The following is a 121,013-nucleotide window of genomic DNA, read 5'->3' as shown; positions in this document are numbered from 1 at the left end:
TCTGAAGGAGAAGAAAATGCACTTCTTTCCAAGGTGGAATTGGCCAGAGGGCCGTTTTCCGATAATGATAGTACTGGAGATGATTCTTATGATTCACTTCAACTGCTTTTGATCGATCTTCACGTGCATTTCCCAAATGGTGGTATGGTGGTGTTTGATTCACACTTAAGGGCGTAGGCACATTTGAAACACATATATGTGGTCTAAACAATTGTTTGAACAGTCCAAGGCACTTTTGACCATTGTTCCATAGTGTTATTTTGCATATTTTAGCCTTTTAGTCTTGTTCCCCTTTCTTAACAGTGGTATTCTTACTGCAACACATCCTTAAGTCCTGATTTCAAGAGTGACCTTCGTAATGTTGATTTGATGGACAAGAACACCTGTGCCTTCTGCCAGTTCTGTTGTCAATTCAATGTGTGTCTTCTTTCTATTGCTCATCCTTGTTAGACAGCTGTTTTGGGTCTTCCAGTCCTGGGTTTGCCAATCAGAGATGATGTTTCTCTGTACTTGTTGATTATGCTTTGGATACTACATCTTGAAAATCGAGTGATGCAAGCTATTTCACTCAATGTTTTTCCTTCTTTATGCAAGTCAAGGTTGTTTTATTAGTAGGAAACACTAGTGGAGGCTTTGAATAAATTGTTGATGCTCATAATACATCAGAGTAGAAAAATGCAACATATCTAAGACTTTTGCACAGCAGTGTATATATTTAGAAAAAAATATAATATTATATTTTTAAAGGGTAAATACCTCCATGAACATTTCACTATTACCTCAGACCACACATGAACTCAAGTAGATGTTCAAGAGCTACTTGAGTTACGATGATGTTTGGGAAACACTGCAGTTTCAAAACGTTCATCTTACAACGTTGGTTTGGTTAAAAAATGGACCCCTGGCTAGCAGGATGGTCAAGATCATGGGCTAAGGTTTGTCCAAAAAAAAAAGGTTCCACCAACCATGGAAAAGTTTAGCAAGACTAAACTTTTAAAAGTGCTGTAGATTTCATTCTTCGCAGCTGGCTTCTCACCTCAAAAGGAAGTAGGTAGCTAGATCCCTCAAATGAAAAGGTGACCTGGCACAACTTCAGTAGGACTTCAGGGGTGGTCTGTGGCAAATGGCTTTGCTTTAAATAGCACATGATTGTACAGTTAGATTGGCAGTGTAGTGTGCTTGCATACAATTATAATGGGGGGGGAAGCAGGAGAAAATATATAATATATAATGAAAAGCAAACACATTGTTTGTTGACAGGCACTGAGACAGGAGAGTTACTGTGTCCTCTTTATTGTGGCTATGAATATGTTGAATAATAATAATAATAATAATAATAATAATAATAATAATAATAATAATAATAATAATAATAATAATAATAATATTAAAAAAACAGAAAGATAAATTAAAACAAAACTGCTCTGGTCACATTGGATTTTCAAATTTGATTGGTAAGAGTATTGTGGAATTAATTATGGAACAGAATTCAAATGTAAAATGCTACAAGATGCTACAAGATGTTATGATGTAAATGTTGAGTGACAGAAGTATTATTATAATATTGCTTCATTAAAAACATAAAAAAATGTGTGTGCTTTATTAAATAATAATATAGCCTATAAGCAGATGGTTTGGTTATTCTCCTTGCAGCATAGCATTTTTTTTTTTTTTACAATACGTGACCTATGCACGGATATTCTGTACAAATCAGTCATTATTAGAAGACACCCAGTCATGATGATTTGGAATTGACGTGGAATACAAATGTCCTCCTTCCTCTGGGGATGTGATGGATAAAACATTCACTTGGGAGGAAACCTCTGAAGGTCCCAGCCATGGGTCTTCATGATCCAGTGGTTTTAAAGAAAAAATGGGGTTGTACTGTATGTGAAGACTGTGATCAAAATCTCAATTTCAGTTCTGCATATAAAAAAAAAAAAAAAACTTTTAACCCTTAGCGGTCCAGCGCTGTTTAATTTACACACGCTGATTAAAATATTTTTTTTCAGAGTAAAACAGGTTCAAAAGGCATTGAATCACAAAAAAACACTCAGTACTGTATCTACAGCTAAGCCCCACCTTTTGTTCGCTGCATTTTTCACATACCTCTTTATAGACATGCATACTGATAAATCCTCTCCTGATCACTCGTTTTATCGCCAAACTCCTCAATAATGCGATCCAAGTCATTATTCGATTACTATTACATTTCAAAAAGTTCTGCACATGACAATGATATTCTTTGAGCCCTGGTTGCAGAAGCAGCTACCTCCTTTATTATGTCCATGTTATCTCTGTAATGCATGGGGCTATGAGAAACACCCTTGTTTTTTCGGTTTCATTCAGCTCCTATCTGTCTCATTCTGCCATTGAAAGGTTTTCTCTGCTTTTTCTGGAGAAAAAACGACTAGAGACCTGTGCTTTACATCTTTTTGATGATGTCGGACAGGGTCCGACATTGGACTGGAAAGGGAAAATTGTAATGTCGGACCTGGTCCAACATAGGACTGCAAAAGGGTTAATTGTTTCTTTTAAACTGAGGTATTGCCTACATGTTCTAAGAATAGAAGGCAACATCACAAGTCTGTGTTATTTGAATGTATAAGTAGTGCATGCTTAATTAGAAAACCTTAAATGTGCACTCAATTTACTTAAACAGACCATAACCTTCTTTCCCCATGTCTATTATGTGAAATCTGGCATGTAATGAATCAATTTGAATGGTACTCTGTGGGTATGTTTATCCGATACTGAGCATTTTGTATTGGGTTTGCACTTTGTATAGTTGTTATTTCTGTGTCTCCTGTGCTGATAAAGGTCTGCAGTGAAATATTTTTTGTTGCTGTTGTTGTTGTTTAACTTGTTTATTTTCATTAGACCATTTTTTCACAACTGGTTTCCTGCGCAGCCGCAGTTTATTAATGTCCTTGGATGCAATTTCCATACTGCTTCTTCTTCCTGTTGTATTATCCCACGAAACGTTGCAATGTTTATTTGTACAGTACACTACTATCAGTCAACTGCGTTTCATTTCTTGTGTACAAAATACTTAGTCAGATATTATTTAAATTTATTTATGTTCTCTCTTTCTTAACTTTGGTGATATCAGACCATAGGAGAAGGCAAAACCCCATAAGTAAGACTTTGTACCATGTATAGATACTGTAGATTTAAACTGTATATGTAAATGCATCTTTATACTTGGTACTGCCTCCATTTCACATGATGCATATAAATGAGCTCCTGCTGTAATTGAGTTGTCACCTTCATACACAAAGGTACCTATTTATCAAAGTGTTGTACTCTGTTGTGTATAACATGTACCATAAAAGTGACAGTGTTACAAAACTGATGAGGAAACTTTAACGGTTGTTTAGGGACTCGGAAGTTGTTTCCTTCTAGATTTGTAACATTACATTCACAGAAGAAAAGGTGCAAATTGCCCCCTGAAATAAAAAGCTTTCAGATATGAAGCCAGTGTAAGCTTTGCCACAGCAGTTCAGTTGTGCATGAACTGTAGATAACAGATTATATTTCAGTTTTTCAAATTGTGTAGTGACATGCTGAAGCATGATTTCAGGTAATCCTCTTAACTTGCATGTTTAAGCTTAGTCAACGTGATTGTATATTAATCTTCTAGGTAAATACACAAATAAAGACTTTAATCCTGTCTTGTGGGTTCCCTGCATTCTAAAGTGTTTACAATATTTAATTCACAATACTGTGCCTTTTTAAATCACAAAACATAGTAAAATGATTATTTAACAATCAACATAGTTACTACTATAGTAGGTAATAGGACAGTCCTATAACTTATATTAAAAGTTTTAAAAGCTGAAATGTTTTTTTTTTTTTTTTTTTATGTTCTTGTAAACTATTGAATTAGCCTCTTGAATCACATCAATGTTTTAAAAAGATAACATTAAATGTTGACTATGAGGGAACTTCTTGGTCTCACAAGTCCCTGACACTTGAAGCACAATAAAAGGAGTATAAGTGCTAATTTGTTGCAATCACTGAAATCATTATTCTCAGTATGTTATGTGCTTTAGCTGGTGACAACCTCTGGGTCATTGCGTATGCACATGCTGTCACTTTCTTCCTACTCTGCTTTACAAATAGAAAACATTACTAAATTGATTTCATACTTAAAGGGCTTACACTTTTAGGCCTTATGTGCCTCGTTTAAAGTGTACGTTTGAGAGGAGTATTTCATTTTTAATCAATAGAATTCCTTCTCTAGTAACTCTTCCTATGCAGATGATATTTTTTTTGCTTAGACTACCAAGAAATCCAATTAAGGATTGCATCTCTACATTCAATCAGATGGCGCTTGATGTATCCACAAACACATTATATACATAATCTGTTTTTGATGTCTCAGTTGTGTTCTTTCTTACTACCTATGCCAAACAGATGTGGCTGAAATATGATATGCTTTTGAATCTGCTTGATTAACGACATTCAATGTTGTCAGCTAACCAAATTTGGCTGCATAAGCACTCATATTCTGCAAACATGTATTTTCATTTTAAAACATGATAGCTGGTACTATATTAGGTTATAGAAGGTTCCATGCCTTCCGTTTCTTCTTAGCAGTATATTCTGTAGTATATTACAAATGCAACTGAACAGATATCATTTATGAGATCATTGTGTTAGCTAGAAACACCATTTCAATGAGAAATGCTTGTATTGGTGTTATTTTTAAACCCAGTTTCTCAAGACACAGAATTTGACAAGTTCGTGTCATTGAGTGTTAATGTCAGTGATCTAGATCAAGCCTAAGCAAAATATTATGACAAGTGGGTCACACTTCAAGATGTTGCAGGATTATTCTGAAAATTGTATTGGACCGATGGGTAAAAAAAATTATTTTCCTTTAAAAATGTAATTGTGTTGACATATGCAGTGTACAAGGGATAGCCAAAAGCTGTGAAGGGTTTTCCATTTTTTGTCTCAGTTGCACATTTTTTCGCTTGCACACAAGTACAGATAAATAGACTCTGACAACTCACTGGACTCAAGGATAAAACAAAGACAAGCTTTATGTGTTTCAAATAATATATTGCTGTAGTGTGCATGTTCCCCCCCCCCCCCCAATACAAATAGGCTTTATTTTCCCCACTACATGAACAGTTATGCATTCTTAATTTTTAAATCTTAGTAACCGATGAAAAACAAGCAATGGGGTAATTTACCTCATTGGTTGGGTTCTGACCAGCGGTTCCTGCAGCTGCAGGCTCTTATTGTCTCTGGGAGGAAGGTGTTGCTTAGAAAAGCAGGAACCATACCTGAGGTGAGACACAGCATGAAGTTTGTAACCAGTCCTGACAAACTAGCACTGGCACCAACTTAAATGTACGTTCAATCTGGGAATAGTCAAAGGCACACTGAAGCTGTCTTCAAATGCCAGTTACTGTATCTAAAATCTTACGAGAAAACAATGAGAAAAAGAATAGATGAGGGTGCCTGTAACCATTTACAATGGTGAACTCTGAAGAGATGAAGATTAAAGGTACTGTGCTGGAAATGCCATCTACAGATCTCAGTGGAGAGAACTGTGCATTCTCCTATTTAAGTACACTGTCCAATTTGCAGCAATGTAGTACTGCAGCCTGTAGGTGGTGCTTGTATATGCGGTTTTACAACACTGGAGATGTGCACCCTAACTGACTAGAGTAAGATTGAGCAACCCAGGGATCTCCACCCATAACCTTGCTAAGAATAACGTTTCGGAATGAAGAGGGTCATTGGCTGATCGTTGATCATTCACATACACGTAAAAAGCATTGTGAAAGTTTTTGAATGTTCATAGGATTTACGGCATCACAAAATGAACCTGTATATTTCTGTATTATATATAAAAAGCCCATTGGACAATAATGTAGTCTGGGGGTTACTTATAAGCACAGCTTGATCATGAATTTAGATGCAGTAACTAAAGTCAGTTCATTATATTGATTTTATTAACAATTATAAGACTAGGATAGCCCTTATGAGATTTACATTTTCAAAGGGTTTACTAGGGCACCAGCAGTAACATGCTTACTTTGCATCAACATATTATACATTGAACAGAACAGTCAATACAGTACACGATATGCTTTCAAAACAAGTACATATTTAAAAGTCCCTGCTGATCTTTCTCTACAACGTTCAGGAATAGCAAACCTTTAAAGCATGCTATTTCTGTTAAAGTAAATGCTGAAAAAAAAGTGACCTTGCAATTTAGCTTATAAAAATAAAAACACGGTGCCAGAATGCTGGTTCAAAGAAAAGCTTTGATGATTTGTCTCTATGGACTTTAAAAGAACTTCCTGGACTGGGGTGTTTTACAATGTTCAAAGAGTGGGTGTGCTTGGTCATTTGTGGTATCTTTCTGTTATGTTGAGGTTGTAATTGGGTGTTCTACTTCTTAGTATGAAGCTCTTTTTATACATTAGCTGGAAGGTGCTCTCTGGACTGTCAGCACTGTCCTTACAGCTAAAGTGCTGCTTGTCACCTCCTTTCATTTGCTAGGTTTGTTCTCAATTCACTCTCACCTATCATGCAGCACATTTCCCATCAACCTTAACATTTATCATTGTTTTGTCCATCGTGACAAGCTGAAAACCCTTTAGGGACTATCCTAAAAAAAACCTAATACAAGGATCCCTGCCTGTCCAAATCATTTCAATGCATGTGATTTACTGTTTTCCTACTCTATTGTTTTCATATTTTTAATTTGGTATTGAAATATAACACAATGAACATTATTTTAACCAGAGATAAATGAGATATTAAGCAGATATTTTGACCAAATTGATCTTAAAGAGTAAGTAGCGTGATTCAGAAAAATATTGAGTTATACGTCCCCACATGTTGCTACAACTGTTTATACAATGTACCTGTAATTTTTCTTTTCATTGTAACATCCTGACAACGTTTTACACTTATAACTTTAAAGTCTGTTTCAAAACTATTTTCAAAATGGCTGTTCTGGTGCACTGGGGTTTGAGATCTGTCCTCTAAATCACTCCAGGAAGAGCGATAAAAACAAAAAAAAAAAAGCTCTGGCTTTTCAGTTCCTTACCACATCATGGATTGTTATTGCTGTGTTACCTATTTGACAATGAGGGCAATAATCCCTATACTATCTTTAAGTGATTTTAATAAAATGAATGGATGAGTTGTGGTTTGCTGCAAAGGTGCAAGAATCAAAATAACATTGTTTTTGTTAAATGTAAGCTTCATCTGTACAATAAAGTACTGTAAGTTTATACAGTACAGTAGTAAAATCAAATGAATACCTAGCACACTTTCTTTTTACTTTAGCCTACCGGTAACACAAAATAAATCATGTTTTGTTTAACTTGGCTTAGTTAGTATGCCAAGACAATTGACTCAAAGTAGATCATGGTACTATACAGATGCTCAGAATGAGCTGAAAAGGTTAGTGTCTATTGTTGACAACAAGTTGGGGAAACTGGAAATGTCATAGAATTTTGTTTTCAAGGCTTGTAAGTACACCCTGCCTTTCATTAAAATTAGGTACTTGGGTGTTAGCCTCAAAAATACATTGAGCACAACTGCAGTAACAATTTCGACTGTTTAAAGCATGCTTTCAAAAGTTCTTAACAAATTGATGCAACTGTAAGTGTTGCAATCGTCAGTAGCTTTCGTGCATCTCATTATAATATTTGAGAACCCTCATTTGCACTATCTCCACCCCCTTTTTGCGAATGTATGCCGGAACGCCCATAATTACTTATTCATCTAAGTTTGAACTGCAAACAAAAACTGCTGCCACAGAGCATTCCCTAAAATATCAGAAATAGTATTGCTCTTCTTTATTACATTTCTCCAAAGACTTCCAACTCATGTAGCACTTTAGTACATATATCCCTAAATGTTTTTAAAAGCTTTGCAATACCTTTTGGACTGAATTTAAGATTTTTGGAATAAATGTAAGACATTCTGAATTAAGCCTATAGTTAGACTCCACAGTGCTCTGTACTGATACACATTTACTGTACCTCAATTTTTCTGGGTCATTCATATCTCAAAGAATTACATGAGTTATAGGCTCTGATGCAGTATATAGCACTTATTTAAGGTAAACAAAACACATTTTTATATGTTTAAATTATTTTATACGGTGTTCATAAGTATTAATGTCAATATTACTCCCCTGAATGGCATGCAATAACTGTCGATTTTGGCTAAAAAGTTTATTACTGGGGCTGAGGGGTACAAACTCACACTTCTTTGTCCAGCGCCCAGGCAAATACACTGTTAAACCAACTAAGTATTGCTAGACTGTGGAAAAGAGGCATTGGGCAGTTTAAATTAATTTGTTAAGAAGAGTGTCAAAAGATATCCCCAAGAAGCATGTCTTTGCTAGCAAGCTGTCTTGAGATCATGGAAAATGTCAATAAAGATACTGTTAACTGGTGCCTGTGATTAGGACTTTTCTTTATTAAATTGTATTTTTAACTGATGGTAATGTGATTGATTGATGTGGTCTGCTTTGTGCATGCAAAAACTAAAATAGGTTGGATGCTTTTATTTTTCTTTCAGGTCATGTAAGTATCCCAGGATTATCCTTTCTATTCATAATAATCAAAGGTATTTTAAAGGAGTAATTCACTGTGTTATTGTTATTAATTATTATTTCTGTATGCCTGGCATTGTCAAGTTGCTGAGTCCTTAGGCCACTATGTATTAATTAGTAGGATGTCAAATGGTTTCTGCTGTAGTACTAATACAGGTTTGTTATATCACATGGCTTTATCCCTGTGGAATTTTATTTGTATAACAGCTGTATCCAGTATTTCAATACTAGCCTCTCAATCTGGACCATTGCATTATTTCAATAATATAAAAGCACATTTCAGAATACTCATATGAACGACTTTATTTCATTTAACCTTTTGTAGCTATCTTCTACTGATTGTTGTGTGGCTGAGTACACATTAAAACCCAATGAAGTGCTTATCTGAAACATATAAATAAACACCTATTGACAAAATCCGATTGACATATACAACAGAAAAGTAGAGGGGAAAGGATAACCTTGGTCACTCAGCTGCTGTGGGGGAAAAAAGTTATCAAGTTTAAGGAAGCTATCCATAAGGAGATGTTTCCCTGTATAAGTGCTGTATCCTCCTATTGTTCATGTTATCCTGTGGCCATAGTTCTTCAATGTGACTATTTCACACTGATTTGACTAACCTGGACAGCACTGTAACTACAATGTATTTATTTTTTACACAACCAACATTTTCAATTGTTAACCTCTTCTTGATGAGTTGAAGTTTACTGTTCTACTGCTCCTTGTCTGACCCTCCCCTGCTCAGTTACGGAGAGGGGGTATACTGGCAGCTCAAGAATTTGTCCAGGCATGCCTGCCACCACTCGTAAGATCCAACATTTATTTGACTCAGGAAACGAAGCTGATTAAGAAACTGAGCAACGTTTCAAAATGGCAAATGTCTTGGAAGACAATGATCAGCCTGTGTGAGGTGACAGGAGACTGATAGGTGAAGATGACAACTACAAAAGGGTGGTGACATAAGAAAGGCCCCGATCAATAAACACAATCACCCAAATACTGAATACAGGTAGCAAGCAAACTCTATCTGCCAGAACAGTGTACAGGGACTTAAGGAGAATGGATTTTCAATAAGAATTGTATTGTGGCCTCTAAATTAAGAATACCCCATCTTGATAAAATGACCACATCCTAGAATCCTATCCAGAGTAGGTACAGTGTAGACCACAGGTTACAGTGAGTTCTGTATATACATATAAGCACCCCTTGCTAAATATTTAACATATTACAGTAAACAGAAATGGAAGAAAAACATATTCTAATAGAGACTTCAAACAATAGGTCAGACAGATCTCAACACTCCTTAAGCTTCATTTTTGTTAAAAAGAAAAATAATAATAATACATTAACTTTCAAGAAAGCATACATTATAATACTTCCAAAAACTACCTGTGCATGTACAGTAATATACATGGTCATTATTTCTAGTTAATTAACTCCTGCTGTCAGTAAAACCTTGAGCAAAGTAAAAATTCTTTAGACTAAAGTATATTGTTTAACATACCATCAAGATTCCATGAGTTTTTGGAATTATACCACTTGAAAATAACTAATAATGAATTGTATCTGCAAGGTTAGTCTCACTGTGTGAATATATTGTTTAGGTCTATATAGCATCTGTAATGAAAACAATGTTGGCAGATATCAGGTGACCTCGAAGTTTAAACAGACAGTTGTGTACATTTATCTCACTCATTTTCATTTACAGTTGTTGTCCCATGCTTGTGGCCCTGTTCCCTAGAGAATGTGGAATTGTGAAACAGTTCCAAGATTCCAGTCTTTGATTCTAGCAAAGGTTTATGTAAAATGTTGGGGGGGGGAGTCTATTTAACCGTATCTTTCAACTACTCCAGAAACCCATTAGATTTCTCTTGAGAAATATATTTGCAAGGCCATTTTGCTTTATAACAGAAACATGCATCACGTTGCTACATGTACAATTCAAAGTCATTTCAAGGGAGCTAATAATGAATACTCTACTCGTACTTAAACATTGAAATTCTAAACTTCCGTTTTATCTTTCATTGTCCCACTAGTACTGCAATGGATGTCCATGCCATGGGTATGTCAGAAACCATGGAAATGTTATACCACAGTGGTCGCATTCTAAGATCTCTTAACATTGTAGCTGTCTGTGTGATATAATTGTCCCCTTGCCGCTGCATTGATGGAAAAATCCCTCTTAAACTAAAAATGCAATAGTGAAAACTATTCAACAAATCTTTAATGTTTATGTTTTACTTTACATTATCCCTTTACTATTAAGCCAGTCAAAATGATACATTTTATAATGTAGCATTTCTTAAAAACATTTACTGAATATGACAAACATTTGCTTTTGATATTTAAACTTTTGCTAAGTTGAGGATGATTTTGCATGCAGAGCAAGTTGCAGTCATTTGCAAAGGCCATGATGGATTTTTACTTGAACCTGTTCTTGCTCCCACAAATATCTGGTTTCCATGACATTCTGTATTGTATGTTCTGGTTGGTTTTGTGATCTGATATACCTGTTCTATAAAAAAAAAAAAAAAAGTCAATAATTTTAAAACAAATAAAACAGGATTGCTTGTATTGTTTTTGTTGCATGGAACGACAAGAGTTACACCTATATTTGAAGTAATAAATAAATAACCAAACATTCAGGGTTTTGAAAATTGAATTCAGCCTTACCGTAGTCACACACTTTCCTCAGAATAAAACAGTGACCATGTGACATGACATTGTCAGGACCCTAGAATCTCAAAGTGGTGGCATTGTATTCAACACCTAAAAACAGAATAGCAGTGTTTATTCATATCAAACAAGAAGATTCAACACCTCTTAATAACATTCAATTAACCCTAAGCGGACATGTTGGTAAAATCTAGTTATAGCTTCATCTTGTTAAACCAGTCAGCTTCTTTCAGTCTCTTACTGTGTATGGAAAAAGGTAATGTTAGCAAGTTCCATCATGCACTGTCCTTGTCACAAGTATAATGGTCCTGGGCAGGTTTAATATGATACATTGTTGCATGTAAAAGCTATGTGATGTAAGTACTGTATTTATATAACAGACCCATAAAACTCACATGTCAAGAAATGTCACCTGGCATGTAGAAACCTTGCATGGACAGCAGAGCTTTTACCAAAAAAAAAGTTAGTTAAGAGGCTATAGGCATTTATATGCAAATATTTTTGTACAGCAGCACTATAATTCATTTGAAGTATCGGTATCAAAATGTATATAGATATTATGGGGAGAACTGAAGTATTTCCAGTTGTTGGTAGGCAGAATTTATGTTCCAGTGTCACTGTTCTCTGGGTTAAACAATAGAACATTTGTTAGCATAAAGTATTTCATTTTTATGGAAGGCATTTAAGACAGCACATTGTAGGCTTGGGATCTCCAAGGATCTCTAATGCCCTAAAAAAACAGGCTGGCCAGTTTCTTGTTGCATGTATGATAGGAGCTAATGGAGTGGAAGACCCTCTGGGAAAACATGCCTGGTCTTTGGTTATATCTGGATGCTTTCAGCAACAGTCCTGTAGGTATTGTATAAATGTCTGGATTAGCCCTTATCAGCTAATCTTCATTTTCCTGCCTCACGTCAACTCAGACTTTTCTGCATTATGCAACACATGGGTGACCTTTTGTCTTCAGCAGCACATATTCCATCTGTCAGAAAAAAAATGAAAAATCAGAAACAGTTGCAGCCCCAGAAATGTTTCTCTTTTTTGAGTAGTTTAACATAAGGTGTACCGGTTGTTATATATCATTGCTTACTTGGATTTAAAGTAAGAACCCCCTTTCTGTTAAATTAATAAATATGCTGCAATCTCTAATTTCAGTCTAAAAAAAAAAAAAAGCTTTCAAATATACAGTATTCTCTGAAAGTATTGGAGTTGAAAAGTTGAACTGCACAACGATACAAAGTAGAGCAGTAAGTAACAAAGTCAACCCATCTCGAGGGGGGGGTGATGTTTAGTATTTTCTTCAGAAGTTCCTAAAGAAACAACCTAGTGCCTAGAATGAATGGCAAACAAAATAATGAATAACGTAGGTGTCTTGCAGTGGATCACAGTTGCTCATTCTTACAGGCTTTCCTAGATGGAACTATCAATGAACAGGTTGTGGACCAAAGAAGACTTTTTACCCAATGCTTAATTTATAGGCAGAAACAAATAAGCCAATCAAATACAGCCATGAGTTTTGTCAGGCAGACAGTCTAAAGTGTTTGTACACTGAGGTAACTTCAAGTGTACCTCTGTTCAGCTGGCTAAGCAGGACATTAATTTAAAGACTTTTGTGCAGTCCTCCTGCTATATCTAGAATGTGACCCAAAAAAAGTTAAAGCTAGTTTCCAGAAAATTCCAATACCAGTAACAAAATGCAATACTGAATAATAACAATAAAATGTGGTAATGCATTGTGTTTTCGGAAAGTTCTGCCACCAATGCATTTAAATAAAATCCCAGCTCACAACAGTACCATTGTCCATATTTTGAGTTTGAATCATACTCACCATTCATCTAAGCTAACAAGACTTCAGGGTGAAGATCAGCTTAGATTTAAATCTCAAACCCTGCTTCATAGCCAGTTATAATTGTGCATATGCAAACTATTCCATCCCCCTAGCCAGTGATGCGCACTAGGTCTTATTTTGAAGAGTTAACATGTGGATTGAATTGTTGAGGCATAACATCACATGGAATTTGATTTCACTGGGGACAGATAATATATCGAGTATGTTTTCCTTCTGTAACAGAATATAAAGTCTCCACAAAGATGGATTCTGTTCACAAAGGACAGTTAAGCTTTGAGTATGCGTACCATTCTTGCTCTTCACCAAATGCAACTGGTGTGCCCTTTGAATTGGCCTTTAATCATTTACAATTCAAATGCTTTTATGACTGTAATACTGCCTGGGGAGAAGGAAAATGGTTAAAATCCCTGTATTAAATGGAGGTGCATTTTTCAATTAAATCGCCTGGTGTTATAAAAGATTTCCAGTGAGCTGCAGCAACACAAAGATGGGAGAATATTTAAAATGCAAGATACATTGCTTTACAAAGCGTGTATTAAAAAAATGTTGTACAATTCCCAGATTTTTGGTAGGCAACTCACTACAAGATATTTCATAAAGGTTGTCAAAGCAAATTCGTCACATGTGAAGAAGAATTCACTCCCCAGTTCTCCTTCGTTTTCCTGTTTGTTTTATAAAGTAACGCTTTTTTTTATTGTTCCCATGGGAACTGAACCCAACCTTCCTTGTTATTTTTTAATAGCACTATGCAAAGGCAACTAGTCTAGTGCTTATTATAATTAGTTCACAGTCAAAGCATTTAACTTTGTAGTGTGGAATTTAAGTATTTGTTCAGCAATATTAAATGTGTCCTAGTGGGCCGCTGGACCCTATTAACACAACTAGTATTTCATACTTATGAAACATTAACTGTGGTCAAACAAACCAACAACTAATATAAAAAATATAGTTCATTAATCAAAACAGCTTACAGTGAGTACTAAGCCGTATGTATAGGTCCACCATCTCAGATACAAGGAACGGGTGTTTGTTCTAGATTGGCTGTTTTATACAGAAATCCTAAATGTTCCCCAAGTTTGTTTTAATGAACCATTCATTTTGCAGAGCAGTTAGCATGCACAGGAAAGACAGCAATTAGTATAAATTGAAGTATACATAACTCATTGCGCACAACAGTCATGAGATCACTTGGAGTCTTGACTGGATCTGAACCATTCACTAAACAAATACCTAATTTCCTAACGCTATTACAATTTATAAACTGCAACCCTTTTTAAAAAAAAAAAATGCTTCAGTTGCTTGTCTAGGAGAACACAAGCAAATCATGGTCTCTGTTCTTTGAATTGTTGAAGAGCAGTCACACCCTATGTTTTAATCAGTTGAAAACCCCTTTTGTGAAAGGTTGCCAGATTGTGAAATTAGTTCCAATTCACGGTGTGTCTGGGGATTAAGATTCATGTATTTTAAGGATTAGGGAAAAACTAGAGTTTGTCCCAAGTGGGATGTGCAAATCTAATATTTTGTATGTATTTATTTTTGGTAAGTATTCATACTCCTAACATGGGGATGAAAGTTATATACTAATATTCTGTTGAAACTAGACAGTCATATTCAGTTGATTTAAGGTTTCTTATCTAACCCACAAACCCAGAATATACTGTCCATCATTGAATTTAGAAAATTATTTTAAAATATACCAGCAATAATAAGAAACAATTAATTAGTAAGTAATTAATTACCAAACAAGCAAGAAAACAAACTAAAGAGTTTACATGACATACACAGTTTAAACCCATGAAGAAACTACAGTGTACCAGGACGCCACTCAAGGGAACTTTTTAGGTGTTGATGGTTTCTGTTATATGAAATGAAATAAAGCAAATTCAATGGATGACTGCTTAGTTAGTCCAATAAAAGTAATTTTACCATAGTTTAGTCGGGAGCTATGGCTACTTGTGTTCAGTGTACAACAAATATACTTTCTAATCAAGAAAATAAGAACAAACATATATTTATAGCACATATATATGATGTAGAGAGACGTGTTTCATACTGTATCTTGAATGAGACTATACATCGCTTAAATGTTTTATAATGCTGAAATTGTTTTTGTTTTTGTTTGTTTTTTGTTTTTTTTTGTTTTTTTTTAAATACAAGATCAAATTAAATTTAAAAATATGGTTTAGAAGACATACTGCAAAAACTCGAAAACACTCTCTTCTCTTACGGTAATTACGGTAGAGAATTCCTTCAGACGTCTCGGGCAATTAGTTCAGTTAGTAAAGAGCTGCAGTCAGTCAGTCGGTCTGGGAGCTTCCAATGACAAGCGAAAAGAAGCAACTGTTCCTTGCGTGATCCCTAGGACTTACTGCTTAATTTTGGAGCTGCTTAAACATGGGATTTGAGCTGGATCGTTTTAATGGGGACGTGGACCCTGATTTCAAATGCAATGTGTGCAATCAAGTTTTGGAGGATCCGCTTGCAACTCCGTGTGGTCATGTCTTCTGCGCTGGCTGTGTCTTACCGTGGGTTGTCCAGCAAAACAGCTGCCCCGTAAAGTGCCAAAGGATTTCTACGAAGGAACTGAACCACGTTCTCCCTCTGAAAAACCTAATACTGAAGCTGGACATCAAGTGTGACAACCACGCTAGGGGCTGCGAGAAAGTGGTGAAGTTGCAGCATTTAGCAGAGCACACAGAGATGTGTGACTATTCTCCAGCCAAATGCAGGAATAAGGGATGCAACGAAGTCCTCAATTTAAAAGACATGGATGCCCATATGAGAGAAACGTGTGATTATAGACCTGTTGGGATTTGTGAGAAAGGATGTGGTTTGGTCTTAATCTACAAAGAGCAGGCATTAGATACGCATTGTTGTTTTAAAGCTTTGAAGGCTCATAATAGCGCGTTGCAGGGTAAAATGGTAGATTTGGATAAGGAGTTTAAGAAACAGTCTCTGAAATCAAGCAAGCGGGAGAAATCTCTTCTGGCTCAGCTCTCATCTGTTCAAAATGAGCTTCAAGTGACAGCTCTGAAATACCAAAAGAAATTCACAGAGTACAGCGCAAGGATCGACTCTCTGACTAAAAGCCTGGCTCCTCAATGCAAGGTAACCAAGTTAGTTTGTAACAGAAGAGCTGTGCAGCATTTTGTCACAGTGGAATTTAGATAGTTTGTCTGCAATAATATTAGCATTATAAAGTCGCATGCTTGTGTTTTTTAGAGAGCACACGTTCTATTAATATTTTGTAACAGTTTTTTTTCTAACTTTGACTAAAGCATCGCATAGACACAGCCTCGGAGGTGTGTTTTTATTAAACGGTATTAGTTACCTTAAGCCAGTGGAAACTGGAACCTCTGAAAGTGGCGTTTTCAGAGATCCAAGTTCAATAAGAGACAATTTCTTGTGCCAGACTGAAAGGCTCCTGTGGTTAAATGTTACTTAATTTAACGTCATTTTCACCGTTTTATTATTTGGAAGGGATTGTTAAGTAACTAAGTGAGCGGTCAGAGGTTTTGTACTTTCTCGCCTCTTGCCTGGAGACATGTCTGTCAGCTGCGGTTTTTGCCAGCTGGCACTTTCTGGGGGAGGGGCAAATATTAATTGCTGTCTGTGTTCAGGGTTTACATTATACAGCGACCTGGCCAACGCCACTTACCAAAATTAGTTATTTTTCTCCACTTTTTCCAACTCTAGTTCTCTGGCTTTCAAAGCAACCGTTTTATTAAAGCGATTGCGTCGGTTAATGGGACATTACGAAACACTACATCATTTTAATCAGTTGTGGTCAAGTCTGCTTTAAAAATGATCAACTTGTACGGTACAACACTGTATGCTAACAGCGCAATACAGTTTTTCTGAATGTTTTTGAATCAACGAATGTTTCTGATTATAGTTGTTTACTGGAGGTTATTATATATTATCTCTTGTAATCTTGTCTGGTATTTTATCAAAGCTACAGTAATGTCATAAAGGCAGTACAGCAGAGTTAATTGTCACAAACAGTATTTAGACTGGATTTTAAATACAGTGTATATTATAACTGTGTCGTAGCTGTAATTTGCAAGCACTTACATAACATTCTAAACCACTCCATCGCTTTAATGTGTTCTTGTACTGTGTTTTTTTAGAATACAATACTATATGTTACAGACATGCCTATGTTGAACAAAACGATTACAATTACATCTTAAATGAACGTGTTTGCTCTACTTTTATGGAAGATAACCACCTACCCACCGCAAGAACCACAACATTATTCCAGACACACCCACTCACCACCCATCTGCATTGAGGTGGCATTGTAAAACCCTGTGTGTGTGTGTGTGTGTGTGTGTGTGTGTGTGTGTGTGTGTGTGTGTGTCTATAGATAGATAGATAGATAGATAGATATTCAGGCAGGTGGTTGGGATTTGTTGCCCATGTATGGACAGGAAAATTAACAAGGAAGATTGAACACCTTGGATAATCTTAGCTGACAATAAAAGATACTATCTGAGTGTTTCAAAATCCTCTTATAATATCTGGACTTGAAGTAAGGGTAACGTTTTCTTGTGGCAACTGTCAGTGAAGAAAAAAAAAACAGTATTTAAATACGGCAAAAGATTAAAACTGAAGAAAAATCATTCATGAGAGTCAGGGTTAATTCATGTTGCCATCTTGATCAGAAATTATTTAATAAACAGTCCTGCTGCAGTCTGAATCTGAGGCTGTGATATCAGTCAGTTTTATTTCCAACCAAAAAAGTAACAGATGCATTCACTGTGACATTTGCGTTTGAGGATATCCTATAAAAAATGCTACATGTTGCCACCAAAATGTAAACGTTTAAAATTAAATGAACAAAATACTTCCTTCAAAACTGGTTGGTTGCACTGATGATGTAATAGCAAAGGGGGCGGAGTTAAACTTGTCAGGATGATTGATGATTAGGGGAGGGGGTCCGAAATTGGGCAAAACCTGAGAATGTAGGCTTATACTTGAACGCCCTGTATTGTTCCTGCGCATTGCCACAGAGTTGATTCATTACAAATGTACAGCAATGGCCAAAGGTTTTGATTCACCTAGAATTGTAGAATTGAGACATAATTAAAAAAAAAAAACTATCTAAACATAATTTAGATCTTTTATTTAATGTCGTGTAATCAAAGAAGCTACAAAATTATCGAAAAATCTAGCGAGAACCATAACAGTAGCACAGTATTTCATGTCAGATTTCGAAATGTCACATTTTTCAGTTTTTGTCAATTTTTCCTTAAGTATATAGAAAACTACAAAACGGTATGAATTCAATATCTTAACATAACATTATTCAGCAGGTTTGATTTGACTTTATGAAGCAAAATTAGTTAATTCTATAGGGGGATGAAAAACTCTGGGCTATAGCTGTATATTGGAAGTCTTTGCCTCAGATTTGAAGCCTGTTGCAGTACAATGTTATTCTCTGAATTGAGTTTGTAATGTAAGGAGTTGAAAGCCAAGGAAGGATTGTTCAAATTATCCATGAAAGTGAAAGTTAAACAAAAGAAAATAATAATCAAAAAAATATATTACATGGATGATGTGGTTATTTTACTGTTCAAATTCAGTCAAGCAACATGAACATGATTACTTGGCTTTAGCGTCAATGAAAAGAAAGACTGTAATGAATTGTAAGAGGCGTCAGTTAGAGACTGTGATTATTCTGTAACGAAGCTTCAATTTGTCTTAATATTTGTGCTGAGTGAGTTGCATATATAAAATGAGTTACAAGCATTTAGGGGCTTTTCCAGATTTATTGTAACTGCAGCCCTCTTTAGAAATATAATTTCTTCCAGCCAAAGCATGTTTTTTTGATGGACAACTTTCTTCTTTTTAAAAAAGTCACTGAAATTAAGATAAATGAAGATACAAAGATACTGACAGGGCCCTCTACTTGCTGCAACTACTTCTGCAGTTTCTCATTGACATTAATCATCATCAGTTTCAGACTCCTTTTCATTTGAATAGCCATGCTTCTCACAAGTTTGTGGCAAAGACTCACCAGTGTTCATTCTTAGCCATTCTTGTCCATATATATATAGTTTTATAGTTTTATGTTTTTCAAGTAGAGATAGTCATCATTATTTTCTTTTCAGACTAGAACACAAAGAAGATTTGCCTTAATAGGTGTTCCACTGTAAAGGTGTCTCACCTGGTACATACATCATAGTATATATTAACCAGTCTTCTTCTGATGACCTGGAATACGGGACATTCTTGAGAACTAAGCCTGAAGGCTCAAGTTGAAAGACAGGGTGATTTATTAAATGTAGAATCTGACACAGTGGGCTGTTGAGTGGTGCAGCAAGAACAGTATACTGAGTTTAAACTTAATAATTATGCTGGTGCCAATTGTTCCAAACACACTGTTGTGTTTCAGATTCCTCAAAACAGTAGTTTAAATGAAGTCCATGTGTTACCTTTACAGTGTTTCACTGCTTGATTTCAATAGACATAACAGCAGAATATACATTATGATTTGGTTTCTAGTGTGTTTTTTGCCCTTTGAGCTTGGAGAACTAAGTCTGGAGTTCTGAGTACTGAGGACAACGAAATGCCTGCACTATCAACACAACCATTAGCCGAGACTGCAGGCATGCACCAGAACATGAATGCCAGCAATGCCTGCTTTATATTTAGTTACTGTATCCCATGATTTGCAGAAATTACAGCTGCAGTTATGTTCCTCTCAAAAATCTCGGCTCAGCATTTTTCCAGTGCAGCACTTGTCATTCCTTCATTGAGTGAAGATTATGGCTGTTACATAAATATAGAATCTATGAAGTCAGTCATAGCAAGTATTTAACCTTGATGCAGCTGGTCACTTAGTAGCTCTTTCACCAGGAAAATGTCTACTTTAGTTGCTGGTGCTTCCTGTAGATTAACATCACTTGATTTGTACTGTTTAAATTGAATCTGTTAACCTCCCCCTTTTCTTCTGCTTGAATCAAAGCAGTTAACTTGGACACCATGCATTGCCTAACACGTTTAACTGTGTAGATTTAAGACGTAAAGCACCTGTTCTTTTTCTGTCCATAGGGAGAAGAGACTAAAACCCTTAAAGCTGCCCTTCATCGTGATTCTGGATCTCTGGGATTTAATATTGTTGGTGGCAGACCGGTATGTTAGTTATAACCAAGTGTTACTCTGGTACTGGAATTGTCATGTCTGTGTTTTTTTGAGGGGAAAAAAAAAAGTATTGTACTGCTGTTTATGAAAGGGACTTCTGTAAAGGACCCTTTCAATCACATTTTTCATGATTAAAAAAAGAAGAAAAACACATCTAAAAGCCATTTGTATGGTTTATTTTGAAGTTGACAGTTGACTGAATTGTTTTAAAATATGTTTGATTGTAAATATACACAGAATAAGTACAAATGTTTTAGTTTTGATTTCATTTTTTTAACACAAGTTACACAAATTGTGTGAAGGCTAGCTATTTGAACTTCATGTTGAAAACAAGTGTTATAAACTTAGCTCTATGCAAAACTATTTAAAACAATTCAGTTCTGTAAGAAAACCAAGCTGTGTCTTTTATAGTATATAAGTGAAACTGTGTTAATATAAAGCTCTAGGAATATAAATACATTTGGGCTTATTTGAGAACATTTATATTACTTTGCTATATAGTAATGCAGTAGTAGGGAACCATATTTAAGAAACCATGCTATTTGTGTTCCATCCGTATAAATGAAATGCAAGCACTGTTTTGTTGTAGCCCTGCTTATCAATGTTCTAAGGCAGAAATGTAAGTAATTGCAGGAGTCCGTGACATAATATAACTAGACCATAGCTGCCATTTTATCAGGAACTTTTCTATTCGCTTAGAAATGATAGGCACAGTATGATAGCTATAATCAATTATTAGTTTATAGAAGCATGAAGCCCAGGCAGTAGTCTTTCTGTTCTACTCATAGGCATTGGATGCAGTGGGGCATATCCGTGTATTCAAGAGATTATGTTGTGACATTCCTAACTCACTGAAGGCAATTTTAAAGAAGTGTATTCATTGTAAACAGCATGTTGAAAAAAGATGCAGTCTTCTAAAGCATTATAGTTTCCACTATAGTCCGTTCTAAGGTCCATGTTGAGTGTTTTTGTATGTGTTTTTGGGGACTACAAAGCTTGTTAGCCTCCAGCAGGGTAGTGGGTGGTTATGCAACTGCTTTTCAATTTGACAAGAACATCTTGTAGTTTGACTGAAAGACATATATCAAGTGTTCCTCTCGCAGCGCAGACAAAATGTCCCCTCCAGTGGTTGTGTGTAACACATGCTCCTGCTAACTGTTGTCTTCTGGTGACATTCTTTAAGGTGGGGGGCAAAAGTAAAAAGGGTTCAAGATTGTGGTGCAGCTTTAGAATTTATTCTCTATGTTATGATTTACATAAGGCATCAATTACATATTTGTTTCCAGTGGTTCCTTATGTCCACCTTGAACTGATGTCTTAAACATCCTTTCACCATTCACTAATATGCCACTATGAACAGTATTTCCTTGCAATATAGTCCCTACAAATGCCTACAGTTTGATAGTGTGTTTTTATTGATATCTTCCAATTAAGCTAAGCAGCCTTGCCTTGTAAAATGAAGCAGCCTGCAAGTCCCTGGACTCCAGTACATAACAGGAAACCAACAGCTAGACGCTTTCTTTAATTATTTTATTTTTCCAGTGTAGGTTCCCGTAAGGTCAGAAGTAAACATTAACAATTTCCTCAGCATGTTGAGGCTAATAAGGAGGTATGTTTGAACAACTGTTCATAGGTATCATTTTTGTACTCATTTTTTTTTTTTTTTAACTTTTCCTGCACTTTTAAAGGACAACCAAGATGGTTCTTTGAATGAAGGAATCTTTGTGTCCAAAATAGTGGAGAATGGGCCAGCTGACAAGGAAGGAGGACTGCAAATCCATGACAGGATTATGGAGGTATGTTAGGAGGTCCTTTCTGAACCTTCAAGTATGGCTTTCTATCTGGATATTTGTAAAGCGACCTGGGGGAAGGCATGACAGTGTGTGTGTTCTCCAGCCTATATATCAATCAGTGTAGGCCTTCCACGGCAACAGCAGAAGGCTTAGACTGACCTTCTTAGCTTTGGACATAGTACTTGCTAAATATAGACTTGAGATTGTGTCATTGTCTAAATGTTTTAGCTTTTTAAGACAGTGGGCTTCACTTGTCAGCTGTCTTATGACACCTACAATGCAGTCACCATTGCAACAAGATGGCCCTAGCTAAAGAGCACTTTTTTTTCCTTGTTTTGTATATAACCTGACCGGATTACATTGAGAATAGTGTACCGTTTTATTGTAAGCTACTTTTACCGAAATATTCCTCTCGTTTAACATTTTCAATTTTTTCTCTACGGATTGTACTCTTCTAATTGTGTGTTCATGTGAAAAAGGTAATTTTTATCTATTTGGAAATTTGATGAAAGCGATATTAGTTAAGCTTCTTAAGTCTTTGCCCATTGTAATGCTTTTAATTGCCAATGGATGAATGAGTAAGCTCTGAAAGAATTTACTATCACAGAGGTATCAGTAGACTGAACTGTTCTGGCTTAGTTCCAATAAAAAAAATTAAAAAAACTGGTGCATTTGAGTGTCAGTAATTTAAACAGTAGCTATATTTTTATAGCGGTAATAGGAGGCTTTAATCCTGTTGTACAATTGGATTGATCATAAGTCCCATAATAATAGACAGTTAGAACCACAAAACAGGCAGAAATTGTCTTATTTTGGAAAATGTTGAAAGTGTTTTTTTCTGGCAGTTTTATTGGTACACATTATGTACATTGGGGTCTACCCTTCATGCTGCCATCATTTAAATAATTAAAATATGAACATATTTCCAGAGAAAGAAATGCATTAAAACTAACATGCACTGTTGGATGTTTGATTTTCAAAACCTTGAAAGTTTTGTTTGTTATTCAAATTGAGATGGTATTAATATCTGCAATTAGATCAATTGAATAGACCCCAGGTCAACCATTAACAGTAACAATGTCATGTATAATTGGTGTTACCTAAAGTTTAACTATAATGGTTAGTCTAAAGTTTAACAATAACGCAGTACACTTGTTGTCATTAATTGGGTAAATAAACCACGCTTTGTCCACTTGCCAGCTGAATACACACCTTGGCTAGTGGTCTGTTTAGTGGTACCAGAGGTTCTAATGGAGGAGCTTATGGAATCTTTTTTTTTCTTCTTTTTAAATAAAATGTAACTTAGGAAAGAAGCGTGGATTTTGCTCAGTTCCGGATATGTGCTTTTTGTACCAAGGTTGCATTTTTAAGTATTTGCTGGTTACTGTTTCTCCTTTGTATAGGGTTACATTTGCACATCTGTTTTTGGCATGGTTTTTGAGGTAACTTTTGAATGGTAAAAAATCAGTCATGATTTCAAAGAAAGCCGAAGAGCGTTTGTTGTTGCTTTAGTTTATCATATGTTTACTGAAAAATACATTTTCTCATTATTGATTTTTCTCGAAATTTGTCCCACTTAAGCTTGTAAAAATACTGATGTATGCCAAGAAAACCCATGAATTTACATTAGGCACATACAGTACATCTGTGTGTAGACATAGTGCAACCTTTATTTGTCAGCAGAGATTAAAACATATCTTTGGCAGCATTTATAATAATAATAATAATGGAATGGTTTTTTATCTTCTAATTTGCAATCAATATATGTGGTTAGTTAAACAACTTTCAAATCATGTGTTGTCTGTTAATAGGCATTCACAAGTATGTGTGTGTGATGTACCACTGTAAACACATCATGGTCTAAAGAGGCTACTTAAGAGTTCTATCTGGTTAAAGCCTTTAATTTTTATTGGTTTGTTATTTACATTACTTGTACCTTTTTTGGGGCACACAGATGCAGTGTGGTTTCCTGAGCTAGTCTCCTTGACATGATTTCCAGTGTGTTAACTGAACCCCTGCTTTTGAATATGTTCTTAGAGCTATGTTAATATAGATGATGGATAGACAGCATTCAAGGGCATACTAATATTTTAGAAGGTTATTTTAGAATGTTTTGAGTATTGTAATCAAAGGGGGAAAGCGCTGATTACAACACAGAACAAAATGTTACAAAGCAAGTACAGATTGACACATTACAAATGAGTACAGTGTGTTTGAACCCATTAATAACTTCATGTATTGTTTATTATTTATATAATAACATTTTTGTTTCCTTATAGTGTCACAGACTTTTCATCAGAGCAAATGCTAGTGAATTTAACCTATTGTTCTTTTTTTTGTTTTGTTTTTTTATTTTTTATATAAATTCTATATTATAAAGGTTTTATTGTTCGGCGCCTTCAAAAGTGGGATATTATTTGGCAGTGTGCCCAAACACCAGGGCTGGTCAGATCCTTGTGATTATTAGCATGTCATAATGAATAAACCTGAAACCTGAAGGCCTGGTTTCTTTTAACTTGAAACAGTCACAAAATTACAGGATAAGCATCCATCAATGTCTGCTATTTAGATCACAGATGCAAGCTACTGGCGTGCATTTTGGTTACTGTTATTAACTAAAATACATATTTGAGGAATTTTATTATTCATTGACTGTGTCATTGACACATACTGAAAATCGTGTGCAATTAAAAATGATATATATACATACACACACACATATATATATATATACACACACACACACACAGAGTAGACTTCCGTTATTCCGTGCAGATTGGGACCATTTTGAGCCTGAAATAGTGAAAAACACAGATTAAACTAAATTGAGTTTACAGTTTGGGCAATCCTTGCACTTTTTTGAAAACTCGACAAATGCAGTAATACAAATAAAATATTATGTCTCAATGATCAAAATATGTACTGTACATAATCAGCATTGTTCAGAGGCAGAGAGCTGGTCACTGATCTTGCTCTGAGTCTTTAATTGTCATTGGTCTTCATATTCAGACTGCCAGGCTAAGAGAGTCTTAAACCTGCTTTCTGCTCGCTTATCGTTGGTTTCAGTAACTACAATACAGTACTGTACAGTACAATACAGTACAATACAGTCTGTTGGCTTGAAGTAAATTAAATGATGGCTGTCCGCGTCCCCACAGATCTGCTGATTTCTACCGTAATAAAGCATGCAAATACCCCCTTCAGCGTGGTTTCTGCAATATATTTTGTACTGTATTAAATCACACAGATTATCAAAACACAAATTATTGAAACCGGGATTAACGGGAGTCTACTGTATATCTTTTTTTCTAAAAATTACCTGATACAGTTTGTACTTTGTTACTGTATGTTTTAGTATTAATGTATTTATGATTTGATTGTGTTTGAACAGAATCTTTAACCTTAATCTTTATGGGTAATGTGCTACTTTCTTAATCTAATGCCCAACAAAAACTAACGACTTAATAGCTTGTTGTTCTAAGCAGACTTTTAAAATAAATATAGCCACTCTTAAAAATAAAAAAAATAAAAAATAAAAATCGTTTCAGTGACTTCTGGTTGAATGTGTACACTTGACTTTACAGAGCATTGTGATGTCCTGTGGACATTATAGTCCAAGTTTACAATGATTAATTAAAAAGCTGATGCTTTTTTTTACATTATTATTATTATTATTATTATTATTATTATTATATAAATCTTTTTTTTTTCTAAAGCACAGAACTCTTGTCCCAAAAATACTAGGCAATCAAGACAAGGAATAGTGTTTAGATGTTGACATGCACCAGCAGAAGACTGATCAGGGCAGCTTACAGAAATAAGGGTTTAAACAACGCCTCATCAACTGTACCTGGTAACATAGATTTGGATGGATGTCAACCATTTGCATGCTGTGTTTGACTGATTTTCATCAATATAATGAGTTTCATCATTATTGCCCTTGTCAGGTAGCTACTTACACAATGCATAGCATGATAAAATGTTATGACAGTGTGTCCTTGGGAACAACATTCGTAAGCAAGGGAAAGAATCCAGACATAAAAGGTAACAGTTCATTCATTTGAGAAGGGCTAATGGCTTCATATATTAGTTTCCCCTGTACTAATATGTCTGATGAACAATATTCTTCTTTATTATCTATTATCTTTTAAGCCTTTAATGTCAATGTTATGCAACTGCTTTGCAACTCAAACATCTCCTTGTTGCCAGTATGCCGTTCCAGATGGGATGATTGCAAATGGGCAGTTTAGTGCAAACAGTGAAGTTAAGTGGATGAGAAGTTTGAATATACTCTGTCACCTTGTAAATCCCATAAACACACTGATGACTAGTAAGATTATCACAAACATAGCAGTAAAACCACAGAAAACAACTTAACTCCCTACAAAACTTTCAAGCTATAACCCACACTTTTGTATTCTTGGTCATATCTGAATTTACTGCACCTACTTGAATCAACTGATTTTTTAGCTAGATGGCCCTTTTAAATTGGGGATTTGAGTGGAACCCACTCGGCAATCAGCACATATAAACGTACAAGTCTTGACATTTAAACAGCATTTAAAAATTCAAGAGGCACTAGCATGAAGTGTAAAGCTTTAAAATGTTGTCATTCTGAGTATGAGGCCATTTCAAAGACTACAGTTTCACTTAAATTGATCTTATAACGCAGGTGGAAATCTTGAAATAGATGGTTAACAGTCGCATCCAGAAAGACTGGACAGGGCTATTTTTGATATTAAGTGATATCTGTCATTCTAGTTTTATGTAAATAAACTACCACACATAGTAGTCAGTATGGTTGTCCAAGTTAACGATTCTGTTCTGTAGTGGAACATTATAGCAGTGCTAATTAAACTATCTGGAGCCAATAAAGAAATTAGGAAAACCTTTACTCAGCGTTCTGGGTAATAATTATTTGGCTTTAAAAATGTTTGGTTACCCTTAAAGCAGCACTTTTAACGTTTCCTACTTTCCCAAGATATTTTAGTGACAATTCACCATCAAGTTCATCAGGAATGGGTGTTGATAGAAATGTGAAGTGAATTTTGTTAAAGGGGCTTTGTGTTTGCATGTAGATGAGCTTTAATTCCGTTTGAAGTTTGCATATTAGCAGTCCACTGTCAGGGATGGAGGACAGTTGTTTGGACAGTTTGTAACGAAAACAAGGGGAAAACTACTGCTGTGTCAGTTTATAGATGGGTATATTTTGTCAATTTTCGCAAAAAGGCCGACCAGGAGTTCTTTAGGCTCAAACTAATTCTATTGTGAGTGTAAACAAGGCTATTATCCAAGTAATCACATAAGCAATTCATGCAAATCTGCATTCTTACACGGATTGGGTTAGTAGATAGCTGGATCAGTATTTTAGTTAAGGAATTATGCTTGAAAATAAAGCTACTTGTAAAAGGGAAATATATTATTTAACTGTTCATTATCATGTGCCAAATAAAGGGGCGTGCAAGCAACTTCTGAGATACATACAGCAAGAGATGTATACAGCAAGCAACTTCTCAGATTCATATGTTGCTGCAAAACCAAATTATAAATAATTGTTTTCTTTGAGTGTTGCTTATACATCTCTATAACTATGAGATTGTTACTGGCACAAGAATATGGAAGAACTGAAACAGCAATTAGTGTACCAGAGATCACAAGTTGTTTGGCATTTCACAGATGAAACGGGCCATTATGAAGCATTTTATTGGATTTTAGCAGACTTAACATTCGTCCTGAACGCCTGACCCTTATTGGCGACCTGGTTACTGGCAAAGTGTCTGATTTACATGCTTTCGTGTTCTCATAACAAAATACTGCCACTGTGGTCCGTCCTCATGGGTTCTGTCTCAGCTAATGCAGTGCATTAAATCAGATTTATGTTCTAGGGAGCAATTCTTTTCTGGATGACCGTCATCTCCTAAAAACAGAATATGCTGTTTTGTGATTTTAATGTAAACAACACTGACTCCAGCAGACAGCCAGGTCTTTGTTCACAATTCACCACATGTGAAAAGTAAGGGCGTTTAACCTATGGTATCAACATTTTAAAGTCAGAATTTGTGTAGGGTTGAAGTATTTAAATATTGGAACCTGTAAGCCCAGCACATTCCATTTGGTATGTTTACCTCAAGCAGAATTGGCTTTATTGATCAAAAGAGACTTAATTATGTCACCCCCCTAATGAGCTGAAGCAAAGGCAGACACCAGGAACCGGTGTTGAGACAAATGCAGCCTTGGATCAGCAGTGACTACTTTTTTATCCTGTTGGCTGCACAGATTCTGTTGACTTCTGATGTAAGGATAAAAACTATTTTCTTGTCACTGTGTCAAGTTAAAGAAACACACCTCAATAGGAAGTCCTGAATGTCAAAGCTTCATTATACAGCATAACTGAATAGTTTAGTTTATTCACTTTGTGTCCGCAGGGCCAGCACAGGTACATCTCAATAGTGCCAGCACTAATAAGTTGTCCATACTCAATAAAATATAATACAAATACAACAATTCCAAACAATTACTATACATATATAAGAACAGTGATGGCATAATTTTTTTTTTTAAGGCTTACCAACTACCAATCCTTTTGACATGGTCAGATTCATTAATTTCAGTTGTGATACACTACTGAATTATAAACAAAGGGGAACATTGAAATTAGAGGGGTTTAATTAGGGCAAGTTTTCCTGCAAATCAATCACATGTTCTGTGTAAACAGATCAGCGCTAATGGTATCACATTTTCTTGCAGCTGCTGGCCTTTCACAAAGCTTCCATCTCTCTCTGTTCCTGTTCAATTAACTCTCCATGGTGTGGAGTATTGGATAATTCATAATTACACACTGTGAATTAAATGGTAATTGAGAGCGACTTACAGACCTCAGTTGTTTCAAACAGCCTTGTGCTTTCCCTTTGTCTGTCTATGTTAAGGGTTGTAATGAATTATGTCTCAATCAATTTGTGCTCAGGTGCTAATGTGGTGAGCAAAGTGATTTAGATGCCTTCGTGTTCTCATACTACCACCCTCTCTCTCTAGTGTTACAGTAAAACATTTGATAAAACAAAGCATTTTGTTCCAGTGAAATATGTTGTTTGTTGGAATTACTCACAGTACACTTGGCATTTTTACAAACCAAACAAAAAAACTTTTTTTTTACCTTATTGACACTTGCTTTGGTGAGCTTTTTGACTGGATGCTTGAACCTAAAGGTTTGTATAAAAATGCAGAGTATATGTTATGGTCATTTGTGAAGAAACAGACGTGAATTACAGTATCCAGGAAAGGCAACAGTCTGGCATCATATTTTAGGATGTAAAATGTTTAGATTATAAAAAGAGCTGGTCATTTGGTGAAAATCTTTGCTGTTTCACGTGTTGCCTTTTGGGGATAGGAAATGGAAAGTATTAGAAAGTAGGACCTGTCAACATATATCCAGATAAATGGGGTATTAGATTAAACTCAACATCATGCTGTCTGTGCGGCTCAACCTTAACCCAAAGCAGCCATCTCTTACCGGAGGGGCACCTTAGTTCACTTCCTATGCTGATTCTGTTAATGGCTTCAAGTGAACCAGGAACTATACTGAATTGTAGAGTGTTATTATAAGGCTCCACCAAAGTTCTCATTTCAGTCTCAATCTCACAGTGATGTCAGCTGACGGACTTCTGATCTCAGTTGAAAATCACAAAGAACTCACTAAGCGCAAAGTTTGTACATAAATAAAGTTTTATTATGATTACTGTTTTCAAGCCAACATGCTCAAGTGTAATGATGCAATGTCTAATTTTAATTCTTTAATAGCAATGTTTGAACGTGAGATTTTATCTCTCAAAACACCCAATGTTTTTTTCAATTTGTCGACTGGGGTACTATCTAAATGTACCCTTGTTTAGATGAAGCTATCGTTTGGTACCTTGGCATGTAACAAATGTACCCTGGTTTCAAGTCTTGCTTTGTGTGGCGAGTCAATTAGGACATCTCTTTGTTACAACATTGGTCAGACCTACATACGATAGTGGAGATGCCATAGCGAGAGAGACTGTGCACACAAGATTTGCTTTGCCGGGATAAGTACTTTATCACTTATACCACATTGATAGCTATAAGGCTGTCTGCTGATCAAGATCTGCATCAACAATCACAGATCAGTATTATGCAACTTGATTCTGGCAACATGAAGAACAAGTCGCTGTTGGTGTGTGGTAATATTCCTTGACAAGATAAAATAAATCTAAATAAAATCAAGAATATATGCATTTCTGTTAGCAGTACATTTTGGGATCAATGGGATGTGCCTACATGGTTTCACAGAAGACATTAGTAGTAAGAATTGGGTTAATTTTTAAGCTCATCAATCATTACATATGATACTGTAAAGCCATAAATATTTGCAAGCCTTTTATAATGCGCTTTTCGCGCATGAAAAAAAAAACAATAATTTTTGACACGAATATCAAATTTCACCAACAATACATACTTTGTATATTGCAACAGGTCGGCAACATTTCTGGAGCAAAGTAGGTTTTATGGGTGTGATTCGCCAAATATTTTGCTCGCAAATATGTATGGCTTTACAGTATATCAAAGTCAACAACAAAAAAATATATTATTTAAAAAGTGTTCAACAGTAAATGCTGGGGCTGGCTAAGTGTCGAATTACTGTGTAACTACACTACAAAATGAGTGTAAAGCTGTTCATTTTTCATCATTAGAATCCTAATAAGATGTGTCTGCTTTGTTATTTAAAATCCTATCTCCTTTCAGTTTTAAGAACATTTAACTATCCTTTCACACATAAATAAAGTAGAAGCAATGTCTGGTGCAGTGTTTTATGATGCAAATGTGTGCAAATAGAAAACATTGTCCCAACTTTGGGGCTCATTGTCAACCTTGCTCTATTTCGTTGTCTCTGATTGCTTAGCAAAATTCATTCAAATTCAAGACTAACTGTCATGTTTTACCTTTTACTGGATCCTTTCTGAAAAAGGAAAAGAAAAGTGAGGCCAGCTGTGGATAACAAGCAAATTAAGTTTCTGTCTATCTCTCTCTTTGTTTATTAATTTGCAGATGTTTGGTCAATGAATATTCTGGATTAGTTCTGTATAGGATGAAGTGAAATATGCTTCAAATGGCAAAGCCGCAGAGTATTATATTTATACAGGAAATCATGCCTTCATCGTATTTGTTTAATTAAGCCACGCTTTCAATGAAGCGATAAACCCTGGTGGAATTGCTTGGCCTGTTGTCAAAAGCGAATGCAGAGAGCTTCTTGCAAAGCTGTAAATGAAGGTCTTGGGAAAGGTCTTAACTGCTTTTTTTCCACCAGACCAAAACAATCAAACAGAGTCTTTTATATTCACATAGAATTGGTTCAGTCTGAACTTCAAACCCTCAGTATTGTGAATACATTCATGAGGCCACAGTGTTCAGGTTTAGACTAACAATCATATTAATGATGATTATTAAAAAAATGTGTCTTTTTTGTTTCTTTTTTTTCCATGTCCTGTAAATAAAGCATAATGTGAACAGAGTAAAGGGAGGAAGTAATAACAAGAGGTCTGTACAAGTTAGACACCACCTGCTGTGAAGGGGCAGTGTGTTAAGGTCAAAGTCACAATGTCAGGAAAGATACTTTAACCCAAAGACAACTGTTTGAAAACTGCAGAAGGGTGTTTGTTAATTGCATGTGACATGACAGCATTTTGGATTTAAAATGAACTGCATCTGCAACGTGTAATAGCATGTGTTAACATACAGGTGTCTTAATGTTTAGTTTTTTTACTGGCAACCGCAATCTGTTGTTCGTGTGGTAGCTTGGTGATAGATCCTAGCAGGTGATTGCAAAATCCCTTGTCAAATCAAAACAAGAATCGTTTTAATTGTATTCGCATGGACTTGTCTAGTACTCTGTACATAATCTACTTCAAAATAGATTTGTGATTTTTCCACCATCGACCCTCTCTAAACCATTGTTAAACAATAACAGCATGATAGAAACGTTAACCTATATCCCTTACATGTGTTTAACTGTTTTGTTATGCCAATGGTAGCCTCCCTAGTTACATTGCACATTCATTAACTATCCTGAAGGTCTGATGAAGTCAGGTCATTAACATTAAAATTCATAATATGATAAGTTGAAGTCTTGGAAGTTTATAAGTAGTCTATGAAACTGGGTATGTAAATTAATTTGAGTAGACTAATGCCTTTTACCTCTAAATAGTTGGGGTAATTAAGACTAATGATAATTAATCTATGCTTGACATTTGTTTCAAGCAAGTAGTTCAAGTACTGTGCCTCCATTTGTTATTGGACACCTGGTTGGCTGAGCTATTAAAGGCTTCAACTTGGGAACCACTTTTGGGAATGATGTACATGTATCTCTATCAGTCAATTCTGCAAAAAACAGTGACGTTGCTGAGAAACGGGAATCTTAACTTTGGGCAACCTTTTTGCTAAATATATTATCTTTATAGAATGTGTCAGATGTCAAAGTGAATATGAGAGTGGCAGTGATGAAGCCAATTTGCTTGAAAACATTAAAAGTAGACCAGACAATACCATCAATGGATTTAAAAAATCTGGAATTGATGATACGATCAGAAACCCAGAGGCACTGTAAACTGCACCTGCAACTGTAGTAGCACAGCTTTTTTTGTTAATCGTTTTTTGTGTTATTATTTTTACAAGGGTTTAATTAAGTAACAGCCAAAATTGTTTGTGCCAGACTTGAAAGTCAAGGCTTGATATTAATATCTGCTTTTGGAGGGGCGCGTGCAGTATGAGCAGATGAAATGAGTCATCAAGTCAGAAAGCCAGGGTCTGAGATGAAACAGAATGGTCCAAAGTAGGTAATTTATCATGTGGAGAACGAATGTCAGGTGGAAGAGAGGGGGTATTTGGGGCTATAGGTGGGGACTTCACATTTAGCCTGGTTTTGTTGACAAGGTAAGTGTTGTTAACAAAAAACGGCATTTTACATCTGTTGTAAGGATCGTGTTTCTGACAGAGATTGAACGACCTGACTCTTCCTGACAACTGTTCCTTTGTGATTTTATTATGATTTTGGTCTCTTCTATTAACAGGAATCTAATACTAATGACCTCAGTTATTTCAGTTGGAGTGTGTTTCACAAGTCTCCTGCACTGACCAAGTTGTTCAGCATTCGACTACTAAATTTGATCGTGTTCTGACAGGAAATTGGATGCTTCAGTTTTTTTTTTTTTTTTTTTTCTACCTTGCAATTGTCCCATGGCGCTTCTTGGCTCAGTTCAGTAGTTTTTATCTGATTTCTTAAGTTCATGTTAGGACAATACAAACACATATCTGGCTGAAAACAATGGCTGAGAAAGATGTGACTTTTAATATTAAATACGTGAATCATTTCATCAGATGTTTCCTCAGTATTGGGAATTGCGGTGTACCTGCCATAAGCCAAAGATATGGAGCTATTACAAACTTCTCTTACAAAATAAAGACATCTCTCAAAAGGACTAAATCCAATCAAAGTGGTTTAATGGTAACAGTAATAGTTATAGTAATTATTAAATGTAGGTATTCTTTGTAAAAATTATTGCCTGCCGATACAGTAGATTAATGTATCTCTTCAGTAGGCTATTAAGTTGTTCCGATAGAAAACTATGTTCTGTATGTTTTAGTTTCTTGTTAAAATAAAAACAGACTTTGTAAAAACTGGTGTTTCCAAACCAGCTCATTACTGTAAAGTATCTCTCCTCTTATGTGAAATCTAACTTGGCTGAGAAGAAAGTGTTCTTTTTAATGTGAGTTTGGAATTGATAAACTTTAGAGAAATATCCTGAGAACTCTGTGGACCAATCGTAAGAATAGTTTTAACAATAGTTTTGAACTGCAACCTTTCCGAAACACAATAAAATTGAATGTCTTTGTGTAGTGTTGAAGCAAAAAGCAGTTTTTGATAGTAGTGTTTTTCTTTACAGGAGGAAGGTTTTACCTTCAGGGCTTTTCCTGCTACATGCAGCAGTTTGTTTAGACACAAGATTGTGCAAGTCAGATAGGATCCTGTAATTCAATTTAGTTCGACTGAATGTGCAGGTGTTGATTTTGTCATCAGTAGCTGCAGTGCTTGCCTCAAGTCACCTGCCTATTGACTTTATTCTGGTTTTGTGTGGTAGTGAAAACTATACAATGAAACTGCCGTGCATTAATATATACTAAAACCTTTTGATACAGCAGGGTGCAGTGTGTTTCATTTGGTAGACATTGGCAGGCTGGTCTTGATCCATCACTGTTTATCTTTAACTCTCCAAGCAACGACTTGGTTTGAGATTATGCTGTTAAGGAAAATGACTGGTTGCTTCAGTCATACTTGGCTTGCCAGACAATGAGAACTGGTTGTTTTAATTTGAGTGTAGCTCTGATGACTGATTAGCAAACACCATGTTTATATCGCTGCTCTTCCAGGAATCCTCTCCAGTCTCTTCACAGTGTCCTAAGAGAATAGAATAAATGTTGTCTCTTGTGTTGTTGCTTTGACAGGCTTGTAACCTGCAAACAAAGGAGTCATTTTTCCCAGGTAAAATGAGCAACTCAGAAACTACCTGTCTGATGATATTAAAAATATACTGCCACAGTACTGTTTACCACTGTTGTGTAGTGCTAATGATTTTAATCACTATTGCAATAAAAAAAAATTTAAAAAAAAAAACATGACAAAGCCTCCAGATGCCTTGTTGGAACTAAATATAAGCAATCAAATCACATCAGCCAGTTACAGTGGGTTTGGTTAGGAAGGAAAGAAGCCAACCAGTGCTCCACCATGTAAACTTTTTTTTAAAGTACGACCTGTGCCTGACACTGCTTGGAAAGCATTTACAGTAACAGTTAAGTAAACCTCTTGCATGACTCACTTGAACAAACTTTAAATAGGACAAAAATGTATCTCCAGTTGTACAACATTGTCCCTGGTAGCTTTGATTTTTGAACAACATGTCCTAGAGTAGACTAATCAACTTTTTTTGTTTATATTTAAACATGTCCTGGCAGAATGTTAAAAGAAAAAGAAAAAAGATGATGTAGAGAAAAGAGATGACAGCTGTTTATTAGGTAATAAATAGACTTCTGGATTGTTGCTATCAGAAACATGGAGGTCTATTTTTAAATTGTATACACTACCCTACTGAATCAAATTGTAATCTGTTTAACGATTGTACTATATATATATATATATATATATATATATATATATATATATATATATATATATATATATATATATATATATATATATATATATATTTTTTTTTTTTAGGCTTGCTAAAAAAGTTTACTAAGAGTATATTGAAAAAGAGACTTTCTGAATACCCTAAGATTGTTATTGTGAGTTCAAATGTAAAAATGATTAAATATTCACCCCTATTAACAATGCTCTAATTCGTAGGTTATTTATGTGTGTTTATTGATTTTAAACGTGGATTAAATGAAATTATGTATTCACTAAATCTAGACTTATTAACAAGCCAAAGAACAGTTCTATTTAATTTATCAAAACAGACTAGGCCCACTATCTCATTCATTAGTCTTAAGTGAAAAGGTCAGCTCCTGTATTGCTTTTATTAGAAAGTGATGTAAACTTTAATATGTGCTGTTCTGCAAAATAATCTGTTTGTGCTCAGTCTGGCAGTGGAATTGGAAAAACCCATCTGTGGCACTCCACCCACCCGCACAGCCCTATTAGTATGTTCAGCTAAGCAGAAATGTCTCATATAGCGACCCAGAGTATATCACTCAGCTTTAACTAAACGCTTTTAACCCTTGTAGCCATTCTTGCTGTATGTACTTAGTTATGTTTTTGAAAAATGAAGTTTGTTTACATTATCTTTAAAATGTTAATGGGTCATGGTGTTAAAACACATACAACTTGTTTCATAACTTCAGATGTACTTCAGTGATAGCTGCAATTCTTTATAGATATAGGCGTGTGTTAACCCACACAACGTTTTTATGTATATACCATACCTCACTAGCATCACATCCTGGAACTCTTTTTGGTTTCAAGCCTGTAAATACATTTGAAGTAAGAGAGTTCACTGCCAAATGCACCAAACAACTTTGCTGTGGTTACTAAGGATTCTACCTAAAGTATATACTATGTAATGCACTTTCCTCAGTTGTTCATTCGGGTGCTTGGTGTTGCATTTTAAACTTTTATCTCTGCATTGAACACATTCTGTATGGGATTTATTTTGTCTCAGTGCTTTGAATTTATAACATTGTTGGAATTTACAAATGCCAGCATTTATTTTAAAAACAGAGAATACAAATATTGATTGCAGGACCCAGTTCATATAGTAAAATGTGAGAAACAGTAGTCTCCATTTAAGAGAACACCCCTCGGGAAGCAAGTGAACTGTTCTCTTATCAATAAATAAATAAATATGTATTACTTGTCATGACGCACGTGCATCAACATGTGAAATGAATAGAAAAGACAAGAGAAAAGCAATAGGCAAATCTATGTTTACCTGCCATTTTGTAGCGATGAGGCACACTCGTGGAAATCAGGACAAAACGTGGTAATGATATGACGACGGCTCTGGAAAGATTTAATAAAACAATCGTGTGCGTCAAGACACTCTCGCGACGACAAATCACATTTGAAAAGATTGAATGACTCATTTGAATTTAAGTTTGATGGTGATGAGTTATCAGGTTACAAAATGTACTGTATCAGTTGTGAACAAATTACTAGCAATGCCAAAATGGTGTTCATTTTAGCCGAAGTTCATGTTTCACCACAAGGGTGTTCTCTTAGGCAAAGTGTTCTTTTAGGAGGTGTTCCTATACGCGGAGACTACAGGACAAACATTTTATTTAAAAAAATGTTTGTACAGTAGTCCAAAGTTTTTAGTCATGAACTACAAGCCAATTGTTTCTGATAGCAGGAGGAGGGAGCCATTACTGCTTTGGCCCATGAATAAAATTATATGAGTAGCTCTAGGAGGGCAGACTTTAGACTCCAAATAATAAACACTGTCAGCTGCAGAAAATAGTTTTGGTTTTCATATTAGTTTTTTTTTTTTTGCTATCACGATGACATTACTTGAATCAGCTTCTAATTCCATCTAAGCCTGGTTGGGTCTTGAATAATGTAATAGGTCTACTTTTTTCATGAGATTGAACTGTGGTTATGCTACACATTATTGCTAATAAATTTCTTGTTACATGCCACATAAATATTAAACCAAATTAGTTGTTTCTGAGCTTTATATTGCTAAACATTAGAAAGTTGTGAGTAAATTAGTGAAACTGTTAACCCTAACCCTAACCCTGTCACATCTGTTCATTTAAAATGGAGTGTTAGAACATTGCCTGTTGGTCAAATGATATTCGCAAATTATGATTTTGATCATTATATGTGTCAGTTTGAGAAACAAAGCACACTAAATTCAATTTAGTATAGTAAAATGCTGAAATAAGTGATATAGTAATTTTCTTATCAGAAAGAGTAAACCAATTTAATAGTAATCTATTACAATAACTGTAAACAGAGTCTGTAAGTGATACAAAGCAACCCTGCTCTGAGTGACTCCATTGCCTGCTTCCTTTACTGTAGCTGTTTCTCCTGCTCCTGTTCTTGTGAAAATCTGCTTGAGTTTGCTTTCATGCCTGAGTAAAGCCCATGTCATTAAACAAAGTAGACAAACCGATCACTTGCTAACTCAATTAGTTCCTTACTTTTCTGCAGCTTTTTATATCTCTTCAAAGTTCCCCCATTTTTTAACAATTTATCCAAATGACTTAAATATAATTGATTAACAAAGTGGCCTTGAATACAAAAAGCATCTGCAACTAACAAATACAAAAAATCACTAGAATACGGGTCCCTGTGTTTTGACCTCAACCTGAACAATCCCCACAAGATCTTTTTTTAACAGTGCAATGCTAATTTGACCCTGATGGAAAAGGCTTAGCTATTGCTTCACACAATGTACTTTCATGGTTATGAAATCCTAGCTTTTCTTTAATTAAACAAGGCTGCAAAAACTAGTTAAAAGTCCTGTTTTTTAATGGGGGTGGGGAGCAACACTTTCTTGGTTAAATAACACAGCACTGTGAGTGATGCATGGTTAGTTGTACTCAGGATACCAACTGGTTACTTAAGAAGGTTGAGGGTAGTGCAACTGTGTGTTCCACTACACTTGAAAGGAATACTGTATTTGAGAATAATACAGTCAGGCTATGTGTATAACATAACAAAAGACACTCTGTGCTTTGCATTCAATTTATGTTTGGATAACCCAGAAGCACAAGCCTAATGGAAAAACCTTCAGCTTGTAAAATTGAGTTTTGTCTGCAGCAGCTTTACAGATATTGTCAGCTGCATACTAAAAGCTGTCTTTTAAGTCGCTCGTGTTGTAACTGTGATCTGTTGGGTGGACTTATGAAGATAGATTTTGACTTTTTAGCAGATAAACTTTGACGTTTTGTAACTAAACCTGCATGCAAGGAAATGGCTTCTATATACATATCTAAGATGATATTATTTTTACGAGTTTTATGCTTAGTTTTAATTTAACTGTAAACGCTGCAGCTTCTTTGTGATATGATGTCAACCATTTACCTTATGTCAACCTGGATAATTACGGTCAAGGAGAAACAGATAGCCTTTACATACCTCTGAGACTGAGTAAATTTAATTTTTACGTGCCCAGAATAAAATATTGCCTCTCTTGTAACACAATAGAGTGAGGGGGATCATGGTTAGTGTATGTTGTTTCCTGGCATTGCAATGTATACCATTTTTTTTTTTTTTTTATATTGTAATTATTCTTCCGAGACAGGTGCCAAAAGAATTTCCACGTCTTACATCTTGCAGGCGCTGACAAAGGCTGATTTACATGACCAAGCTTGAGCCCGTTTGGTTTTCAGCTCAGTGCTAATGACCAGTTTGAAGTTTATGTGCACCTCATGAAAAGAGACTTTGTTTAAAAATGAGAAAGAAAGGCTCTTTGGAAATATCACACGTACAGTCATAACTGGCAGAATGCTGTTCATTGTTACTTGCTGTAAAAAAAAAAAAAAAAAAAAAAAAAAAAGCAGACTAAGAGAACAGGCATTTCTACAACTGATAACCTTATTTTGACCAGCTAGCTGATATCCAAATAATACAGTTTTTGCTGCAGTGTCCCCAAATCTCTCCTTTAAAGATGTGGCCTTCACCTTGTGTGGCTGATAATTGATCATTGATCCAGACGTCTGGTGCCTCTTAGAATATGTCTTCTGAGACTAAATCTTGTTTAGTCTCAGAAGACAGAAAACAACCACTTCTTTTCTTCCTCAATACTTTGATAAATGTATAGGTTGTAAAAGAGGACGTAGAGATGCTATGGAAGGATCTAGCCCTTTGTCTGTTAGCAATGCTGTGGCTCTCTACACCTCACTACTAGTGTGCCTAAGCATTGTTCTGGGGGACAGTTCCCTGCTGTGCTTATTTAAGAATATCTTGCATAGTTCTGACCCCACTCTTATTTAAACCAACATTTTCCTTTGAGAAGAACGTGTGGTCTGTTGAGATAACTGTGACAGGCAGCCCAATTTAGAATTGAGACCCGAGACCCAAAAAATACGTTTTACAGTAACTCAAAATTAGCTGAAGGAAATATTTCCAGACCCGACTGACAATAAGTAGGCTTATTGTTTTTATTTGGGCTGGTATATTCTGTTCTGAAATATTACAACATTGATATATGTAGTAGCCAGTTTACTGTGTGCTTTTTTTTCTATCATTGTTATTGTACATTCAAAATCCAGTTTTTATTTAGTTACAGTGCTTTTAAAAAGGTTAGCTCCTGCTGGACTGCTCCAGAACTTTGTGCCATGGGCAAATTTCTGTCTTTGTAATGGCTTACTTTTCGTAGTAGGAGCAGAGCTAAAAGAAAGCCGCCTTTAGCATGTGTTATGACATCAACAATTGAACAGGTTCTCAACAAGATCCGTTGTTGACAGCTATTCCTGGTTTGTGTGCTTCAAGCATGCATTCTATTAGATTTACAAGACTGCATTTTAATTGTAGTTAGGGATTGTTTCCATTTGATATGGTTGGATTGCAATTGCAATACTTTGCTTAAAGTGCAAAGACAGAACCTAGGCCAAAAATAGCTAAAAACAATTTGCACAGTTGAACTGAAATTACGTGTTTTTTTGTTATTGTTGGTTTTGTTTCTTCAGTTGAAATTGAAACATCAACAGCAAACAAAGAGCAGGACTTTTATTAAGATAATCAGATGGACAGGAGGGGTGACCAGGAACAGTTATTGTTTTAGATACCTTCCAAAATTGTCAAGGAACCTTGATTATAAGTAGACAACCTTAATGTTCTCAGGCAGTGGCACAGTATGAAGTAAACAGTTTCTCTTTTGGATAAAGTTTTGTGCTTTTGAGAGGTGGTTATTTTGAGCAGTGAGAGAATAAAGCCTTACTTTGCTTAATTCACAAAGAAAGACCATTGCCTTTCTCTGGGCTTATGTACACACATCTCTTAGAGAAAGTCCTGTTGTATGCTACTGCATTGGCAGCTGCTACAGTACCTAGCCAGCGCACCTCTAAGATGAGTCATTGATTCACTGGAGAGTCTTGAATAATTCAGTCTTCATGCTTAGTCTGTTTAGAATCTTTTGTTGATTGGAGACTGTAAATGAGCTGAATCATGTGATGTTTTTTTTTTGGACAAAATTTCTATAAACCAGAGACTGTGCTTACTACTGAGTCAACCAAGCTGAACTCCCTGCAGTCTGATTTTTATAAGACCCTAAAACTTAAGAGGTGAAAGTTAACATCTAGTTTGAATTAACTTTTTTGACATAATTACATTGTTATTTTTGTGCTTAGCAAAAATGCCATCAAAGTCATTTTTGTTTTATATTATCACATTTTAAGAGAAACTGGAATAATCTTGTCAAACATGATGTATTATGGAATGGTTAAAAATATCATGTTAACTGTAACATACCATGAGCACTTTTGTTTCAGTGCTTTAAAAGTAGAAATAACAGATCTTAAGGTATCTGCAGATGTGAATATTCCCTGGAAACTACACTTGAAAGTATCTTGCATGCAATCAATATCTTGCTATCCTGTCACCTGTGCAAAATACGATGCATTTTACCCAGAGCCAAAAACATATTGAGGAGATGTTAAGGACAGTGTAAAAGGTCCAGTGGAAGTGGCCAGGTTTCATCCTAGATGAGGATCGGATACCTATTTGATCTTAGGTCATATGATTTCATCCCTGTGACAACAGAGCATGGAAATTAAATTACCATTGCAGTTTGCAGACAACCATGGCACAATTAGGAATAGAGAAATATATACCCTTAAGTATAAAAATCATACAAATCTGTAAATATAACTAGTTCATGTGCATGTTTCACTGCTATCTTCCATTTCTATTGCCATCCATTGGCACCAACATCTGCAGTGTTGTAGAAGTTATCGCCTGCAGTTGGGGCTTTGTGTCCAAGTGATTTTTTTAACCCTTCCAGAGGGGTGGCTAAAACGTCTCATTTCTAAGATGAGCTTCCTAATCAAACACAGATCCAAAAACACTATGCCAACCTCTTATCTAGGTGGCTGATCTAAGTCCCCAGAGGTCAGGATTCTACTTGGTGTCTAGTGTGACATCAGTGTAATTCTCAACAGCAATAAATGTTGAGAACTGTACAGTGCACCATGCTGTGAGATAATGACTCTACATGCCTTTTGATGCTGAGTTTTTATGGCATAAAGAGTATTGTGCTCTTGAAATTGGCAAAAGTGATTTATTTCATTTTTTTAAAGATACAACATGGTGCAACTGAACATCATGAGTACATTTTGAGGGGGAATGAGCGTATAGTTTTATGGATTCTGTGCCAGTGTATGCCTCTTCTTTGACAGATTGTCATACTATATGTAACAAACACAATCTGAAGTCAATCAAGATGTTTGTAATTTGGTAGCGAATCTGCCTGCCCTTGTCTCAGTGTATGAGCAACATTCCAGTCTATATTCCATATTTAATAGGGGAAGGTGTTTATTTTTGTTCTAGTTTAAGTGCATTCTTTTACTAAATGTAACCTGTAAAAATGTAAGACCTGGCTTCAATGTTATGTCATGCTATTTAGTATTTGTGCTTTACTTCTTGTTTCCACTTCAGACTACCAATTAACCGATTACTGTTCTCTTCAATAAACACTGACATTGTTTCCATAATGCAGATCCAATATAATCCAAGCTCATGTGGTTATTTGACAGTTAGCCCTGTAAATGTGGATCAGTAAGCATCACAGCCTTGTGGATTACATCTTTGTTTGCAAGCAGACACAGCAGAGGTCCCAAAATGTCATGTCCAGCCTAATCAACATCAACTGCATGTAAATTATCAACACATCCTCCACTGTTAGTGTAAAACTTAGAACCAAGACATGTTCTTCTGGAAACAAGATCTGCTGTAGTATTGCATAGTAAGAGCATTGAAAAAAGCCAGAGCAATGCCTTAGCAAATAAACTGTGGGCTGTTTAATAATAATAATAATAATAATAATAATAATAATAATAATATTTCTGATGGAGCATTTCGGTCTTTATGTTCTCATCTCTTATAAAACAAATCTCAGATTTACAGCAGCTAAAGACAACATGCATTAACAAATATCCATTGTTTTATTACACAGTAACAACACAAAATGCAAACTGAGTGTTGTATAGTTTGAGCAACCAAAAAAATATTCAAACTTTGGGACTTGATATTACAGCTTTAACAATCTTAGTAGAAATTATGACTCATGTTACACATACATTAATACAAACAGTGTCATATTATAGTGTAACAATGTATTTAGATAAAATCATACATAGCATAATATCTGCTTTATACTAAAGAACCGATTTTGTCCTTCCACTAAATTAAGTGGACATTTTCTGTCTGTATGCATAGCTGATCCTCAGTCTGTGGCTTCTTGCCAGAATAGAACCGCAGAGTTGGTCAGTTGAGTAACATACAGTCCTTGGTTTTCAGGACTTCCTTGAGCAGAGCCAGCTGGCATCTAGGTCAAAAATACCTTTTCACTTGCCAACAGCCTTTCTGGTTTCTAAATCAACTAGTAAGACCTATAGAATTTATTTAGACTTGTCTGGTAAGCCTGTTAGTTTTTCTCTGGTAATCATAAATCTTATTAGGTATCCCAGTCATCAAGTGATAAAGTTGTCATTCTTTCCAAGAACTCAGCCCACAGCAGTTTTCTGTGATTCTGTTATTTATTGCAGCAAAGTCAGGAATTCAGTTTACCATCTTGCTACATGTTGATTTTGTCAAACAAATACTACTGTTTCACGGGTCTTCAATTTACTTTCTCCTTTTTAAAATAAGTTACGATCAAACCTTCATAATTTGACCCTGTTGAAGCTGACATGGATACCCTTGGGTGTTCCCTGTCTGGCTACATGCTGTTATTCTTGTTTTTGTTACTATAATTATGCTTCAGTGCATAAAAACATTCACAATTACTGTTACCCTGAAGAGAAGTCTGCTTCAAAAACCAGGAGGGTACCGGATCTCAAGGACTGCGTGCACCCCTGATAAATATGACCTATTCTTCAAACAGATTATACGTGAACTGCATAGCAACACACAGTGCTCCTTCGTTATAATGCAGGTCTCAGGGGGCCACACAATATGAAAGTTATAACCGAAGAGCGTTATAAACGGGGGGGGGAGTGGGGGGGGGGGGGGGGGGGGGGGCACCGCGGGACACATAACAACACACATGTGACTAAAATACAAAATAAAATAACTCTCTCTCTATAATGCACATATAGTGAAGCAAAAAATTTAACTTTCCATGATTAACCATGCATAAAGCACCATGAAATCAATGCTATATTTTTTTACAAAAAAAAAAAAAAAAAAAAAGGTAACATTCCCACTCGTGGATCATTTTAATTTGCAGTTTTTAAACTATAAATATCCTGTCTAAACAGTGGTCAGGAGTTCAGTTCGAAGCGACAGACAAGCAAACCAAGTGTGAGAAGTCTCCTTCGGGTCGGGAGAGGGGAAGAGGGAATGGGCTCGCCCCAGGTTCAGCTGCCAGAGCTCCTCTTGCAGCAGAAATCTGTGTTATAAAGTGCCAGTGCAACTTTTCTTCAGTTCAGGTACTGTATCAAAAGGGAGAGACAGAAAAGAAAGTTAGACTGAGAAGTTGTTTACAGTTTGAACAACACCGGTACAGTATTTACTGAAGAAATTTTGCATGAATCACTAGTACAGGTAATTGGAGGACATGCTGTAGGAGCGACATATCAGAGGCATGTTATACCATAGTTTTATAAGGGTCGTATTAATTTTTTCTTTGAAGTCATTTGTTATATACTGGTATATGTTTTTGTTATAATGTCATTCATTCACATTCCTTCATTCCAAAAAGCAGGTTAAAGATTCTAAACTATCTGATTCCACCCTGAGGCGCTTGCCAATGCTAAAACAATAGTACTTGGTACTGTACTGTTGTTACTGTTTGGAGGAGTTGTATTTCCTGGTTATTTCTTGGTGGGTGTGTAACATGTGAATTTGACAGAAGAACCATTAAACACTATCAAATGGGCAGACAGCCATGATATACAGAACCACAGCTGGAGAAGGAAAGGCAGATATGACCCATATCAATCAGAGAACATTGTCTGTGGGAAAAAGGGCTGCTGAGGAGAGGGAATGCAGGACATTCAGGGCCTCAAAAGCAGGAGGTAAGGATTAAAAAGAATCATGAAGTGAAATTAAAAAGTACATTTATACACTATATATAGTATTTAATAACTCTACATGCACTGCATTGCTAAGCATGGTAATTAGACTGGTTTAATGTCTTAAGTACATTTTGCAAGCCAATACAAGGAAATGAGAATATTCTAAAATTATTTATTCAGGTTTTCCACTGAGATTAGTTTACCCTTTAAATGAGTGCTTTTAAATTTTGTAAAAATACAGTACGTACGTATAGATGATTGAAATGAATTGCTGGAGATAGACTACATTTTGTGTTTGGGAAACACACTGAAGAAGTACAATTAAGATACAGAAAAATGGCTTATGTGTGGCTTTTTATATCACATAACTTTAATACAGTTCTTTTTATATTGTTCATTTTGTGCAATGGATTCAGCCTGTGTAAAATAGATCATGCAGTATGCCCAGGCCAGTTGGCTGTGATGAAATGCAATGTTCATTCCAGTGAATTACTCCAAATGTCCTAATTCAAAAACACTTTATGGTTGGATAGTATTGTCAGAATAGTATCTCTTTTATTAAAAATACTACTATTTAGATTTTTACTTTATTTGATTTGATTCATATTGTCACAGGTCAAGGTTTTGAAAATGCCAAGAATCTTTGTCAAAGAAGGAGGTCTGATGGGCCAATATTTATAAACCTGCTGGATTGCCAAATTTAAAATTAGAAACAAGAATTAATGGTACAGGAGTGATCTTTTTCAGTGTTTGCTTTTACATAGGTATACAATAGAGCAGCTTACAGATGAAAGAACATGTTCAGTTTAGAGCTGTCCTAAATGTAGACAGTTGTCAAAAGGCCTGTAGAAATTTCACTGTGGATCTACAAGTCAATGAAGGAGAAAGAAAGGCTTCAGTAAACAGTGTTTAAACTATGAAAAAACAGAATTCGAAACTGAAAAGCTGTGCTTTCTCCATGTATCCAACAGAGTATAGGAGTTGTTTTACAAATCATCGGCAGGAAATGACCATTCCTCTTTTTTAACTGTCAATGCACTCATGTAAGTGGCTTCAAGTGAATGTAACTTTTTGTTAGCAGGCTCACCTTGGAGCTTATTATACTTGTACTGAAAATGGAGTCTTTAGCAAACAAAAAGAGGCACTTGCATGCTGTGCTGTTATAAGCAATTTCTTGTCACACAAATGTAGCATCTTGATATTTGTAGATGTTTTAATTACTAGATTGGCTGATCTCTATTTATCACAGAACACATTTTTTGCATTTGTTGGGAGTTTAAATCCCATAGTAGAATAATCTGATTTTATTATGAGCTTAGTTAGACACAGCCAGTCTTGTTAGAAATCAAGAATGGCTAAAAGTACTTAAAGTAGATTCTAAGATGGCTCAAACGTATGTGCAAAAAGCATCATTCCCTCGCTTGCATTAAGTATTTTAGTGGTTAATCATGGTGTGTACAGACTCTTGGTGGTTAAAATTGTGCAAACTCCTTAAACACAACAGTGATATACGACCTACGTTATGTCACATTTCAGAGTTAGACATTTAGTTCTATAAACTGACCACAGAACGTCGTGTTTTGTAATTTTCAGTTTAAATCCAATTCTTAGTTCAGTACAATTCAAGATTCAGGTTGATCTTTATTTAGCAACATTTGTGTTTCTTGTACATGCACTTAACTGTCCTGTAGCTAAAACATGGGTTTATCTGGAGTAAGCTGGCCTACTGAGTTTGTATTGGCCCAGGACAAGGTTTTAGAGGTTTGAATTTGGGGATATAGGTTAATCGGTTAAGGATGCCCAGGTACACATGCTGTAATGTCATGTTACACCTCATTGAACTCTCTCATATTTAAATATGAACCATTCAACAAGTAAATAAAGCCAGCACATTTTGCACTAATTACAATCTTATTTGTACAGCCCCAATTTAAAAGTCAAGACAAGCAGGACTTTACAGTAAGTGTTTGGAAAGTTTGAGCACTTGTAATGTTACGTTACTGTGCAAACACTATCCATCAGTCTAGTTTTAGGATTGACCGATTGCTGTATATGAACTGCCTGTGCTGTATGACATTGTTATTGGAAGACTGAAAACAGAATGCAGTTTGTTTAGCCCTCTTCACTGGGCTGCAGGGTGCTCTGTCCTCCTTTCTCAGTGGAGCACTGTTTCCTGAAATGCCTCGTCGTTGAAATCAGATCCCCACTCTGCTCAGGACCTTGTTTTTCTTGGCACTGGAATGGCCCAGACGCTGTGAAATAAGTCAGAGGACTTTTAACTTGTTTTCGGACATTTCTCTCCTTTTCATAACAGCCTATGAATAAAAGTTCAGATGCTATCACTTCGATGCATCTATTTAAAATGCTGAAATATGAATCTTTAAAGAGCTGTTTTGAGCATTAAAGATATGCTAAATGTTTAGATTAGGCCACGCTGCAAGCACTCAGTGTAGAAAAGCACAAGGAATCCATGGTTTGCAGACCTTTTTTGGCAGTAATTTGAGACATACCAGTTTACCCAGCACATATTTTAATGACGTTTAAACATCTCCAGATGCCAGATGCAAAAAAAAAAAAAAAAAAAAAAGTGCAGTCAAAATGGTAAGCCAAAGCCTTTCTGTTGACTTTATTCCCTCTGAAGCCTTGTTGATAAAATATTTTAAACATGTGCTTTAAAATAGCTTATGACATGTTCCCTTCAATTAGCATGTAATCGACCTAACAGGCTCAAGGTTTATTTAGGTTACTTCAAATTCTGAAATGAAAACAATTAGAAAAATATAAAATATGTAGGAAAACAAAAACAAAAACATTCAATTGAGTCCTGTTGACTATAGAGCATATGTTTCCTTTCAGTAATTATATTGCTATTATTTTAATTGTTTTGTTCTGTGTCAACAACAAAAATATGTTTTTTGATTCTTCTCGGAACCCTGACCAGACCGTTCTAGCAGCTGGAATTTGTGCAAAAACCATTTTAGTTGATTAGCTCAAATAGCCTTTTTGTTTTTCTATTCCTTAAACAGTCATTGCTGAAACCTGTAAAAATGGATACTATATCTGAACTAGAGTGGTGTTAACTTGTGGAAGTTTTAGCAGCAACTCTTTTAACAGGGTCTTATAAAGAAATGTTTAGTTGTTGCATGAGTGATTCAGAAACATTGCATTGGTCATGAGCACCCCCCCCCCCCTCCATGTGTGTGTGTGTGCGTGCGTGCAGCACTTCATCAAAATGGGCTGTTTTGGAAAAAGCCTGACATAACCACCAAGGTTAAACAATACCACATGTTAGCAGTTTGGTGCGACGCATGGTCATAGATAGCAAAATACAATAATAATCAGGCAAGTTTTGAATTACCGTTGCTACTCATAAACTAATCTTAAAATTAGACGTGCTGATAAATAAATCTGCTTAGTAAAATTCCATACACAAATCCCACTGCTCTTGTATACAGTCTGTGTTTAACAATGCAAGGGGCTTTTAAAACCAAAATATGTTATACTTTCTATCGTTTCTAAGTGTTACTGTATTGATTTAAGTAGAGTAGATGTTAAATAATAAAGGTCAGGGATGATGTGTCCTGGTAAAGCTATGTGCTTGTTCTAGTTTCACTGTAGTGTATGATTCAGAGCAATGCAGTGGTGAAACAATGAAGATGGAACAGCCATTTACATAAGTTCAGTCAGCCGCAATGTTGCTCGGAGCGTGGCCTGTGCGTGCTTGTGTAGAAGGGTAAAATGAAAAGTCTCTGCTTTGCATTGAGATTCAATTAAAAATGTCTTTGTGGCCACTGGAAAACAGCTGTATGGACTCCAGAGAGTCTGTATGGCAATATTGAAGTGGGAAAGCAGAACACCAAGAAGGCTGTTTTTATGCCTTTCTGCTTCACATTCACAAACTGAAAGGTAAGAACAGGGAGATCTGGAGGTTGCTGATTTTTGTTTTAGAATTAATAGAATTTGCATTTAACTGGATATATACTCTTGATGTTTTACTGACCTAAAGTTTTATTGATAAGCATGACTTTATTGTTAAACCTGGGAATTTAATGAGCATCTTGTGTGTATGTCTAAGGCTATGATTTGAAATTGTTGCTCTGTAGTCTGTAAGTAAATGATTTTGTTTTAACAGGGACTGTGCAGGATACCACTTCTATAGCATATACTGAAGAAAAGTGTGTAGAAAAAAGGCAGAACAATCCCTGTAATGCCTTTATCTTCCAGGGTTTCCTCAAGCAAATGGGAAGGATTATAATGTATTCGTTTAGTATAGGCGGACTGGCTGGTTTTGATATCATGGTTCTCTAAATAATAAATTCCAAGCCCAATTTACTCTGAAATTAAACCCATGGATAGACCACAGATACCAGAAACCTGGTGTCTTTCCCAAAGCTGGTCTTTTGTGGCTAAGACGCCTCAAAATAATCAAATTCATATCTACCACTTTCACATCCTAAGAGTACTCATGTAATTTTGGTGGCTCCAAGGATATTTTAGATTTACTGTGCATTACAGCATTCAATGTAAACACATCCTTGCTCTTTATACGTGATGTTCCTAATGAAGTTTCCCTATGTAGAGACCGCTCATCATCATAATTTTGTTCTTTGCTTTCGACTTGTCGACTTGCATCCCGTGGTATCTGGTGACATTCACACCGGGCCATTATTTGTCTGTCTGAAGCTAGCAGCCTTGAATGCAAATCCAAGCCCCAGCTGTTAGACTGGAATGCATTGTGCTGTATGTCAGGTCCTGTCCCAAATTGTGTTGTCTTGATTCCTGAATTAAACTGTATTGTTATCTTGCTAAGGGGAAAATTACAGACTTCTTTAAAGAGGTTTTAACAAATTAAATAGTGTTCCAATAAGCTCACAAGTCTTGTGCATTTGTGTAGAACTCATAGGTGCAGTTTTTAAAAACATTTTAGCAAGCATATTTTTTTTTTTTTTTTTTTTTTTTACCATACAGGGTAAAGTACGCTCTCAGTTTGCATGTGGAGTGTTACTGTTTTACTTCCTACTGAAGGTCATTTCAGCAAAGCCGTATCTTTGGAGTCAAAGCATGTCACTGGCTGCAAAGCACTGGGAAGCAGCTGATTGGTTAATGACAGGAAATTCATTGTCCAGGTGAAGTAACCTGAGAAGTGCAAGACTGCCAAAAAGTATTGCAAGGAAAGCTTATTTAATTTACTGTGGTACCATATATATAAAATAATTTAATTGAAAATAAAGTTTGGTGTAACGTGTTTCTTTATGAATTTCACTTTAAACCCAAGTAGCCAATGTACGATAGGTAAAATTATTGAGATTATTTAATTAGCTATAAACCCCTTTAAGAGTTAAATTTCTGATTCTTGAGAGCAGCGTACAGTATCCATTTTATTGTGCTTTACTAATGTTTCTGTTACATTCATAATTAAAGTTCTATTCTTTACAGTTACTCGTGTGCATTTAATTATATCCACACTTAGTTCATTGTCTGTGCTCTAATAACTTATTAAGTAGTGTTCTATTGCAGTTCCTACTGTTTGAATGTTCTTAATCTGTTATATGCAAAGTCAATAGCTCAGTGACAGTGAAGTTCTACCTGAAGCTATTTTTACAGCTTAGTAAAATGAGTTACAGTGCACAGTAAGACTGGTTTATTTGACCGCCTTCTGAAGTTAATTACTGTTTACAGTATTTTAATTTATTCTGTTGAAGAAGAAATCAGTGCATTGATGCAGCCTTCAAGGTCTGCCGGGAATTAGCAGTTATAAAATATGCTTAGTAACGTGTAAAATTGGGACTGAAAGACCGCTGTGTCCCTTGGCCTCGTGTCCCAGCGCTTCATTCCTGCTTCGTTTAATTTTGTCGGTTAATTAATCCCTCTTTGATGTGACTCAGAGGGATTAAAAGTGAATTTGTTAAATCTGAGACCTTGGCTCAGGATGAAGATCCATTAAAGGGTCAATTATATGAAAATATCGACTCTGAGGAGTAAATGAATAGAATGTGATAGCATAGGCAATAATGTATTCTCTTAATAAGCATGACGCATCTTCCGCTTCACAGGAAAGGAAAAGAAAACAACACTGAACCTCTATCCTTGCTCAATGATCACTATTTTTTGGTTAAATAAACCCAAGCTGGACATATTTAAGTTGAATTAATACTGTTCTCATCCAAACTGAATATTTTATTATCCCCAGTTATGTCAAATCTGGAATGTCAGTGTAGAATCTTCAGAACTGCTCACCCAATTGAAATGAAACTTCCATATGGAATTTCTAGGTGCAGTAACAACATTCTACTGTACTAGTTCATTCACAGAAGTTTAAACTTGTACAGATTTTATTTATGTTCCATGGCAGCTGTACATAAAAATACACATAAATATTAACATTATACTTTAAAGCTTTAGACATAATTAGCACCCCTGTACTTAACATGCATTTGCCACAGGCTAGTTAGGTTTATAGGTAACATTACATAGAGTGGAAATTGAATTATTTAAATGCTGCTGACATGCCTAAGAAAATGCTTTCTTGTGTTATGACCTTGAATACGTTTTCAAAGTGACGTTATAGGATATGTTAAACAGGACATCTCCTTGGGGATGCAGTGATGCGGTGGATTGATTAAACATTTTAAAACCTGTGGAGTGCTAGGTTTCAATAGGGCTCAACCATAGGCAAAATAAGTCTTTTATCAAGCCAGCCAGAAGAAAAAATTATAACTACCATGAAAGTGGCAGTGGCCGTCTCACCGAAGAGAGACCCATAACGTTAACTGAATTAAACCTTTTTTTTATTTTTTTTTTTTTTTTTTTCGGTAACTTCCCATGACACTTAAATTGTTTTTTTCTTTCTTTTTTTTTTTTTGCAGGTAAGAATGTAGTCCTTTGTCAAATCCCATAATGTGTAACATAAGTACCATAGTATATTTGTGTTCAGGTTCTATAGCTTCTTAAAATGTTTGATCCCTGTTTGGCAAACCATGTTGTAACCCACAACCCTGATGCCCATTGTAAAAGAGTGTAAAGTGGTAAACAACAGTTCATATTCCCTGTGCTCGTTCATATTAGAAGAATAGTACATATAATCCATTATGTCAGTCAAACAGTAATGTTGATCATCGGCGAAGCTTGATCTGTGGCTTATTCTTTCCAGGAAACAAAAGGAACACTGGCTGTGAGCAATTTTCAACTTGTGGTATAGGCGTAGCCATAATAGAGATTTAACCTATATTGACTTAATGCTTTGCATAATCCTTGCTAAATAGTAGCCTCTGAAGTATCTGAAATTACTACAACAGTAATATCAGCCGAGTAAATACACTTGTGAGGATTTTAATCCTTTGGGTCGAGTTAAAGGCTTTCAAATCTGCTATAGACAGAACTTCAAAAGAAGAAACAAAAATATATATTTATCAGGTAGTATAAACCTTGTCAGTGTTAAGGGTGAAAGCAGTAGCTCCTATTTTCAAAGGATAAGTTGGCCAGTGGGTCAGAGGGAGGCAATGAGCTGACTACTCAAGGAAGCAAGCCTTCCCAGTCCAAGCTTCAGCTAAGCATGAAGTGAAGGAGCCAAATTGGCAGCTGGCATTAGCAGCACTCCCACACCACATTCCTCTTTGGTTTAGAAGCAGTTCCAGAAGATAGCTAAAAAAAAAAAAAAAAACACAGGGAAAAAAAATCATGACCTTGACTTGAAAAAAAAAAGTGATTGTCAGCAGCAAAGAAATCTGTTAGTGATTTTAGGGGAGGCAAGCATTTAATGACTAGAATTTGGAAGGTATGCTTCTTTCTACACAACCCTTAAATGAGGTTAATAAAATGTATGAAATGATTTGATAAAACAGTAATCCCTTTCTAACCAGTATAATTATGCCTGGCCTAACCTGCTTCTAAGCAATTTCCTTGTTTTACCAAAGACCCAAGTATTAATGTATGCCTTCTTTATATCCTGTTAAGTAACAGCTGATTCAATGCAGTTAAAGGAAACCAAGTAAAAAATTTAAAAATAACAACTGGTTTGGGTTGCTCATTGCAATCCATCAAACAGTAGGATGTCCTAAATATATGGTAACATTTAGAAGCAACAACTTCAAGTTCTCCTCCAGTCCAGACCCTAATACCCTAATCCAAAACCACAAATAAAAAATGTTCTTGATAAACTATGGCAATGTTTTTTATTGGTGGGGAGGGGGGGAATTTGACCCCTTTTTTTCTATTTAATATGACATTTTCAATTTGAATGTCGCCTTGAAGCCGTGATCCACATAACGACCAGTAGGATCAAAAGCATTCTGAGCGTTCCCGCTGTCAAGCCATCCTCTTTTCATCTGGTGAATGGAAGCAATGGCTGCTACCAAGCTTTTGAAACCGGAAGGCAAAGCCCCAGTCTGGGAAGTCTCAGCTCCTGGCTAATAGTGGTGGCTGGAGCGGGAGGAGGCGATTTTCCACACTAACCAGAGGGGAGCACAAAGCCCCATGCAGCACTCCCTGTGGGTCCCCAGCCAAGATCAGCAACTTGATACGAGCAGGGTCGAGCTACACTTATACTCCACGGCCCCTGTCTTGTATTTAATCAGCAAAAGCCAACTATATCTGTTTACGCTTGTCAGTCACTTTGTTGTTTAGTAAATGTGTCCCATTATTTCAATTTCATTTTCTAACTAATTTACACTGGTAACTACATGTTGTACTAGGACTGTGCATCCTGAATACACAGCCATTATAGAGGACTATATCTGAATTGGGTAATGGAGAATCTCTCAGCCATATCTTGCAAACCACAATGTAGAGCAACTTGCCAATGTCATATTTGCCTTTGCATGTGCAGCTTTTGTTTTGTTTGTCTGGTTTTGCAAAATATTGTTGAATTAGCATCTAGAGAGAAGTGAGACATTGAACATGACAAACGTATATAAATAGGAAACATAGTTTTACAAATTCTGCTTTCCTGCATCTCATAATGACTTATGCCCAGAGGCACAGCATACTTAGTTTGTGAATTGCACGGGTCTTATCTAAAGTCGTTAGCAAAGGAATTTAATAGTTAATGCCCAGTATTGCCTAACATCCTTTGGAGGAAGCAGTAGTCGCACTGATCTTTTAACCTTTCCTAAACCAGCTCTGCAACATCTGCATATTGGTGTCTGCAGCCTCCTTAAGGCATTGGACCACTTGAGCTCAGAGAAGCGTTTGCCAGTGGAAAAGAAAGACAGTTGCTCAATATTTTATCAGATCAATAATTGTTCATACAAAGTAGACAAGCGCTTGTTATTTATGTTGAGGTTTTCGGCACACTGGGAATCTTTATATATAAACATTAAACAGTTGCTCCTATAAAAAATAAATAGGGGCAGGGTTGAACTTTTGGCTGCATGTATTGCACATGTGTCTCACTCATGTTAGTTCTTCAAGAATAAACTTGCTAATTACATTATTTTTAATTGCCTCATGTACACAGTCTTTTGTTGTATTGATCTTATGTCATTTGTTTTGACATGTTGTGTCAGAGTTGTAATTTAAATGTAACTTAATCTAAAGAACAAAAAAGGCTACTTGGATATCAGATACCGCTATAGGTTACCTAGTGGCTACATTGTTTCAAATAGTGAGCTGTAATGTGTTAAATGTCCATTAGGTGGCTTTAGTATATATCCCTTTCAGCCTTAATGTTTGCAGTGAAAGCCCATGGGTGGCTTGACCAAAACTTTAGATCCAAGGTTTGATGGGGATATACAAGTGGCCTGGGAGTAGCTTTGTGGTATTGCAGCTGTAAGTCGTTTTTTTAATTATCCAAGTGTAATTCGTTTCAGCGGCTCTAATCGTAGGCTTGCAGTGTGCTCAGCATCAAAAAAATGTTCAAACTGTAACCCATATCCAAATGTCTGCACCGGTCCAGGGGGTGGACATTGAATGGACAGATTTTGCGATCGCAAGCAAGCCAAAAAGTACAAGGAAATAGTCAGATTGCTTTGTCAGCAGACTGAAGATTTCTTTTGTCGAGATGAGTGTTTTGGCAGCATAATATGAGTGTGGGCAGTCCATGAACAGACCTAGAGGAGAGACCAATAGAAAGCGCCAAGTAAAAAAAAAAACAAACAAATTCGACATTTCATTCTGAATTTCATTGTTAATTTCATTGTTAATGCTGGCTGCTGTTTTTCTTAATTATTTTCCTTTACCTTTGACCGGTGCTTGTACTGGCAGGCATGAAGTGCAACTGGCAAATCTTTATTGCAAATAAATACAGTGGAAATGTCAAATCCCAGGAGTCTGAATGACTCAGAGCCCAGCAACTTTTGTTTAAAGCTTTTTAAATAATAATAAAAAAAAAAACATGTCCGCTCCTTAATAAACACAGTCATTGTTACGGAAGAGACGACATTTTTACAGAGCCAGTGATCAGCCCTAGATTATTGTGGTACCTCTTACTGCACAGTAAAGTAAGAACAGGAAAAGAAAACAATTCTTAAGCACAGCAGTTGCTTTTTGTCCCAGCCAGACAAAGTAGTGAACTCTGGGACCCCTTCCAGTGTGTTTTAATGATGTCAAGGCTAAGAAATGCAGCCTGCTTGTTATAGCAATCTTGAATGTGTCTGTCAGTTCTAGTTCTTTCTTTTTCCAGGGGGTGCTTTCAGTGGTTATTGACAGGATTTATTTTGTAATTATAATATTATTCAAACTTTGTGTCACCTTTTTTGTTGTGGTAGTTTGTACAATTTTTCTCAGGTAAGTAAATGCTTTCTCTTTTAAACTCAGCAAAGTTAATCTTGACTTTTTCAAAAAAGAATCCTGTGGCTGTCTTTAAATATAGTACCACCACACCTGCTTGAAGTGCATGCAGAAGTCCATATTTGAAGGCCTGTTCATTGCATGCAGAGCTTCCTTTTAAATATATATTTTTAAACTTGACACTATTCTGCAACTTATTTATTCAGGGATTTTGGCTCTATATACGTTTTTTTTTTTTTGACATGTGCGACCTTATAAAAGCACTGGCGTATTTCCAAAAGAGTAAGTTTAATTAGATTAACAGCACTTCTAAATCTGCACTCCCCACCTCTGACTGTCAGTAGGACCATAACTTTACCTTTATAAATTGAATTTAATTAAATCACAGAGTGAGTGGATCAGCTCATCCAAAACTCTCCTTATCTGACCAATTCTGAGTGGCTGGCTCTGGCTCCTTTGGGTTTTGTCCTTGAAAATCTTTTTTTATTGGAATTGACTGATTCTACATGAAAGGGAGACGATGAAGACCAAGTATTCTTTAATTTATTATGAAGAGATTGTTTCTAATCTGCCGGGGCACACCTGACATGGTTTGCACATAGAGTAATTGGTCTATAATAAGTGCCCTAAAGGAGGCTTAATCCTGCTTCCAATGGTCATTGACTCCTCTGACTGCTACCTGACCTGCTTAGAGCTAACTAATTTGTTAATCAGAGTTTGACTTCAATCTCACTGTGATAGCCTAAGGACTGTTGCACACATGGAGCACAAATAGGTCAAATTAGTCTGGAGAACATAACCACTTCGTGAGGGAAATGAAGCATTCAGTTATGTTGTTTGTTCAACAGTCTGTGTATTAATATATAAGCCAAATATTTGCAAGCTCTAGACCCAGGTTGCATCATGTGTTATCCAGAACTATTAAACACTCGATAGTGCTATATTTAGAAATAAGAAAAGAAACTTCAATTCCATTTTGAAGACATTAAAAAAAGACTTAGAGTAAAAACGTTTGTCACTGAACTTACTTTCTTTTATTATTTCTAAATTCCATCAGAAACAACCATGTATAAGCTGATTCCACTGAAATTCAACAATATATTGTACGGAAAGACTTAAACAAAATGTGTGTATAACCTCAGAGAAAAAATACAATAATACAGCACCAAAGAGCAGCAGAGAAGGTCTCTTTTTTGTTTCCTGATTTGTCAGTATCTATATTTAAGTGCAATAATAATTAATAACAAACGTCAATCAAATGTATTGATACTGTACTGAAATGCATGGAGCTGTCAGTATTTGCACTAACTCTATACTAGTTGTTACTATGTAGCTATAATGCCTGACACAAAGTATTTACTGGAGTATTAAACTCCAGTAAAGCTGAAAAGATACCATAACTAGTGTAAAAGGTTGTGATAGAATCAAATGGATCACAGTGATGACAACAGTATGTGTGCAGGTCAACTTCATCTAATAGAATAACTGAAGGATCACATTGTCTGAATTTTTGTTGAAAATGTATATGGTACCTTACTAAAATTGTGTAGGAACTCACCTGGTACTCTGAGTAAATAAACCTCCTGGAGACTCAAAATCCTACACTCCACTGCTTCAGAAGAAACACTGTTCAAGGCACGAGTCTTATTACACTTTTATTATACAGCTGCAGTAGTTCTAATCATAAACATCAGAGAAGGGTTCTGTTTAACAGGTTGTAATTGTGGGTTAAAGAGTTACCCTATTCATACACACGAGCACCAGCTTGCTAAAAGAACACATTTAATGTTGTGCTAAACTTCTGACTTCATGGTCCGAGGATAACTGTGAACTAGACCTGTTTATGCTTTTAATCAGAACTGGTTTAAACATTAAGTGATGTTTGTGAAGCTAACACATAGCGTTTGTCATTATTTTATTTTAAAATCATTTAATTTGTGTGAGTGTGTGTGTGTTTTTGTGTGTGTGTGTGTGTGTGTACTGTAGATTCCAGATGAACAAATGCATTTCATTTCATAGTGCCATTTCAGTGAAATGTGAAATAGATAGTGTGGTTAATATATAAATTTAAATGACCTGCGGATAGTGATATTTATATAAGTAACAGTGCATACTGTCATTTGAAGTTCAGGAACAAGAAACTGGGTTGTCTATCTGGAAGGAAAATATGGGTATTTGACTATCATTTGCTGTTTTTCTTTACAAAAGAAAGTGCTTTGAGATTTGGCTTGGATGAAGGCATTATGTAAATATATGTATAGAAATAAATATGCAAATACAAACTCAACTTTTAGAGTGTATCAGTGGCTGTGTTTTGTGGTTTGTTGTGTAGTTTGTGTTGAGCATATCACTTGAAAGTATAGCTGTGTTACCTTGACTGAAAGATGGTTGAAAGCATACCAGTTGTATGAAGTTTGAAGATGGACTTTTTGACGAGGGTCATATTCATAAAGCATTAGCATGCCAGTCTATTACATTTTTTTGTGATTCTAATGCATTTTGAATATATGTACCAAACCTTGAGTGTGTCCCTTTGGGATAGTTCCCTGGTTGAAATCATGTAGTGTTATGATTTCAAACTATAGTTTACCACTTGTGTTTAGTAGCATATATTCTTTTAATTCGAAACTGAGCTTAAGAGCTACAAAAAGAAGACTGAAGTGTTATTGAAGATATGAAAATTTTTCTGTGGACTTTGATGAAAAACAACGGCTAAGATTAGAAACTTCTATTGCTTTTACTGCTTTGTTTTGATGTCTTTGTTCTTAACTCCAAGCATCTGAACATGATTTGTCTAAGGCCTACAGTACTTAGAATAACACAGCTTTAAAGGGTTCTCCATGTCCCACATGAAATGCACTTTCTGCTGTTCTCTGCTCGATCATGGATCCCCAGTTTATTCGTTCCTGTTTACAGTTAGGCATCTGTGGTTGACCATTGGGGTAATACCCTGCTCCCCAATGTGAGATTAAAGCTGTATATATTTAAAGCTTGTTAAATCAAATGTAGACTGAAATCACTGATTAGGCCCAAGCTAAAACTGACCCCTTTCGAAACTGCTGACGACTCAAAGTGGTCAAACGAACACCTGCAAGAAAAGAGCATTTTTGAGTGAATTATTGCAGGCAGAGGAAAATCAGACCCACATTTTAGTTGACAGCTGATTTGCTGCGGAAGTGAAGCATAGCCTGAGTTCTTCCTAATAGAGATAACATATGCTGTCTTCTCATTTTATAGCTGGCATGTATTTAAAGAGCACATATGAATACTAACTAAGTCCATTTTGGTTATATGTCGCTGGATTAACTGAACTCTACTTTGTTTATAGACAGGAGAGCTGAATGTTGTACTACAACAAGGCAAATATTTATGAACAGTTCAGATAATCTGCTCCCGAATGTAAATTAGAGGAACGTTTGTGTTAGCCATAGAGATCCAGGTGTTTCCTGTCTAAAGTGTAGGAATATTTGAGTGAGTTTATGATAGGTTTACCGCTCACCATTTCTTTTAGTAATGTTAAAACGATAAAGACATTATGAAGTGTTTGCATGTCGTCTGAACCAGATCTTTTTCCTTGTTTTTTTTTTGACCAGTGTATTTATATACCAGGGTTATATTTGTTTGAATAAATATCTACTGACTTTATTTAAGCTGTGAACAGAGGCTGGTAGTTTGTGTTAGTAATACACATTTAGCAATGGGGTTATTTTTTTTATTATTCTCTACACTGTAGTATAGTTCTGCCAAAATGTCACTTTCCGTAAAAAGATTGTGCCGACAACACTGTACAGTATCACGTATTTAAATTAAACTGTAAACAATAAGGAGAAAGGATCTCAGATGTCATGAACATCAGAAAAATAATATGTTATATAAATTGGTGTCTTACAATGTTAGAGTACATACTTTTGCATTTTGATTTATGGACAAGCTTGTCACATATAATATGCTAACAAAAATGTGCGCTACATTGAAAAATAGTTTTTTGTCCCACATTCAAAATGAAATTAAAATTAAAAAAAAAAAATAATCTAAAAAACAGAAAACTGTGTAACCCTGTGGCTTTAAAAGGAATGTAATTAAATCTCAGTGATAGTGTTTGTTTGAAGGCCTGCGCACGACTGTAGTTGATTTTTTGTGCCATGAAGCCTCCTAGTGGACAGTTATTTGCTGACAACTGTTGTCCATGGGACTGCAATAAATACACTTTATAAGTCCTTTGCATAATTTTGATGCTTCGATTGATATTGGGCAATAAATTTGAAATACCTGTAATCTGTAAATGGGCTGTTTTAAACACACACACAGTGATGTTATCAGTAGATAACCAAGTCATTATATTGAACACATAATATGGAATGCATTTTCAGTCATTTATTTAGAGTGTGTTCCAGATTACTATTTATCTGATCAGCCCCGAAGGAAATAAACGCAATTGTTACCTTATTGTTTACATCTACAGAGCCTGCGTGACTCAGGTGGTGCTGCACAACTGCTGCGTGTAACTTGTTTTGAATTGACATTTTTTAATCCTATCCAGTTCTCCTGATAACTGTCTGGTGCCTGTCTGGTTATAAAGAGTAATTACTCCAAGAGCATGCTCCTGAACTCCATGATGCTGTAAGAATGTGGAAGGTCACACTGAAATCAGAAAATTGCAGCCTGTCAAGATCCTGCAGTGAAAATCAGAAAGTGTTTGGACTTGAAGCGCTTCAGGAGTGCAGACAAGACAGTGATTTCTCAGTTAAGCAACCTCTCATTTTATCAGTGTTCCAAGTCACTGGTAAAAGGAAAGCAGCATGACTGTCATGTGACCATGTATAGGTTTGGGTTAGTACTGTACTATTTGAATGCACACAGAATAATAATTGTCATGGGTTAGTCCATTGTTGGAATGTCCTTGTGTTCTTTAAACCGTTATGTCAGCATGTGGATATTCCTTTTTTAATGATAGGCTGTGGTGTTAAGACTCACTTTTTAATATGCCTTTGTAAAAAATAATAAAGGACCAGAAAAACCCCATTGTTAATGAACAAAGTCCAATCAGCAGACAGCAGACCCATGTACCAGTACACCTGTACTTAGGGCAGGGGCAATCTGATAAGAACAGTGATTGAAATTCCACCTTGCAACAAAGTGGAATTTCACATATCTTAAGCCATCGTTGCCATGGAAATGCAATCCTATGGAAGGATGGAAGATTTAATTTCCTTAGGATTGCTCTACTTGTTTGCACAGGTGGCCTGCCACCTGTTCACTAAAATGTTCCTCTTTCATAAGAGTGGTGGCTTCAGTAACAAAGTGTTATATGTGCTTTTCAATTAATCTCCCAGTGCTAAATTGCTGTTATTTTGATATTTTTTAACCTGTTTGAAATCCATTCGAGATCTTAACCTTTTCCTACTACCGGTAACTTATTAGCAAAACCTTGGAAAACATTACATTTTAACTTTGTGAAATTAGAGGAGAATTGAAGTCCCTGTATTGACTTTAACTGGCCAAGCCTAAAAAAGACTATTTTCTATGTATTTGTGTGTGGATTACATTTTCTACACTGTATCTGCTATTCACAGCTTTCTGGAAGATAACCGTCCTATTAGGTTTCAGGTCTATTTGACCTGACTTTAGTTTCCAATTAGCTTAAATGCTATTTTTCTTTTCATTTACTGTATAATATTTTATGACTTTTCTTAAGTTGGGGTCATATACACAGAAAACAGAACATTTGAGATGTTTCGGGTCATTGTGATCTAGGTAGATTTGTGTGCAGGAATAAAACAAACTTCAATTTGTTATTTTATTATTATTATATTTGTATTATTATTTCTGGAAATGGCTGCACCTGTCTGGAGATATTTATAAACAAAAAAACAAACTATATATATATATATATATATATATATATATATATATATATATATATATATATATATATATATATATATATATATATATATATATATATACAAGGCAGAACCTAATTTTCACTGTCAGTATTGCAACAGCATCTCACTGGTAAAGACACTCCAAAATGAGAAGCTCCCAGGTTGTCAGTCAAAGAAGTTTTATCACAGCTCCTGGACAAAAAAAAGGTAAAACCTTTGCAAGTAAAAACAGTTAATCAATTTAAGGCTGTTTAAATTAGTTTGAAATTGCATCGGGTCAATATGACCTGGGTTTTGTATTGTAACGGGTTTTTATCACCTATTTAAGACTGATTATAATAGATGGTACCGAACATAGAGATTGGTAGTAAAGTCCACCATTCATCCTCAGTGTGTAATGAGGGACAGATACTTTGGTCAGAACCTATCCAATCATCTTAGAAAGTTCAATTCTCTAGAGAATGATATTTGTGTTAAAAGTTTTGCCTGTTCCAAGGATTTAACTGGAACCTTGGGAACCCTTCCCATAAAGTGATTTTAGGAAACGTATAAAGCCAAACTTTACTCGGTTTGAAACAATCTTTTGTATGTTGTTGTATGTTTTTTTTTTTTTGGGGGGGGGGGGGGGGGGGGGGGGGGGTGCATTCAAAAATATGTTTAACTCGAAAGTTAATAAATCTTGCTGATTGCTGAGTATTTTAGTGATGTCTTTATGTCTAACTAAACAGATTTTGGAATGAAAAAGACCTTATTATACACATCCGTTTGTGGTCAAGTCTGAGCTGGAAGATCAGTGTCCCTAAGAAAACTACAGTATAACATTTTAGAGCAAATCATTTTAAGATTTATTTCAAGTGTTCCATACAGTATGTTTAATTACAGGTCTGAGCGGAACATGATGTTACTGTTTGTAATCATATTTTCCTAAAGGCTTAAATATCCAAAGGGTGAGTCACATCACTGGAGCCAGATTGATCCTTAGCTCCTGCTCCAGCTGTTTTTTTTTGCTGGGGTTAGAAGGGGACGTTCTTGTCAGATTTATGACTGTAAGAGAATCTTGCAGTCAAATAACAGGCCATCGCAATGTTCTGAAGGCTGCAGCTCCAAGATTAAGGCACTCGTTGAAACTAATTCTCAGTTTGGTACAAAACTTAGCAGGTCGAATGTTTCCAATGTATGCTCTTGTATTTGACTTTTATAGTCTTGTTTGCAGGAAGGTTAAGCAAGCAAGCGACCCCACCTCACAAGAGCAGTGTTGTTGTAATGAGTCATGTTACAGTTACAGCAAAGAGTGTGGGGCCTCATACCACTGCACTTGACAGTTAAACTGTACAGCATAAACAATCCATGTTTTTTTTTTGTTAGTCATTTGCTCAGATATAGTCTGTTACTATCTACAGACACATGTTTAGATTAGACCTCTACTTCAGAGATGGTACTGTCCTGATTTAGTATTTCTAGGCTTTAACAGAATGTGTTATATTTTTAAAAAATTTGGTTACAAGATTCCCCTACAGTACCAATAATGTTTTACTGCAATCTCAACTGTCATTTTTACTGTTGTATTAAAAGGCATATAAAAGGCATTTTCCTTTACTCAAAAGCCACTAGGTGGCAGTAGAGCATTACTATAAGCCAAATGTGGTGTTAAAAAAAAGAACTACCTTAAAGCATGAGTTTCAGTCCAATCTAAAAAAACAGTTCCACATGGACTGAATAGACCACAGTAATCTTCAAAAATCTTCAGCAAAGCCATAGCTTTCCTCAAGGTTGCGCAAGGTTTCCATTTTTTTTTTTTGTTATCTTTTCATTGACTTCCACATAGCCTGTACCTACTGTCTGTCTGAATTTAATTGTCATAAAAAGGATGTCATCTTTACCACTGACTGTGAAGCTTGCTACACACAAGCAAATGGGAAATCAAGCAGTGGTTTCAAAGATTCTCTGCCAGATGCCAGCAGCAGAAAAACTAGTGGAGTGAAACAAAGTATTTGTTAGAAATTGGTTCTGTTCATCAACATCCTGTCCGCAAGAATGCTAAGTGTAGTTGACAAAGGATGTAATGGGATGTGACTAATAATGTTGTTTAATTTACCAGACTTGACCTGAGATCATGTGTTTTTTTTTTGTTTTGTTTTGTTTTGTTTTTATTTTTTTACCAATTCCCCACAAATGCTCCTGGATCCATTTCAAAGCAGCATATTTGTCTTGAGTCTCAAACTCTCTGCTCTGGGGCCATATAAAGCTCCTATTTTATGTGTCTTCATTCTTTCATTTCCCCTGAGAACTGATACAGGGCATGACCTGTTTTTGATTATCCGAGCAAGCAATGTGAGAACTGGACGTTAGACCCCAAAGTATGCGTTACTTGGCTAGGTGCTGTGGAGAGGGTGTACTTCAATGTCTGTCTTTTAAGTTAGATGTCTCAGGATTTACATCCACTCTTACCAAATAAAGATTCAAACTGAGATACATTGAAGTTTATCTTAATAATAGTAGATATGTCTCAGTACAATCCTTTGTAGAGTAAAAAGTGGTACACAAACAGATGTGTAAGGATACTGATATTGATGTCTGTTTAACTTCTTGTGCAAACAGGTTTGGCCCATGTTGGATTTGACTGGTTCAAGGCCAGCCTACACAAGCGGTGCAGCAGATTCTAGCCTCATCAAAGCCATAATTATGTCGATATTAGAAGACACAGTATGACAGCCTAGCATTCTGTGTAGAACTGAAAACATTTCACTTGGTTTCATTGTGCAAATTGGCTGCTTTTTATCAAATTTCCTGTTAAGATAGTCTTGTCGTTTTGTAGTTTTGTCCTATTTCTGTTGTCAGTTTGGAGGAGAGAAACCAGCATTGTGTGTTACCGCTGTTACTGTATAACAGTCTGCACTCCAGTGTACTGTAACAGTTATCATAAATGAAGACAAGAAAACCAGGGTCAGGAAAGGTTTTTTGCTGAATCTCTGTACCCAGACTTTTAACATGTTCTTGCATATATTGTCAAATGCAAAGTGAATACAATTTCACTACTTCAGGGTTTATTTGAGTGCTTTAAGCAGCTTGCCATCTTAATTTTCTGTGTGTTGCTATTTTGTGTTTTCTTTTTATTTTCTCGTTTGGAATAAGCTGCCTCTTATATTTTTTGGAGTTGGCCTTGTTTGGCAATTACACCTCCATCAGTCATTGTAATTCAGATTGTAACTGATAAGCTTATTAAAGAGTGTGTGTAGCCAGAACAAAATTAGTATTTTACCTGAGTTGCAGACCCATTCGGCATCAAAGTGGAGCTTGACAGTGTAGAATATTCTCATTGGGCACCATTACTTGCAGAATTTTGACAACAATATTATTCTTTCAATTAAAAGGTTTCCATGAAGCTCCCAGTTTCTTTCCTAGAAGTCTGACAGAATGCATATCTTTTTAAAAAGCATAATCCTGTTTCCGTTGGGTTGACTAATTCCACTTTAAATAATCTGCTATTTTGTGTATTCAGTTTTATTTGCAACATATGGAGGTATAGCGAGTAGTCAGTATACTACTGTGTTTAATTAGCCCCATATCCCCTGCCTGCTTGTTTTGGGAATGTAAATGTAACACATTTGTAATGTTTGCATGAAATATCCTGTCTTGTATATAGACAGAAGCCATACACCACTGCGTTATAGTCTTCGAACAAAGGAGGGCAATGAAGAAAAAACACAGAGGATTGTAATAAATTATAAAATATACACCCCTTCTGACCAATATAAATGTCAAAAGAAACAGCAGTGGAAATTGGAATCATATGATAGCAGTTTGTTTTACATTCAGTGCCACCTGAATTTCCATGTATACATACAGTATGTAATGGAAGGGACAAAAATATGCTTGTATTACTGCTGTGGCTGGTGGGGACTAATGACCCTGAATCAGGAATACATCAGTTGTGTTCATGGTACTTCCCAAGAGTGCATTTGGCCACATTTCACCCGCATGTTTGATTGAGTGGCTCACCATACAAATTTGTGGTTTAGGAGTCTGGAGTTGGTTTTGGGACAAGGCTCTGTGGTTCTTATGCATGGCAGTAGACAGTAGGTCTTGTTTGCACACAAGTTCATTTTGTTTAAGTCTGCCTGGTGATAATGGCTCAGTTCAGGAATTCAGAGAAACAGATGCCTTTAGGTTATCATTCTTTTATTTGAAGGTTCTCTCTTACAAACCACAAATTGTGTTGGTTAAGTGGAATTGAAAGAAACTCTCACCAATCAGTAGAAAAAGAAAAAAAATGAATGTATCGCCTTAGCAGTACAGTGTGGTTTAAAGCAGATTCACCCTGTCGTTCTGCCACTGGATTTATATGAATAACTATTTTTTGTCATTTTGGAATCTTCTGTACTTTTCATTCATTCACATACGTTGACAAAATGACTGGACGAAGGTCCGTTTTTCAATGCTAAGTTTGCATTTAATTTAGGTTTAAACATACTTTCTTTTACATTGTAATTCGTGTACATGGCATTCATGTTTACTTCATTGTTTAAATAAACAGTTATCCTCATGTGAACATTCACAGAACATCGTCTGCTTATTCAGAGTTTAAACAAGGGATGTGTAGGATAAATTACTAGCAGGAGTTTCTATTGTGTGCTGCCTTTATATTTTGTGGTTTAAAGTAAAGGCACCTAACTGAGTGATAATTACATTCATTGTTTATATAACTAGAATAGCAAGAGTTTCATTATTGTGTGTTTTGTGGCTTGTATTACAAGCAAAGTTTTTGAAAGGCTGTGCCAGGGACTTAAAATATATCTAAAAAAAAAACACAGGCTCTTGAGTATCAAGCACAAAACACTTTGTGAAATGAAGCACCATAGCAACAGACAATAACAAATGGAGTTTCCATGACAACTGGGACCACTGCAGGTACCTGCTTCATTGCCACTCTTACCTTATTAGAGAGATAGTCACCATGTCCAGCTTTTGCCAGATATTGTATGAAACAAATATTGGCTCCTGAAACAGCTCTATTATTTCAACATGTCCAGTTGTATACCCTACATTTGAGAAAACTACCTCAGCATCATCGTACAATCCATTTTTATTTTTATTTTTTTGTTAATATTATTCACTATGGGGGATTTATATCCCCAGTGTGCTAATCTACTGAGCATTTGTGGGTAATCTTCAGAAATATCCATCTTTTCTATGAGCATCAGCTGCACACAAAATATTATTATTATTATAATGAGCTGCTCTGCCTTTTCCCCCGATGCAGAAAAGTTCATTTATATTGCTTTTGCCTTGATCTGTGGATCCATGTCAGTCTAGAGAATACATAGAATGCAATAAAATGAAAGAACTCTAGTGGGGTTTTTGTTTTGTTTTTTTGTTTTTTTTTGTGGAAGAAAATAAACTGCTAATATTACCAAACTAGTAACTCAGAAGGTTTATTTAACAAGTTGTCTGTTAATTGTTTTAGGACATTATACTTTAAAACCTTCATAAATGTTCTCAATATAGATACAATAATACACAAATGCACATACCTGTATGTAATCATCCTGGCTGGAATTACATGGTAATTATGGCACTGCCGAAGCTTATGTTCAGTGACAGAAGCATTGTCTGCAAAGTGTCAGGTTATGCTCGAGTGGATTTATACATGAGTGGTTTCTACTGCTTGGATCGGGGGTCCTCCTCCGTCTCATTAAGAGCTGTCAAGGAGGTGAGACCCCTACAGGGCAGGGCAGCAACCTTTGCCTGCCCCCCAAAAGAACATACAGCTGCAGGAGTGGTGCAGGGGCAAACAAAAATGGGGAGTAAATAGTAAGATTGAAGATTGCATGGGGAAGAAAGCCTTGTTGATCCCCCCCCGAACCTCACTATAATTACAATTTAAAGAAATACCAAATAACAAAAACCATGATAAAGACCAATGCAGATATTTGCAGCTAAAACTGCAAACATTGGCCAAGACATCCATCCTTATCACCATTTTTGTTTTCATTGGTTTATATTTCTAAAGCAGTTTTTCACTTTTGGTTTGATCAGCTTTCAATTGAAGATGAAAAAGCCGGAGAGCTTCCCAAAGGTAATGCGTGGAAGTAGCCTGATCTAACTGTGACATGCTGTCAGAGGAAACAACATGGTCCTGAAGGAAAGGTCATGTTTTGCGCAGAACAGGGTGACTGGATACAAAGCAACACAAACAAAGAAAAAAGACAATAACTGAAAGCATTTTTATATGTTTGGGAAGACTAATTTGTGACATCCCTGTGAGACTATGATATGCCCACTTATTTCACAATGTTGGGATTGATCCTGCAAAATGCTGTAGAATGTTACAGTTTTATAAGGCATTTGAGTTTCTTCTAAATACTTTAGTCAGGGTTTGATAACAAAAATGCAAAATGGCAAATGGATGTTTAAACAGTATTCAACGTGTTTTTAATAATAACAGCAAGGCTATCCTGTAATATAAGAGCATGTACCAAAGCAATTTTTAAGAAACATAATTGTATGAAGCTTCCCACTAGTTTATTTCAAATGCTATTGTCATAAGATATTATTCCTTGTTAGTTACTGTATAGTCATTAATACATTTCTAGATTTATAAATGGACCCTTAAGTGTGGCACACAATAAAAATGAATAAGTAAATGCAGAACCTCTGCCCACCACTTCTTGGTTCAACAAAATAAAGCGAGTCATTTATATTTGGTGTGCAGAGCTTTGAAAGAAACCCTGCTGTTTTGTGAGTTCTTTATAAATGAAAAGAAACCTAGACACCTGAAGAGATGTGGACTTTTGTATCAAGCACTTTTGTATCTGTATTTGGGTTTTGAAATGCCATTTTCTGCAAATGCTGTAAGCAACAATGGAAATTATATTTGTCTGCCTGGGGAGATTAGTAAATCTGATTCACTGTGGCATTAATCAAATTTTAACAATGAATGTGAAGTTTTCAGAAAGTACTCATTGAATATAAGCATCAAATTGCTTTTCAATTGGTTCTGGTGAGCACCTGTTTTTTTTTTTTTTTTTTTTTTTTCATGTACCTCATTAAAGTTTGGTGACTTCTGAAGCATGAAAGCAGCAATATGGATTTATAGTAATGACCAGCAATCATTTCATCTGCTCATAATTACAACAAATCCAGATACAATCCCAGATGGAGCCCTAATGAGTCCCTACAGTTCTGGGGAACTATAGTGGTCTATGGCTTGGTGACTGTCCTATGTAAAGTGAACCAAACTGCTGTCAAACTCACAGTAGCCTTTTCTATTTGTTGGCACATTTAACAAATATGATATTATGGACTCTTGTTTTGTGTCTTATACTTTGGATTTATTTTAATGCAGTGTACTTTTCACTTTGAAAATAATTCATTAACCATCAAAGGACCAGCGTTACAGTCCTACTATCTATACAGTACCACAATACTGTAGCATCCACATTATTCCCCAACTGGTTTTATCAAAATATCTCCAATTATCAAATAAGAGCAAACAAGTTCCAAGATATATCCTTTAGTAGTCCAGGTGTACAATTAGGACCAGCTTTCAAATACAGAGCCATTATCATGCACTATCGACATGGACTAAAGCACTTGCATTACAGTCTTGGATTAAGATAAATGAAAGCCTATCTTTAGTTGGTTCACGAATGGTTCAATGCACTGATATATACATTCTATAAGCTGCAGGGTATTCTTTTTTTGAAGCCTGTTAAAGCTTTATCAATAAACTGTGAATGGGGTGAGCTAAGCAGAGCCTTCTGGTAATGCTGTGTTTATCCAGTAAAAACTTCAATATCCCTGTAAGATTATTGTAAGAATATGCAATTTTCAGTTGCTTTACATTTCAATCATCCACATTTCAGTCAATGACTTGCTAATAACTGAATACACTGTATACTGTACATCTCAAAGTTGTCCTTCGCAAGCTTTAATTAATTTGAAAGCACTGGGAGTTGTGGTTGCCACATAATGGATTGCCAGATATATAATTAATCAGTGTGTGGCAGGAATGGCATTGCGGTGTCGTCAGACGAGAAGGCGGAACAAACAGACAGGCAGGTGCTGCAGTTCACAGGCACGGCGTGCTCCGTTTAATTTAGAACAAGAAATAAATAAAATATTTAAACAAAAACAAAATCAAATACAAAAACACAAAACTTGCCTTCACGGCACTTCTGAGTCTTACTTTAAATCTCTCCTCTCCCTCCTCACTCGCTTTCGTACTCTCCTCTGTACCCCCACACAGAGTGCAGAGAGCTGCAGGCTTTTATTAAGTATGGCTGAGGGGTTAAACTATCAATTCTCTCATTACCCCTTGGCCATATTCTGCACGAGTTTATTAATTGTGTGACTGTTGGCTAGTTTAACAACTCACTAGCCGACAGCCACACATTATCACAAGGTTTTGAAACATCCCTGGCAGAGGGCGAGTTTACTAACCTCGCCTCTGCCAGAACACGCTTTACCAAATAAAACACACGGCGATTCGCCATCCTATACAAATATACAATAAATAATAAATACAATACACAATAAATAATAACACGCTGCCACAAATACAATCAATCATACAACAAACAAATACAAAATAACACAGGGGCGGAGGGGGAAACCCCCTTCTAGAAATAAACAATACATGTAAGCAGGGCTTTCCTACCGCCCTGCTACACAGTGGAAATAAATGTGGTTCTCTTTTCTGTAGAACAATGCATACTGGCTGTTCACATTGTTATTTGAATGTTATTATAATTAGCATGTGGGAACAGAAAATAAAACTAAGATGAGTGAATGCACCCAGTGGATAGGCTGACATTATTTTCCAACTCAAGTCAAAAGTGCAGTTTTTAAAAATAAATAAATAAATAAATAAAAGCAAAAACATGCCTTGTAATGGTAGTTAAAGGGCAAAGTATCAAAATCTGGACCTTTTGCCCTTCAATATGACTGAAAGCTTCTCAGTGTAAACAAGATTATGATGCCATGCTAAGACTGGTGAAGTATAGGTGCATTTTCAGATTATCTGTGGCTGAGTTCAGATGCATTTCTTTCTGGATTGTAGTGGGGTGTACTTTCCCTTATAAAAGTTGTCCACAGTGAATACATAGCAAAGTATTATAAATTGAAGTGAAAGCATGGTAAAGCACAGGCAAGCATTGTAAAGAGAGAGGTATGGTAAAGAATTTTTAAACAAAAAAAAAAGCTTGGTGAGTATAGCTATTAGAAAAGCAAGGGAACACTGCAAAATTACTGTGCAAATTTCCTGTGGTAGACTTTTATCAGGTGCTGGACGCTTTGTAGGAAGCATGAACCATTCCTGGTCCCAGGGACTTTTTTAAAATGAAGAAGGGCTTTGTGTCACATTGAAAGTGACAATTACAAACGAATGATTCACTGTTCTTCATCCCTTGGAGACTGACCACAGGGAATTCCGGACTCATCGGTGTCAATCAGCTGCACAGGATCAAGAACGGAGATAAAAGTACGGTAGCTTTTCTCCTTTGTTTGTTTGTGACCATAGACTTTGGCGTTGCACATGTACAAAAAAACCTTTAAAAAGGGCACAACATATTTCAACAAGTTTGACCATCAACAGCAAGCAAATAGAAGAGCTGCTGTATTGTCAATATAATAGCAGAGTGTACACAGCATCTGGTAAAGTGGATTGTTTTTATACGATACATTCCAATGTTAATTGCCTCAATGAAAGCCTTACCTGGCTCTTCTAGTTTCACTAGAAGAAGATGTAACAGACACAATATGGTTTTCTTTTTTATCGTTCATCTTATACATAATTTATGAAGCATAAGAGGCTTTTTTATCTAGACTGCTATCAACTGGAATTTTTTTTTTTTTAAAGTTCTGAATTGTATAGCAAGTATAATTAACAGTTGCTGTACCGATGCTGTACAACAAAATTAAATAATACTCCCTTGCCCTGTCAGTATGGTATCGGACCACCCCTGAACAGCACGGACATGTAGGATTCATGTTCAAGTTAGGAACATATAATGAGACTTTGTGAGGATTTGTGCAATCCTGGGTACAGAAGCACGCGCCAAGTGAGTGTCGACAGTCACCTTTCTATCAAAGATGTGAGATCTGCTGTCTTGCAACAGGGAGATGAGGCTTTTAATGCTACAGATGCGTACCGTCCAAACAAAAGTGTATGTTAGATAGAATATGTGTGCCCAATGGCAAAACCTTACTAAATACTTCTGTGTCGATATATTCAAGAGGCTGACTGTAATATTTCTTTCCCACTCTCATGTAATCAGTTTAGACCATTAAGGAAAGCTTCATGGCTATGCTGTTGGTGTGAAATGCAGACATTTAGTGGTTTGGGCTTTAATTTGCTAATTGCTGTTCTTTTTTCTTTTTTTTTTTTAACATGTCTCAAAAGCCTTGTAGGGAAATTGTTGCTGTCAAAATAAGGTCTTTTTTACATTAATGTAAATATGCAAGGAAGCAAAAGAAAAAAGCATTACAGCAACACAGTAAGATCTAAGCAGATAAACACAGATTATAGGCTAATGTTTTAAAGCATCTTTAAAATAACTCCTCTGTAAGCACTGAAGAGAAAACAGTGGTGTACTGGAATATAATATTAAATTATTAAGCAATTTTGTGACTTTTTTTTTTTTTTTACAAGACTCTGCTACCATAAAACAGAAAATTAAACAATTAAGGCTAAATGTCTGTGGGGTCAAATCAAAATAATGCCTTGTGCTGCAGTTTCAAATGAACGCTTCATTCTCTAAATAGATGTTTACCTAATACTACCTATCAGTCTGCCTGCTACACTAAATCAATGCTGTTTAATGTAACTGACTTTTTTTTTTCAATGCAGCCCAACTATTTAATGAGAAAAGAACAGCATATTCAATTTGAACAAACAATTATCCATCTGCCCTTGTTTGATAGGATTAAAATATTGTTTTTTCATCGTCAGTTCGTGATTATGTCATTTACCCTTGTATCCTGAGGCAGATGATTTCCAATGCGTTCCTCTGAGTGAATTGTATTGCTTTAATGCTGGCTATTTTCAACACATGTAGAACATTTGCTAAACAATCATAGACCACTGAATGAAAATAATACTCATCTTTGACTGCTATTGCTCCTTAAGTGATGTTATCATGTTTTAGTACTAGTAACTATTTTGAAGGCCACATTAACATGAAACTGCCAATAGCACATTCAAAGATCTGATTCCTGCAAAATAAAAATATATTTTTGTTTTACTGTATTAGGGACATCATGAGATAATGGTTTTTTTTTTTTTTTTTTCCAAATCCCTAACTTTGGCCCAAAAAAAAGTATGCTATGATACCATGGTTTGTAACACTGTGTAAAAAAAAAAAAAAAAAAAAATTTTGTTCCTGGGTAGTAAGTGTTATTTCCTAATTGCTTATGCCTCAAAATTACAGAACGTGGCTATTATTCCCCACAAACTTTGCTTTTATGACCAGGATAGTGATATTTCAAAATATCACTATTTCCAATGGGAAAATGGGCAAATGTGTGTCTTTTCGTTCACATAAAGTCAGAAAAAAACAACATATGAATCCAAATTAACATGTATTTATACTAAATGTTAATCTGGATTCATATGTTGTTTTTTTCTGACTTATTACACACACTAACCTGGCCATATAATGCTGATTATCCCTTAAAATTTGTAAATAAAGCCTTACATAGTTGCTCAATATGCTCTTGTAACGTATCTGTAACTGTACACCTGTATCTCCTGAGGAGAACAACGTTTCATGCATTCCTAATTTGGATTGACAAGGGTAGGTCAGAGAAGTAGCAGGTGTGGTAATAAAGCTAGTGCTGTCAGATTGCTTGCAGAATTTAATCATTTTCAGTGCATATCTTGTCTGAAGTGTGCAGTTTCATTTTAAGGCTCACATACACCATCACCAGGTGATTGAGAAGCCCTTTGGGCCGAGGTATTGTTCACCTGGCTGAACCACATTCTTCATAACTTCAATCTCGCCTTTTGGCATTTTCTCAATATTCTTTCCACTTCCCTTGAATTCTGCTTCTGTAGCTAACCACGTTTTATTTGTTGGTGAGACTGCAGCAGAGAGAGAGGACATAGGTTAACACAGCGCTGTCAGATCCTATCTTTGTGCTGAGAACTGCACTTTTTTTTTTGGTTTGTTTTGTTTTATTAAAACGGTAAAGCTTTTTAAAAGTGTTTTTAATTACACTATAATAACATGTAGTTGATATTGTAATTACAGTGTTATTTAAAAGCTGTAAGCATTCTAAGTTGTTTTTTGTAATAGTTAATGTGTAATTGGAGTTATTTCCTTTCAGAAAGAAAATGTGTTAATTTGAAGTAAAACACTTTCAGTTTGTAATTATGAATAATAATAATAATAAAAAAAATTACTACCTATCTGCCTTGTTAGGTGTACTTCAATGTTTTACTTTGATTTCCTAATTGGGTGTTTAAAATTATAGGTGGGCTTTGTAATTATACCAATTACAAACAAACAAAAAAGTGCTGAAAAGCATTTAAATACAATTTATATCTTAGTAATCTATTCATTAGGAAGCCTGGCTTGTTTGGTGTTTGTTAAAAGTTTGAAATAATATTGGATTTGACTTTCCCTTTAAGATAGCTACTGAAGTTGATAGTTAAAAAGAAACAAGAGCCAACAGTATCACCTTGTGACAGGATAGCATTACGGGCCCAGGTGGTAATGGCAGGCAAGGAGACTCAGAGACAAGGAAGCTGCAGTGTAAGCGCGGCTGCGCAGTTTAATCAACCAAAAGTAAATCAAAAAGTTGAACCAAACACTGCTCACAGAGCAAAATAAAAGGTTTAACAAAAACAAGTCACAAACACAATAACATGAACAAAAATAACCAGCTCAAGGGCCAAAACAAAAGTTTTAAACAGAACTGTTCAGGCTGGGCAGCGCCTTCACTGAATCTTCTCCAAAACACAGAGTAACAAAACTTTCACTCCCAAATTCCCTCCCCCAAACAAAGTATTATCTCCTCTTTTATAGCATGTGGCTGGAACCTAATTATCAATTATTAAATTAGCTCCAGCCACATTCTCACATGTATTTTGGCAGGAAATTAACCCCATCCCTGCCAACCACCACCAAATCACCACACAACAATATTATAATTTACAGACAGGGCCCTGCCTTGCCACACACCTTTAAAGGGAAGTGATGTTATCCACAATATGTGTGTCAATTTGGATAACCTTGTTAAAAAAAAATGTCATGTATTGTTGGCACTACCACTACTAACCTGACACAGTATCATTCCAATACCTTTCTTAGAGCTTTTTTCATATATAAAAGCAGCTGCTGGTTTGAATTCCAGTTCATTGTGTGGCTTAAATGGACAACACTGCTGGCATTATCCATGGGGACATTCGTTTGTAAGTTTCCAGTGCTCATGCTACCGACCTTGCCTCGTTGTTCTTCCCTGCATTCTTCAGTGTGCAATTTGAAACCTCACGTAGACATGATTTATTTTACTAACTTTCCTCTTCACACATAACTGCACTGCTCCATCTATTCTCATGTCCCCTTCTGTACTCAGGTGCACCTTGGGGGTTGGCAGGTAAAGGTGAGATGTCTCTCTGTCAGTTCCAGGGTGCATTTCACGGTGTCCTCTTCATTACACCTGAAGGTTCATCTGTTTTTTCTCAGCTGGCAGGAGATGTTTTCTTTTTTTTTTAAAAGATGATGGATTGATAGGACCCCATGCTGATCCCTCTTTTGTTTAATGACCTCTTGTCCCCCAGTCTGGCAAGAGCATTGTGTCACCATAATAACAGTATTTCCTGCACACGTTTACTATAAATGAAGTTTGAATTGGAAGAAAATTATAGAGCCAGGCTCTTTTAAAGCAGATGTCCATATTCCTGACTCGATTTCTAAAAGAAATGGAAAAAAAGAAGATTGAGCAAAACTGGAGAGCTGTATTATCTTCAAACAAATTTACCACATTGTGTAGCAGGAAACAGCTCTTACAGAATTGCAGTTGTGTTTGCAGTGCTAATAAAAGACCTAATCAGTCCAGCTTCTTAATGAGAAATTCCAACCAGAGCAGTCTTGCTTTGTTTTTCTTCTTAATATGACCTGTACACAATTTGTGACCACAGTGGTTATTATGATATTATGGCAACACTATTTTCATCTTAGCTATAGCCTAATATCTGTTTTGTTTAGTTTTAAAGTTATTACTACACGTTCAACAGCGTTGCTATACTTTTCTTAATACATTTTTAAATATGGGTGTATAAACTCTGTATAATTGTATCACCATTTTATAAAGGTAATGTTAGTGCCGGTTCTTGTTTCTCTCTGCTAATATTTTGACCTTTGTATTTGGGTTAACATGCGAGAAATGTTAAGATGTTAAAAAGTACCAAACAGCAATCTCTATCTTACATATATGTATACCGCAGACACATTAATTCTGTAGCCCTGTCTGTATGCTGTTAAGCTTGAATTGATTTATAAAGGGTTTCTTTATCATTTACAATACACCTTAATGCATAGAATATTAAAAAAATGGACAGAGACAGATTCAATGTGACTGCAGATAGGTATAGAATATATATATATAAGATATAGATATATATAATATATATATCTATATATATATAGATATTCTACCTTATTTTCTATTAATAATATGCTTGTATTTATAGTTCAATTTTTCATAACAAACAGGGAAGATAGAAATCAAATGTGTAGGCAAGCTGCGTGTATGTGTGTGTCATTGAGTGGCACGATGGCAAAGCAAGTTTTGAATAATTTAAAAGAAGATTGACGGTCCAATAAAACCAATTGTTACATATTTATTTTTTCATTCCTACTAAACGGATTAGCTACTTTTTCCTAAAAGCATTCCCATTTAAATTTGAGAGCTCTTGAGACAAACTGGAATGGGGTGCTTGATAAATGTTTCTTTGATGTGCTGTAATTGGGTTATTGAATTTACTTATCTCTTAAATGAGGTTTGCATTGTCTTAGTCATATGTGTTTAAGGCCAAGAGGAGGTCACTTGTAGCTCCCAACTAAGGGCAAATTTAGGTTAAAGTGCTTCTGAATAGCCAGGACTGCGACAAGTCAATCAAAAGACACAGTGCAGTGAAGTGCTACACTGGAGCTCAATGTTGGCTGGTCAGTGGTATGGTCCCAACGGACTACTTCAACAGTCTGAAGCCTCTGTATCAAGTAAATGTCCAGACTTAGCCTTAGGCCATCTAACCAGTGACAAAGTACTCCTGTATCCAAGACCTCTATTAATTCAAAGACATCTACAGATATACTACACACTAGTATAGGACAAATAATTCTGTAACCATTAAATATATAGAAGGCAATGTATACATAAGACAAGACCATTCTTTATTCTCCCTAACTTCATAGTATAGAGTTCAAGGGACACGGACGTAGAATGTTTAAATAAGAATGTTCCCACAAAGGCCCCTAGCGTTTCATGTTTTACAGTTAAGGGTTTAATGGCTGGACTCAGGCGTTGATGACTTTACAATTCATTTTAAGACCATCAGCACAATCTAGTAGTTTTCAGATAAACCTGCCCTATGCTCCAAAGACACAGAAAAGCCTACCATTAAAAATCAATGCAACATTGATGATTACATAGCCTGGGGATGCATTATGATAAATGATTATTTCAGGAGAGCTTGGGTAGCATTGTATCTATAGCTGTATGTTTAAATGACAGAAAATTTAAAAAACTGAAGCCGACCATTATAGCCTTTTAGATAGTACTATTTAATTCAATGCATGGTTTAAGTAAGCTGTGTTATTGGAAGGTAAAAGCATACATTTAGAATTTAAAGAGGTTATCCTTCCATTTCGGAAACAGAACAATGAAAGCAGCTTTGCAAAATTGACTGTAATATCTTTGTTTTAAAGACACAACATTCACAAAATAGCTGATAATACATTTCTCCGAAGTGCAGTACAGTAGATGTCTGTACTTTTATGATGTGTTACATTATCTAAGGATTTTGTGGCACACTGTGGAATGTCAACTGCTGCTCTTTTATTGAATGTCAAAGAATCCCTTTTCACACTTTTTTTGTGCCTTGTGATGTTCAGAAGCAAATAATAAGCAGAGAATCCCGGTTACTTGGCAGCATTAAAGACAATAAGAGGTCAGACTTTAAAATCGAGGAGACATGAAAAGCAAATCTCAGCTGAGTGCATAGCTGGTTGCATCCGTCAGACTTCTGTCTTGTGTGCCTCTTAAAAAAAAAAAAAAAAATGTTACATGTACTTAAGAACACCTAACATTTGACCTGATGTCAAGATTCTTTTTAAATAATTAAATTGTGCTAAATGGGATAGCATAATATGTGTTCCCAGGAGGGGCACACTTTCCTGATATCCTAGGAATGAAACAATAGCAAATCATATCACACAATACTTTAGTTCAATGCTCATCACAAAATAGCACATAATTAAAGTATAAGCAATACATTTTAAAAAAATAAAATAAATGTGTAGGCAATAAGCACTGCATTTCAGAACTCTTCCATGTATTTGGTTTTATCTATGAAAAGATCAACCGGTCTTGAATTTGAATAGGGATTTCAGGCAGCTTACTGTTATTCACTATATTAAATGCAGAACAAAATACCAAAGTTTAGTGCAGAGTGGGTAATTTTTAATAGAGTATCCTGATAATTCTCTTCTGAGCATCTGTTTTATTAAAATCTGCTAATTTGACTGCTTGCTTTGTTTACCTTGTCCAAAATTGAGGTAAAATTTTAAAAGGAACATTTAGCTTTCAGTACAACATTTCATTGGAAGTATGTATTTGTAAAGCAATTTGTTACAATAGTTTGTTTTTTTTCTCAGATTAGAGGTAAGATGATTTTTACTAAACACTCATTTTGCCAGGTGCACTCATTTATGTCAACAGCCTGCATTGCTAACACATTATTAGACTGTGGCAAAACAAACCAATCATGCTTAACAAATAAATCTCAATATTTTCAAAGCAAACTACAGGACTAAAGTGCTTGACTTCATTAAGATGAAGTGCAGTGTTTCCAACCAATCATTACAGTTAGACTCCTCAAGAGTACAACTGAGCAAGAACATTCTCAAATTCTGTATTGGTTCTTAAAAGCCTTCTGTCTACACTTTGTTTTGCTCTATAAGTATTAAGCCAAGTATCATTAATATGCGTACAATATGGATCCTTTCACTGCAAAGGAATTTTGAGCTAGTTCAATCTAAAATCTTGATTCTCCGTTTCATATAGATCTTACTGAGCTACTCTAATCATGTCTGCAATTCAGCATCTCTTGTAAAACTCTCCCTGGGTGTTTCCCTTTGTAACAGCAATGTCACCCAGGAGTATTTTTTTTTCATAGAAAGCAACCAGGCAATTAAAGGCAAATGTGTCAGGGCTGTGCCCCTGCCAGACTGAATCATGGTTCTGCAGTTGGCAGCCCAGTACATAAGGCGTGTTCCTCTGGGACTGCGCACAGCAGTTTACTTTTCAGTGGATGTATTGTGTTGCGGTTTAAAAGTCTGATGGAGTGTGACAGCACACTCATTTGATTTGAAACACTCTTTGCTACTTGAAAGTAGTTACATAATGTCTGTTAACAACATTATTTCATAATTTAAAATTTTAAAATAAAAATTTGTAATTTTTCCCCTGTTTTTAGACTTACATCTCATTTAAAAAGTAATGGAGGAATTGATTCCAGGTCTCAGGGTATTGTTCTGAAAAAAAAAAAAAACACATCAAACCTCACAAAGAAGTCTTTACCGGCATTATAATGCATTGTTTCAATCACCACTCCAGTTACCAAAATATGTGTGTGTGTGTGTGTGTGTATGTGTGTGTGTGTGTGTGTGTGTGTGTGTGTGTGTCTGTGTGTGTATGTGTGTGTGTGTGTGTGTGTCTGTGAAAGGTTCGAATATAACACAGTATATATACCAATATATGACATGTGAACTTTCCTAATTGCAGTTTAATAACTGCGCTGACAAGCAGCATAAGTTAACTAAGAATGTCATGACATTTTAGATAATTAACTGTACATACTTTTCATTCCCTCATAATAGTTATTTACCTACTTTTTTTTATTGTACCAGAGGTCAGATGATGATTTTACTCTGCTAATTATGCCGGCCAGTTTGGCCGTGGGTCTGTCTTTTATAGCTTTGAAGACAATGAGTTTGCTCAACCTTTACAATTTGAACTCTATGACAGATCAATAGATACTGTGTATCTTATACCCATAAATCGGCAAAGGATTTTTTCTTTCTTTCTTTTTTTAATAGCATTGACATTTAGAATCAGAAACAAATAAACAGTTCCCCTCCCACTAATTATGTGCAGCCTTCAAGTCTAGAAGTAATAGCGATTGTTAAATAACTGTAATCCAAGTCTGGCTCATTTCTCATATTGTGCTGTCATATCATGGAAAGCAGAAAGTTTCTCGTCTGACTGGATGCAACCACAGATTTCCTGTAACCTGATATACCAAACTATAACATATTTATGTTCACTCCTCTCTATTGCTTTAGAAGGTAAAATGAATTCGCTGTTTTTAAACCTATGTAACACAAACTGTTTTCTGAGAAAGCCAACACTCCTGCTGCATAGTGACTGCACAGAACAAGTTTCAGTGATAGTGCTGGTGTGTATTTTATACATTTCCCTTTGTTTCCCTTGGATGTTGGATTTAGCTTCAGGTGATGTGATCTCATGGTCCGTTTTTCAACGGATTATGGATCACTTGCAGTATAGTGTGGTCATGCTCGCACACACAGTGTCATGGAAATTATTTGGAAAATTTGGGTTTGGGTTGTTTTATTCCTTAATATTCTCAAAGGCCTGGTGTTTGAAGTGTCAAGTGCAGTCTTCACAGTGATTGCAATCTGTCACTGCTCTAATCAGTAATATAGAGAAAAGAAATACATGTAATAATATGTGAATAATCCTAGTATCCTCGAGTCCCATAACTGAGCATGTTTGGGATTGGAAACTACAAAATTCATCTACAAGTATAGATCTGTCTGCTGCTCAGCTAGAATTAAAACCCACAACCTCCGGGTGCAGACGGTACACAGAGAAGCCCAACAGTTTGTTAACCAACTGCTCTGGCTCTACAAATTGTTATCATTAAGTTTTTTAATGACAAATATGTTATTAAAATATTTTGTCCAATTATCGTTAAATATGATTTTTTAATGCAACTGGCAAGCATTCATATTGCAAAATTGGGAGCCCGTCCAGATAACTTCCCGTCTTTGACAGCTGTTGGATAAATTATGCAAAAGAACAAGTCATGGACAAACCTGTGAGGGAGGGTGACATTCTGTTATAGAGCTCATTAGGGTGTTCTCTTTGAAGTGGAAATGTAGAGGCACTAATCATGTAACTCCATTATAAAAACTATATATTAAAAAAAAAAAATAGCAGACCGGGTCACATTGCAGTAGGCTTGCCATGTCACTTCTCCAGCTGTAATACTCTAATATCCTCTTTAGATTAGCATATAATAAGCAGACTCCACATTCAACAGCCAATGTCAACTCAAAGAAGATTGCAGCAATCTCTTGTGATCGTGGAAAGAGTCTTAAGAATTAGTGCATCGAATTTCTTCTGCCTAAAGAATCATGAATCAAAACTAAAACAAATACTGCTTCATAATTGTAAATATTTGACGATATTAGTTAGGAGAATCTCAGGTCAGACCACAATTTCTGACAGGTAGTTTTTGTTGTTGTTTTTTGTTTTACTAATTATATATATATATATATATATAATATATATATATATATGAAATAATATATAGATATATTATATATATATATATATATTTAAAATGTTTTTAAAAATTTCTTTATAATATTAACCCTCTTGTAAGAAATTCTTAGGTGAAGGTGTCACAAGATTTCTATTAAAGGAACATTCTCACAGGTTATGATCTGTCTTTATATGACCTTTCACAGAGTCTAGTCTCTGCAGTTAATGAGGGAATTCGCTAATCATAGTCTTGGAATTGTAGATATGAAATTGTGTAGGTCTCATCATTTTTGTTTCAGATGTCATTGTTGGGTTGTCAGCTTGTCATCTTCCTTGGCCCTATTGTTGGCATTTAGTCTCTGCTGGATTAATAAATGTGCTCTTTGATCTGGATCGTAAACTCCCGATAGACATTATGCTCAAAAATATTCAACAACTTTTGGCCTGCCAGACTGTCGAATCATAAAACTGATAGACTGACATTACATCTCCTCATGAAAAATGCTAAGGTCAATGTGTATTAACTCTTTTAGCTTTGAGTTTTTCCATCCAAAAAGCAAAACAATTAAAAAAAAAAGTGAGATCATGCCCTTTTGTGCTAAAGTGCAGTTACAATTTAAGAGATTTGTCATGATGCGTAATGAAGTCTGTTGTTTATTGAACACTTATATTTCATAGTTTCTCGTTTCGTTTATAATTTTACTGACATTACTCCATTCTTTGATGTTTTGCTTATGACTTTTTTTTGGTATACATTTATGTTATTTAGTATTGATAAAAAAATATACTAAATAACTTTTTCAATATATTCATGCCAGCAATCACTGCAGAATCAATATGCATCCTCAGAGACTCCAATAGTGGATTAGAGAATCTGGGGTGGGCCAGCCTTCATTTCCCGATGAATGTCAGTTTTGACGAGGACCCTCTGTTATTTCATCGCTTGTTAAAAAAAAAGGACAACTATTTAACTATAACCACTGGGACTGGAATCATGGTTCTAAATGGCCAGACATGAATATTAATAAGACATTGGACCGTGGAGTTTGACACTTTAAAGGATCAGTTAGTTAATTAGAAGATGGCATGGCACATCAGCTCCCATGGCACCATGTACCTTCTGTGTCCCCTTTTTATTTTCATTTTGACAAGCAAGATTACATCATTACCTTTAGTTTCACTTGTTAGTCACACCATGGCAGGAGAATATGTGAAGTTCTAATTAACTGTTGCTGATATTTTCTCATTTCTCCAGAGTTTTAGATCAAAATGCTATTTGAAGGCTGTTTACAAATGTGTTTGTTTTTTTGTAATGAGGTCTTGTAATGAGTATTATAGCAATCTTACAGGCCTATACAAAGCAGTCAAGTTTAGGTACTAACAAGCAGTGCTTTACAAAATACACAGCAGTGCCTCTGGTGTGTAAAACATGCTTTAAATTGTCCTCAATAAATGGGCTTGCTTTTTTTTTGTTAGCACCGGGGTCATAATAATAAAGAATGGGAAGTTGTGATAAGAATTGTACTGCATTGTTTTCATCTCAAATCTGTATATCTCTCCTGCAATTCCACACATATCAAGATCTATTCTGACAGCCTCCTTTTTAAATCATTTCAATTTACTATGGCCTGTCCCTAGGCTATGGTTATAAGGCTCGGTGTTAATCTCAGTGTGATGTGTGTTTGTGGAAAGTGTACTGAGAAGAACACAAGCTAACGCTACCGGCGAAGGAGGAAAATGAGCCATTCGACAAGAAAAAAACCAATAATAACAACATTCACAATGCAGTGTTTCCTACCCTCAAGCATCACCTGTGGCTACCGTAACTCTACAGCATAAAAGATTTACAATATGTGGTTAGAATGCTGTAAGATTGCCTCTTTAGTTTGGAAAGGCATTGCCCAGGTGACAACAGCCAGGTTCCAAATTAAATAAATCATTCTTAATAGAAACTGACTGTCCTTTATCAACATCACGACGTCTGAAATATTAATGGGCTGTCTGCTTATATAATATGTTGGAGAGAGCTAAATGTTTCATTTGATATGAGCCCCTTATAGTAACAGTGGGCTTTTTGGGACAAAAGCTGAGCTCTTATACTGTGAATAATTGTGTTTATTAAAAATAATAATAATAATAATAATTTAAATATGACTCAGCCTACTACTAATTATAGAGTGCTCTTTTGTTGAGGTACAGTACAAAAGTAAACAGAGACTTCACCTACACTGCAAAATAAGAATACTGTAGAACAAAGCATGTACAAGATAACAAACAGTCTGTAATGTTTAATGTATGATTTACAAATTTTGAAATTTAAATTATAAAATTGATTTAAATAATCAATTCTTTTCAAAATAAATTCATGCAGTAGTTTGTTTTAAGAAACAAAGCTTGTTGCAAGTCTGTTTGATTTTGTTAACACTATTAGGACACAGCTGTGACAGCTAATCTGCAGAGCTGTCTGGTTTTATTTTGAATTAATGATAATATAGTGACAAAAGGAAATGTTATCTGCAACATTTCTATTGAACTTGCTCCTTAATCGAATCTAGTTGTTGATTATTAAAGGGGAAGTCTCTCACGTGTATTTTTTTTTTTCAAATAAAAATATCCTGTGTTTCTAATTTTTCCCCTGTGGAAATTCCTCTTTTCAAGGTTTCCAACGATTTAACTGAAATGTGTGGACATAACACTAAATAAAACGTTATTTATTTATTTATTTCCCTGATTAGCCCTAATCTTATTATCCTGTCACACACAAATCCCGTTATTGAGCTGCCTCAGAGACGTTTCAATTTTTTAAATACCCATTCACATAGCACTGAATTGCGCAATCTATGGCCGTGTAGTACTGGCATTACCCTTTCACACAGACAAAGGAATCATATGAGTACAACTTCCAAACCTGTCAGTCAACAAATCATTTTCACGGCAACAGAAACCGAACAAAATCACAAAATTTCAGTTATATTATACAATGAGGCAACCTGTTACAAATTGCAATAGCTTCAGGCATAATGTTGGTTGTGTATTTTATTGCAAAGAAGGTGATACAATATATTTAAAAGAAAAAAAGTCCAGGCCTTCAGTCAAAAGCAGAGAGCGAAAGTACGGTGGATGCTGGTATTTGCTCTATGTAAAGGAAGCTTGTGTGAACACTCAACGAGGGTAATGGAACGCCAACATGATGATGAATTTTGCAACCAAACACTCCCAAGATTTTCGGATAGTGCATGGAAAAAACATTTCCGCATGGGAAGAGAAACATTTGAGTATCTGGCTGAACAACTGAGTCTGGTATACAGTCACGTGGGATGTTGACTTTCAGTCCACGGCCACTATAGCGCTTCAGTACCAGCATAGCATTTCACACAGGCATTTAAGACGGTTCAGTGTGAGGTGGTTTATAGATGGCATAAAGTATGGCGGCTCTGTGGCGGTCTAGGCAATTCACACAGACCAAAATGCTGCAGCAGTGCCACTTCTGAGGTAATAGATTACTTTACCCAAGACAACGTGAGATACTCAAAAGATTAGTGTTAATTGGGGTCTGTGAAACCAGCCATACATGTTTTAAGTTACTAATAAATGTGCTGACTAATATATAATAATAATAATAATAATAATAATAATATAATAATAATAATAATAATAATAATAATAATAATAATAATAATAATAGTGGATCTCCTGTGTTTTTGCATGGATCTTTTGTGATTTTTATTTTTTATTAATTGGTTAATAATAATAATTATAATAATAATAATAATCTTGAATCACAAAGGCAAATGTCTAAACCATTCCAAGGCACGTTCAGCAAGGAGACTAATGGGAGATAGTCAGTGGACAGTTTGATAAAGCCTGAACATGTGAGAGCCTGTTTGTGCTGTGAAACCAATCCATGATAACAAGAGAAAGGATGCAAAACAGACTGCAAAATGATTTGAAAACAGTTTATTTATGTTGGCAGCAGAGCAAGATCAAGCCAGTCAGTTAGGGTTGCAGGCTGAGGGAGATCAGTCTCCACAAAGAACACTGAGGGAGTTACCTTGGACTGCAGGGGAAAAAGAATGTAGGCAAAGCTGAGACAGGGCATTTACTAAAACTATCAGGGAGATATTGGAGGTTGGTGAATTCATGTATAAACAGCAATTATTGAAAAATGTTATACATGTAGGCAGGGTTAGAAACTAACACTTACCCGTTCGCCTGAGGCAAATTAAAACTGATGAGGACTAGTTGATGTCTGTGTCTCAGTACTCCTGGGGCCCAGTGCTTAAAAAAATGTACAGATATACTCTCATGTTCAAAGGCTTACATTTTAAAAAATGCAGGAAAAGTACACTTTCTAACGAAGTTTAGCAGTGGTGAATAAACACAATGTTTACAAAACAGTCACTCAGAACTGAAACCTCCCTTCATCTACCCTTGTCTAAAAAGTAGATTTAGTTTATAATACCGAAAGTTTAGATTTAAACCATGACGATGAATAAATTAATAGCGTATTCCTTCTTTGAAGTAAGCACTAAGTAATTTTACAAAAATGTGGAGATTTATACCAGGCTGCGAACCCCCCCACCTCAAAAGAAAAAATAAATGATAATGATTCGCAAACACGAGGAATATGACAGACAAAAGAGGCAGCCCACTTTTCAAGTAACCTCACTTTCACAATTTGACTGGCTGCAGTAAGTATATGCCTTCAGAAATGAATATGTACTGCAAGGTTTGTGTCCAGTATGCCAAAACCAGAGCGGCACATTTGTCACTGGGTCGTCTACCTTTAAGATAGTCGATTTTAAAGTGCTTGAAAAATCAAGTAATCATTACAACTATGAAACTGATGAAGGCAAAGACTGCCAAACAAGGCACATCAAAAACGTAACAATTACAACACACCATAAACACGTCTGTGATTTTAAAGCTAAAAGTTCTTTTTAGAACAGCTCAAAGCAGGTATTCTGATTTTGAATGGATGAGAGACATGGATGAGGCAAAATAATTAAATAAAACCTACAGAAATTCTAAACAGGCACAGGAGTGTATAGACACTATTGCAAGGACTCGGCATCCAGCCCAGTTAACCAGAATGGCAACTGCTAAGTATGTGTCAGTTATCTCTGGCGGTTCTACAGATTGGTCCATTACTGATGCAGTGACGTGCTACGTGAAGTATGCTGTCAGTGGTGTTGTTCAGACCTTATTGGGGTTCAGAATGTGGAGAAGGCAGATTCAGAAACCCAATCAATGTGTCTGGTAATGAGTGTTAGTGTTTATTGTGTATCTCCTATATATATATATTATATATCCCCTATATATATATATTTTACAAAAAATCTAAATTCATAAGTGTTTATTTTTAAGAAACTTAAAAATGAACACTTATGAAACGACTCAGGAACTTCACATAAAGACTAATAAGTTTACATAAGGACTATCAAGTTTCAAAAGGTCTTAGGATTGGTACCACAATTTCTAACTCTGCATATATGCCATCTTTAACCTTTGTGTAACATCTTGTTGAAGATTGGATTGTAGACTGCAGATGGAAGCAGTCTCAGGTTTGAACAAGAAAAGATTTACAGGCTAAATTAGTATATAGTATATAATTAATTAATACAGTATATAGCGGTATGCTTGGAAATATGGCATTGGTATACGTAAGGAGACTTTGTATGCATTCAAAGGATTATGTTTTGCACACCTACTATAAAAAAGGCATTTACTCCATACAGTATAGATCTATTTGTCTCTGGAAATGGGTTTACCCTAATTCGTTAGTTAATTAAAACACAGCATCATTTTAAACATCCAGGATATTATTTTCGATGTGTGTAAGCCACAATTGATTTTCTTTTTTGTTTTTGTTTTGTTATACTGAAAAAAGTCAGCCAGGCAAGGATATGCCATTTTTGGTTCAACAATGGGAAACAAAAGTGATAAGTAGGTGTCTGGGAATTTTTCCTGGGGCAAGGTGGCCTAATACAGGCCAGAACATTTTTTTCTCACAGCAAATAAATTTGAATTCATTCATCAAAAAAGGCTATTGTTAGGTCTGAAAAAGTTTATAAAGAAAGACACGCCCCCTCTCTATTTTTAATACATGTCTAGTATCCACCAAGAACTTAATTGCAATATCAAGTGACATCATCACAGAGCATAAGCCGGTAATTGCGTGAATTCAACATTTTCTTACCTTGGACAGAGCCGCAGTGTTCCTGGGATGGTGCCTTCCTAATGTAATAGGCATGGCTGGAAATGTATTCAAATTGCTTCCAGCTTGCTTGAGTTTGTTAATTGGCATTTGTGTTGGTTGGCTGATTGGCACCAAGTTCCTTCGTCAGAACTGACGCTTAGTCTGCTGGAGGAAAGCACCACAGAGGGCATTCTCTGACCTATCTGCAGTGCGCAGTGCGAAGATAACAAGTTGTTTATCACATTTTAATGTGGTACCCTTGTCTAAAGACCGACGTAAGGCTCAGAAGTGACCAGCATACTTTCACCCGTCCTCTTGTTTTGGCTTGGCTCTGGCCCAAAATGAAGTATGAGAAAACCGACAAAGAAGGAATCAGATTTATTGATTTCCCCCCTTGAGTTTGTACTCCTTAATGACAAGAGTATTACCAATTCCCGAGTCAGAGAAAGCCGAGTCTTCTGTCAAGGAAATGTACGGGGATTTGTGTTGGACTTAATAATGGTGAACCTACTGAAACAGCTATATATATATATATATATATATATATATATATATATTATATATAATATAATATATATATATATATAATCCGTTATGAAAGGAGCGTACCAAAACTTTCCATCGACAAGTGTGTGTTGTAAAAAAATCTACTTTTTATTTCAGTACGTTTCTGACAAAAGCCCTTCTTCAGCTGTGTAGAAAGAAAGGTAACACATCTTGCTGTCCATCTTGTCAGGAGTTTAGAACAAAAAAAGGATTTTAGTGGGATGATCGTCATGATTACAGTACGTAAAAATAAGTAACGTTCCATATTCCAGAGAGAGAGAGAGAGAGAGAGAGAGAGAGAGGCTCCTGCTAGTCGTATGATCAGTCATGCTATATGGTTTTTATTCACCGCAGCAGGATGTCCCTGTATAAGGACATACTCCTAAGGGGAATAAAAACCGTATACCAGAAAAGATCAATCAGTATGCTGTTTATAGCACAAGAATATATTTAAAATAAATAGCAAAACAATGTGTAGCTCAGTCTGTCAATTTTGATCCTTTATGTTTTTTCCTACTTTTACCAGTATAAATGAAGGTGCTACATGCTGCTTAGATAAGTCAGACTCAGTCAGATCGGTAACTGACATTCTAAACTCTCTTGTTTCCTACCGTTACCGGTATTAATAAAATGGCTACAGGCTGTTTGGATAAATCAGGTGGCAGTATTGTTTGAACTACCGACCCACAGCGGCATCCTCAATTTCAGCGGCAAACCACAAAGACACCTTCAAAACTAGTCCCAGTATCCATGTTATCCCACTCGTGTTATCCCACTCTGTTGAATCATTGTTTTGAATATAGAGTCCCACCTGTTGTGGTTGGTTAAAAAAAAAATTATATATATATATATATATATATATATATATATATATATATATAAGTATATAATTATATATTAATATTATATTATTAATTAATGTTGAAAGCCACTGTTTACTTGATTTAAAAAAAAAAAAAAAAAAATAATAGAATAAAAATGATATATCTTTCCCACTTTAGTCATTATAGAAATGGTGATATGTGTATCGATCCACCAGTGCAGTGCCTGGCTGTTATATTAGTCAATAGTCCTACCATTAATGTGCAAAAATAAAATAATGTAGTTTCTAGCAATGCAAATGTATATTAAATTGAAGATATACTTATGAGTTGTTTATTAGGTTGATAGGAATTTTGACAGACAATATTATTATAGCTGGTTTTAAAAGTCACCATTGTAATTTAATATAAAACATATACATATTCAGATATAATCTATGACACGTCTTCAGTATATTAGATACATTATCAGATTGACTGCTACATAAACCTTAATTTCAAAATACATTTATTTTGCCCATTAAATGTCTTAATTAACCCCACACTTAACATCTTAGTGCCTTTAGTGAAATGGGGGGCTCATTCATTATGATCATTAAAAGCATATCAACATTGCCACAGAAGTGGAAACTACGTGACCTCCTCAGATAAAGTCATGTTTATTTGTAACAGCTACAAAATGCTTTAGTGTCTCTCGTTTTGTCTCCCCACAATAGAAGTAATGATTGTTAATTAATGAAACTTCGTCTGTCATAGTCACCAATTATGGCCCCCTGTAACGTGTTTGTCATGAATATTCAATGAGGGGCAATTAATATGCATGAGCAGCTGTATATAGGCTGTGCACTGGTGCACACTTCAACAGCTTGTCTGCAGCAGCAAGGAGAGGGTAACGCACAGTGAGAGACAGAGGGAGAGCACTGCCGCTGGACCCACTTGATTCTAGGACTGTAACATCAACCTAAATCATCTCACATGAGCTCATTTACTTAGAGTACGTGAAGGAGCAGCCACGTGTGAGCCAGCTAAGCTGACTGCATTGTTTTGTATCGAACTGTCTTGCTGGATGAAGAGGTTTTATGCTGATAGTTCTTAATCATGGGATGCAGTCTGTGTACTCTTCAGAAGCAGGAGGAGCAATATAAACTACTCTATGAAGTTTGCCAGGTAAATACAGTGCTGCTATTTTTGTATTATTTGACAGTTAAGTGTCTGTATATTTGGCCATTCTGAGAAAGTGGCCTATGTAATGTGAAGTGTGTGTGTGTGTGTGTGTGTGTGTGTGTGTGTGTGTGTGTGTGTGTGTGTGTGTGTGTGTGTGTGTGTGTGTGCATGTGTGTGTGTGTGTGAGAACATGTTTGCCTGCCTGCTTACTGGATATGGTTGATTCTGTAATTAGGTAACTTTTAGTAAAGCCAATATTTAGAATCTCTGAAAGTGTAGACACCATACTCAGTTTTATGTTTCGCACAGGTCTGCCAGTGTAACATTACACTTCTAAAAAAGTAGGCAAATGTAAAAGTGGATTGCAAACACATGGTACACCAAAATCTTTCTCTTACAGCCACCTAAGAAGTCGTAAGAAGGGTCATAGCTTGGTCATGCACTCTGTGAGCAAGTTGCAAGGGACAGGAGTGATGATTGATGCCTGGTAGTTTTTGTCTGTGTTTGCAGAAGCTATGTGCTGGTTCTTTCTATAGAACTCTGACGTTGGGTCCTGTGCCCCCAGCCTCTGTCTGAGCAAGGTTTATCTTTAACCCCTAATGGCTGATGGAGCAGTTTTGTCCCACTCCCATTTTACATTTCATGCAGTACAGAGGGAGTATAAAGAATGCTGGTTCAGCCCAATCAAACGACTCACCCAAAAAGTGCTACAGAGGTATGCAGATATATGATATCGAGCACTTAGATGCCAGCAAACAAATTGTTGAATAAGGTTATTTCAGTAGACTGCTGTATACAGGTTAACATCATTTGGGAGAAAGTTACCTATTAAAAACACATCTGGTGCATGTATAGTTATGTTACTGGAGCAATTTTTCTGCTTAGTTTTACCTGTTGTCATATCAGCTCTTGTCTTGTATACTGTACATTAATTAGTTTCTTAAAGCAAAGAGTTTGAATCACTCTTTATAGTGGACATTGTTAGTTAGTTAGTTATTGTTATATGTTATATGTGAGTAATACAGTACATGTTTTTAGTTTTTTTTTTTTTTTGTTGTTTATTTTTTTTTCCTTTTTACCAGTAGGGGGAGCACTATCTCAAACCCCTTGTTGAAAAAGCATTTTTAGAATTTTCTTAAGGTCTGTGTTAGACGCTGGCAGACCGTGTCAGACAATTATTTGAATCCATATTAAATGTAATGAAGCACAAATTACCATTGATTCAGTACTAAAACCACAAGGACGATACATGATTACAATCTTTGAAAATGTGAAAGGGCAGCAGTTAATACAAATATCAGTTTTATTAATGGCAGATTATTTTATTTTTTTTTATATATTAAAGAAATGATAGTAGCGGAACATTTTCCTACCTGTAGCTGTATAGCAGTAATCAAAGACATATCCAGAAGATGAAGCCGAAGTTATAACTACAAGGATGTCAATTTGCTAAATTGCTAAAAAATGCTACAACATGCTAAAAATATGAAAAAGAAAATGTGAAATGAAAAATCCCGTTGCCAGGATCATTAACTAAATATAGCTATGGCTTGTTGGACTTAATAAGAGGACAGTTTGTAAAAGCCCATCTTTATTTAAAAATGATTCTGTCACATTATATAGAGTCCAGAAAGGTCTGTATTGTATCTGTGAGCTCTTGTGCTTTGATCACTCAGTGTATATGGTAGTAGTTAGCTAAAAGGTTTGTAGTTTGGGTTTTACAATGATAAGTGGGTTTGCCTGTTCATAAGTTCAACAGATGCCATAGATCAAGAAGTCATCAAAGGACAGCATAGTTTTCCATATCGTATTAATCTTATTTTTGATGTCAAAGGAGATGGAAAAAAGGATGGACCTTTTATAAACTTTAGTTTGTCTCAGAACACTTGTACCCGAGCAGCACGATCTTTCACATGATCTGTCAATCATCTTTGATTGGCAAGCACTGGGCTGATGGTTGAGGCACCATGCTGACTGTCTTATGCTATGCTTCCAAATGCCAATTACCAGAGGAAGATCAATTGGTATATATATTGAGTTTGGGCATTTCCAGATAAGAAAGCTCCTGCTGAAACACTGTGCTTCATGTCTAATGAACTGTTAAAATACACATTTGAGGTGTGAAAGCGATCCCAGGGCACATCTTTCAAATTCTTATTTATATACAGTAGCACCTGGATATTGTGGTGTTTTCATTTTCGTTTTCTTTTTTTTTCTTTTTTTTTTTTTTTTGGAGGTGAAAGCTTTGATTTGACTGGGAAATGAATGCTTCAATAGATTGCAATTTTGTAGGTCCAGTGCGCCTGGCTTCTTAAGCCCTCATGACGAGCAGCACAAAAAGGATCAGATATAGGGGGGTCTCAGGTTTTATTCCTGCCTCATCCACAGATAATTCAAAGAGATCCTCTTCATTTTCTCTCTTGTTGCACATATACCTTATTGCACTTTAATCATACAATAAAAAATACACTTACATATCGAGCACTTGAATCATATACTTGCACCAGTCATCACGTTTCAGTTGCTTTGAAACAAACGAAATTGTTCAAACATAACAAAGATATATATATATATATATATATATATATATATATATATATATATATATATATATACACCCATCTAGTACAAACAATACCTCCATAAGCATCATGAATCCAATGTTGATTTTCATCTGTCTATTAACCGATGTAAAGAAATTAGCCAGACATTTTCATTTTTCATATTCTTTAAGGGTAAACCATCAGTGCTTAGACAATATTAACCCTTTTCCTGCCAAGCCTTCTGTTTAGCTAACAGTGAGCCAACATTCAATTATATTTTTCAATTCATCCGTTTTGTAATAGCACTAAACATGTTTCATTGAAAGGGTCTAGACAGGCTGTCACCTTATTATAACCTATAAATGGAGAATACCTTCCTAACAATGAGTTATTTGCATTGTTATTTCATACTGTCCAACATGCATATCCATTTGTGTATACTGTATAGAACCTGTCATGCTCTCGTGATGCAAGTTGGTTTTGTATTGCACAGTATCAGTAATCAGGTTATGGTGACCAAAGGGTTTTTCCTGTAACATTAATTTTACAGATCCATTATAACATTTCTAGTTTATGTCAATATGAAGATATGGTCCATATCCTGATCCCACAATCAAAGGTGCATTGGTTGTCTAAATTTTTTAAAACACCTGTATCTTTTTTTTTTAGTTATAGATCTATGATGATAATCAATAAGCAAATTGTATTTGTGATCAGATGCCCATAAAAACAGGCACATGTATAATAATATCGATATTGTTCATCATGTAGTCATCTTACCTAAAACTAGGATTCAAGTTGAAAAGTAACATTGCCATTAAGGTTTTACATCCTAATTGTCTCATTGTAGTCATGGCATAATAGCATTAAGTGCATGCCTTTGAGGAGGATTAAAGCATAGCTTTGGAAGAAAATGTTTAAAGTAACTTCTAGTATGATTCTGCAAAAACATGATTTTTCTTTAGAGGAATAATTAAAAGATACAAGAAAGCTCTAAGCAGTACCACTCAAGTGACCTCAGTAACTGTAATGAACTCAACACACTTGCATCAAAGCAGGAAGGTATGTGCTTCAACACAATGCTGGTTCTAATAGATGTGCAGTCATTTGAATTAGAGGCAGTTCAGCGAAAACTCTGTTTGACACTCTGGAGACCCTTAATCTTCAGAAAACTGCCCTTTAATGACCGTGGTGCCTGTCTGTGACTCTAAAGTCCCTCTTCCTTAATTAGAACTTTACCACAAACTGGTAATTGAAATGTTTCTCCTGACTAGTCTTTAATAATGCATTACTTCTGCTTGTGTTTTAATTTAATTTAATTTTAATTATATTTTATTGTTGAAGGGTTAATGACCATGTCTTATGGATGCTGTGTGTGTCTAAGTTACTCAAAAAAGCATTTGAGTTGTGTGTCATACACAAAGCAAAATTGGCCTGATGAACAAAACATTTGATTCAAGTTAACTGTTTTATCATAAGTTCAAGTGATTCCCCAGTACACAGTATCCATCTGAGCCTATTCTGAAAACCAGTGTGGTGCTTTTCCAAATGTTCTGTCTGAATCACAGCAGGGTAATATTTGGAAGTCTAGCCAGCCAACAACAAATAATAGGTATTTGTGAATTATTTATATCATGATTCCGACTGTTGCTGGATGCTGTTATTATTTGTTGTATTTTTTTTTTTTTTTTTTTAAGAAAGACATTTACATTGTGTTGTGTCATAAGACATATATATTGTTTTGTCTGCTCTTTATTTAATTTAAGCCATATGGCAACAAATGACAGTGTTTTCTAAACAGATCATTCAATAAGGTGATCTAAAATAAAAGAAAACATTTGTTTCAGTTGTAAAAACAATATTAGGAGGGGGTCTTACAGCAGAAATATGTTTGCCACAAAATATAGCAATTTATTGTAATAATAATAATAATAATAATAATAATAATAATAATAATAATACTGTACTTGGTATAAGAGCAGATGATATTACATTGCAGATTGTATACACTGCATGTATGTGCCCAGTGCAAAAGAAGCACTTGTTAAGCAGATTGTACATAGTGCTTTCTTCTGCAAATAGGTAATGAAGCTTGACAGTTGTAGGGTTAAAAGAAAGAACATTTTGCTGGTCAAGCCTAAATAATGCAATGTAGTTAATTTAATAACAGGCAGGTTTATGGTTGTACATTTCCACATCTGTGTAATGCTGTGAAGCAGGTGGCAGGGAGCCACAGGGGAGAAGACATTGGAGACGGCTTCTCACTGCCGTACTGTCACATACGACTGAGGCAAAGAAGACAAGAGGGGGAACCTTGAAGGCAGTCACAGAGTCAAAGGAATGAAGCCCCCTCTGCTGTGCATTCATAATTCAGGAGAGGGTCACTGGTTTAGATTGAAAACCTACATAGGCTACTGATATTCAAAGCAGCGAGTATGTTAATATTACAGGAGCACCTGAAGGTTTGTGAGTACAGTACCACATCTTTTGAAAATGTGTGAAGTCAGTGGCTGAATGCTGTGGGTTGTATCCAGTGGCAGTTGTCCATCCTGGTAGCCAAGTATAGATTTGCTGCCTATGCCAATTGGTATTGGAACATGTCCAAAGATTCTCACTTTACACTGGAAATGACTACAGAAGCGTCTCTTAGGTATAATCAGTATTAAAGAGACGTGTAGGAAGCTGCATGACACACACACACACACACACACACACACACACACACACACACAAGACTGCCTATTGGAGCTTCCTATAAGTAGATTCATGTGAATTTTATAGGATTCTCTTTTCTCTAACGTCGATAAAGTGTAATGTTACACAGCGTCAGAACCACAATGTAACATATATATTGCTGTGCTTCTGTCGTTCTGAAAAGATTTACACTGTAATGTGTCTGTTTAAATATGTGTATGTCAAATTGGCTTGTTTGAATGTGACACTGCAAATTTGCCAAAGTGCAAAGTAAACATGTGTTCAGTGCCTAAGAAGGATGCCTTCTATTGTGCGGTAACACCACCCGGGTTTAAGGACTAATTAAAAGTAACCTAGTGGCCGTTTTAATTTGTATGATAGTCCCATTATACCTCATTACTAGGTTGCAGGTCTTCTTGCCTAGTCTCTAATCATTGGAGCCTCTTACAGCTTTAGAGATAGTATTATTAAGTGTAAATATAGTTGCAAATGTGTATCTAAACTGACACCTGGACATGACCTGTGACTCTGAAGCACACGTGTTCACTTTCTATACCAAGGGAGAGTGGTTTAATTGCGATATCCATACATTTTGGGTGAGTAGAGTTTGCTCCTTTCCCAATGCAGTTTCTGAACTGGAATAAAACACTTAATTGGAAGGTTCTGTTAATGCATGGCCATAAGTGGAACAACAAGACACAGTACATTGGGACTAAACTGGACTAGTTGAAAAGACTGAACAGCTGCTGTGCAAAAAAAAAAAAAAAAAAAAAAAAAAAAAAAAAAAAAAAAAAAAGATCTACCATCATATTTTTTCAGTGACTGGAGTAAATTGTATAAGGATTTTCTGTCAAGTCTTAAATCATAGCTTAACAAAATGAGGGTCTTTTTTTCTGCATCATGTGGTATTCATAGCAATGATTGCTATACTATTACTAATGAAGGATGACAGCCCATTATTGTCAAGCTGCTCTGTAAGGGTTCAGCCTCCTCAGGTTGACTTGAGACAGTTTTATCATCATCTGTTTCATAAATTTTGCTCCACAGCTTTTTTACACATACATTGTTAATGTCTTTTATTTGACTGTCTGTAAAACTACATTTACACATTTCTCATCTATTTTTGACTTATCCTTCATAAAAGCTTTTTTGTATTGGGTATGGTTTAGAGACAAATAATAAGGACTTAACAATAACTTAAATAACTGATTTGTGACGCTGTTGTATGTTGCATTGATATCTCCCTGGATAATAAAATGCCTTTCCAACATTTAAATAAGATTAAGAAAGAGAATGCATAATGGCTTCTTTTTTATTTCTTCATGCTAATTAACCACTTTTACTTAGGCTGTTTATCCTCCCTTCTTCAGTAATACAGCATGCTAAAGTATATAAAGGCTTCTGTGTTGTAATATAGCAAACAACATTTCTTCTAACTTGGTAACTGTTTCCATGAATTGAAGAAAAGAATAACATGCATACATGGAAAGGGTCCATTATCGGGCTTACAGAAAGTGAATTGCTTTTTTTAAGACTGTTAAAAGTAAAATAAAAGGATTAACTGTAGTTGCAACCAGAATTAACCTACATTTTGAACTCTCTTTCCGACACTCCATTTAAGGCATAAGCTTAAGCCTCTCCATCTTCTATGAAATCTTTAATGTTGTAAAGCTTTCTTTATTTCTTAAAAGGCATAATTCTAAGGATTTTCTTAAGTAGTGTATCAGACCATAGATAGTGCTTAAGACGTCTGTGGGGAGTTGGAATGAGCATTTATAGGCTACACTGCCCAAGGATTTCCATGGCTTTCCAGAAATTAAAGACTACTGGTTTGTGTGAGATGTACAAGTGCTAGCTGTAGGTATGTCTTTAGAGCAGTGGTCTCCTACCCTGGTCTTGAAGACCTACAGGGTATTTTGGTTTTCATTTCAACCAAGCTCTTAGTTACTTAACTGAACCAATTTTTATCTTAATTAGTCAAGATTAACAGGTGTTCGAGATCTTTAACCACCGATGATGTAAAGACACCTATAAAGCCTGCAGGATTGGGGCTCTCCAGGACCAGGGTTGGAGAAGTTCAAAATTAACCTACGGTATAACATCTGAATAGCTTTTCAATTACAAGTTATACAGTTCATTTGAAAAGAATGGCAACAAAAACAGATGTTCCAGTGGACAAAAGTTTCAGAGATGTCTTACACACAATTACGTGAAAGCAGAACAAAGGTGAATCACACTATAAAGAAGATGACTGAGCCTCCTTGGCGTTTGGTCTGCATAAAAAAAATTTAAAAAAAACATTAAATTCTAACACCTGCTGCCCTGTGCTCAGAATTTAATTATGTCTAATATAAATTAATGGAATTAGCAGCAAGGTGTAAGTACAGCAGTGCTTGATAATTAAAATTATCTCCCGAACAATACTTTTACTAAAAACAGTGTAATGAGATATTTAGAAATATCTCTGATGTTCTGACCTTGACTGGGGCACAGATTTGAAGTACGAAACACAGTATGTAACATCACCTCCAGCTGAGAATAACAGGCTGTCTCTCTCTTGAAATAACAAGGGGGATTACAACAGGAAAAATTACTTTTTTGACCAGGACGATACAAGCCTGATAGCTTTAATGAAAGTGGTATGGCACCGTAACAAAGGCTTTCCCCTGGTACTTCACCACCCCCCCCCCCCCCCCAACCTACCCCCCCCCCAAAAAAAATAATTGAAATTTGAAGTCAGCCTCAGCAAAACAAGGCCTTGTTCCAGACCTCATTACCATTCTTTTAAGAAAAAGAAAACACAAAAAGAGCCAGTCAGAGTAAAATGTCAGCAGTTTAATATAGCAGTGTTCACTCAGAGGTGTCAATTTCCCTCTGCAACCTGTCAGTCATAGCTTTACATGGCACCATGCCCTTCCTAACAAAGGACACACTATGTTGAGTTTATATTAAAAGGATTCAGGGTCCTTAATAATCTGAAGGGGGAGCTTAAAGAAAAACCTGGATTATTATTATATAATATATATATATATATATATATATATATATATATATATATATATATATATATATATATATATATATATAAAAATGCAGGTTTTTTTTTTCCTTAAAGTAACCTGATTCAGCCTTATTTACAAAAGGCTTTGGCGTCCATGTCATACCACAAAAAAAACTGTGTTATTTAAACGTATGCTTACTTCATGCTATCTGAAATCCTGAACATAAAATGGAATGGAAAGTATTAACAGGATACCCAGACACGCTAAGAGTTCACTGTGCCATGCAAGCTTCTTAAGGATTATCATTATAGAAACTTGGATTAAACACTCTCAGTGGTTTGCCGAATGTATAACAACTTCTAACACATGCATGACTTATTGAGAAATAAATACAATTTGCGTTATTGTGAGGTCTGGTAATAAAGGGATCAATTGGTAGCATACTGATCAAGCATTTGTTGAAAGGTAAGAGAAATCGGTAAGGCCTGTTCCAGTAAACTACCATGTCTAAATGGGTAAGCCTATCCCAGTAACCCAACTGCGTATCACATTATTTGTATGAGATTATATTTATCCTCGTAGCTTTTTAAACTATTTTTTTTTTTTTTAATTGGATAACAGCACGAGCTATTCTCTACGAAGGTATCTAGCAAGTGAGGTCTGAGCTGTAAGTGATGTTGGTCTGCCCCTAACTAAGTGCTAATCGTGTTTCCTTCATGTTCAGTCAAGTGAAAGGCACTGGCTGCATTGGGAGTGGCAGTGCTTTGTTTAGGGTGTGCTGCCTTTGTGAAACAGTGGGAAGCCTGGAGAATGATTACTAGCTGTAGTTGTAAAGCCCAGGACAGTAAACATTAGAAAGATCTCGCCACACATGACATTTATCTCACACAGCTGATCTATAGTGTTGTAAATTGCTCCCCTAAGCTCAGGAACGAAGATAGGCTTGTCCTAGAGTGTGCATACACAATGTTGTGTTTTGCGACAGGAACTAGAGGCTTTATCCTCCGTTTCTAACCAATAAGTTAAAGTGCATACAGTATATCTGTTAAAATTTCAGAAATTTACAAAGATTTAATGTAAATGCGTTAGAAGACCAGATATCCTGGTGGAGGGCTCATGTTTACCTTCTTCAGTAAGAAATGCATGAGCCAATCAAAATGATTTGTTACATTGTGTAACCAGTGAGTGAAAGTCAGTAAAGTGTGTTTGCCAGGGCTTCAGGTTTCTGCATTACAAACAACTGGGAACCAAAAGAAAAAACACTGTCTCTGGCAAACAGTTGTTAGTTGAGTAGTGTGAGTTTAGAATGTTCTCATTTCATTTGGTATCATCTAGTTTATTGAGAAAATATTGAGACTGTTCTGAATGTGTATCTAATAGCTGCATAGGAATTTTAAGTGTAAGTGCTAGAATATTTCTTCAGTTTAAATGTTTGAGGAGTAAAACTTAGGTCCATTTTAGATGATCCAATTATCCTTCAGGCTTGGATTAGCAATAATCCCTTTTAGTTATTAACAACCGCAAAAGCTCTTCAAAGTTTAAGAGTACCATTTTCCATTTATTTGACTTTCTGTTAATATTGATATCAACACAAGAGGACGCCTATTGGACATTCTGTAAAAAGCCATTGAAATATTGCATTAAATCTTGGGCTATATGCATACATTAAAAGCTGTGAATATGAATTATGTATGTACCCAGTTAAGCAGGGACTTTTCAAGTGAACTGAACTAATAATTACCACTTGATAAATCACTATAGGCAGCTAAATATATTATAGCAAAACTGCTTGAGCCATTGACCTCTTTACACCTGTGAAGGCTGATAAGGTAAACAAAAAAGTTAAATATCTTCTGTTCATGCTGGGCATTTATGATGTACAATTTTATACTGTTTAAAAAAAAAAAAATCATAAAAAAAGTTATTACCTCATAAACACATGTATTTCCAGAAAAAAATATATCAGTATAACATTAGCGCTATTTGGAAAACATGATCCACTTTGCAATGCTTTGTTTTTTTGGAGTTTTTTTTTTTTGTCGTTTTTTTTTTCAAAGTGTTTATAATTAGTTTGAATTGTTAAATTAGCATTCAATATTTGTTTTTAATCCTGCCACGCTTCAGTATTTTAAACTATTAGAGAACGACCTGCCAGCCAATTCAAATATTTCTGTGTGTAAACATTTATACATGTCGGGATAGGTCATTGTTTTAATGATAGACAAGGAGCAATTCTCTGTGATGTAAAGGATCTATTAGAAAGTCTTTTTGGATCAATATTAATTGTGGTATAATCATAAACTATAGCATCCCTTTCATCTGCCTTTAAAATGAAAGAGTTGTAAAAACACCAAGGAGTAGTTTAAATGTGTCAAGTGGTGCATTCGGGTTTAATTAGCTACTTAATAGCAACATACTGTAGCCTTTTTCACAAATTAATCTTCATAGGTTAAAATATTGTGTTCAGTAAATTTCCAAGGGGAGGCCATATTTTGCACTGTGGAGAAATTACTCTATTAAATGAGGGCACCTCATTTCAGTTTGTGTAACGACCTTGATTAATCAAAGCTGGGCTCATGCTAATTAATATCTCATTTTGCTCAGCAGTTTGACCTTATAAACTAGCAAGAGTTATTAACATGTTGTCATATATCATCCTTTGACTTTAATGTTCATTGGATGTGGAAATACAGTTTTCTATTTTTACTTTGATCAGTAAAAGGGAATGTTCTACTGCATCAAAACTGGTGCATCATGGTTATTGTGTATGCATTATGTCTGAGCCGCATGTAATTTAGATTAAAAAAAAAAAAAAAAAAAAAACATAACTAGAGTATTGAGTGGGAGAATTGATTTTCCTAATTTCAAAGCAACTCTTGATCACAAGGAAAATGTTGAATAGTAGCGCCAAAGATACATTTAATTAAATTTGGAGTCAGCACGTGTACTGTAATGTTTGCATTGAGCATATGTTTTCATCGTTACAATAAGCAGACCTGTAGTTTGTAAATAAAAAGTAATATTTGTACTGTATGTTTGTTTGCACATGTATTATGCTTTGAAAGGTCAGTAAAATGTGTCATTGAAGTTGTATCAGTTGCAAGACGGAATATGGTTTGGGTATTATTGCAACCATTACAAGTTAGTTTGTGTATTACAATCATTGCAGGTTAATTTTGTATACACTTCCATTGTTTCTGCTTAAAGGCACTGGTAAAGGGTATATAAAAGACAGCTTTTGATTCATTGAAGTTAGTCTGTATTGTTGTTAGGCCATGGGAAATGCATTTGTTAGTTTTGCAGTTCATCTTACTTTTTCCATTCTTATCCAACTGTATTGCATTTACAGTCCTTCTTCTTGGTTAACTATTTTTAAAAGCCTCCCCCATATGTACATATGATGAACCATGTGTTCCAGAGATTTACCATAATTTCATACAGTTTGCTATGTTTTACCATTGTGTGTGCAGCAATATTTTAAAAAAGGAGCTACCCAACAAGATAGTGAGGTCTGGTCATTTCTGTACATAGATGTTCTATATACATATTTCTAGAGGAAATTAAAGGATTATGAGAAAATGTGTAATGATCATATTAACAAAATCAGACTACTAAACTGTCTGGTCTTGACACTTTTAAATTCCTGAGGGAGAGGCCTTATAAAGAGCTCTTTTAAAATGTAATGTTTTTGAAGTTTAAAGTCCATTTGTCTGAGCAGATAAAAGCTCACAGTGAGCAGCTGAGGTTGTGTGATGTTGATGTCTATCTTCCTACACATTGGGGTCTCCAGCGAGTGGTCTTAGTGTTAAAATATCCTGTTGTAATTAGTAGAGCTCCTCTCAAGAAAACAAACATAAGAAAAGCTGGTGACTGCTATCCATCTGTATCGCCTATATCTCCTGGTGAGAATATTTATTGAGAAATACCCTTCAAGGCCAGAAGTACAAATATTTCCACCACTAAAAGTAAACAGTGTTCCAATAGATAAGCTAAAGCAGGTGTTCTCAGCATGAACATTAATGTACAGTCTAGTTGTGTCTATGCTTATTGTCTGTATGTCTGAAGTAATAGCATTTCAGTTAAATTCAGCATTTATCAAACTCTTTCCAATTTTTTTTTTTTTTTTTTTTTTTAAAGAGAAAACTTATTTAAATTGCAAATTAAAATTAAAAGAACTAACCTTGGTCAATCGTTCAGATTACAGACTTTCATTCTGATTCATTTCTGGTCCTGGTGTGCTAAACTCTGTAATCTGAAAAGCCTATTGACAAAAGGCAGACAAGTCAATATCTTTTTTTTTTAAAACTCAGATTAACCTGAGCTTAGCTGTATTGTAACATATATAGCACATAATGATTGCACTGTATTTAGTAGTATTTACTATTATTATGTTATTTATGGAAATTTGCTTCTACCTTTTATTAATTTAAAACAAAACCTTGTAATTAATTGCCTTCCTTGTTTTATCTTCACTTGCGACTGTTTGTCATGGTAAAAGTCTAGCAATGTATAAAAAATCATAGGTAACGTGTCAATGCTTTGTAAAATTATGCAAAAAGTACTGTAAACTATACATTCACAGAAGCATAAAGCCATCCTTTTTTCCCAAATAGGGACTGTACTTGCTCTAAAAGGTTAACACAATTTTAATTTTGCTGTGTTTAACAGGTCAATGGTAAAGATTTGTCCAAGGCAACTCATGAACAGGCAGTCGAAGCTTTCAGGACAGCCAAGGATCCAATCGTGGTTCAAGTTCTACGAAGAGCTCCTAGAACCAAAATGCTCAACCCTGCCCATGAGTCTCAGCTGCTGGATACAGGCACGCAGACTGACATAACCTTCGAACACATCATGGCTCTTGTAAAGCGCACCACTCCCACCCCACCCGCGGCAGTACTTGAGCAATACCTGTTGCCAGAAGAGTAAGTTGAAACTTTGAAACTTTTTTTTTACTTGTTATGCTCAGTGCTTTCTAAACTCGTATCTTAATGTTAAGCATATTATGTGAATGAATTGCTATAACACACACTTGAGACAAAAGCAGGCCTGTTCAAAAGATCCCATAACATAACAAAAATGTTATAAACACTTAACATTTACATTGAATGCCTTACACTCTTTCAAAAAGGCCACCACATTCTTTCAAGCTTTAATTTCATTTGAAGTAGGGGTTTGCTATACGCTTGCAAATTTCAAGGATCACTTATTAGGCAAACAGCACTGCAATTGATAAACAACACAACATGGACACAACATGGAAAAATGCAGTTAACTTATACATTAATTTACACAGTATACACCACTCTCCATGCGGATAACCAAACCTAGGGCGGGCATGTATAAATATTGTCCGGGCTAATTAATATTAGTTTCAGCCCTTCTCCTAAATTGGAATTGTATTCAATATGAGTCAATGACAGAATCTCTGCTAACCTTTCAGTGGTAACAGTAGAAATAACTATTACAATCTTCCATAAATCCATGTGATACCTTGATAGAGATAGAATAGTGAAATATATATATATATATATATATATATATATACTGTATGTGTGTGTGTGTGTGTGTGTGTATATATATATATATATATATATATATATATATATATATATATATATATATATATATATATATAGATAGATAGATAGATAGATAGATAGATAGACAGATAGATAGATTATAAAATAAAATGTTCACTATACATGTTTATTATGTGTTAGATCACAATGGTTCTAGATACTAAAGCTCTATAGGTTTGAATGGCATACATTCACAGTTATTTTCCTATAGAGAAATCTCTTTATGTTGTATTCTGCCATTGATACCATATTTCAGAGTGGATTGTCATTACATTAATGGAGTTAAGGCCTTGATGACCTTGATGATAAAGCATAAAAACCAAGTTGGTGGAAGATTTAATGATAATATGAGGTACAGAATGAGCGCAGAACTTCATTTCTGTCAGATCTGTCTAAATATTTGATTGACCTTGAACAGTATAACTTTGAGACTTTTTGTGTTAAGCAGGAGTATTAACACATCCATTTTAACTGCTTTATAATATGTATATTGTTTTATATTAATTCTTTTAGACATTCGCCAGGACATGAATATTATGACCCAAATGACTTCTTGGAAGGTATGCACCAGGACATGGAGAGAGAAGAGTTGGAATATGAGGTACAAATACAAATAACAGCATATTATGATGGTGCAATCACTTTTACAACACAACCAGATTTCTAAAGCTAGCACTGAACAAAAGAAAGAACACAGCAACTCAGTCTTGTAATTAAAATTACATACAGCAGCATCTCAATTCATGCAGCCCACATGATCCCCATAGCTTTGTGGCAATTTTACTTATGAACACAGCTAATTTATATTTGTATACACATTTAAATATATGCCAGACAAGAGTTGAGATGCATGTTTAATATATATCCTTAACAGATACCAAGCAGCAACATCATTAGTTACTTGTGACAATCGTTAATACACCTGTGATTGAGTTAACTAAAAATAAAAAAGCTGTAGTCTACATAAGAAAAACTGAGGCAATATATTGTTCATGAACATTTTTATTTGTATACATTTAAAGAGAAGAGAAGAAAGGTCATTGGCCTTCCAATGTGTGGCCCAAATCTTAGCATCAATAACTTTGACTTTGATAGACTATGTCGTGGCAAAAGGTGAACGGCCGCTTGACACAGGCAGCTGAGCATTAGAAAAACTCCCAGTGGCCTGATGGCATGTCTTGAAACCACTAAAGAACCTTGTTTAGTTCTTAAAGACAAAGATCAATGGATGGGTCAAAGCAATAACAAAGCGCTCCCTGTCGACCTCTCCTTGTGCTTTTTGTTGTTATTGATAAATGCTCTCAAACAGACCACAGGGGCCCAATATCCATTTACTGTAATGGAAATGTCAAGGCAGCAAAAGAAAAATATCAAATCATTCTTCAAGGCTTCAGTGTAGAGGATATTGTCTGAATCTAAAGTTTCTGCATTTGTAGTGCCATAGTGTCGGATTGTACTGCTTTGCAATATTTGGTCGGCATCCTTTTTTTTGTAAGGCTTTGGGGTCACATAGTACTATTATGATAGCAGGGAGTTTCCACATTGGAAGGGGTGCTCTGGTAAACTTATGTTTGACCTGTTAGTATCTCCTTGTGATTACATTAATGTTTTGTTGGCACTTTTCAGTCAGCCACTCAAATTAGTACAGATATTTAAGAAAAAAATATCTTATTTGGGAGCTAAGATTAGTTTTTCTGTGGGTATGACAGGTTTACTGTGGGTATATGTATTTGTGCTTGTATTAGCCTTTCAAGTACCCTGTTACTATATTGTAATACAACTACGGTGTCAAAGTATCTCGTCAGGTTTGCTTGTATGTTCTTTATTACAGTGATTTACCTTTTAACACACTCTGAAAGTTAATTTTCAAGGTTGTAAGAACTATGCAGCTAGTCATAAATATATCACCAATTGCAGTGTTTTACTGCCAGGGTCTGAAGTTTTTCACACCTGACATGAAGTGCCTTATGATTAGAAATGTACAGGCTGACATGGGAGTGCTTCACTCACGGTATTGCTGGGAAAAGTGTTTCCAACCTCCTGAAATCTAATTAGAAATCTTTCTTTTAGAACTATACCCCCCCTCCCCTGGAGTTTTTATATTTAATAGTTCAGTCATTTGCATGTTGTTTGATGGAGTCAGCATTTAATGACTTGCTGTCAAAACAGCACCTCAACCACTATTGAACATGTATGCTGGCTATTGTACTGAATGCACTGAAAAAGGGAATACAATGGCAAAACATGCACTATTATAAAATAAATCTATTAAAATGAATGCTTTTCATATTGCACCAAACCCAGTGTTTCACTTCACAGTGTCCTTATGCTTGCATTTTTTTTCTCAGCTTTAAAATGTAACTTATGTTTTAATACCTGAAATATTCTGATAAAAAAGATGGAATATATTTGTGCTTACATGAGTGCTGCTCATTTTAGCAGTGATTACTTCACTGTCGCTGTTATTGTTTGAATAGGTAAAATTACAGTAGTATTCACTACAATGTTATTTAACAAAGTATACATATTGACAAGTCAGTAAGAAGAGTCTGTTGACCTGTCAGTGCTAGACAGCTGCCATTTATCAATAAATAACCCATCTTCAATTTGCTTAATAGCTTCAAAGCATTCAAGGTTTTTATACTCCAGTCTTTGAATGACAGCATACTTAAATACATATTCAATACAGTGTACTTGTGGGGACTGTTGTGTGATCAGTATTTTTAGTAGTTTACAAGTTCTAGGTTAGATACAGTTAGTAATTACAAAACATATTTTTCACTCATGCCTTCCCTTCTTGGCATCAGAATACTAAAATCGGTTCTCTTCCACAAACAAACCTGAGGGAAACCTTTAATTGAATAAATTCAGATGTTAATATCGTTTACATAAATGAAAAAAAAAAACTTAGGGATTACGGAAAAATGTACCTGTACATTTAATGTTACTATGAATCATTTTTGGTACACAGCTAAAAATGAAACCCTTTTTTTTCTTTAGGAAGTGGACTTGTACAGACTTAACAGCCAAGACAAGCTTGGGCTCACACTGTGCTATAGAACTGATGATGAAGATGACACAGGGATCTATGTGAGCGAGGTAGGTGCACCGTGAATTTAGTTTTGAACGGGCATTGTAAATCTGTTTTATCTGCTGTATCTACGGAAATGAAAGAGCCACGCATCAGTAGTGTTCAGAGCTTGTGGGAGCAGGTTTTATATCAAGGACATTACCCCAAATCCCTTTTTTGTTAGTGGCTGTAAGAAGGGAATTGGAGGTGACATTTGTACGCTTCCCATTTATCATACTGCAGTCTCTATAGCAACAGCCAATGTAAGTGTGTTTTTTTTCAGCATTCCCTTCATGCAATTGCTTTTAGGTAATATATTATTCAGTGCTGTGATAGAAATGCCTTTAAAGATTTTGACTTTTGTCAAGAGCGTAGTCTTACATGTAGACCTAAAAACATATAAAATACTAAATATGCCATACTTCAATTAAAACATAAATGATGGGTAGTTGCGAATGTAGAGCTGCATGGAAATTATATTTAAATCATAATTATTAAAACTGTTTTCTTTTTTATTTAGATTGATCCAAATAGCATTGCTGCGAAAGATGGCCGAATCCGAGAAGGAGATCGAATTATCCAGGTACTTTTATGGAGTTTAAATAGGAGTTTGTTGATGGCAAATCAAGTACATTATTTTTGTATTTTGACAACCTTGCCTTTTATTGAATGTTAATTTATGTATTTATTTATTTATTTTAATTAAGATTAATGGAATAGAGATTCAGAACAGGGAGGAAGCGGTGTCACTTCTGACCAGAGAAGACAACAAGAATGTGTCTCTCCTCGTAGCCAGGCCTGAGATTCAGGTGAGCGCTCATTTACTAAGCCATTTAACAGGAATCTAGGGTGCCAATGTATATCATTGATAATGTAAGAAGTAATAACTATGTCAACTGGGTTAGGTGAAGTTCAGTGTTATTACCTTCTTCTGATCAAGGATCTTGAAGGATTACTGGAAGCTTAGGAGACAAACACAAAAACAAGCCATTATTGTGCACAGAAGACTCGCTCGGAAGTGGGCTATGTTACTTCATTTTGACAGTTTTTTGACAAGCTGTTTGGTACAATCCGTATTACCATAAGCTGTCAAATAACTTATTTTTGTTGTTCACTAGCTGGACGAAGGATGGATGGATGATGACAGGAATGACTTTCTTGATGATTTGCACATGGATATGCTGGAGGAGCAGCATCATCAGGCTATGCGATTTACTGCCAGCATGCTTCAGCAGGTAAGGTTATTTTGCAGTACAACGCATTGACAAAAGCATTTAGAAGATTTCCCAAAACACGTGTTTTTCAGGTCCAGTAATCATTTTGTATTTGATTATTTAGGTTCTGACTCGATTCTCCTAAAGATAGTTCAGTTATTAATAACATTTTCTTTTGGAGTTTGTAATGTCATTTTTTGTAGTTTATGTTATGTCCTCAACACTACACCACATGTTAATTATTGTTTCTACTTCCACGAGCCAGCTTGGTTGTTAAGTTGAACATTCCTGTCAGTTGAATCAACAGTCATTATAAATAGTATGTTTTAATTTATATTTTGAACATAAGTAAAACATGTAAAGTAAAAATACAATATACAGTAATACAAATATAATAAAAAATATGCATAGATATGGTCTATCAAATTCACTTTTCATTTAGTTTGACAATTCTTCACTATTTTGTGTCTCCAGAAAAAGATCGATGAGGATGGAGGAACTACAGACACGGCTACAATTTTATCCAACCAGCATGAGAAAGACAGTGGATTGGGGCGTACTGACGAGAGCACCCGCAACGATGAGAGCTCAGAGCAGGAGAATATGGGAGACGACCACACCACTTCATCCAACACTTTAGGCAGTCGCAAAAAAATGACTTACAGCCATGACACTCTGGGAAGTGGGGATATGCAGTTCAGCAATGAGTCCTTCATATCTGCCGATTACACAGATGCAGACTTTCTGGGGATTCCTGCAGACGAATGCGAAAGATTTCGAGAGCTTCTTGAGCTGAAGTGCCAAGTGAAGAGTGCAAACCAGTACAGCCTTTATTATCACACCAGTGCAATGGACATGAATAAAAGTGACCAGGAAAGTGTAGACAAGGAGTTGGAGATGCTGAATGAAGAGTTGAGAAACATTGAGCTGGAATGCCTGAACATTGTACGAGCCCACAAGATGCAGCAGCTGAAAGAGCAGTACCGAGACTCCTGGATGCTTCACAACAGCGGCTTCCACAACTACAATACCAGCATTGACGCTCGCAGACATGAGCTGTCTGACATCACAGAGCTACCGGAAAAATCAGATAAGGACAGCTCAAGTGCTTACAATACTGGGGAGAGCTGCAGGAGCACTCCTCTTACACTGGAGATGTCCCCTGACAACTCTCTCCGCAGAACTGATGATGTCAACAGCCAGGGCAATGAAGGGGTTGTGGCCAATAGCACAGGGCCCAACGGAACAGCGCCAAAGGCTTCTCTGTCCCAAGCTGGAGGCCAAGAGTCGAGCTCTGTTAAATCCCGCTCCTCTTCCTCTAAGGATTCCAGCAAGCAGTCAGAGGGAAAGGAGAGGAAAACTACAGACACCAGCAAGACTTCAAAAGCTGGTAACTTATCCTACCAGCACTCTCCGTACAAGCATGCTCACATCCCAGCTCACGCCCAGCACTATCAGAGTTACATGCAGTTGATCCAGCAGAAGTCAGCAGTAGAGTATGCCCAGAGCCAGATGAGCCTGGTCAGCATGTGCAGAGACCCCACTTCTCCAAGCCAACTGGAACCTAAGATGGAGTGGAAGGTAAAGATCAGGAGCGATGGGACGCGGTACATCACTAAGAGGCCAGTGAGGGACAAGCTGCTGAAGGAGCGTGCAATAAGGATCAGAGAGGAGCGCAGCGGCATGACGACAGACGATGACGCAGTCAGCGAGATGAAAATGGGCCGCTACTGGAGCAAGGAGGAGCGCAAACAGCATATAGTACGAGCGAAGGAGCAGAGGCAGAGACGAGAGTTCATGAAGCAGAGCAGACAGGATTGTCTGAAGGAGCAGGGCAGTGGAGAGGAGAAAAAGGAGGTGAATATTATTGAACTGAGCCACAAAAAGATGAACAAGAAGAGGAACAAGAAAGTTTTCGACAATTGGATGACGATTCAAGAACTGTTAACTCACGGCACTAAATCCCCAGATGGAACGAGAGTATACAATTCCCTTTTATCTGTAACCACTGTGTAAGTGGGCTGTCTGAATAATGTAAATATGACTCTGCCAGTTGGAGTAGAAATTCCTGCCTCGTTAAATGTGGCATCCCTTTTTTTTTTTTGTGTAAATACAAAATGGTCTTCAGATGTTAATAGAGCTACAATATTGACATGTAAAAGGTTGGGTAACAGAAATGTTTAAAAACAGATAATGAACTGTAGTATTGTTTTGAAGGCAAAATAAGTACAGATTTTTTTTCACATGCATTCAATAATCTTTATACCTTTGTACCTTTGAATTTGAAACGGTTACACTTCTGGAACCTTTATACACCAATAGCCATAGCATGATTATTTTTTATTTTTTAGTTTTACTATGATCTTTAAAATCCTCATGCAATTGTAGAAACAGAAAGCTTGCCTAGGTCATAAAAATAACTGCCAATATGTATGTATTTGTAAGAAGACATGTATTTTCTACCAGTATTTTACGGTATGTGTACTTTTACATATTTTTAAATCAATATTTAGCTTTTATTTGCTTTTATTTAAAGGTTATTTGCAGTATCCTTTTTATATTGGACATTTGTAAATTTTATTACATTTTTCCAAAGGTTCATTGATATTCCGGTTTCTCTGTACTTTAGAAACATTTTGTACTTGACTGTCTTTTTTTAGCCTGTATCAAAAGGTGCCATCAAATGGATTCTGCAAAAACTTAAAAACACTTGCTAAAATTGACTTGCGCTACGACAGGGCTGCTGTCTATTGACATCATTGCCACCTGCGAATACATCTGCAGCCTGTTAAATACATTTTGCATGTATAGTTAATTAATTTGTTTATACAAAACACTTGGAATTGTTAAAGCCTATTGTAGTTACTGTGCGCTTTGTAGGATGGGATTGGATGCACTGAACTAAATATTGCATTTTAATTAATCTTTAGTTAGCAGCATATTGTGATGTCTTGTAAAATGAGAGAAATAATAAATTATTGTTTTATATTTGATGAGCTTTCAAAATGGTGGTTGTTGTATGTTTCATTCTTTCATCTCCGTTGAGTCAAGGGTCGCAATGAAACTGAAGCCATTCCTTTGGTCAGGTCTAGTTCACACTCTATATAAAACTACAAGTAACCAACTTCTCCCAGGTTGTGAAGGCATTGAAGTCAGTGGGATTTTGAAGTTGGGGATAGCGGTCTTGAAGACCATCAAGAAATGTTATGGGTTTCTAACATAAATTGTACTTGTCATTTGCGTTTTTTAATGCTACCCTCATTTCACATATTGGCAACCTTTATTGGCGATTTAATAAAATGCAGTTTTTGTTTCTTATAAACTAAAGAGGCCCAATGGCATAGATGCAATTTAAGTGACCGCTTTAGACTAACATTTTGCCATTATTTTTTTAATTGTGAAGATTCAGTAGAAATTCAAGGGAATACAAAACTATTGAAGGTCATGTCTTGGCTTACATACTAACTACCTCAATACAAGACTATGACCTCTACATCGAGGACCGAAAATGAACTAAACTTTAATATAAGGGACGTCCGGTCCCTCTGTACTCCTTCTTATTTTATATATATATATATATATATATATATATATATATATATATATATATATATATATATATATATCTGTGCATGTTATTTACAGTTTGTTTCAAATTAAGACTCTAAACTGTTATATGTTAGCTATCTGACACCACAGACACACACACTGCTATCCAAAAAAGTATTAATCTATGAAATATTGCCCTTAATTTTTAATACAAGCAGCACTGCCAGAGACAATGAACTAAAAATGTTGGCATTACATTAATTTGTCAGCTCATAAGTTAAGGTGTTTTGTTATATCAAATAGGTTCATTAGACTGTCAATCGGTGTAAACTGATTTTTTAAAAATCAACTTTAAAAATATTGACTGCACCTTTTAACTTTATTTTAATGCAGACAGGGGCCATATATTCTATAAATTAAGGTCTTCAGTTATGCATGATAAATGCAAAGTAATACAAAGATGACTACAAAAAAAATACAGTATAATTGTAAATCTCGAAAAACTACTCACTTCTAAATCTTTTGTAGTCATCTTTGTATTACTTTAGTATAAACATATGTTCATTTGGATTCATATGTTGTTTTTTTCTGACTTTATGTGAACGAAAAGACACACATTTGCCCATTTTCCCATTGGAAATAGTGATATTTTGAAATATCACTGTCCTGGTCACAAAAGCAAAGTTTGTGGGGAATAATAGCCATGTTCTATACTTTTGAGGCATAAGCAATTAGGAAATAACACTTACTACCCAGGAACAAAAATTGTGTTACATAGTGTTACTTATGGTAAGTGATGTGTTCATTCTTGTCCATTCTGTTGAGAATGCATTTGAGAGAATAGAGATATACTATTTAACATTTCCTTCCTGAAGCTTTTACTAGTTTTGTTTTGGCCTTCCGACAGAACCCCCATTTCTCTTGATGTAGATGTAGATATTAAAACCATTCTAAGGACCTGGGGCTCGGTTCTATATTATGAGGTCACCTGCAATCTCAATCAATTATCACCTGTTTCTATATTCGAGTTGATTGGTAGGTGGTGGGAGTTGTGTTTCAAATATGACAGATAGATTAGCCATGTCTGAAAATACATGAACCACACACCACAGGGAATGTGTTTTGAATGATCTTAGAAATCACATTTGCATAATCATTAGTCATATGACTATAGTTTTAAGTGACCTAACACCACATTTTCTATCTAATTTATGCTGTATATGTAATTTGATATTCCCATGTAATGTACACGTTTGGAACTGCACCATAAACACAGCATTGCGTTGCTAATAAAGAGTTACTTAACAAGTCTAATTTAATATTGAACTAAATAATTCTTAACTATGTTAGAACACAAGTGACACATTTAAAAAACAAAATATAATGAACCTAATTATCAAGGAGAATTGTGGGTTGTGTTAGGAGACAATCCGGACAGGAAAATTGGTAAAGGCATTTGCCAAAACAGCAACAAAAAAGAAGGCATTATACAAGCAGAGCTAGCTTGCAGATAGGCCTACTGCAAGAAGTACAAATTAATAAGGACATTTTATTGTTTTAAATTAACAGCCGTGTAACGTTTTCCTCAAAAGGGGAATCAAAAGGGCTGAAAATTGCAGATAGAATAAATGTGGCTCAGGGGCCATAACATGGGATCCTCCTGTCACATTTGTACGGCAAGTAAATTGGTGGCCATGTAATACGACCAAGTAGTGTGAGCAACGTTATATAGAAATGCTACCTCTATCGTATATTGTGCTCCCGACATCTTACTAGCCTGATACCACATCGTACTGGTGAATACAAAAGAGCCTCAGATCTTGTTATGGACACTGGAAACATGCAGGTAAAGGGCTGTTAGGGATTATTAGAAGCACAGTATAACTTGTACAGTTTCACAGTACAAGTTACTGCCTTACTGATTCTTTACTAATAGACATTGCCTTGACTTCAGTACTACCTTTGCTTATGAAGTGGGAGTGAGCAAAGCAGGGCAAAACATTGGTTTTGAGAAAATTGTCATTGAGTGCATTTGGTAAAGAAATGTGGTTGCTGTAAGAAAAGCTGACAGACAACAACTAAATCATTTGAAAAACGTAAAAGAAAGCAATCTAAATCAGAAAATACATACAATTGTCAGAAGTCCCTGTCTAAATGTAGTATAACTCTGACTTAAAAAGGTTTAAAGGATCTCATTACAATTTAGTGACTAAACATGTTCTGCCCCTTAAACATGTTATTGGTTAACAACGGTTCTTAATTAAAGTGAGTCTCAGCCGCTATTGCAGCCCTACTGGAATCCCTGCTTTTCATTTAACTGGGATCAGCAGGCAAACAGACATCATCTGGAAATCTAATCATCGTGGCAAGACTACAAAACTAGATCAAGTTATGTGATTTCTATAGAACAAAAGCGAGACACAAGGACAGCACAGAATTACAGAATACAAAAGAGCTTTTGCAGGAAGTGGTTTTAAGTAAAAAAAAATATATAGTATATAGATTATAAGGGGAACAGAGGGAATATACAGTGGGAGGTAAGCCAACAATAGCTTCCCTATTAGTTATGCATATGGCATGCCCTAAATATTTGTAATCCAAGTACATTGTCACCTGCTTCTTATCAATATTCACCAGAATAGATCATTCACAGTCAAGAAGAATTTGCACGGGTTAGAAGCATCATTCAATAAACTCCATAAACCACTCAATGCTACTTCAATGTGTTATTGATCTGTAACCCCTAATAAAGGAAATAATGAGTGTCTAAGGCAAGTAGGAGCTAAGTCAATTAGATGTTTTGTCTAGTGCCTTTCATTACACTGATGAAGATCCTAGTCAAAACATTTGTCTACTTGACTTAGTTTCTTTTCCTAAGGTTTCACTTATGAATCTCAACTGTATGTAGATGGAGTGTTCACACAATATAATGTATATAAGGACTCGAGGCCAAGGTATCAGTTCAAAATGTTGTACTATACGTGTATTTTGTGCACCATATGTTGTCTATTGATTTCAAACAATAAATATCCCACTTAAGTGTATGGAAGGGGATAACCTTTCCCTACTATAGCTACCTATCAATATATTATAGGTCCCTCATGACTGTAAATAAACAAGTGTGTAGTGAGCAGGGGGCAGATATCTGCCCTTTACCTCTTGGTCTTGGCACTGAATCCCTCTGACTCAGGCTTGCAAGCATGAGTAAATGTAATTCAAGCCAAAGGGCCGCAGGATAAATAACTAAGCATTGCAGATATAACAAAGGGAAGAGGCATTGTACAATATGTTTTAGGCTTATTAAATCTCAGACCTAAAAGTTACTTTACTTAGTATAAGAAAATTTGATTTACTTAAAGCCTGGGGAAGCTGTAAGCGACAGCAACACATATCTGCTGCGCAACTTGCTGCTCAGATGAAAGCAAGGCATTTAGACATGTCTTACGTTTTATATGTGTTCAATAATCAACTAATAAAGAGCTACACCCCTCTAACCAGCATAGACATGTATTGCCTTGTTATCATGTAAACCAATCTAACAGCCAACCTGAACAACTTGTCCCTTCTAATGCAGTATGTAATTGTGAGTATCAATGACAAGGTGGTACAACCATCTGTTCAACACAGCCTGGATGGGGGCCCAGGAACCTCATTTGCATGTTTGGAAAAACACCCTCAAGAGATTATTAATCAGGCAAATCTTGAAACAACTGCAAAAAAACTGTCAATAGGCATATTTACACAGTCAAATATATGATGTGTGGCAACATCAAAATTGATGAGAGATAACAATTATCTTAAGATGTATTCTTTTTTTTAGAATCACTTCGTATATCATTTTCGATTTCTGTCATCACATCCTGGTGACTTTTTAAAATGCAAAAGTATAAAGCACTCCTGTGGCTTTTTAAGTACAGCTAGTACCTGTGTGTGACCATTTACCTGTTCCTTTCCAACAGTCTTTCCCTAGTGAATGAAAGAAATTCCATTTCAATGCTATTGGCAAGTAAGCTTAGAGACAACTCAATGACCCCAAATTCAGAAAGCAGAGACCTAGACATTGGCTCATTGCTTCAACTACAACATTAACAATGTAGCCTTCTTTGTTCCATTAAAGCACTTTCAAATTCAGGCACAACCAACATGCATCAGATTCTGAACTTGCTGAAATTGTGTAATTGACTGAAGAATATCATGTGAATGTTTGTAATGTGCAAAATACCAATTTTCACTAGCTGACATTCAATGTATTCACAGTAGCTTCATTAGTATGCAAATGTAAAACACAGCCAGTACCAGTAGATCCATTACCTTATCAACGAGGCACCATGTATCTGATCATAACATGTGCACCTAAGAAGCCTTGTGTTATAGCTCTTGTATCTACTTAACTCATGTAGTTGTTTTATTTAGATATAAACTGTACAGTATCACTTCACTATAACTTGTATCTGCACAACCTGGACATAATACACATCAATGGTCATAATTTGCAAAAGGGTGTATGATATGGTATACAGTATGAACACAAATCTCATAATCCTGTCAAATAATGTAGGACACTGCAAGTGCCAAAACAAACCAGGAATTACACTTTATTTTTATTACTCTTGAAAAGCTCTATTACGATATTAAGAAAAAAAATGCATACATTTGTTTTGCTACCATGAAAAGTTAAGTACCCTGGGAAAATATATCCATCTAATTAGATTAGTGGCAATATGCAAACACAATAAATTGCTTATAATCATTTAGAATGCACCTTGGCTACAGTAAAGCAACCATTTACTGGTCTTAGTGAAGGCTCCTCAGTATCTTCAGTGGTTGAAAAGAAATGTCAGACTTCCAGTGTATAATCCTCCACCTATCACAGCGATTACATACTTTACCAAACCAGCATTGACAGGACAAAGCAGCAATAGATTCTACTTAGATAGCAGTAGTGGGCTTTTGATTTTTTGCTTCCCATGGTAATCCCTACCCCCAGTGTTTCAGCAATAAAGTCAGCCCAATATGAAAACAGATTTAAAATCTTAGTCAGAAAGCAACGAGAAGCTGTGCATTTTAAAATGCTCTTCAAAGACGGTCGTGCTATACTGCCTGCAAAAATGTTCTTCATAGTTTTCTTTTCCTTAATCTGAGCCGCAGTCAGTACTAATACATTTAGGTTTGCTGAAAGCTATACATCGTGTGCCTCTTCCATGATTAACATGTGCTCGTACAAATAATGCAGAAGTAAATTCCTTCTTTGCCAATCGCTTCTTGTGCTGTTGACAGAGTAATTGAACCAGATTCATCAAATGACCATTAATCTTTCTGCTACAGTTGTGACCACTATATTGATCTGTGGTCCAGACTGTCACTGCACTAAAGCCAACAGTACAATAAGATAGATTATTAGTTAAACATACTCCCGGTTGATCTCTTGTCTCCACTCAGTAAAAACAGGATTTTACTACAGTAAGACTTAAGGGTAGGTGTGCTAAGAAGGGCCAACAGCGCAAACATAATGCAATTTGCATTTTTCATTGTAACACTTAACAAAGTAAGTGTCGCAATTGCCGGCAGCTTTAGTACATCTCATTATAATATTTGCGAACCCTCATCTCAGTCCCCTTTTTGGAAATGTATGCAGGTACGCCCATAATTAAACATTCATCTAAACTTGAAGTGCAAAGAAAAAGTCCCTAAAAAGTCACAAATAGCATTGTGCTTGTTTAGTACATTTCACCCAAGACTTCCAACTCATTTGCAACAGGTTTGCGACTATTACGACAGGCGCAACACTTCAGTAAATCTACCCTTAAATCTTTACAATTATTCAAGCTGTCTGAGTCATTTGCCTTTTGAATCATAAACACATCCAGTATGTTTGCTAAGCATATACAGTATATATCATACACATATAACACTGACTGGAAATTGTCTTAGAAAGCAGCAAGTGCCTTGATTTAACAAAGCAATTTAAATATGCTTTCGTTTTCAGTTGGATTGCATTGTGTTTTATCAGTATCAATTATACAAATGCTTAAAATATGGTTTCAATATATGCCTTTTGGGATACATTAGTAGGACATGAGAAGTGTAATAGAATTGCAATCTAGTTTAAGCGCTAGAGTAAAATTAATATGACTATTAATGCATCTGAAGCTTTTTCTATACAACAAACACATCAGAATCCATTTTGCTCATCACTGACTTTATTAGTTGATACTGCTTTCCCTATTAACACAGGAGGCCGTTTGCAGGCCGTTGTCACCACTATTGAGAAGCAGAGAACAAATTGCTCCCAATTAAAACTTTTACAATGAGCTACTATTAGTGGTGCAATCGGCACCCTAATGTCTTATTCAATTATCATACAGGCATTTATCAGCGACAATCGATGCATTGGCATTTTATTTTTCAAAATAAAGAACAAAGATTGTTTTTTCTTTTTTTAACAGAAGACTCAATAAAAAAAAAAACACTGTTGTGCATAATAGTTCAACAAAAAGGCACAAATTACATTCAAATTGGAATACTTCCGATTATAAAAAAATAAATACAAAAGGACTTGCATTTGTAACAACTGAAAAGAATATGCGTCCACCCGCATCAGATGCAGGGTTGCCAACTGTTCGGCTTTTGACTGGGCATCCAGTTTTAAGGGAATTTGTACAGTGTCGTGTCAGAACCACTGACCAGACAGCAAAAGTCTGGTTGTTACGGATCTTGCTTACTGACTGTTCATTGCCATTTGGGTATTTCCATTTTCCGTGAGCCAGTCCCGTTTCAACACTGGACTGTGCAAACATTTTTTTTTTTTTTATTGGTCCGTTAAGTTAGAGAACTACACTGAAATATATTCTGCATTATTTTACCATTTATTGCTTAGCGGAATACAATTACTGAGCAGCAATAAAAATCACTCACAGCAATGTGGGACCATGACTTTATTTTACCAGTATAAGTAGCAAATTCACATGACTAGGGATGCATATGTTAATCAACAAATATTTGATTTAGAGGTACCATGTTGGTATTTGCTTTTCAAACAGAGTGAAATGAACTTATCAGTATTCAATCTTTCCTTCATCACATCACCTTACAATGATTACAGAGACATGACAGACCAGTGACTGATGTCCAGATTGAATTGACCACAAAGGCACAGGTGATCATCTTGACCTCTGTTTTTTGTTCATTTAGAAAGGTAACCCTTGACCCTGACTTTGGCATAACCCTGTTCTCTTTATTCTTTAAGTGACAAAAATTAATTAATTTAAAAAAAGACAGAACCACAGTACTTTGACAGTAACAATTGTAAAAACATTGTCTGAAATAACATGTCAATGACATCTTGACAGAATGACATGAAATGTATTCAATGAACCATAATTACCTTGTCAACTTCATTGAAATTAACAGTGTCAATATAGTGTCCAATATCAGAATATATATATATATATATATATATATATATATATATGTGTGTGTGTGTGTGTGTGTGTGTGTGTGCTCTGTCAATTAATCACAGTTAACTTCTGTGATTAACACGTTCATATTTTGGGAAATTCATTTTTTTAACACGCGTTAATTGCACTCCTCTGTCTTGTCCCTGTTAGCATACAGGAATTAATTTCTTGCAGCACCATTTTAATACACTCAAGTGCATGCCAGGATTGAATGAGTGCAGTCATCGTTTGCATATAAAAATTAGTCACGGAACCACATTATGTAGCAAAGCACTCAAACTGAAGGACTTGTGAATGGGAAGTTCATTTTTTAAAAACTTTCTGATGGTTCATTGGATAGAAAGAGGGCTACTTGCATCTACTATGTCGAAGTGAGTTCCAGTATCGCAGCAGAAGTGCATCTAGTCTGCTGTACCATCTGCATGCTAAACATGCTTTCCCTTCTCAATATACACTTTCTAGAAGTTCTTCTGCTACAGACAACCACAAATGAAACCTCGCAGTTTTGACAGGATACTGTTTTAGAAATTCAGGATCTCCTCAAACCCATGAATCAAGCTAAGTACTATACTATAACCAATGCTGTTGGCTAGCTACCGACCACAGCCCAGTTAACATTGTAGATTGGTTTTATTTCAATAACCACATTTATTTCAAACGATATTATTTACAATTACGGATGATATAACCATTACTCAGTGAATGTTTTATTTTATTTAGGCAATGTCAAATTCATAATAAAAGTGAATTTAAAAATACAAGTAGTACAATGATTATTATTATATATATATATATATATATATATATATATATATATATATATTTATATATATATATATATTATATATATATATATATAAAACAGCGTGATTCCATTTGCATGTAACTGAACATTTGTTTGTTTTGTAGGGTTGTTACAAGCACTAACTTTTCTTCCTGCACATACTCAACAGATGAATTCACGTCCTCAAAAAAAAAGGTATATACTTTTTTATGACTTGGGTGTTGCTATTGCTTTAAAAATAAAACACGGGAATTTCTATTTTAAAAGTAGATTATTTCAAGAGATGGCATTAAAATAAAAGCAGCCAGAAGACACATTTAAGCCATTCGTCTCTGGCTGCTGGGATGTAATTGATTACCCATCTGTAAGGAAGGCTGAGCACAGACTGCTATGATTTATATCTTGGGAGAACAGTGTGTACAAACTATTTCATGGGAGATAACAATATGGCGTGCAAAGCAAACAAAGGAACTTACAATCCTTTTTTGTGTGGGGGGGGGGGATTCTTTACTGTTGTTTTTGCTATTATAACATATTTGTCAGATGTTTATTTCCATGCTGCCATATTGTTTCCTTTAAGTGCTATTTGCACTGTTTAACTTTCAGGGTACAGTTCCAAAACATACGGTTAGCATCTGATAAGAGACAGGTTGAAATTCCTTCACCAAAGCCTTTGAAGTCCTTGATTTTGTTTACATATTCTTTAATTCGAATCTGGTTTGGGCTCAAGACAGAAACGAGTGTTTCTGCTCCAATGTCTCCTTGGATACCTGTGCCTGGCTTGGCACTAAGCCTTGCTAGCAGGTGTGATGTCTTACACAAAGACAAATCCCATCCATCTGACAGTTGTCTTGAACCATTCCCTGTTACTTAATAAGTATCGCTTTAGTAATCTAACAATAAAGTAACCATACTTAAAAAAAATACAGAAAACAAAGAACACATCATAAGATGAATCGTGTTGTGTGTTACTAGAGTGACTTTCTCCTCAGGAATGTGAGGTCTGAAATTGATTGTGGTGGTATCAATATTTATAGAGATTCATTATGAGAAACTGAGAAGACCATGTGCCATTTTTACTTTCCAACCATAGCAACTCAGTACAACTATCAACACACCACCTTTCTAAATAAAGCTTCTCAGACTGGTAGCAGTAAAACTGTCAATG

The 121,013-nt window shown here is 35.6% G+C and overlaps 1 protein-coding gene across 2 annotated transcripts; it reads left to right on the top strand.

Annotated features, from left to right (window-relative positions):
* The first annotated feature begins 15,410 nt into the window (after positions 1 to 15,410).
* Positions 15,411 to 111,046, top strand: LOC121298071 (E3 ubiquitin-protein ligase PDZRN3-B-like). Of its 2 annotated transcripts, XM_041224855.1 has the most exons (10): positions 15,411 to 16,233; positions 20,185 to 20,265; positions 21,963 to 22,070; positions 102,861 to 103,114; positions 104,285 to 104,372; positions 106,772 to 106,870; positions 107,362 to 107,424; positions 107,549 to 107,650; positions 107,960 to 108,076; positions 108,530 to 111,046. In XM_041224855.1, exons 1-10 carry the CDS (start codon positions 15,520 to 15,522, stop codon positions 110,069 to 110,071), a joined length of 3,168 nt encoding a protein of 1,055 aa, XP_041080789.1. In that variant the 5' UTR covers positions 15,411 to 15,519; the 3' UTR covers positions 110,072 to 111,046. The 2 variants fall into 2 exon arrangements, with proteins under 2 accessions (XP_041080789.1, XP_041080790.1); XM_041224856.1 differs by lacking the exons at positions 15,411 to 16,233; positions 20,185 to 20,265; positions 21,963 to 22,070 and adding an exon at positions 89,685 to 89,956.
* The last annotated feature ends 9,967 nt before the right edge of the window (positions 111,047 to 121,013 follow it).

Source organism: Polyodon spathula, chromosome 23, assembly GCF_017654505.1.
Source record: "Polyodon spathula isolate WHYD16114869_AA chromosome 23, ASM1765450v1, whole genome shotgun sequence".
In the NCBI taxonomy this organism is placed as follows: Eukaryota; Metazoa; Chordata; class Actinopteri; order Acipenseriformes; family Polyodontidae; genus Polyodon; species Polyodon spathula.
The sequence above is the reverse complement of the archived record's forward strand: the minus strand, read 5'-3'. Positions and strand labels throughout refer to the sequence as shown.

Bases quoted from the DNA above. Each gene is read 5' to 3' on its own strand.
- LOC121298071 (XM_041224855.1), top strand. From the start codon at position 15,520: ATGGGATTTGAGCTGGATCGTTTTAATGGGGACGTGGACCCTGATTTC. The intron at 104,373-106,771 runs GTACAAATACAA...TTTTTTCTTTAG, and splicing joins GAGAAGAGTTGGAATATGAG to GAAGTGGACTTGTACAGACT. The intron at 106,871-107,361 runs GTAGGTGCACCG...TTTTTTATTTAG, and splicing joins CAGGGATCTATGTGAGCGAG to ATTGATCCAAATAGCATTGC.